General features: G+C 40.8%; 2 protein-coding genes across 2 annotated transcripts; one reads left to right on the top strand and one right to left on the bottom strand.

Moving 5' to 3' along the window:
- Positions 1 to 36,665: 36,665 nt before the first annotated feature.
- LOC139016809 (zinc finger and SCAN domain-containing protein 5B-like) lies at positions 36,666 to 38,198 on the bottom strand. The gene has a single exon (XM_070425012.1). It carries the CDS (start codon positions 38,196 to 38,198, stop codon positions 36,666 to 36,668), a length of 1,533 nt encoding a protein of 510 aa, XP_070281113.1.
- Positions 38,199 to 60,250: 22,052 nt separating this feature from the next.
- On the top strand, positions 60,251 to 128,923 carry TSPAN12 (tetraspanin 12). The gene is made up of 8 exons (XM_070423787.1): positions 60,251 to 60,468; positions 61,365 to 61,500; positions 75,715 to 75,797; positions 77,051 to 77,186; positions 101,102 to 101,176; positions 105,799 to 105,906; positions 109,772 to 109,915; positions 127,336 to 128,923. The coding sequence occupies exons 2-8, from the start codon at positions 61,435 to 61,437 to the stop codon at positions 127,639 to 127,641; spliced, it is 918 nt and encodes a 305-aa protein (XP_070279888.1). The 5' UTR covers positions 60,251 to 60,468; positions 61,365 to 61,434; the 3' UTR covers positions 127,642 to 128,923.
- The last annotated feature ends 15,256 nt before the right edge of the window (positions 128,924 to 144,179 follow it).

Here is a 144,179-nt window from a genome sequence, read left to right as displayed (position 1 = left end):
TCGCTATGACATGCACTGACCACCAGGGGGAAGACGCTCAATGTAGGAGCTGCCCCCTGGTGGTCAGTGCACTTCCACAGGGGGAGCGCCGGTCAGCCAGAAGCTGGCTCACAACTGGCCAGCGCAGCAGTGGTGTCGGGAGCCTCTCCCACCTCTGCAGCTGTGCTAAGGATGTCTGACTAATGGCTTAGTCAGATATCACCCAAAGGCTGCCAGGCTGCCAGAGGGATGTCTAACTGCCAGCTTAGGTCTGATCCCCAAGGGAGTGGGCCTAAGCTCACAGATGGACATCTCTCAAGGGCTCCTGGACTCTGAGAAGGATGTCTGACTGCCAGGTTAGGCCTGATCCCCGGGGAAGCAGGCCTAAGCTGGCAGGTGGACATCCCCCGAGGGGTCCCAGACTGCAAGAGGGCATAGGACTGGCTAAAGGACTTCCCCCACCCCCACTACATGAATTTTCGTGCACTGGGCCTCTAGTTATAAATAATGCTGCAATGAACATAGGGTTGTATATATTCTTTTGATTTAGTGTTTTGGGATTCTTAGGATATATTCCCAGAAGTGGGATCCTTGGGTCAAAAGGCAGTTCAATTTTTACTTTTTTGAGGAAATTCAATAGTGTTTTCCACAATTACTGCATCAGTCTGCATTTCCACCAGCAGTGCATGAGGCTTCTTTTTTCTCCACATCCTTGCCAGCACTTGTTTGTTGATTGATTGATGATAGCTATTCTGGCAAGTGTGAGGTGATGTGTCATTGTGGTTTTAATTTGCATTTCTCTGAAGGTTAGTGATGTCATATATCTATTGGCCATCTGTATGTCCTCTTTGGAGAGGTGTCTATTCAGGTCCTTTCCCTATTTTTATTTTTATTTTTTTATTTATTACTTAAAATATTACAGAGAGTAGTACATATGACTCTTTTTTTCCCCCTTGACCTTCCCCCGGCCTCCCCTACCCCCCAGTGTCTTGTGTCCATTGGTTATGTTTATATGCATGCATACAAGTCCTTTGGTTGATCTCTTACCCCCCACCCCCAACCCTCCCCGGCCTTCCCGCTGTAGTTTGACAGTCTGTTCGGTGCTGCTCTGCCTCTGTATCTATTTTTGTTCATCAGCTTATAATGGTCTTTATTAAAAAATAAGGAAAGGACCTGAATAGACACCTCTCCAAAGAGGACATACAGATGGCCAATAGATATATGACATCACTAACCTTCAGAGAAATGCAAATTAAGAGCGTTGGTGGTATAGTGGTGAGCATAGCTGCCTTCCTTTCCCTATTTTTAATTGAATTGTTTATCTTCTTGGTGTTGAGATGTATAAGTTCTTTATATATTTTGGAAATTAACCCCTTATTATTGGCAAATAAGTTCTCCCATTCAGTGGGTTCCCTTTTCATTTTGTTGATGGTTTCTTTTGCTGTGCAGAAGCTTTTTATTTTGATGTAGTCCCATTTTTTTATTTTTGTTTGTTTGTTTCCCTTACCCTAGAAATACTTGTATATTAGCAAAAATATTAGTACGAGAGATTTCTGAGATTTTACTGAGAAGGCCTGACATTTGTAAGCCTACAGTAATGTTAGCCATATTTCCCCCCAATATGCTGTAGTAATTAAAATCATGGGCACTGGAGCTGGGCAGACCTGGGGACCATTCCCAGTTCTATCTCATATTGTCAGTGTGGCTGGCACTGGCAAGCCATTTATTTGTTCTCTCCCCAAGCTCCTATCTTCCCTATTGTGTGAGGATAATAATACATACTTGCCTACATTAGATGTAAGGCTTAACATAATACTTAACACGGGGAAAGCAATGAATTAATGGCACCCTGAAACTCCAAATATATTTTAGAAATATTTTTAAACTATAGGCCTGGTGCACAACATTTGCGCACTGGGGGTGGGGTGGTAGGGGGTTGTCCCTCAGCCCAGCCCACACCCTCTCACAGTCCGGGACCCCTCAGAGGATGTCCAGCAGTCGGACATCCCCTGAGGGGTCCTTAGCGCTGCCGTGGAGGCGGGAGAGGTTCCTGACACCACTGCTGCGCTCACCAGCCAGAAGCCAGGCTTTCTGCTCCTTAACGCTGCCTCAGAGGTGGGAGCTCCTGCCACAGCTGCTGCGCTCGCCAGCTGTGAGCTGGGTTTCTGACTGAGCGGTTCTCCCCCTGTGGGAGTGCACTGACCACCAGGGGGCAGCTCCTGCATTGAGCGTCTGCCCCCTGGTGGTCAGTGCGCATCATAGCAACCATTGTTCTGCCATTTGGTCACTTTGCATATTAGAGTTTTATTATATAGGATATTTTTGACAGAAATCAGAGGACAAGTTTTCATATTAAGGTGAAGAGAGGCAAAACTAACTGACAGATATAAAGATATATAGATGGAAGGAAGGAAGGAAGGAAGAAAGGAAGGAAGGAAGAAAGGAAGGAAGGAAGGAAGGAAGGAAGGAAGGAAGGAGTAAGTAACAGTATATATTCCATAGTATTTTTAAAGAATAACACTCCCTTAAGTGCTAGTCTGTGGAGGTAGACAAGCATGAAAATCCCTTGCTTTTGAATTTATACAACCTTGTGTAACTCCTTACTCCAAAGCCCAAATAGTCTAAATGTCCCAATTTACCCAGGCACTAACTCCGTGCTGGTGTCCATACCCAGGCCTGAGTTCTTGCAGGGTTGGCAAATGTCTATGTGGGAAGACTCTTCTTCCGAAAGGAGTTTCTTCACAAACAAGTCACCACCAAAAGTATTAATTACTCTTTATAAAATGGCTCTTCCTTGGGATCGTCAGAAATGAGTTTATTTTGTGAATGGTTTATTTATTCTGTCTTAACAGTGAAGCGAGGAGTAGGGCACTACAAGGTGAGTTTGAATCCAGAACAGAAGCGGGGGGGGGGGGGGTATTTTAAATATCCAGTTGATTTTTGGAGAGTACAAACCGTTTAGCAGGCCCTCAGGAGCTCAGAAAGTAATGAGCCTTGAAGAATACTAGATTTAAAATTTCCTTTAAGTTAAAAATACAAAGTGAAATGATCATTTCCACAAATACTCATATTTTATAAACACAGCAGAAACAAAAAAAAATCATGAAACACACTTTTGGAATTACTGTGAACTTTTTAAAAATTTATAGATCAGGAAATCATAACTTCAAAATATTTTCTGTTTTCAATGGCTAAAAATAACCTCTTAGAAAAAAAAACCAAATTCAGGACTAGAGGTCAGTACATATAGGAGCATGATTCACAAATATCACATTTAAAGTCCCATCTGATAAAGCCAGAGGAATCATTTGCATTTATATTTACACTATACACACATTAGAAAAGTTCTTATGCGTACAATTCAGAGCCTTAGATTTCTTCCTGTCTATCAATTGGACTACTAGCCTCTCATCTGTGTCCACTCTCCCCTTCTAGTACCTCGGTCAAAGCACAACATTTTGCATAGGGTGTATCTTAGGCATTTTTCCCCTTCCAAGCTCAACTCTGACTCTTTGCCTCATATCCGTGTCACTGTCATAGTAACACTTGTGCTTTGAATATTGAAAGTCCCTGATTTACCGTTATTGTTCTGCCTGCCTCTTTACTGTCTTAATAATGATTGCAATGTGCGTTATCTATTGTTTCAAAACAAATTAAAACTTAGTGACTTAAAACACCAATAAACGTTTATTACCTCTTATAATTTCCGTGTCAGGAATTTGGTTGCTGCTTGGCTGGGCAGCAGTTTTGGCTCAGGATCTGGCATGATGTTGCAGTCAAGTTGTCTGCCAGGGCTGCAGCCATCCGAAGGCTTGACGAGGGTTAGAGCACCTGCTTCCAAGAAGGCTCTTTCACCTGGAAGGGAAATCGGTGCCGACTTTTGGCAGCAAGCCTGCGTTTCTCTCCACATGGATCTTTCCCTACAACTGCTTGAGTGTCCCTACTACATAGTGGCTGGCTTCCTTCAGCACAAGCATTCCAACAGAGCAAAGCAGAAGCTACAGGCCCTTTATGAATTCACGTCGGAAGTCACACTCTCATCCTTGCCATCCTGTTTGTCACACAGAGCAGTCCTGGTTCAGTGCGGGAGGAGAATATACACGGGGATGAATACCAGGAGGTGAGGATCCTCAGGAGCTCTCTTGGAGGCGGCCTACCACACAATATAGGAGCATCTTCTGGTGTTCAATATGAAGCACTGCTTTTGCCTCCTGAACTAGTGTTTCTATTTTCTAATAACTGTAGATGAGCCTGTACCAGACTTGTTGATCTCAGTGATTTATTATAATGCATGTTCTGGCCACTCCTAGTCTTTACCATCCAGCTAAACAAGACCCAAGAAATGGAAGTCCAACAAGAAACATATTCTCAATTAAATCATCCAGGCCAGTGGTTCTCAACCTTCCTAATGCCGAGACCCTTCAATACAGTTCCTCATGTTGTGGTGACCTCCAACCATAAAATTATTTTCGTTGCTACTTCATAACTGCAATTTTGCTACTGTTATGAATCATAATGTAAATATCTGATATGCAGGATATATTTTCATTGTTACAAATTGAACATAATTAAAGCATAGTGATTAATCATAAAAACAATATGTAATTATATATATGTTTTCCGATGGTCTTAGGCGACCCCTGTGAAAGGGTTGTTCAACCCCCAAAGGGGTCGCGACCCACAGGTTGAGAACCGCTGATCCAGGCATTGGTGACCAGTCTTGACTCTCGATGAATCATTAACTTGTGAACTTAGAGTATCCTTTTCCCTTCTCAAGCTTAATGACATTACACTGGTTAGTGTAAACTTTTCAGAGTCGGTAAGTGTTTTATCCAATTTCCCCCTTTTGGATAAAAGATGTAAAGACATTGGAGAAAGAATATTAACTGCATTTAAATGTGAATTGTCTGTTTAACCATAATAATGGAACTTTTTGTTTTCCAGACTGCACTTCTGCACTTGTTTTTCTTATTTATTTGGGTTATACTAGTACATTGTGACTCCCTACCCTGGGTTTGCACTATACCTGTATGAAGACAAGCCTTACCTGGAGGAGGCTATTGTTTGCTTTTGTTAAAAGTGTTTTTTGGAATTCTTATTGATTCAAGTATGAGTTTTCCTTGATAAGAATAAATTTTACCTAACAGTGGAATGGTTAACGGCACATTGCTCTATAAGCCAAGGTAGTTACAGAAGAATGTGGTAAAATGATAATTCTATAACTGGCTTAACCAGAGAGTGTCATGATTAATGACAGAATTCTATAAGCACAAATATTTATACAAATGATGTAGAAATTCATGCAGTAATTTTAGGACAGCACATTGTTCTCTTAATTCTCTTAAAAACAAAGTTACAATGAAAGGTGGGTTATGTAAATAAAGTATGTTGGATTTAGATTTGTAGACTTCTTGAGCAGATATTAAATTTCAAAATCAATGACCTGAAAGTGTTCTAAATCTATATAAACGCACAATAGTTAGTATAAATGAATTGATTCTTATAATTTTATTTATTTTAATTTCAATTAAAATCTATTAATACTCATTAAAGCATAGCAAAATAAATTTATTTAAAAGTACATCTCTGCTTTAAAGTTGGAATTCTTAGGAGATATTATTAAACTATATATCAGTGATTCAGTGAAACTCACAGGAGATAGAATTTCCCATTAAAAATTTCCCAAAACAGCTCATTGGGCAAGTTATATGAGTTTACTTTCAGTAATATCTATAAATACTCTTGAAGCTCAGAGAATTAAAAATTGAAAATGCTGGGAGAAAGGAACTGAAATACTTTCTCCTTCCCTTCCACTAAGCTTTCAGTCTCTGTCCTGCTGGTTTTTACCCATTAATCTGGTAGCGTTTGGAAGGGATGAACAACAACAAAAGTCATATGAAAAAGTGGATGATAAGAAGTCAAGAAAAAGAAGGCAAGAGGCTCCCTTGGAGCAATTAGAACCTACTTGGAGGTTTTGCTATAGACCGAATGTTTGTGTCCCCTTAAAATTCCTATGTTGAAGCACTAATCCCAAATGTAATGGAACTTGGAGGTAGGGGTTTGGGGAGTTAATTAGATGAGGTCATGAGGGTGAAGCCCCATGATGGGATCAGTGCTCTTATAAGAACAACATAAACCGATGAACAAAAATAGACCCAGAGACATACAAACATTGGATAGACTGTCAAACCTTAGAGGGAAGGCAGGGGAGGAGGGAAGGAGGGAGAGATCAACCAATGAGCTCATATGTGTATATGCATAACCCACAGACACAGACAATAGGGTGGTGAAGGCTTGGGGGGAAGGATGTGGGAGAGGGAATGGGGAAAAAGGAACATATGTAATACTTTCAACAATAAATATTTATTGAAAAAAAAAAAGAACAGGAGAAGACAAGAGCCCCCTCTCTCTCCACCGTGTGAGGACACAGTAAGAAGGTGTCTGTCTGCATACCAGAAAGAGAGCTCTCACTAGACACCAGATCTGCTGACATATGGTCTTGGACTTCTCAGCCTCTGGAACTGTAAGAAATAAATGTCTATTGGTTAAGCTACCCAGTTTATGGTATCCTGTTATAGCAGCCCAAGCTGGCTAACATAGGCACATACCTCAGGGAAGAATATTCTTTAAAGTAGTTCTGTTTTGTATAATGTCTTGTTCATTCCAAAACGATCTCTTACTCTTTTCTCTTGAAGAAGTCAATCTCCATAACAGTACAAACTATATACATATGTATGTAGTTACAAGCTCAACAAGCTGATAAAACCCTCGTGTTTTACTTTCCTTGGACAAACATACTGTGATCAATTTTAATATGCACTGCACCACTCTTTTTATATATATACTAGAGGCCCGGTGCACAAAATTGATGCTCAGGTAGGGTCCCTAGGCCCGGCTGGGGAACAGAGCTGGCAGGGGCCTTCTTTCGTTCCGTACCACCTCCTGGTGGTCAGCGCACGTCATAGTGGGTGGTCGAACTCCCAAGGGGACAATTTGCATATTAGCCTTTTATTTATTTATTTTTATTTTATTTTATTTTATTTTTTTAAATCTTTATTGTTCAGATTATATTTGTTCCTCTTTTTTTCCCCCCCATAACTCCCCTCCTCCCAGTTCCCGCCCCACCCTCCGCCCTCACTCCCCACCCACTGTCCTCATCCATAGGTGCACGATTTTTGTCCAGTCTCTTCCCGCATCTCCCATTCCCCTTTCCTCCCCCAAGAATAGTCTGTCCATTCCCTTTCTATGTCCCTGATTCATTATAATCACCAGTTCATTCTGTACATCAGATTATTTATTCACTTGATTCTTAGATTCACTTGTTGATAGATGCATGTTTGTTGTTCACTATTTGTATCTTTACCTTTTTCTTCTTCCTCTTCTTAAAGGATACCTTTCCGCATTTCGTATAATACTGGTTTAGCGGTGATGAACTCCTTTAGCTTTTCCTTATCTGTGAAGCTCCTTATCTGACCTTCAATTCTGAATGATAGCTTTGCTGGATAAAGTAATCTTGGTTGTAGGTTCTTGCTATTCATCACTTTGAATATTTCTTGCCACTCCCTTCTGGCCTGCAAAGTTTCTGTTGAGAAATCAGCTGACAGTCATATGGGTATTCCCTTGTAGGTAACTGAGTTTCTTTCTCTTGCTGCTTTTAAGATTCTCTCTTTGTCTTTTGCTCTTGGCATTTTAATGATGATGTGTCTTGGTGTGGTCCTCTTTGGATTCCTTTTTTTGGGGGTTCTCTGTGCTTCCTGGACCTGTAAGTCTATTTGTTTCACCAGGTGGGGGAAGTTTTCTGTCATTATTTCTTCAAATAGGTTTTCAATATCTTGCTCTCTCTCATCTTCTGGTACCCCTATAATTCTGATGTTGGTACATTTGAAGCTGTCCCAGAGGCTCCTTACACTATCTTCGTATTTTTGCGTTCTTTTTTCATTTTGCTTTTCCAATTGGGTGTTTCTCGCTTCTTCACATTTCAAATCTTTGACTTGATTCTTGCCCTCCTCTGGTCTGCTGTTGGGAGTCTGTATAATATTCTTTATTTCAGTCAGTGTATGCTTACTTTCTAGATGGTCCTTTATCACACCATCGAGGGTCTCATTAGATTTCCTGTACATCTCATCAAGTTTATCGACAGACTCTAGAAGCCTCTTGAGAGACCTCAAAAGTGTGGTTCTGAACTCAATATCCTCCCTTGATAGTTTTGTCCTGTTTCTTTGTCTCCGAATTTTTTACGCTTTCTTGGTACACCCCCTAGTAGTCTTTGTGCGCAGTCTTGTTGTAGTTAAGCCCTGATTGTTGTAGTTAATAATAGAGGGATTTGACCACCAGGCTGACCGGCTGTGAGAATCAGCTGTGTGGAAAACTTCTGTCCTCTGGGGAGGTGCTAATCTAGCCTTTGCCTGAGGCGATCCAGCAAATGGCTCTGCGCAGGGCTTGGGCAGGGCGGGCTCAACAGGGCGGGTGGATGGACCAGTTATGGCTGCTCTCAGTCCCGGTCCTAGAGGCTCTGCTTCTCAGAACCCTGGCCGCCACTGCAAACTTCAGAGAGAAGGCTGCCCTCAGATTCCAACTGATGCCAGACAATCCCGCTTCTCCCGTCTGAGTCTGAGTCCCTAGAGACTCGCCCGGATCTGGAGCCCAGAGTCTGAGACTCCCTCCTGATTGAAAACGACAACCTCGCCCTCAGCCACCAGCCCGCTTTTTGCGCGCACCTCAGTACCTTTTTATTTTCCACACTGCGCCTCTTCTGAGCTTCGGTATGCTGTTCTCTTTCCTTCTAGTTGAAGAGTCTCTCCTCAGCCAGCTTTCCTGTGGTTCTGGGTGATGTCTGTTCCGTCTTTTAGTTGTATTTTTGAAGTGGTTGTTTGCAGCAGCAGTCTCCGGTGTTTACCTATGCCGCCATCTTGGTTATTCACAGCCTTTTATTATATAGGATTTTTTAATTGATTTCAGAGAGGAAGGGAGGGGGAGAGAGAGATAGAAACATCAATGAGCCAGGCAGCATGGCTCAGTGGTTAAGTGTTGACCTATGAACCAGGAGATCACTGTTCAAATCTCTCCCTCTCCCTTCCTCTCTGAAATAAATAAAATATTGTTTTAAAAAAGAAACATCAATGATGAGAGAGAATCATTGATAGGCTGCCTCCTGCATGCCCCACACTGGGGATCGAGCCTGGAACCTGGGCATGTGGCCTGACCTGGAATGGAACCATCAAGTGATATGTCATTGTACTTTTAATTTGCATCTCTCTGATTAGTGACTCATTATGTCTTTTGGTCATCTACTAGTATATGTCCTCTTTGGAGAAGTGTCTATTCAGGTCCTTTGGCCATTTTTAATTAGATTATTTGTCTTCCTTTTGTTGAGTTGTACGACTTCTTTATATATTTTGGAAATTAATCCCTTATCAGGTGTATCATTGGTGAATATATTCTCCCATACAGTGGGTTCCATTTTCATTTTGAGGATGGTTTTTTTTTTTTTTTGCTGTGCAGAAGATTTTCAGTTCGATGTAGTTCCATTTTTTTTTTTTTTTTGCCTTGTTTCTCTTTCTACGGAAGATATATCTGTGAAAATTATGCTGAGTGTGACATCACAGATATTACTGCCTATGTTTTCTTCTAGGATTTTTATGGTTTCATGCCTTACATTTAAGTCTTATCCATTTTGAGTTTATTCTTGTGCATGGTGTAAGTTGGAGGTCTCATTTCATTTTTTTTTTGCATGTACCTGTCCAATTTCCCCAACACCATTTATTGAAGAGACTGTCTTGACTCCACTGTATGCTGTTACCTCCTTTGTCCAATATTAGTTGCTATAATGGCATGGGTTGATCTCTGTGTTTTCTGTTGTGGTCTATTGATCTATATGCCTGTTCTTGTACCAGTACTAGGTTGTTCTGAATACAATGGCTTTGTAGTGTAGTTTGATAACCATTATGGCGACCTCTCCAACTTGTTCTTCTTTCTCAAGATTGCTGTGGCTATTCAGGGTCTTTTTTGGTTCCATATAAATTTTTGGAATATATGTTCTAGATCTGAGAAGTATGTTGTTGGTATATTACTAGGTATTGTGTTGAATCTATAGATTACTTTGGATAAGTATGGATATTTTAATGATGTTAATTCTTCCAATTCATTAACATGGTATATGCTTCCACTTGTTTGTATCTACCTCTATTTCTTTTTCAATGTCTTAGTTTTCGGAGTACAGGTCTTTTGCTCCTCTGTTAAGTTTAATCCTAAGTATCTTAATTTTTTTGTTGCAATGGTAAATGGTATTGTATTTTGTTTGTTTCTATTTATGAGAGCTGATTATTGGTGTATAAAAATGCCATCAATTTCTGGATGCTTATTTGTAGACTGCTACTTTCCCACATTGGTTTATTAAATCTAGTAGTTCCTGGTTGAATCTTTAGGGTTTTCTATGTATAATATCATGTGATCTTCAAAAACTTACAGTTTTACTTCCTCCTTTCCAATTTGGATGCCTTTTTTTTTTCTTCTTATCTGATTGCTGTGGCTAGGGCTTCCAGTACTATGTTGAATAAGAATGGTGAAAGTGGACAACCCTGTTTTGTTCTTATTCTTAGGGAAATAGTTTTAGTTTTTGGATGCTGAGTATGATGTTGGCTGTAGGTTTTTCATTTATGAACTTATTTATTTTGAGGAATGATCCCTCTATTCCTATTTGCTGAGAGTTTTATCCAAAGTTGGTGCTGGATTTTGTCAAATGCTCATTCTGCAGCTATTCATATGATCATGTGATTTTTGTTTATGAGATGTATCACGTTCATTGATTTGAAGATATTGTAACAGCCTTGCATCCCCAGAATATATACAAGATGGTCATAGTGTAGAATGTTTTTAATATATTGCTGGATCTGATTGGCTAATATGTTGTTGAGGATTTTGGCATCCATGTTCATTAGGGATATTGGCCTATAGTTTTCATTCTTTTTAGTGTCTTTATCTGCGTTTGAAATTAGGATAATGTAGGCTTTGTTAAAAAGTGCTTGGAAGTCTTTTCTCCTCTTGAATTTTTTGGAATAGTTTGTGGAGGATAGGTGTTAGTTCTTCTTTGAATGCTTGGTAAAACTTGCCTTTAAATCCCTTTTGTCCAAGACTTTTGGCTGGGAATTTTTTTTAAATTATTGCTTCAATTTCATTAGTTGTTATCTAGCTATTCCAGGTTTCTGATTACTATTGATTGAGTCTTGGAAGATTGTGTTTCCAGGAATTCGTCCATTTCATCCAGGTTGTCCAGTAGTTGCTTTGCCTCTTTCATTTCTGATTTTATTTATTAATTTCCTTTCTCTTTGTTTCTTTATGAGCCTGGCTAAAGGTTCATCAATCTTGTTATCTCTTTGAAGAAACAGCTGTTGGTTTCATTGATCTTTTGTATTTTTTTTTGTCTCTGTCATTTATTTTCACTCTGATCTTTATTGTTTCCTTCCTTCTGCTTCTTTTTGGCTTTTCTTGTTGTCCTCTTTCTAATTCTTTTTTATAGTGTTAGATAATTTATTTGAGGTTTTTCTTGTTTCTTGAGTAGGCCTCTAATGCTACAAACTTCCCTCTCAGACTGCTTTCACTATGTTCTATAGATTTTTGCATCGTTGTGTGTTTCTTTTCATTTTTCCCCAGGAAGTTTTTTATTTTTTCCTTGATTTTTTCCATTAATTGTTTACTAACATACTACTTAGTCTCCATGTGATTGAATGTTTTTGAGTGTTTTTTAAAATATATATATTTTTTATTGATTTCAGAGAGGAAGGTAAAGGGAGAGCAGTATAGAAACATCAATGATGAGAGAGAATAATTGATTGGCTGCCTCCCGCATGCCCCACCACTGGGGATCGAGCCTGAAACCCAGGCATGTGCCCTTGACTGGAACCTCTTATAAGGTCCTGGAAAGAGCTCGAGTGATAATAGGTGTGTCATAATGGAAGCTCGGTAACTTAAAATAAGAGAGCTTTATTGTCTCATCCCCTAGAGGCCAGAGGTCTGAAATCAAGGTGCTGGCAGGACTGCACTCCCTCTGGAGCCTCTAAGGGAGAACATCTGGCCTCTTCGGCTTGTGGTGGCTGTCAGCACTGTTCGTGACTGCATCACTACAGTTTCTGCCTCAGTCTTCACGTGGTCTTCTTTGTGTTTGTGTCTTCCCTTCTCTTATGAGAATGCTCATCATTTGATTTAGGCTCCCCTCCTGAGTAATCCAGAATGGTCTCATCTCAAGGTCCTTAATTACATCCACAAAGACACTTTTCCCCAAATAAGAGCATATTCACAGGTTTGCTGGTTAAGATATGGAAATATTGTCTGGGGAGCACCATTCAATCTATTACTTGTGCTCATATTTTTAAATTTGCATAAATAGGTATTTTTAAAGGCACTTGACTAAGACATATCTCTTTTACACTTCATTGTTGTCTTTGTTACATTTTTCCTTGTGTTAAAGGCTTTGGAGTAGTAAGCAATTTGGGGAAACAATGGGAATTTGAGTTGAATATACATTTACTGTGAATTTAGAATGATATATTTAGGTGTTTGTAGTCACTTGTAAATGTAGTTAACTTATTGCTAACACCAGATGTAGGGATGGCTTCCCAGAATTCTTTTTTTTGCCCACTATACTCACATAATCCCAGGATGCTAAGGTTATACCTACAGCAAGCAGCACTGGGAGTACCTGGATCCAAAAAGGAGTACGGGTGGGGCCTAAAGGTCTAAAACAAGAAGTTAATATATGAAAACTTCTTCCAATGATTCTGTGTATGACATTGTGAGCAAATGATTCATTTTTTATTAATGCCTTGTCAGAAAGTGAAGTTTATCTTATCAGAAATATACTTGGTAATACAACATATAGAATTACAAATAATGTATATTTCTTCAATATGGAAATTGAGCAAAACTGTATGTTTCAGAATTCTTATGTTCAAATTTTAGTAATACTATAAGCAATTGGTGTCATACGTTTTATGCTTCCCAGCATGCTAGATTGTATCTTAGCATATCTACTGTGTCATGAACTGAAGAAGTCTGGCTGTTACAACCAAAGCAGGATGCAACTATCTAGTGACTGAGTGAAATGGCCTGAAGCGATAAGTAGTTCCAGTGACAAAAGTTTAGATCCATCAATGTGTGTAGTGTTAGAGTGATTTAATTATGTGATCATATAGGTCAATATAATATAGTGGCTCTTTAAAAACAGACATGTTCTTTCAGATTAACTGTGGGGTTGCTTTGTGTGTGTTTTTTCTTTTTCAGAATTATTGATCCCACCAAAATTCATATATAGTTGTCAGGAAGTTTCTGAGTTGAAACAAAAAAATAAATAAATAAGCAAAAAAATAAATAAACAAAACCTGAAAAGATTAGAAGTTTTAAAATGCTAAAGACAGTACCTCACAGTAAAATATCATGAAGATAAGGAAAATAATCAGGATATCAGAGAAAATAAGATGAGAATCAGTAAATTTTTAAATAAAAACTTTAAAAATCAATTTGAGGAATAATGGACAAAAACACAATTTATATAAACATCAGGGACAAACTGGTTGATGAGTATTGTCAATATAAAGTTTTGTGCAGACTAGGAACTGTACATAAAAGTTACCTTTTTTGAAATCATACAGGTCATTTATGAAATCAGTATTTTACAAAAATCCTAAATGTTTACATGAAATTAACAAAGTATTGTGCTGCTGCAGGATACCTGTCAATAGTACTACTATGAAAAACAAATTTTGATCAACCATTTGAGAAGAGGCTAAATTATCTTTCTATCTTTTCTATAGAAACAATATTATAAAATTATCATCCTATGAAAAGTCAATTTCCCATTGAATCCCTCCACCCCACACCCACCTTTTCCAGGTCTTCACCACACTGTCTATGTCCATGGCTATGAATATCTATAATAATAAAAGCATAATATGCTAATTAGACTGGACGTCCTTCCAGATGAAGCCGGGGTTGCAAGGGAAGCCTGGGTCCCGGGTGCCTGCCATTGGCTGGAGGAAAGCCCGGGTCCTGGGTGCCAGAGGGAAGCCAGTGCCGGCAGCTGGGGGAAGGAAGGCTTACTCTTGCACAAATTTCATGCATTGGGCCTCTAGTCTATATCCTATTTAATAACAGAGAAACATGGTAATTAACTGTAACTTCGCTACCCTTCCCATTGGCTAATCAGCGAGATATGCAAATTAACTGTCAGCCAAGATGGCGACCGGCAGCCAGGCAACTGAAGTGAACATGAGGCTTGCTTGCTCCAGTGACGGAGGACGCCAACGTTCCCCGCCTGGTGCAGACCAGCTCTGAGCTTGCTCTCTAAGAAACAATGTTGCAAACATAGAAGCTAAACAAAACCCAGAAACCTGCTTTCAGTCAGCGGAGATCTCAGAGCTGGAGTCGCAACAAAGTTTCAGTACAGAAGGTAAACAAAGCCCAGAAACTTGCTTTCAGCAGCCGAGATCTCAGAGCTGGAGCCGAGCCTTAGAGCTAAAGCTGGCTCTCAGCTCCAGTGACAGCCATAGAAGGTAAATAAATCCCAGAATAAAAAAAAAAGAACAAAAGGAGAGGTTGGGAGCTTCAGTCACCAGCCAGCCTGAAAACAGCCCTCAGCCCCTCACCCAGGCTGGCCAGGCACCCCAGTGGGGACCCCCACCCTGAAGGGGGTGTGACCAGCTGCAAACAGCCATCATCCCCTCATCTAGGCTGGCCAGGCACCCAAGCGAGACCCCTACCCGGATCCGGGACACCCTTCAAGGCAAACCAGCCAGCCCCCACCCATGCACCAGGCCTCTATCCTATATAGTAAAAGGGTAATATGCCTCCCAGCACCGGGCTCAGTGGAGCTGCGAGGCCTCCCAAACCCGGGATCAGCAGAGCCGAGAGGCCTCCCAGCACCGGGATCAGCGGAGCAGCGAGGCTTCGCTGCCCCTGTGTCAAGGGGAGCCGCAAGGCCTCCCAGCACCGGGATCAGCAGAGCAGTGAGGTCACACTGCCCCGGTGTCAAGCAGAGCCGCGAGACCTCCCAGCACTGGGATCAGTGGAGCTGCGAGGCCTCCTGGCCCCTGGAGCAGCATGACAGGGGGCAGAGCCCAAACACCCTGATCGCCCTGCAGCTCTGTGAGTGACAGGGGGCAGGGCCACACCTCCTTATTCACCCTGCTCTGTTCGTGACAGGGGAAGGTGCCCCAACCCCCTGATCGACCCTGCTCTGTGCCTGATGGGGGGAGCTCCCCAACCCCCTGATTGGCCCTGCTCTGTGCGTGACAGGGGGTGGCGCCGCAACCTCCCCATCGACCCTGCCTTGAGTGTGACAGGGGACAGTGCCCCAACCCCCCAATCGGCCCTACCCTGAGCGTGACTGGGGGTGGCATCACAACCTCCCGATCCACCCTGCTCTGTGCATGACAGGGGGCGGCACCCCCAACTCCCCAATCGGCCCTGCTCTGAGCCTGACCAGGGACTGCACCTAGGGATTGGGCGTGCCCTCTGCCACCCGGGAGCAGGCCTAAGCCAGCAGGTCGTTATCTCCCGAGGGGTCCCAGACAGTGAGAGGGCACAAGTGGGGCTGAGGGACACCCCCCGCCAGTGCACAAATTTTTGTGCCCCGGGCCTCTAGTCTACACTAATAAAAGAGAAACATGGTAATTAGCGTACGACCGCTACCCTTCCGATTGGCTAATCAGCGTATCCTTATGCAAATTAACTGTCAGCCAAGATGGCGGCCGGCAGCCAGGCAGCTGGAAGCGAACGTGAGGTTTGCTTGCCCCAGTGACTGCAGATTCCAACGTTCCCCGCCTGCCTTGCCGGACTCTGAGCTGGCAGTTTGAAACATTCTAACAAATATAGCCGGCTGGGATCTCAGAGCTGAAGTTATACATTGTTTCGATTACAGAATGGCAAACAAACCAGCAGCGGAAGCCTCAGAGCTAGAGCCAGAGCTAAAGCTGGCCCAGAAAAAAAAAGAAAAGAAAAAAAGGAGTGGTTGGGAGCTTCAGTCAAAACCCCTAGCCTGAAAGCAGTCCTCAGTCCCTCACCCAGACTGGCCAGGCACCCCAGTGGGGACCCCCACCCTGAAGGGTGTGTGACCAGCTGCAAACAGCCATCATCCCCTCATCCAGGCTGGCCAGGCACCCCAGTGGGGACCCCCACCCTGATCCAGGACACCCTTCAGGGCAAACCAGCCAGCCCCCAGGCCTCTATCCTATATAGTAAAAGGGTAATATGCCTCCCGGCACAGGGATCAGCGGAGCCACGAGGCCTCCTGGCACCAGATCAGCATGAGAGGGGGCAGCGCCCAAACCCCCTGATCTCCCTGCAGCTCTGTGTGTGACAGTGTGTGGCGTCCCAACCCCCTGATCGGCCCTGCTCTGTGTGTGACAGGGGGTGGTGCCCAACCCCCCCCCCCACCACGGGGCCCTGCTCTGTGTGTGACAGGGGGGAGCTCCCCAACCCCCTGATGGGCCCTACTCTGTGCGTGACAGGGGGGAGCTCCCCAACCCCCTGATGGGCCCTGCTCTGTGTGTGATGGGGTGGGGGGACAGTGCCCCAACCCCATGATTGGCCCTGCTCTGTGAGTGACAGGGGGCAGTGCCCCAACCCCCTGATGGGCCCTGCTCTGTGAGTGACAGGGGGCAGCGCCCCAACCCCCTGATTGGCCCTGCTCTGTGCATCACAGGGGGTGGCGCCGCAACCTCCCCATTGAACCTGCCTTGAGTGTGACAGGGGGCGGTGCCCCAACCCCCCAATCAGCCCTACCCTGAGCGTGACTGAGGGTGGCATCGCAACCTCCCAATCCGCCCTGCTCTGTGCATGACAGGGGGCGGTGCCCCAACTCCCCAATCAGCCCTGCTCTGAGCCTGACCAGGGGCTGCACCTAGGGATTGGGCTTGCCCTCTGCCACTCAGGAGCAGGCCTAAGCCAGCAGGTCGTTATCTCCCGAGGGGTCTCAGACTGCGAGAGGGCACAGGCAGGGCTGAGGGACCCCTCCCCCCCCCCCCCGAGTGCACAAATTTTTGTGCACCGGGCCTCTAGTATATATATAAAAGCCTAAGTGACCATTATGACTGAACGACTGGAACGACCAGAAGGACCGGTCGACCAGTCACTATGATGTGCACTGACCACCAGGACGCAGATGCTCAATACAGGTGCTGCCTCCTGGTGGTCAGTGCGTTCCCACAGCCAACCTCCTGCAGCCCCTCCTCCTGGCCAGCCCCCGATGACCCCAATTGGGGGGGCTGGCCCGCCAACTTCCTGAGGCCCCCCCACCAGCCAGCCAACTCCCTTGGGCCCTCCCTGGTCTCCTCCCCCACCGGCCAACCAACCTCCTGCGGCCCCTCCCCCTGGCTGGCTAACCTCCCACAACCCCTCCCCCCAGCTGGCCAACCTCCCTTGGCTCCTCCCCGCACCCAGCCAACCTCCTGCGGTCCCTCCCCCCGGTCGGCCAGCCTCATGATAGGCCTTGATTGCCGGCAGCTGAGGGACCCCACCCATGCACGAATTCATGTACCAGGCCTCTAGTATGCATATAAACTCCCAGATTAATCTCTCCTAACCTACCCACCCTCCCCTGCCTTCCCTCTGAAATTTGTCAGACTGTTCCATGCTTCTATGTCTCTGGATTTATTTTGTTTGTTAGATTCCACAAATGAGTGAGATCGTGTGATACTTGCCTTTCTCTGACTGGTTTATTTCGCTTAGCATAACACTCTGTAGGTCCAATGGATAAAAGTTCCTCATTTTTTACAGCTGCATAGTATTCCATGGTGTAAATGTATCACAGCTTTTTTACTGATGGGCACTTGAGCTGTTTCTTAGCTATTGTAAATTGTGCTGCTATGAACATTGAGGTGCATAGAAAAGTACTTGATTTTTAAAAAGTAAACACCTATTGGTAAAAGTATAAAAATTTCTAGTTTGAATATTTTTGCTGAATGACTATATATGTATACATTTGTACATAGTTAAGATATATATAAATTAAATAGTTTTGATCTGCAACAATATTTTCCAGGCAAGTCTTAGGCTCAAAAATAATTTAATTTTTTATTTCATAAGAATAGGCCACAGGTCAAATAATAACTAAGTGGCTTATTTATTACTAGTATTCATTATTAAGGTAACACTTTGAAATTTTGCCTAGTAACAAAAGCCTTGATTGAAATACAATAAAATTTACAGGCAGGGGGTTATTTAAATTAGCCTTAACCTCCTCTGCCTGCTCCTCGCTTTAGTTTGCATAGTCTGAATGCATTTAAGTTTACTGAACTGTACACTTAAAATGGTTAAAATAGTAAAGTTTAGGTTTTGTATACTAGTATTTACCACAAAAATGTATAGGTAAATTGTAATATTTCATTTAAAGATTTATTATCTGGAAGAAACTCTTCTTAAGTTAATGTCACAATAGGCTTTATGATATAAAATCCCTCATCTTCATTAAGAAGTCCAGTCAAGGAACCTCAGCTTGTCGCTGCCTCCTTATTCCTTTATACTTGAAGCCTTAGTAAATGACAAAGTATTTATTTGAACCTTGATTGTGTGGTCCCGACTCCCTAATGCTTTATTTTCATTACTTCTATTGCACGATATCTGCTCCTATTGTTGCAGCCTCTTTGTTGCATTCATGTTCTCAAAAAAGGGAGTTATATCAAAACAGCATGGTACTACCACCAAAACAGTTACATGTGGAACAGAATAGAGGGCCCAGAGATAAACCCTCACTTTTATGGTCAACTAATCTATGACAAAGGAGGCAAGAAGATACAATGGAGAAATAGTCTCTTCAAGAAGTGGTGCTGGGAAAACTGGACAGATACATGCAAAACATGTAAACTGGACCAACATACTACACCATATACAAAAATAAATTCAAAATGGATTAAAGACTTAAATGTAAAGCCTAAAATCATAGAACTCCTAGAAGAAAACATAGGTAGTAAACTATTTGCCTTCAACAAAACAAAAAGAAAACCTACTGAATGAGAATATATTCACAAATAACATATCTGATAAGGAATTGATATCCAAAATGTATAAAGGAACTCATATAACTCAATAACAAAAAAATGAATACTCTGATAAAAAAATGAACAAAGGACATGAAAAGACACTTCTCCAAAGAAGACATTCAGATGGCCAACCAATATACGTAAAGATGCTCAATATTACTAATAATCAGGGAAATGTAAGTCAAAACCACAATCACATATGATCTCACACCAGATTGGCTATAATCAAAAAGTCAACAAATAACATGTTGGTGAGGATATAGACAAAAGAGAGCCCTTGTGCACTACAGTGGGACTGCAAATTGGTGCAGCCACTATGGAAAACAATATGGAGATTCCTCAATAAAAAACAAAATAGATCTACCATGTGACTCAGCAATGCCACTCTGGATATTTATCCAAAGAAAATGAAAACACTGATTTAAAAAGACATATGCACCTTTATGATGATTGCAGCATTATTTACAGTAGCCAAGAAATGGAAGCAATGTAGGTGTCCATTGATAAATAAATAAAGGAGATACTTGCTATAAGGGAGGGGAATGAAGGGATGAGTAAAAAAGTGAAAGGAAATACAGTCAATAATATTGTGATAAATTTGTACAGTGACACATGATTACTAGAATTAGTGAGGTGATCACAGTATAAGGTATAAAAATCTCAAAGAACTATATTGTACACTTGAAACTAATATAACTAATATAATACTGTATACCAACTACTGTATACTTAAATTTTTAAAATGGGAATCATATTATCACAATTAGCAATCTCTATCCAAACGACAGCTTTTCTAACTGTTAGAGTTCTTAGAAGTTTCTGGGCCAGGTGTCCTTGGGCCAGGCATTGATCTGCACACAATCTAATATGTTTTGGCCAAGTTTTCAGGGGCTTGCGACATAAAGCATGGCAACATCAGACAAAAACTGGTTCAGGCTGTTTAAGCATTAAGCAACAACTTTAAATGGTTAATGTAGCATGCATTGGATACATGGATACATTTCATGCATGGAACATTTGTATCAGCCAAATTGGAATTAAGGGTATTATTACCACATACATGCCCAGGCAGAACACATTGTGAAATGATGCACTAACTGAAATGGTGAAAATCGGCTGGAAGGCAGGGTAGTCTGAGGATATTGGCATCAGATCCCTAGCTAAAGTAAAGGTTTAAAGAATAGTGGCAGATTGTGGCCTGTTGCATATTTGTGAGATCTCATCTGTCATAATTACTACATCCTTTGCTTAGGATATTTCATCACCATCAATTGAAGCTATACTTTATCTAAAATGACGGCAGATAATATCACCACTACCCAGATCCTGGAGCACAGCCAGTCTTCTGGCATTTCAGTGATCCCTGATGCAACCCAACACCACTGTGAACAGGATGTTGAAGCAGCTGTTGCAGTAAGCTCAAGGGGCATTTGCGATCACTGAGCAGAGGAAACACATAGCAAATTGTACCAGCCAAGTTCAAGTCATGCCTCGAACAAAACATGTTCTAGGGGAAGAGTTTAGTTGTATAAATTAAGACAGACCTGGAAATATAGTAGTCATTTCCCAACAGAAAGTTCTCCTCTGGTAAAATATGTGCATTTGTTAAATTATTTAATGTGTACATTTACGTCAGTTACCCAATTTGGAATTTTATAGTATGTGATTTTTCAAATCACTCTTACTGATAATTAAAGAGGAAAGAGCCCTAGCTGGTTTGGCTCAGTGGATAGAGCGCTGGCCTGCTGACTGTAGGGTCTCAGTTTCGATTCCAGTCAAGGGCACATGCCTGGGTTTCGGGTTCAATCCCCAGTAGGGGGCGTGCTGGAGGCAGCCGATCAATGAATCTCATCATTGATGTTTCTCTCTCTCTCTCTCTCTTTCTCTCTTTTGCTCTCTTTCTCTCTTCTCTCTCACTCCTCTCCTCTCTGAAATCAATAAAGAAATATATTTTTAAAAAAATAAAGAGGAAAGAACTAGGGTTAGGTATAGAAAAAGGAAGAAAATCAAGTAGTAGAGAAAGAACAATTTCTTTTGCAGTCAAGGCTTGGAAAAGATAAAGGATGTTAAGAGGAAGGAAACTTAGTCTTTAGACGAGCATAAGTGAGCTGGGTCATGTACAAAAAAGAGCGCAGGGAAATGACCTAGGGCTGTGGGAACATGGAAGCAGGGACAAAGGGATCGGTATGTAGATGTCAGCATCTCTAAACCATCAAATCAGAAAGGCATTAGTGTTTGGAAAAAGAAACAAAAAGTCTTCTCAATGTGAGATGGCAAATGTCTTAAACAATACATGATACTGACCTTTTCCTCTCCCTTATCTACTAAAATAAATGTTGGCTTCACCCTTCTGATTTCCAAAAATGGTCCCGTGGTGTTCTACTTATCTTTGGGGCTTTCATGATGAACTATTAGAAGAAGGAATGTGGGCTGAAGGAGAACAATTTGAGTACTAGATTGGTTTGAGGATTAAAACTTCCCTGCAAGTTTTTCAGAGGAATTTTGGAAGGAGTGGTATACAAGTGAGAAGCTGATGAATGAGGGAGGAAAATTTTAAGTATTACAATAGAAATATGCCTCCTTCGTGGACTTTAAAAAATACATGTGAAGAGCTTAAATTATTTTAAAATTATCTTCTTGGTTGTGTTCTGACTGTACTATTGATCTCAGTTTGGACCTCGTGGATTATGACTTTATAAAATTGCATTAGCTTATACATGATCCTCAATTTAATCCAACAGCTGTGCATATATCATGTTAAAGCTTCGGTGAAGAAATGGAGCTTTAATGGTGATTTAAGTGGTAAACAAAAAATAATGGTACAGAGCACATTATTACTTGCTTTCCTTAATCATCATTGATCTTATCTTAAGTGATAAAGTTTCTTTTCTGTTTTGTGTAGCGCACATTAAAGCTTTAGTTAGTTAATTTTTGACTTCAGTTTCCTTTTTTTTTCACTATAACTCCCCTCAGGAATTTTTAAAGACATTATCTGTACAGTCAGGGAGGTGTTATTATAGTTTGGAAATTTTTATTTTCCATAAATTTTATTGCTCACCTTACCAATACAGTTTCATCTCATCTTCCATATAGATTTCAAGTGCACAGACACATCAACATACAAATAAGCAGACATATATACAGATATGCTCGCATGCCCCATTCTCTTTCTCCTTCTCCCTCCCTCTGTCTCTGACTGTTTTTCTCTCTTAAACACATGTACACACACACACACACACACACACACACACACACACACACTATTTATTTCTTGGGATAGCTAAAAAGATGGCAATAAGAAAGATTAATAACACATTACTCTTGACCCAAACCAAAGAGTTGATGGCAGTGTCTCTTTAAGCCTCACAATCTCAGCCACTAAGGAAAGGATGCTGTGGTTTAAAATATAATTAATGAAGGCCTAGATGTCCTGTCAAAATGCAAATTGAATATTGCCACCATCTGAACTGAATAAGTTTCTGAGACCTAGCTGTAGCTGAGGGGTGTAGCTGAGGGGCCTAGCTTCCAGTGGGTATATTTATGACTGTAAGAGAACCGCAACATTGAATTAACATTTACTGAACTCTGTTGGAGAAGCTACTATTTGGAGTGCCTGGTCAGGTCCAGCTCAGAGTTATTTGCAAGGTCTATTCTCCAGCAATGGCATCTGGTGTAGAGCAGCCTTCTCATTAGCTGTGTGGTCTTACCAGAGGTAGTATTGTCAACGAAAGACCAAAGCTGGACAGTAAAGCTATAAAAAGAGATTTTATTTAGAAAAACTGTTGAAATAAGAAAAAGAATACCTCAGCGTAGAATGGGGCTCAATTCAGAATATAACAAGGAAAAGCAGGACTTTTCATCCAAGGAGCAGGCTGGGGGTTGGTGGATAGAAAATTACTTGAAGAAATATCAGGAGTAATGGGGGATTCTGGCTAACCTGATGTAATAGGATTCTTGGCGAAGGCAGGCCAGAGTGGTCAAACTTCACTTGGAGGCTGAGGAACCTGATTAGATACCAAGCATGGAGTATTCTGGCTAAATCAGTTTAGCAAGATTCTTGTTGAAATTGGACAATGCAGATCTGAGCAAGGAAGCCCAAAATTTTTTGAGGCCTAGTTGAAAAAGAGCCCAGAAGAGCGTGGCTAACGTTTAGAAATGGACAGGATCTTTGTCAGTATGAACTGGACAAGTTGTCTGTATCTGCACCCATGTTCTGTGACCCAAGCTTGTGCTTCCAAGTGGGGTAAATATTGAGGTAGCGCCAGAGCTTGCTCTTTCCACTGCCCAGGGGTTCTCAACCTGTGGGTCTCGACCCCTTGGCGGTCAAACGACCCTTTCACAGGGGTCGCCTAAGACCATCCTGCATATCAGATATTTACATGACGATTCATAACAGTAGCAACATTACAGTTATGAAGTAGCAACGAAAATAACTTTATGGTTGGGTCACAACATGAGGAACTGTATTTAAAGGACCAGAAGGTTGAGAACCACTGCACTAGCCCCAGATGTAAAGTCAATTTCTACCCAACTTCCTCTGGGCTTTTGATAGTAGATATACAAGTTTCTTCAAATTCTGTCTCCAATGGATGTTATGAATGCATAATTTGCTATTGGAAATTTCTTCTCCCTTCAATTCTCATATGTAATCAAACCTTCCTGAAGATGTTGACACCAAATGATTTGCACTCAGAAATACTAAAGAAACCTATTCTTCCAAGTTTTTGCTTTTCCACAGAGTAGACTAGCCAACCCTGATGAACCCTATATGCTCCCTGAGAACAGCCTTTCTTTACACTCAAATTCCTAATTCTCCCTGGGAAATCCCATAGTAACTTCTATCAGAAAGTCTCCCTGAGCTGTGCTCCACAAGTTCAGTTCCGTTTCACTCATCATACACACTCAACTATACAGTCTTTTGCCTCAGCCTTAATTGTAATTAAAAATCACTTTCAGGAAGAAGGTTTTCTATCTGGAGAATTAAAAATTAGTAAAATAGTTTCAGGTAGCATTTGAGATCTTTTCTCAGAGTCAGACAGAAGCAGAGAACTGATTCTTGTATGGTGATTAACGCATCACTCCAACCCCATCACAGCTTTTAGAATATTTGCTGAGGGAGAGATATAGTGTCACAAGTAATCCTCTTCTTCCTTCCTGAGAGTACACAGTTCAAACTCCAGAGAACCCTTCCACCAAAAGAACCCTTGGTGGGTTGGAGACCCCTTTGTTCAGCTGAAGTGGAACCATAATCTCACATAATTTGGTCATTTCTCTAATGGAAGTGTGTTTGTCTAGCTTTTCTTCCCAAGGCAACTTCACCTTTCCATTAGCCTTGCCATTTCCCCTCATTTCCAGTTTCCTTGTGTACATGATATTTTGGGGAAGGAAAGTAAATACCACCATGACATTTAATTATGATCCCCATGCCTCTATCCAGTAGAGAGTCATGCCACACAGAAGTTCATGTTTTCTTACACTGGATTTTGCTGACCCACATTAGCATTTTCCACCTCTTGCATGAGTTTAAGACCATGACATTCCACTTGAGTTGAGTGCGGTTTGAGTATGAGAGCTTAGTCTAATGGGTGGGCATTTTCCCCAACTCCTGTGTTGAGGTGAAGGTCTTCAGACTTTTATGGCTATATTAGTACTTGCTAGCATTGAGAGACTTTAGACACTCTACAGATTCCACTTACTTGTGAGCCATGAGTTATTCAAGTCTAAATTACAGTCAACACTGGAAAAGAGACTAACCCTCTTCTCGGTGATTCATGTGGCATTGGTAAGTCTCTATCATATACCCTATTTCCATTACATTGTTAAACTTAAAACATTACACAAAACAGAATATCTATATCAGCATATTTCTCCACTATCTCCTTAAGAACCATACCTTAATATTTTACATACCATGCTCTCTTTTCTCAATTCAAAGGTTGCTGCTTAACAAAGAAAACTAAACGTAAGCTTAAAAAAAATCATAAAATGAGAATTGACATTCTTTATAAATTTATTTTTAGAGAAATTAAAAATCTCATTAATTAACTCAATTTATATTCATTTTGTCACATATCCTAGGTTTGGGGGCAATTCTATTAGAATCAGTGTGCTAATGGAAAAACAGATTCATGATAATTTAACTTGCTCTATATTCATTTGAAATAGATTATATAAGTTTTTAAAGCAACAGTTGGAAATAAATAATGAATAAATCTACATGCTAGCGATATTTTATTTTACTTAACCAAGTTAATCCATGGATATCTTGCTTAAGAACATGCTAAAAAAGGTTAATGCATGTCTAAGTATTGTATTTATTTTTTGTCATGTAAGGTTTTTTTTTTTTTAATTGGCCTCTCTATTAATAGGAATATCTAGGTTACACCATTAATGTTTGTTTCTAGTTTGGCATAGATTTTATTTTTATTTATTTACTTATTTTTAAATTTATCTTTATTGTTGAAAGTATTACAGATGTCACCTTCCCCACCCCCCTTGATCTCCTCTTCCCTACCTCTCCCCAGGCCTTTCACTGCCCTGTTGTCTGTGTCCACGGGTTATGCATATATGAATGTAAATTCTTTGGTCAATCTCATATCAATGTGAGAAGTCATGAAAGTATTTTTCTTTAAAGAGTGCTGTGATAGAAAAAAGTTATACAGGATAGAATTTGATATTATCTGCTCTATATTTGTATGGCTTGAAGCCCTGGTTGACAATGGATCACTCATCAATTTAAGGAGAGAAAAATGTCAAAAATTCCAGAAATCTAATAAATGTCTATTCTTGATGGCCTCATTCCATGTTATCTCTTCTTTCTAAAGTGATACTTTAATTTTCCTAATAGATTTATAAAACAAGTGCCTTTTTAAATATGTCTCTTGTATCTTATAGCAATTGTTTTTATTTATATTAGTTTCTCCTGAAAGCTTAAATTTTTATGTCATTAAAATTATCATGTATGCTAAATTTAAATACGATTTTAAATTAATTCCATTATTTCAAAAACCATGAAACAACTTTGCTTGGTCTTTCTAGTTTGAAAAAATATTACTTAAAGTTATTATTTAATAAAACTGGAACATTTTTGCCACTTCTGACAAAAGAATATATTTATTTCCCATGTACATCAAATAATGAAAACTGAACAAATGCTAACAGCTGCCAACCCATCATCTTTCAGCTTATGTCAGACAAAACACACATTTTAAAGAGGCAGACATATGGGCTTTATATCATGTTCATGTAGGCATTTGTGAATTAAATGCCAAAAAATGCTCTGCCCCAAAACCATAGTTACATCTTTTGTCTGAAGGAAATCCGTACAAGGTAATGCATCAGGTTTTGGTAGAGTTAATATACTCCACTTAACCACAGTATATTTTGTAGTTTACTAGAAAATATTTTACTTTTTGTTGTTGGTGGTGTTTGTGTTTTTACTGAGGTGTAATTTACATAGAATGCAAGCCATTCATGTTGTATTTTGGAAAATTGGCCCAACCGAGGTGTAGTAGAGTTCCATCATTCTCCCAACTTCACTTATGTCCCTTTTGTCATTATCCTCTCTCCCCCTACTCAGTTTCTGGCATCCAAACCCCCTGATAGACGTGGTTTTTGTCCCTATAATTTTGCCATTTTCAGAATGTCCTATAAATAAAGTCCGATACTATGTAACTTTTTGTGTCAGATTCTTTTTATTCAGCATTTCCACTTTTATTGATGCATTCAAGATTAATCAATGTTTTTATGTGTATCAGGAGACTATTTGAATAGCTGAGTAGTATTACTTCAATATAGGTACCATAGTTTGTTAATCTATTCATTAGCTAATGGTTATATAGTGTGTTTCCAATTTTTGGCAGTTATATAAAACTGTTATACAAATTTAGTGTTTGTTTTTTCTTTTTACTGTAATCTTAAATCTCCATTTGGGATGAGAATGAATTCATAGAAATGGGAATAGTATAACAGCTCATTCCTATCAAAGTGTCACAATATAATTTTCTGGAGATATTTTCCTGACAAAGCAATATGTTACCCATGATCAAGGTACAGGTACTCTTGTCTTGTATTCTTACCATCTAGGAATTCTTTACCACGGTGGCTTAGGTGTAGAGCATGATCCTACATTCATTTGTGATTTGGTTGTCCTCAGATTATGTAAGTGATCACAGATGCATAAAATATAAAAGAAGGATAGTGTATTCTTTTTTAAGAGAATCTGACCAAGACTAAACTAAATCAGTGCTATGTGAGACGAAGGAAGAGGCATTTAACTGTATATGTGTAACACAAATATGGCACTGGGTCTATGTCTTCTAAGCGATGCGGCATTCCATAGCACCTAGCATAGTGTTTGTGCATATGGCTTCAAATAATAGTTTTCTGAAAAATAGCATCAGTGCATATATGAATATATATACAGCAAAACCCCAAGGAAGAAACATCAGTGTGTCTATTACACTTCACCCTACTTCATTTCCCACATTAATAAGTCATACCTTTTGACTTGCTAAGTATTTTTCTATCTCCTTTCCATTTTAATTCTTCATGCTCTAATTCTTCAGACACATAACATATCTAAGAACAAGTCATTTATTTTATTACCTAAGCTAAAAACCTTTAAAATACCCCCTGATCATTTAGTTTTATTTGAGAAATTCTTTCACAATGAAAGAAAAATACAATTAAAAGTGATGGGAAAGAAAATTAGAAATGACAGGTACAAAAAAGTAAGATTCTTTGTGATACTTAGGATATATAATGTCTTTCTTTTGAACCTAAAGTTGGTATTTCATTACCTTTAATTGAAAATTATATCCCCCCCTCCCAATATTAATTTTAAACAAATATTTAAAGATGCACACTGCCCTGTCCAGTTAGCTTAGTGGTTAGAGCATCTGCCTGCAGACCAAAGCGTCTCAGGTTTGATTCTCAGTCAAAGGTACATACCTGGGTTGCTGGTTTGATCCCTGGCCCCAATCAGGGCACATGTGGGAGGCAACAGATTGATGTGTCTCTCTCACATCAATGTTTCTCTCTCTCTCTTCCTCTCTCTCTCTCTTCTGATCCCCTCTCTTCCACTCTCCACTCTCTTCCATTCTCTCTGAAAATCAGTGGAAAAATATCTTTGAGTGAGAATTAATAAAAATAAAAAATAAATAAAGATGAGGCACCAAGTTATGAGTTTACATGATATACCATGTGCCTCAATCTGACTATGTTGTAGAAAAAATTGATCATTGCAGGAAAAACTTATAAACAAACTAGCTATCGGTAAATTACTTAGAACCATGAGTTCCACAGAACTGATATTAACATTGGGAGTATTTGTTACAAAAAATGAGATTAGCCTGAAATCACCTCAAGGAGTTTATTATATAGAAATAAATAAATATAAAGAATTATTTTGTAAATATTCTCACCTAGGAATATTTATTTAAATATTTTAATGATAAAAAAACTACAAAAAATGTTGAGCGTTATTAGGAAGAATAGGTAAATAAATCTTATACATCCATACAATGCAGCTATTCAAAAGTATAAATTCTATTTATGTTATTGGCTCAGAAGAATGCATAGGATGTATTTTCAGAGGAAAAAAGCAGATTGCTTGTTAATGTATACTCTGTTACTCCATTTTTGTTAAACAAATAAAACCTGTGAGAAAAAGAGTGAATGGGAGAGAGAGAAAAATAAAGACACAGAGAGACAAAGAAACAGTTTATGCATCGGTTTGTATGACCATGTGCAAATGCAGGTTATCTCTGTTAGAAGGGTATTCAACCATGGGGGTGTGTATCACCTTTTATCTTTCTATAATTTTGCATGGTTCAGTTGCTATAATTAGCATGTCATAAAGTAGCACTGTTATAATTTACAGTCATTTAATAAGATAAAAAATTTAAATTGCTGTCTGAGAAAGCCTCAGCTTATGACTCCATCTCCAGCTTTTCTCCCTGCAGCAATTTGTAACTAATGTAGCAAAAAGTTTTTTTTTTTTTTTTTAAATTGTCTAAAGATTTACACATGTCTCCTTTTTCCCCAATTGACCCCCCACCTCCAGCCATTCCCACCCTGGGCAAGCCCCCACCACCCCAGTGTCTGTGTCCATTGGTTATGCTAATATGCATGCATACAAGTCCTTTGGTTGCTCTTTAACCCCTCCTCCACCTCCCCTGCCATTTATCTCTGGATCTGTTTTTGTTCATCAAATTATGTTGATCATTATATCCCACATATGAGTGAGATCATGTGATATTTATCTTTCTTCGACTGGCTTATTTCGCTTAGCATAATGCTCTCCAGTTCCATCCATGCTGTTGCAAATGGTAAAAGTTCCTTCTGCAAAAAGTTTTTAACAACTATCACATTTGATAATTTAGGGACCCCCCCCCCCCCCAGTCTAGAGGCATGGTATGAACTTCTCAAATTATTTTTGTCTCTACATGTATACTTGCATTCATATGAACATGTGTTCATCCATATTAAATTATATGAAACTATGGCACATATTTTTCAGATAAGTCTGTAGGTCCCTAGAATCAGAGAGTACAGGGTATGGCAAAAGGAGGTTTACAGTTGTTCAGATGGAAAATAAGTCAGTAATTAAAAATAAATAATAATACAAGAATAAACTCTGCTTCACATACTCACAACTGGAAATGTTTACCACACCCTGTATTTTACAGTGGAGTCAAGTGAATGGCAGACTTTCAAGAAATTTTGATCTAGAAAATTCCCATGAATACACATAAGTACAAATTGAGAACTTTTGTTCCTCATACTTATATGCACAAACTGAGGTAGATATAACAATGATGTGAGAAAATATGTAGCTAGTTGCATTTTAAAGCAGTATTTTTTAACACACATTTATAACTAAAAAGGATGTAATACAGATATATTCTAAGCAGCCTTCTTACACTGAAACATTAATGTTGAGGTTAGGAAGTAATGACTGTCCTATTTTCTTACCTCTTCAGAAAGGAATAAAAGGTAATAGAGATAATTTTTCATAGCAGTTTTACTTAAATATGGAATGAAATTAAATATTCTGCAAAGAAAAATAGAACTGTAATATTCTTTTCTCCATCACACCAAGTGATCACAGTTACACAACAACAACAGAAAAATAATATGCATTTCAACTATTTCTCCTTCTGAAATTGAGTTTTGGGAGCAAGGATCAGATCTCTGTGTTTCATAAATATTCTAACTATGGTATCTTCTGTGGAACCCTATTTAATAAATATGGGTTAAAATGTCTGCTTGTAAATATTTTCAATGAGTAACCCAAGAATATAATAATCAAATAATTTCTAGTTGAGCCTTGGATGACAAAGAGCAAATACCTCCCCACTCCACTTCTTTTTTCCTCCCTCTGATTTCCATCAAATTACAAATACAACTATTCTCAGTATGGAATATTCCTATATGCAGATATAAGTATTCCATTTATTATGGAAGAATGTGGGGTATCATTGAGTGATCCCAGGGGGGTTGAAAATGGAGCTTGGTATATAAAAAACCAATTTAAAATGATCTGCTTACATACCTCTATAACCATATGACTTGGCAACTTATAGTCTGGCTTAATAGTAGATGCTAATCATATGGCTAAGGTACTGGGAATTGATTAAGAATATAGACTTTCCAGTCAAAGTGCTTGGGCACCTGCTTCTGCTTCACTCATTACTAGCTAGAGATGTTGGTGAGTGAGTTTTTCTAAACCAGCTTCAACATTGTTGATTACATAGCCTACTTCATAGGGTTGTAAACAAGGATATGTAAAGGGATGATTGCAAAGTGCCTGGCAAGAAGTCAGTGGTAAAAACAGGGTGTGGCAAAATTAGGTTTACCATTGTAAGGGGTGAGGTTTACACAACAGTTTATTCTGGTATTATTATTTATTAATTATTGCATTGTTTCCCATACAAACAACTATAAACCCACTTTCCCCCCACCTGTATACTAGTATGTTAGCCATTAATGATATTAAGTACATTTAGAGCCATTTCTTGCATCCACTGAACTAGAAAAATTGTTTTGTTCTATTTCTATGTGTTCCCATTTTCTAGGTCTTGAAATTGGGAAGACCACTGTGAGACCAATGTAAGTTAAACAGTCATTTAGCTAATTCGCAGACCAATTAGACCAAGGGAAATCGTGACCCTGAAGTAAACATACTGGAAAATACTCTTTGGAACTGCCATGGTTCTTGGGAAATAGTCAAAGGTGATAGCATTCAAGCAAGATAATCCAGAGCTATCCTTGTAGCTCCTGGGGCAGTGGTTGGCAAACTCATTAGCCAACAGAGCCAAATATCAACAGAACAACGATTAAAATTTCTTTTGAGAGCCAAATTTTTTAAACTTAAACTATATAGGTAGGTACATTGTTATTAAATTAATTAGGGTACTCCTAAGGCTTCGGAAGAGCCACACTCAAGGGGCCAAAGAGCCACATGTGGCTCACGAGTTGCAGTTTGTTGACCACTGTCCTGGGGGATGAAAAAAACAAAAACAAAACAAACAAACAAAAAATTCAATTCCAGGTGATTTTAATCAATCTTTAAATTCTCTTTCTTGATACAGTCACTGTGAGGAGTGAGGAAGTGGTTATGAAATATTTTTTAAATCTCTCTTTATAATGGCCGGGAGCCAGGGAAAGAGACAGGAGAGGCACAAAGGTAACAGAGGAAGATAGAATGGGTGTAGGGGAAACTTTATTCAGTTTACTAGAGGCCCAATGCACGAAATTCGTGCAAGGGGCTCAGTGCCTGCCACCGTGGTGGCCACCTCTGCCTCAGCCCCTGCCACCACAGCTTCATCTGGTAGGTTGTCTGGAAGGATGTCCGGTCTAATTGGCATATTATTATAGGTATTATTCTAAGCTTATAACAGAAGACCCACTTTAAAAAAATGCACAAGATTAAAGAAAAAAAGAGAAGGAAGAGAACCAGCATATATGAATCAACTAATATGATCTAAGCACTCAACTAGGGGCTTTATTTTTATTATTTTACTTCATCCTTTCATTAATTCCACAGTCAGAATAGGGTAGGTTACTCTGTGGGAACAACTCCCAGTGGCTTAAAACAGCAAGAGTTTAGATCCAGGTAATTCTCAAAGGCAGTTCTCCTCCATGTGTTGGCTCAGACTTACAACTTCATATCATGTCAACATATGCTCCCAAGAAATAAGATATTTCTATAAAGTTTCATAATGCCAATTAATGCTTCTTCCCAGAAATGACGTTACTTCCACTCACATTTCGTTGGCCAAAGTAGGTTATAGCACCATGACCAACCTTAATGGGCAAGAGCAACCTCATGTGCCCCAAAAGCATAAAAGCCAGACATTCTGTCCAGCAGCGTTGCTGCTTATCACATAAGGGGACTTCCTAGTTTGAAGATGAGGAATCCGAGATTCAGAGACATTAACAACTTAGGCAAAAAACACCTTATTCCTCCTATATTGCAAGGGTAGGGAACCTTTTTTCTGCCAAAGGCCATTTGGATATTTATAACATCATTGGAGGGCCATGCAAAATTATCAACTTAATTATCCTGCTATATTTGGCCAAACATTTAACTAATTCATCCCTAATGCCTTGACAGGGCCTGACCAAATGATTTAATGGGCCGCCCCTGGTGTATTGGAATGCAAAATTCCTAAATCTATATTCTTTTTCATCGCATTACCTTGACTCACATACACCTTTATAGTAACAGAACACACAGAACAAACATTTTCCACTTAAATCAATGTAGAAGTGAGCATTGTAATCCATTCCATAGCCAGATAAACACAGATAAGTGGGTCAATTATTGTAAAAACCTAATATCGTAATCATGTACTTTGGGATGCGATGTTCTTATCATAACAGGGGTCCTCAAACTACGGCCCGCGGGCCACATGCAAATACAAATATTGTATTTGTTCCCGTTTTGTTTTTTACTTCAAAATAAGATATGTGGAGTGTGCATAGGAATTTGTTCATAGTTTTTTTTTTAAACTATAGTCCGGCCTTCCAACGGTCTGAGGGACAGTGAACTAGCCCCCTGTTTAAAAAGTTTGAGGACCCCTGTATTATCTATTGGTATTGAGATGAAATGTTTTCAATTTTGCAGTGTTGGTGCAGTTCCATTTGTCTTGGTTTTTGTTTTCTAAGGACTTGAGTCCTCATGTGTCCTGAAGAGACCTCTGTTGTGCTCTTATAGCTCAGTAAAATCCATGGCACGCAGTTCAAAGCAAGTGCACCACGGAGATTAAGAACATATTCCAGGTTCAAGGAAGCCTTCCTCACAGTTTGAGCATGGTCTATGGATCGGTGAAGGTGGTAGTTCAAAGGGACTAGTCAGTTTGGTAAAATAAGTGCCTTGGTTACCCATGAAGTTGGCCTTGGTAAATAAAGTACAGTGAGTTCCCCTTTGATCTTGTGAAGATAGTTCGGCATGCTATACATAGCACAGAGATGAAAGTAGATGAGGCTGCTTAAAATGAAACATGCCACTGGGCGATATAAAGCTTTCAAACTCTCCTGAGCAGAAGCAGCAGTAATTGGGGTAAGTAATGTTTTAGCTCTGCGGTATTTTCATAGGACGTTTGGCATTAATTTCAGCTTATTTTTTTTATTAATATGAATAAACAATGGGCACTACAGGGGAAAACATCATAAAACACTAGGCATAAATATGATCAAGGATTTATGACAGACTGCATGTATTTGTTCCCATTTCTTGAAAAATTACATCTAGCTTTCATATTATTTCATCAAGAATCCCTTGTCACTCTCCTCTCTGGCCAGGACATTACCTTTTTACAATTTATTAGAAATGCCTCTATCTACATTTTACATTTTATCTTCTCCTAGCGGGTTGACATGCCTTGTCTTATTGCTGGAGGATGGCACACTAAAAGTAGAAAATGGGGAAAGATAGATTGCTGCGTTCTCCATTTTAATGACACACTTTATAGCTCCTGGTAGATTTCTCCTGGTGCATGTCCCTCCTCAAATGTCAAGTTTTATCCTAGTTTTTAAGGAATTCAGGCCATGGTTTTTGCAATGTTTAGCTTATATTCTGAGAGCTGGCATTTTAATAGAGTTTTTGAACCCAGAAGAATGAATCCTATTGGAGGAATTTTCGACAAAGGTAATAGATGGTGCGCAAGAAGTGGCCTGGACAGTGTGCAGTGAGGGGCTTCCGCTGGCATTCTTGTCACCTGTTTGGAAAGCTGACCCTGGTTCAGGGATAGTCTTAAGAGGTACAATAATTCCTACTCCTGCTTTGTGGCAGTTTGATTTAGTTGTCTTTTCAAAAGTTTGTTGAAAAAAACCTTATTTTTTAAAATCCCTAAATTACCTATAAAGTTTGGGCTTCCAGTATTTACGTGACTGCATTTTTCTTTGACAATTAAAGTACCTATTTTTCAACTGGGTCATTATCCTATACTCTTCTTTCTCTGATTTACAGGAGGTAAAATGTCTTACCTAATAAATGAAATTTGGAAGAGAGCTACTACTCTTCGCCACCCTCTCTGTCTCTGTCTCTCTTTTGCCTCTTTGTGAACCAGCCTTCCCACAGGATGCGTACATTTTGCTCTCTCCACTTCCCTGTAGTCGGGAGCCTGGCTGTGGGGGTGACTGGGATTGAGCAGCTGTCCCAGTGACAATTGTCCATGGGTCTAATTCAGTGGAGACGTATGACCAGTGCTCTTAGTAGCAAGCTGTGTCTGTAGGCTGGCCTTCATCAGTAGTAAAGCTGACATTTTGAGCTCCAGCTGTTTGACTCTGTATTTGCCTTATAGTTAGTACCAAACTTTTGGGTAGAAGGGATGTTATCTACGAGGCTCCTCTATATCAGATTTGTCATTAATTATCCAAATCTTATATTTAGTTTCTTTTGTTCTAATTCCGTACTCACCAAATAACCTTCAGATGATAACTCACCTCTTTACAAAACCCGTTTGTATGAAAATAATCTGTGCACCAGAAGATTTTAAGGGCCTGGATTCCTTACCAGTTAGATTTCTTTTTGTAAATTAAAATATTGGCATTTTGTTTTGATACTTTACTTCCATAAGCCTGGTTGTTAATGTTCATTTTCCCTTAAGACATGAGTCTGTCAATAGACTGACTTTGGAAGTGGTGAGCTCTAAGACATTTCAGAATTCCATCCAATATGATTTTAGTGCTAGAAGAGTTAGGTGCTTTCATGAATGCAAGAAAATGCAGATTGCCTTATATTCAAACTAGAGGCCTGATGCATGAAATTCGTACACTCGTGGGGGGAGGTCCCTCAGCCCAGATTGTGAGAGGGCACAGGCCAGGCCGAGGGACCCCACCGGTGCATGATGGGGGGCCAGAGAGGGACTCGGGAGGTTGGCCAGCTGGGGAGGGACCGTGGGAGGGCTCCAGCGCATGACCAGCCTATCTCGCTCAGTCCCATTGGCCAGGTCCCAGCAGCAAGCTAACTTTCCGGTTGGAGCGTCTGTTGCCTTGTATTCAAATGTCTTTACACCTGGATGTGAATACATTTAGTTGTCTTAAGAACTAAGAAAGCAAAACTAAGGAAAGCAAAAATCCAATGGAAAGGTATGACCACCTGGTGGGGAGTTAGAGAGTCTACTAACCTGACTTTAAAACTACATAATGATGTGATTCAATTCTAATGAATATGAGCCACATGAAGTTTCCTCCTTTCACTTTTGAAGCCCTTGATACAGTCTGCTATAATCTACAGGGTTAAGTATGTTCCATCCCTGTCACAGACAGGACCCAGTCTTTTTCTAGGAGTAGCCTCAGGTCATTGAGAAGCTGAGAAGGCAGCAATCATATTGGACTATAACACTGAAAATTTGTGAGATGGTATATTTTCTTTGTGGAAAAGAGTTTTCATATCTGGGGAGATCAAAATTAATTGTGGAAATTTTTAAGAGGATCAAAATGTAATACTATCTTTACATTAATTAATGTGTGCATCCTTGCTATTTTAAGTATCTATAATATGACATTAACCTGTTAGGATAACAGATCAACCTTGTAACACCATTTTAAAATGTCTAATTGGGAACTGATTTAGAATTGTGTATCTAGACTGAACATAGTTAATTTTATGTGTAATACCTAGAGAAAAGAGAACTTGAAACCATTTTTAAAGTTTCACTTATTAATTGTGTAAGTATTGCTTAAATACTTGAGGAAATTTGTTAATTTATATATGCATAGAAAATGATTATGTTAAATGTGTTAATGCAATTTAAAATGTTAAAAGGAGTTTAACAAGGTTCCAGATAGTAATTAAAGCCACTTTAAAGTGACTGAAAATTTGCTAGCTTTATAATGGGATAATAAGGCTTATAATATGAACTGAAAACTCTAAAGAACTAATCCTTTTTTTACTTCTAACTTTAATAGTAAATTGAATATTTTTGTTATTATTTTTTAAGGGTTGAATTGTGAAATATTTATTGAAACAAACAGCAAGACTAACAGAATTTGGGGCCAGTAGGGAACATGAGTAATTACTCAAGGACCCCAATTCTAATTCATAGAACCCCCTCTGTCTAAGTGCTCATAGACCATTTTTGCAGCAAAAGGTTCTATTAAAAATCTCAGACCTTCATCAGAGGACATGAACAGGAGAGAGACCCCTTAATGTCCTTCTTGGTCAGAATGGACCTGGGGCCCCTGGGGCGCCTCGTTGACATGTGTCCTTTGGTGGCGTTGAAAGTTCCCCAGTTGGCTGAAGGCCAGGTGGCAATGGGGACACGGGTAGGGTCTCAGGCCCGAGTGCGTGCGCATGTGGACGTTGAGGTTCCCGTGGTGGCTGAACCTTTTCTGGCAGACGGCGCACTGGTAAGGCTTCTCCCGGGTGTGGACCCGCTGGTGGCCACGCAGCGTGGACTGGTGGGTGAACCTCTTCTCGCAGACTTTACAGCAGAACGGCTTCTGACCCGTGTGGATCCGCTGGTGGACGTGGAGGTGTGAGGCTTGAATGAACCTCTTGGGACAGTCAAGGCACTGGAAGGGTCTCTCTCCTGTGTGTGTCCTCAGGTGAAGGTCTAACTGCGATTTGTAGCTGAACTTTTTGCTACAGTCTTGACACTCGTATGGTATCTTTCTCCTGGATACTTTGCAAACAGGGTGACCAGTTGGCTCCACGGTGCTTGATGCACCTACTGAATGGCACTGGTGCCGTCTGGTGACTTCTCCTCTGTCCAACGACACCGCTCCTTCTTGAGGCTCCTCTTGGGGGGTGGGAGTGTTCCCCCTTTTTCTCTTGAGGGCACCTCCTGGATTCCCAGAACCTCTTCTCTTTGGACACTGACTCAAAGCCTGTGTCTCCGGAACTTGGGTGGGAGGTACGCCACCAGCATCCACACGCTCCAGACCAATTCCTTCTGGCGGGTTCTGCTCCCCCTCGGTCTTCACCGAATCTCCAGGACTGCTGGGAAGTGGAGGCTCTGGACATGTAAGTACTATTGACTCTTCCCTGTCTTCCATCACATCCTTCTCCAACTTCACCAAATTCTCCAGGGGCCTCACACCCTCAAGATCATTTTTCGTGGAAATTGCCTCCGGCAGGAAGACTTTCTGCCCCTGTCCCCACAGCACGTCACTGTTTCCTGGCTCTTCATTGACCTCCTGGCTGTTCTCAGGATGTACCCCCGTCTGACTTATGGGGGATCGGGACTTCATGGACAAGTCCAACATGTGATCTGTGTCCCCAACTTCCTCGTCGGCCATCTGGACAACGGAATTCTCCTGAAGGTACTTCTGCCCTTGGAAGCTGACGACCTTCCATTTCCTGGGTTTCTCCTTATTTCTCAGCAAGACCTTCAGTTCCTCGCAGCTCTGCACGCACCTCTCCTTCACCAAGACCTGCAGCTCCAGGGGCATGCAGATCATGAACTTCTCCAGCAGAAGCTTATCCAAGATCTGCTTCTTGGTGAGCACATCTGGCCTCAGCCAGCAATGGAGGAGTGCAGACATTGTGTGCAAGCTCTGGAGGGGGTCCGCGTCCTCTGAGTGTTGGAAGGCTCTAAATAGCACGTGCCACCTCTCATAGTCCCAGTGCTGTCCTTCAGTGAGATGTCCCTGAGGTCGTCTGGCAGGTGGCAGCACCCAGCCCAGGCTGCCCTGGGGGTGCCCATGACCATCGGAAAATGCCTGGTCTGTAGCCATATTCCCTGGGAACATCTCCAATGGGATTGGAGTAAACCCGGCCTGAAGTCAGCTCCTGATGGAGAGCGACGGAAAGTATGGACTCAGGAACTGGTTCACAGTTCGCCTCTGCAGCCTCCACAGCCCCCGCACGGCAGCTCCTGTAGCCCGGACTGATAAACTGTGTGCTAGGCGCTGGCAGCTGCCTGTTTATATACCCGCTCCAGGTATCACTTCTTGTTCCCGCCTCACCCTTTGATTGGTTAGAGATCAGGGTTGATCCATTTTTCATAATCCGCTTAGATAGGTTTCCGGGAGAGAAACGTCTGGGGCAGGTCCAGGGGTTCCCAAAGATGTGGACAGAGTTGGTGAAGAAGGAATGACACGGAGGCAGCATTCAGTTGACCAGCATGGTTGGGTTCTCTCGCCTGGTTCTATCCCGGATCTCCAGACAGGTTCTGTGTTTATTGTCTTGTTACATCTGTATTTATACCAGTTGATTTTAATCCTTTCAATTTCTATTCCAAAGGTTAGGGCGTTTCTTATCTCCATTCCAGGGAGTAAAGATTATGTAGCTTAAGCATGATTGTTTGTAGTTAAAGTGATTAACTACCCGCCTGGCACTTAGTTAAGGGGTTTTATTCCCTCCCTAACTTCAGGGAAAAATCCCTACCTGGGGAAGCAACCTTTCTCGGAGAGGTGACCTTGGTTAAAACACATAGCGCCAAGAAAGGGAGCAAACATATTAAGAACAGTATGCCATATACGCCAGGTCCCTTGAAACATAAGCTGTGCAGATGTTTCTTTCCTGCAGCGACTGTGTCAAGCAGCAAGGATGGACCAGCTTCCGGCAGTGTCTGAAGCCCTTGAAGGACCCAGACATGCAGACCTGGCCAGGGCCTGGGTGCCGAGGGGTCATGGAGGGTCTTGGGTTCAGTTCCCAGTTTGGGCACATCCCAGGTTTTGAGCTCAGGCTCCATAGATTCAGTGGTTCTGTCTCTCTCTCTTTTTCTCTCCCCGGAACTGGAGTTCAGAGCAGTCGGGGGCTTGTGATTCCCTCCAGATTAAAAAAGACAGACGCGTCCTCGGTTGCCAGCCCTTGCCGCATTCACCTATGTACCTCTGCACATCCGCACCTCCTCTGAGTCTCAGTGTGCTTTTCTCTTTCCTTCCAGTTGTAGAGTTTCCACTCAGCCAGCCTTCCTGTGGTTCTGGATGATGTCTGTTTTGTCTTTCAGTGGTATTTTTGAATTTGTTGTGGGAGGCAGCAATTTCCAGTGTTTACCTATGCTGCCATCTTGGTTTCTCCTAAACTGAATATTTTAAAACTAACAATCTATTAATTTTTTTTTTTCACCTAAAAACCGGTCTGGAGGAACCAAATCTCTTATTTAATAGGAATTACTTCTAGTATCAGGCACAAATCAAGCTTTCAGTATGAAAGAGTTGAGGTCAGTGTCTAGAGCAGGCCTTGATAATTCACTAGAGAATGCCAACCTAGGCTGGCCCTTTGGATGATAGGGAACTGACCTTTAACATACCTCATTCTGACCTCATTATTGGTAATGCCCTTCCTTTTTTTGGAACTTCTACAACTTTTCAGTGCTTTATTAAAATGTTATTTCCCTAAAGTACTGAATATTTAAATTATAACTGTCATTGAGATTAAAAAACACATTTTTAAGTAATCAGAGGTTTTTATGGTTCTCAAGCAAGTCAGGTCTGGTAATAATGAAAACAGGCTTGTGTCTTTAATAATAGAACTTACCTAAATTCTTAATGACCTTATGAGTTTGCTCTTAAAAAAATCTTTTGCCCCTTCTTTAGACCCTTCTGTGGTATATAAATAGATAATTATTTATTAATGCAAATAGGGTTTGGGAACCAGACAGATCTTGGTTTGAATTATAGTTCTGGCTTAAACTAGTCTGAGTCCTTGAGCAAGATATTCCACCTCTTAGTGGAATTATCTGTAAATTGAGGATCATAATACCTACCATATAGGGTTGCTGTAAAGCTTGGAGATATTAAATAAAGAGAGTTGACACACAACGGGTCCTCAAGGAATCAAATAAGATTCCCATGGATAGTATGAACACAAGGCGGTGCATGTGTTGGTAGGCGAGAAAGGGTTAATTTCTGCAGCAGGTTGAGTATGTGTATGTGTATGTGTATGTGTATGTGTATGTGTATGCGTATGTGTGAAGGAGCAGCTGCCTTGACAATATGCTGCTGCAGGGAATCATGGCTGGCTGCCAAATGGAGGCTCCAAAGACCCTTGTGCTATGTTAGGCGATGGTGTGCATAGTGTAAATGATACCCTGCAAGAACTCTAACTTCAGACTTCATGGGGTTGAAGACCTGGCCTCATACAATCTCCCAGACATCATAGGTCCTAGACCCCATTGGAGTGAGAAAAATCCCTAAGCCCAACAATTGCCTATATAGATTTCAGGCTGCCTTCTTAATTCCTAAGGTTTCCTTCATTCATCCACCAGCCACATGCCCATGTGTTAGTTTCGCTCGCACAGCCAGTGGATACTTGGGGTTTCTTCCCCTCCCATGATTATTTGAGGCAAAATACCAGGCTTTGAAACTCTTATGAAAAGTGTAAAAAATGTTGCCTTCTATATGCTGTTGTGGTTGATGTAATTTTGAAAGTGGCATTTTATATCAGGCTCCAACTCTAAACAATTTTAATAGGATGATCTAAGAGAGAGAGAGAGAGAGAAAGAGAGAGAGAGAGAGAGAGAGAGAGAGAGAAAGAGAGAGAGAGAGATCAAAGATGTTGACAATATTTGGAGGCAAAAGGAGTGAGGCTTTTTTGGAGCACTGTATTAAAGGGAAACAATCTTATCCATGGACAACATTACTGAATTTCACTATTTTTTAATGAAGTCTTTGAATATCTAAAGACACCTTGTAAATGGAATAATAGATATGGGCTTTAATGAGAAACAGAAGAAAACTGATGACCAATTCCATAAAGTAAAGAACATGGAAATAAAATACTTTGCTATCATCCCAAATACTCTTTGTTGATACCTTCTGTTTGGTATGCCAAAATCAAAATTGTCCAACTGACAAACCGTTCCATTGAACCCTTCCCAATCTAGCTAGAGGAAACCAAGTCTTTTAGGCATTAAAATATATGTTGATTGCCCTAGCTGGTTTGGCTCAGTGGATACAGCACTGGCCTGAGGACTGAAGGGTGCCGGGTTCGATTCCAGTCAAGGGCACATGCCCAGGTTGCGGGCTCGAGGCAGCTGCTCAGTGGTTCTCTCTCATCATTGATGTTTCTATCTCTCCCTCTCCCTTCCTCTCTGAAATCAATAAAAATATATTTGAAAAAATATATATGTTGATTGACTAACTTTAAATTGCCTTCAAGAGTCAGTTATACTTCTTAGCATGATGCAGATTTTAATTGGGTAAAACAATGACTTTTTGTTGTATTATTTTAGAGAAGTGAGTTTTTTAATTTGAAAAATATGTTTATAGAAAGCATATAGACTGTTCCTAAACACTGAGGAGACTAACAATAACACTGAGGCTGATTTTAAAGAGGTTTCAGTCTAATGAAGAATATAGACGAACAAATAATTATGATATGCAATTTACATGTTAAAAGAGGTTACACGGGTGTATGGCAGTATTAGTGAGGAGCACTTAATTTAGCTTGGGGCTATCGGAGAGTTCAGTTTTAAATCTACTGTGTTGAAAATGTGAGTTGTCTGTAGAAGCTGGATGTATAGTATTATGATTTTAAAGTAGGTAAAGGCTTAGATGGAGCTCTAGGAATTATACTCAATCATGAAAAAATCAAATGCCTCTGAGAAAAATTCGTCACTCATGCTTAAATGCCATGACATTCCTTATGACTAATTTCAAGTGTACATGAAAATGCAGCTGAAATAAACATAACTATTATTTAGGGAAGCTTAGGAATGAACAAAAACAGACTGTTAATGGTCAGGAAAATATAGAAATAAAGCAAAGTCTCAGAAGAGTCATTTCTGAGTTGGGAAGAACCTTTTCTTTCCTTTTTAAAAACACTTTCAATTATTCATTTATTTACCTTTAATTTTTTAATAAAGAATCTTTTGATTACTTCCTGTAATACAATCTATACAATTAATAAAAATCAATTAAGTTATTAAAATGATGAAAGTAATGATAACTTGGTCATGCAATTGATATAAAAGGGTCCAATTGAGAGACTGCCATTTTCTTGACTAGAATGGATTTGATGTATATTTTGCAGTAGAATTGTTAGAACTTCCCATTAGAGTGAATACAGTGTTGAGGTAAGAGGAAAGAACAAACCAAGGAAAAACATCTAGGTTTTGGGTTTGAAAATGAATGAGCGGTGATTCCACTTAAAGCGAGAAGTGGTGTGGTGCTCCATTGCTGGGAATTCCGTTTTGCACACATGAAGCTTGAGATATCCTGTGGGTTGGATACTAAAGCCTGGAGTTCTCAGTAGAGGGAATCTGGGCTAGAGATGTACTTATACGTGTCAAGATATAAATGTAACTTATAAGCCTGAGAACTAATTGAGATTGTGTAAGGAAAGGAAGAGTCTATTGGAGGAAAAGAAAAGGGAGAAAAATAACTAAAAGAGACAGAAGAGCTCAGGAAATGCAGCTGCTTCCCATTCTATCATTTCACAGTGCCCAGCAGGGAGAAAGAGCTCTTGAAATTAACCCTGCTGTCTCTTTCCTGGGTTAACTTGGTGGAGGAGGGAGGGGACAGTAGAGGCACATAGGAAAGCCTTAAATAGAAGCAGCTGTTAACTCTTCTGGGTGGTAATTCGATGACTATTTATTTAGCTTCAGTAGAATAATTTTGTTGAGTAGATGAAATAGTTTAAAGTATTTTCATGCTGACTGTATATGTCTTTATGTCTTCCCAATTTTAAACAAATTGCATGGGTAGATTTACAGAAGGGTATTGACTGGTACAATTGAGATGTTCTTAGGGTATGAAAGACTTGAATATGCCCTATGTTCAGTATACATTAGTCCAATGAGCAAATATAAGTGTTAAAATTCTAAAGACTATACACCTATTGATAGGAACAATCATTTCTATTTGTACTTTCCATGTTGTTATTAAATAAGATAGATATATATTGACAATTTAAATATATTATGTCTGTGTTAGTAAGTGATTTTTGGTTGGTAGTTAAAGGAAAGCAAAAATTTAATAAACCAATGAGAGTTTAAAAATTATTATTTTATGAGCTAAGAAACTTTTCTTCATTCTCCTTATTTAGCCTGTAAGCATGGGTACTTTTTTCCCCTTTCTTTTTTTCCCCCTAAGGAATGAAAGAGATGAAAATCTAAAGCATCTCTGTTATGGTCTGCACTGAAGTTACTAAGTTAAAAAACAAGTTCAGCAAGTTTTAAAGAAAAGACCTGTTAGCTAAGTAGAAGGCAAATATTTTCATTAGTGCTGAGTGGGAAGGGAAAGTTTCATGTGACACATCAATGTTCTATCACTTCTCACCTGAAGCCCTTTTAACTCAAAGGAGAGGGAGAAAACAAAATGATGAATTTAAAATGAGAGTTTACATCAGCAAAATACTTTTTTCTCTTATCATGCAGAAAGAAGAGATGGTGTTGTTTTATTCAGCACCTCTGTGCTTTTTCTTGTGAAATAGAAACTCATACAATTATTTTGGATATGTTTTTGACTAGCATGGAGCAATTAAGGATAACAACTCAGAAGAAAATGCTAAATGTAGCAAGGAAGGTTGGGAAAGGAAGTATATTCAGTATATTCTTGTAGCTCACCGCACTGTGTGCATGTGGTGATCAAACAGATTTCATCTCCTGAAATCATCTCATACCTGGATAGTGCCCTGAAGGTGTTGTTTAACTCCAAGAGGAGATGGGCTTTTTGAAACAAGGCCCTTGTACCTGACAGGAATTTCTCATAACAGTGGTCTTAGTCCCAGGAATTCAACCTGGGAAGGAGAGAGTACAGATGTTCCATGTTAGACCTGTGGATATAATTACTAATGAATAGAATGGATTTCTGCTAGTTCTGGTAACTTCCATCCAGCTCCAAAGGAAGTTTGCCCCAGGAAGTTTATCAAGAGCTCACATGAAAAATTTCTACCGGAAAATACTGGGATGCCAAACCACTCTGATCATGACCCTATGAAAAGAACTGTTGTTATACTTGGCTGGAGGAGGACCAACCACCCCTCTCATACACATCCTTCCTCTTCAACTGAAGAAGGCGTGGAAAAGACAGTGGGAAGGAAGGAGGCAGTGCAGTCATGCCATGATTTGCTTCCTTCACCAGGAGAAACAGGAGACTTGAAATGGAGGTCAACAGCGACAACGGAAGTTGAGTCACTCTATTGGCATCTGTGTCTGTGGAACAAATTTCTAATGGTATCCAGAGACTGGGTATGGACATTGTTGAAGGAAAGAAGAGCCTAGAAGCTTGTAGCTTAAAAACCAACAACAAAACAACAAAACAACAACACTATGGTTATTATATCATCCTTTCCCCTGCAAACATATTCTCTCATGCTGGTGAAAACTGGCAGCACGTTTCTTTCAGACATTATACTTAAAATATTTGATATACATCTACAAGAGTACACGTTCCAAGGTCTTGAAAACAGATCTCAGAGATCATAGTTTCTATTCAACTGAGAATCTCAGACGTACTTGTACGGGGCTGTTATTGATTATTGCTGTGCTAATTATTTTGTGAAGACTGTCGAGTCATAAAATCATGTAATATTGTCATGTTTATCCTATAAAAAAAGAATAATAGGATAAATGAATTATGATTTATGGTCTTGAATCTGAATTAACAGGAAATTAGTAATGACCAATTAGCATAAATTTATAAGTCAATTATGCCTACTATTAATGTCCAATGTACAAAAAATTATAGGACTAAGTATGAATGTGGATACATAGTACAATTACATGTTTTAATCACAGCCATCTTCAGATTGAAAGACAAAGGAAGAATAAGAAAGAAAGCAAATTTAAAATCTCAAATACTTAGATACACTTAAGACATGAGTATTTGATTTATATAACATGAGGACCATATCAAAAGTTCTCTTAGAAATAGGTATTTTTAATCAATGATAATTTGTAAACTACTATTGTGAACCTAAACCTAACTTTGAACCTTGACAACTGAGATGTGATTTGTCATAATAGTTCACTATTTATAAAACACTGAACTATTGTTATTAATAGAATTGAAACACACTCCTCATATCAGTACTTGGTCTTTAGATTTAAGAAAAGGATGTTAGATCATTAATATTTTGCGCTAAAAAATTGGTATGAGTAGTAATTTTTGTACTAACTAAAAAGGACAGAATTTTAAACATGTGATCAAATGGCTCAATGTAATTATAACTAGTGGCCCGGTGCACAAATTTGTGCACATTGAAAGAAAATTAATTAGAAGAAATATTTTAATGTTGCTATTCGCCCTTTCTCTATAATAGAAGTGCCAACCAAATGGATGATCAGCAATGACAGATCAAAATAAATGTGTGATTGGCGCCAGTGAGAGCTTTATATGTATTGCACATGTGCGAGTCAACTTAGCCTTTTATATACTGTATATACTAGAGACCCGATGCACGAAATTCATGCAAGAGTAGGCCTTCCTTCCCCTGGCTGCTGGCACTGGCTTTCCCCTGGCACCCAGGACCTGAGCTTCCCTTTGGCCACAGGCAGGCATCCAGAACCAGAGCTTCCCTTGCAGCCGCAGCTTCATCTGGAAGGTCGTCCAGAAGGACGTCTGGTCTAATTAGCATATTATGCTTTTATTATTATAGATAGGATAAGCTTGCTTAATTATACCTGCTTTCTGATGTAGCCAAACTTTTTCCTGCCCAGTGAAGCACCCCAACTTCTCTTTCATATAATTGTCAGCAACACAGCAGTAAATATTAACATGAAGCAGATTATTATTGTAGGTCAGGCAGGAAGAACTAAAGATAAAGTATTTAACTGCAGCAGTGTTTGATTATGTTCTGCATGGTGAGAAAACCTGAAGTCATTTTCAAGGTCCACCATTTCTTACTTCTTCTCAGTCGGGTCAAGTTTCTAAACTTTCTAAATCTCCATTTTCCGGCTAATTAAAAGAAAATAGGATTCCACTGAGTCTCCTATGTACCTACTCCAGGACTTCTGTGAGGATCAAATGAGATGAGACACAGGAAAACTCTTCACAGACATTTGGTTACAGTGTAAAATGTTTCCACCTGGCTATAAAGCAAGTCGTGTGCCCTAACCAGTTTGGCTCAGTGAATAGAGTGTCGGCCTACAGACTGAAGGGTCCCAGGTTTGATTCTGGTCAAGGGCATGTACCTTGGTTGTGGGCACATCCCCAGTAGGGGGTGTGTAGGAGGCAGCTGATAAATGTTTCTCTCTCATTGATGTTTCTAACTCTCTATCCCTCTCCCTTCCTCTCTGTAAAAAAAATCAATAAAATATATATATATTAAAAATAAAATAAAATAAAGCAAGTTGTGTTCATAGGCTGAAGAAACTGAAAGTAGGCTAGTCGCTAGGGAAAGGAAGCCGGGTGTTGCTATGTAACGTCATTACCCAGCGCCCACAGCAACCATTTCTGGGCTGGGTTGGGCTGTGTGGCTGCGATTTGGTGAGGTGTTGCTCCAGGTTGGTGGCGGGGCAAGTGTCCCACTTGAGAGAAGCTGAGTGTTGGTTTGTGGGTGCCAGGTCCATAGTGCAGTTTATTGTTAAATGGCCTGTCGCTAGGGAGAGGAAGCTGGTGTTGCTACGTCACATCATTACCCGGCACCTACAGCCACCGTTTCCAGGCTGGGCTGGGCTGTGGGCTGCATTTTGCACCATGGGGTCTTGGCAGCCTCAGCTGCAATTTGGTGGGCTGTCACTCCGGGGTGGTGGCAGGGCCTGTGTCCCACTTGGGGGAAGCCGAGTGTTGCTTTGTGGCTACCAGGTCCTCAGTGCTGTTTCTCTGTAAATGGCCAGTGCATGTCACAGCAGCTCCTGTGTTGAGTGTCTGCCCCCTGGTGGTCAGTGTGCATCATAGTGACCAGTCAGACAGTCGGACACTTAGCATATTAGTCTTTTATATAGAGAGATATTAAAAATTTTAAAGTTAACAGAATGTGAGAGATTACAATTTCATTCTTATCCTTGCAGAGAGCCATTAAAGAACGTCAGGCCCTGGCCAATTTGGCTCGGTGGATAGAGCGTTGGCCTGTGAACTGAGGGGTCCCAGGTTTGATTCCGGTCAGGGGCATGCACCTTGGTTGCGGGCACATCCCCAGTAGTGGGTGTGCAGGAGGCAGCTGATTGATATTTCTCTCTCATTGATGTTTCTAACTATCTTTCTCCCTTCCTCTTTGTAAAAAATCAATAAAATATATTAAAAAAACAACAACTTCAGGGTTTTTGGCTCAGGAAAAATCTGGATTACAAACTCACTGTCAGAATTCATACTTTTTTACTCTTATCAGCGAAAAAAATAAATCTCATTTATATTTATGGACTAACTCCCCAAATCAAGTCTTCAGTCCACTAAAGTGCAAAGAATTTTCCTTCTACCAATTAGCTTTCTTAAGTTGCTAGGTGGACAATTTTTTAAACTAGAAACAGAAAGGCTAAACTTCAGTCTTCTGCTTCCAAGTTCAATGGTCATTTCACATATTATACAGGCTTAAAGTAGCTTAGATACAAAATTAAAATTGATCTGCTAAAAGTAAAATTCCTTTCAAATATTTTTACGGTCTTTTTTTTCAAAAGTTTTTATAGTTCAGTAATACTTTCATGATTACAGGCCACTGATCTCGGAACTTTAGCTACACAGAACATAGACAAATAAACACACACGCACATACACACACACACACACACACACACACACACACACACACACACGATGCTTAACATCAAATCCTTATGCAAACAGACAGCACAAAATCCTTACACTGAAGCTCAGGGATTGTCTAGATCAGTGGTAGGCAAACTCATTAATCAACAGAGCCAATTATCAACAGTACAACGATTGAAATTTCTTTTGAGAGCCAAATTTTTTAAACTTAAACTACATAGGTAGGTACATTGTTATTAACTTAATTAGGGTACTCCCAAGCTGGCTTTTGCTGAAAATGTCCTCAATCTGATTGAAGTACAATTACTGAGGTCGACCCCTTCCAACTCTCCCATACACACTCGTCTTGTATACTTGTTTTGTCTATCTCCTTTCGTTCATCCTCTCTATATGTCCAAACCATCTCAACATACCTTTCTCAATCCTCAACACTACATCTTCTTTCACTCCACAACGTTCCCTAAAATTAACTTAATAAACTTTACTTAAAGTTTTAAGTCTTAGTTAAACTATACGTACGTTGAATAAAACTTCTTCAAAATAGACTCGCCCAGGCCGAAAACTGACTTCTGCGCATGGGCCACGAAGTTTCAATCACACGGTATGTGTGCGCCTGCATGTGGTATTTTGTGGAAGAGCCACACTCAAGGGGCCAAAGAGCCTCATGTGGCTCGTGAGCCACGGTTTGCTGACCACTGGTTAGACTCTCCTTAGAGGATATTTTCTCTGATTTTGAATTCTGTTCTATCATTTCGGTTCTCCTGATTTTTCCCCCAGAATAGATTAGAAAATTATTTGTACCTTTGCTTTTGACTGAAGAGAGGACAGGGAATAGGGAAGGGGAAAGCTGTGTAACTTGATGCAAACACACTACGACCAGCAAAAGTAACAAAGAGGCCAGCAAAATCCAGCACAAAATGTCACGTCACAAACTCACTCAATAGAGAAGCTAATAACCTGCCTACTTTCATAAGCTTGAGATCAGCCCTGAAAAGAGACTTTCATGTATTTGCCATTAAAATTTGAGCATGCTTAGGCAGAACGAAAACAAAGATACAACTATTCAAATCCCTACAGGTCAATAGGGAAGGGCTGGAACAGTGCCCCAGCTGTACGGCTTGAGGTACCTGCCTGAAAGATCAAGGCAAACTCAAGTTTGCTTCTTGCAGGCTTTAGTACCCAAGGTGTTCCAACGCTGTGTATGTGAATGTGTGTGTGTGTGTGTGTGTGTGTGTGTGTGTGTGTGTGTTGGAGAGTGATAATGGTGTGTGTGTTGGGGGTGGGGGTGCTAATGATCCACAACATCATGAAAATTCCAGATTAAGCAGGTTACACCTTGTGGTGGTTTAAAGGTTCAGTCTTAACAGGTCCCAGAAAAGTAAGATGGCAAATCAAATATAGGAAGCAAGATCTAGCTTCTGGAGAGAGAGAGAGATTAGGAACAGTATTAGGCATAGCCAGAAGATGAGGTTTAGGGAGAAGATGAGGTTTGGGGAAGAAATTTTTGATTCTAAACAGGATTTTAAATTTGAATATCAGACAGGGAAAGCTGAGGAGGAGCCCAGATCAGTGCTGAATAGGTAGGGTGGGGCCACCAGGGACAGGCTTCAGTGGGGGCAAAGGGATCCTGGAAGCCCTGGCAGCCAATAGGCTTGTCCTCCCTGTTATACCATCTGCACTGCGACATTAGGGCTGTGTCAGCACCAAGTGGGGATGAGCATGCGCAAGAAGGGCATCAGGAATCCAAAGACACCGCTTAGGAAGACAGAAGCCAGTGTCTTTGATGAGGCAGGCTTGTGGCATCTTCCTCTCCTTCTCGCACCTCCCAGTCCCTCCTTTCCCCTCCCTCCACTCCTTCCTTTTTCTTTCTTCTTTTTCCCTCCCTTCCTTCTTTCCTTCCTTCCTTCCTTCCTTCCTTCCTTCCTTCCTTCCTTCCTTCCTTCCTTTCTTCCATCTTCCTTCCTTCCTCCCTTCCTCCCTCCCTCCCTTTCTCTCTTTCATACAATTATTACTTTATGACCTATAATTATTTTCTTAGCCCATTACAGCCTTGCTCTCACCCATTCCTTTGTGTTATTATTGGCAAACATGTTACATTTCTATATGTTATAGGCCCATAATACATTATGTATATGATGTCTAATATGTGTGTATATATATCATTATTATATACTAGAGGCCCAATGCACAAAATTTGTGCAAGAGTAGGCCTTCCTTTCCCTGGCTGTTGGCACTGGCTTCCCTCTGGTATCCGAGATCCGGGCTTCCCTTGCAACCCCGGCTTGGTCTGGAAGGTCTTCCGGTCTAAGTAGCACATTATGCTTTTATTATTATAGAAGATAATGTATTTCTATATAATTATAAAATGTATTATTTGGTCTAGAACATAGAGTAATATTTGGTTCTTATTTACAGCGTATCTTTTTGCTGATATTATCTATGTGATGTGACATTGCCGTCATGCCTTCCTTTACTTGTTTAGTCATCGTGCCCTTTGTGCTGTGAACATATTTATAATGGCTGCTGTGAAGTAACTTTCTGTTAGATCCAACATCAGGTCACTGTCACAGCAGTTCCTGTTGTTGGCTGTGTGTGTGTGTGTGTGTATGCATGTGTATGAGTCGTATCTTCCTGTTTCTTTTCAGGCCTCAACCTTTTTTGTTGTTGTTGTTGGAAACTGGACATTCTAGATAACATATTGCAACAACTCTAGGTACTGATCACCCCCTCCTCCTTCAGGACTTGTTTATGCGATTTGCTTGTGTGGTGATTGGGTGGATTATTCTAGTGAAGTCTATTTCCCCCATGGTGTTAAGCTTCTATGCTGCCCCTCGGGGAGGCACAGCTTTGCAGATGCCACAGCCACCCTGGTAGCCAGAGGGTTTCTAATATTTGTTTTTGAGTTCCATGTCATGCTGCTACTGAAATCCCTTCAGTCAAAGGCAGCTATGATTGTCCGCTTGATACTTTGAGAGGGAAGGAATCTTTTTCTGCAAATGGTCACCCTTCAGAGAAAAGAATACCATTCTTGAGATGACAAGATGGTCCATAAATTGATTCAGAACTCTGAAAGAATTGTTCCCTTCCTTCCCCATCCAAGAATCCCCAGAATGATTACAAGGGAAAATATGTTGACACGCTGCTTTTGAAACGGAATTTTTGGACTGGAACCCAGATTCTTTGTCCATTAGAGTCGAAGAATGAATCCACGGACAGAAGGTGGTATAGCAAAGGTGGAGATTTATTAAAAAACAAGTACAGGCTCCCATGTAGGGAGAGGGAAAGAGTCCCACAGAATGGACTCCCACGTGGGGATGGGGAAAGGGTCCCACTGAGTTCCTTTTCCCTGTGGCTTATAAAGGCTGCAGATCCTGATGCCTTGATATCTCCTCTGATTGGTCACTATCCCTTTAGACTGGTTACTATAATAACTCCTGAGCTCAAAGGTCAACCTCACATGGGATATGTGAGGTTCTCCCCCCTCCTTCCTTATTGTTTTCCTATTCACTTTGGGCTTTCTTCCTCTCTCCTTTTGGATGAGGGCTTCCTTCCCTTTATTTTGTAAATATAGATCTTTTGCTGTTCCCAGCTCCCTCATTCTATGGAAATGTACCTGTTGCCGCTTCCCAGCTCCCCCTATCTATGGAAATATACCTTCTGCTGCTCTGCAGCCCTGTGCTTCCTCCATGGTCCCCTTAATTTCCAAAAACCTGTTTTTTTCATCCCCCAAAATTCCTGTTTCACTTTGCTTTCAGACTTAGAGGCTCAGTCCATTCTATTTAAACTTCAAAGGACAGCGTGACTCCAGCTACATGTGGGCCGTTCACATACTATGTAATACTCATGCCCATTAGGAGGTGGGTATGCGGGTGAGGAAACTGAGGCTTACAGAGGTGAGGAGGTGAGGTCATTTGTTCATCATCACCTTCTAGCAAGCGGTGAAGGCAGCATTCAAATCTAGGTCCGACTTCAAAATGTCTGCTGTCGGTGGATGTGTTATTCTTCTGCTCATGTCAAAACCTGTCAGTGGCTGCCATTGCTTCTGAATAAAGTGCAAACTCCTAGGCTCAGCATCTAAGATCTTCCTTAATCTGGAAACCACAAACGTTTCTAATCTTCCCAGTATGACTCGTAAAACTGGGGATGAGAGGACTTTCTCTGAGACGGTGGCTCTTGTTCTACAATCTTGCTTTTCGAGGAACCTGCCTTCACCTCCCTGGCCCCGCCTCACCCAATAAGCCTCGGGCAGAGTGACTCAATCACCTTGATGTGGAGAAGGTATTTTCTTGCTTTCCCTGCTTTTTTTTCTTTTTCTTCATTATTTTTTCCCCTGCCATGTCCTATGATACTGAGTTCTGTCTGTCTGCCAAAGCACCTGCCTGTCACCCTTTGCGGGGCCTCTCTGATGCGGCCATCTGTCTTCGTGCTGGGCTTTGCACCTCACACTAGCCAACACACTCCCCTCATCCCTGGTTCCGCTCCACTGCCTGGATTTGCATAACCTTTCAATGGGTCTTCACTCAGGTCCCAGTCACACCCAGTGGATTGGTCTGGTTTTTAGGTTCTGGCCATCCCTGCCTGCTCCCAGAGCGGAATGAGGCATGTTTGGGAACCTTTGGATGCACAGCAAACATGATGAGTGCACTGGATAGTTGGCAATCCTGGCCTGAATAGAATGAGGGGTATGGAGGGGAGGGAAGAAGGGAGGTGATTTATCACAGCCTTAGTACAGTGCAAGTTGGGGACAAAGAGAGTAAACTTAAGCAGCATAAATCCTTGGTTGCTGTATTTTCAGTTTTTATGTCTGATGCAAGAAATGGCTGCTGGGACCTAGTTAATTAAGTTAACATATGGTCAGCCTTGCAGCCCAAACCACTGCTGCCAGGTAACAGGCCACCTTCCCTGAAGTGAGAACCAGCTCATCTCCACAGTGACAGACTTGGAAGGATTCCTGTCTGTGACCCAGGGCTAAGGTGACAGTGACTCATAAAACACCATCAATATAAACTCCCACCAGAAGACACAGACTTTCATTCCTACTCCTCATTTTGGAAAATATGCATATGTTTTCTAAACCAAACATATTACATCCCGAGTCTTTTCTCTAGTCATTTACAGTGAGTAATTTTACTGATAAACCTAAGAAACATAGTAAAATAACAGAAATGCTTGTAAGTTATTAAAACTAACTCTATGAGTTATGTGTGGATGTCTTCTGTCCCTGACATGGTATCTCTTCTTTATTTCTGTGAACAGTAATCATTCATGTTGCTTTCTAAGAAAGAATACTGACCATACAAAGGTAGTAAAACATAATAACAATTGTTAGTTCTTTGCAATGAAAAAAAATGTAGCATCAGCGGGAACACTAACTTTTATTCATCACTCAATCATTAATGCATTTGTAGCATGAAATACAAAATGAAAATTCACTACATCTCTACATGGCTATGGCTAACACACACACACACACACACACACTAACATAGGGAGTTTTAAAGGCTGAATTATAACCACAAAAATCACAATTTTTTTTGTATATAAAATTGTTGGTTTATATGTGATAGGATGAAGACACTTGTGAGCTTGGATTAGCTGATTGAAAAGAAATTTTAAAATTAAATATTTTTCTGGTGTAAATAAATAAACGTGTTATTAATGTACCGTTGGAATAACATGGAAGTTTTAAAACACAGCAAGTGAACTGAAGGGACAGCAGATGAAGACAAAGGACTAATATGCATGATAACAAGTTTATCTTTCTCTTAGGTTTTGTACTGTGGGCATGATAAGAAGGTGATGTGGTAGTAATAATGGGATAATTCCTGAGGGATCTTTCTAAGAAAACTAAGGTCTGACAGCTGTTTGTAAATGGAGCCTGTGTTCCTTCCTTTTCTTTACAGTTTGCTTCAAAGAACTGCAAGTTAAGAGTTTCTCCTATGAGAGCTCTTGCTTTTTGAAGAATATGTGTGTAATGAAGATGTAAATTCTTTGAGAGTCAAAATTATTTTAGAACTTTTGTTATCTCTTAGCACAATTCTGAATTTGTAGTAACAATTCCACACATATTTATTGAATAGGACTGGATTGTCTGTACCATTGTAAGCTGGTGAAAGGAGTCCAAATCTGTGAATTTTGAATAGAGGCTGGGTTTGGATAAACTTTAACAAGAAAGTATTCTAGGGGTTTTTTCTGAGGGTGCTGCTTTGGGCAATCCTTTAAGCCAGTGGTTCTCAACTTTGGCTGCACATTAAAATCACCTGAGAATCCTTTTAAAATCCTGATTTCTGGGCCTCATCCTCTGGAAATTCTGTTTCTTTGTTATGGGGTGGGGGCCACAACATTAGAAACAAAGAAACAGAATTTCTGGAGGATGAGGCCCAGAAATCAGGATTTTAAAAAGATTCCCAGGTGATTCTAATGTGCAGCCAAGGTTGAGAATCACTGCTTTAAGCAATAGTATGGTGTGCGCATGTGAATGTATATAGGATGTAAGCTTATGGCTTGGGAGGGAGATAATGTGATCTGAGTTTTCTTAGGGTTTTGCTGCTGCCAGGAGGTTCCTGCTTCAGTGGTTGTCTGAATGGCTTAAAGGTGCTTGCTGTATAGCGCCACAGAAGTAGTGGGCTGAGAGCTGGTCTGTTTCAGCACTGAATAGGACAGAGGGTGGTAGCATTGGTTCCTTTCTACACCCCACAGCTCAAACAAAGTTCTGACTGTGTTGCATTTTCTACCTGCCTCCATTTGGCCATGTGCTCCAGAGCAGAGTTGCTCCAGGCACAGGGAATATCACCTGATTGTTTTAAACCAGTCACAACAGACCCATACTCCTTGCCAGTAATTGGCGCATACCTGAGAATGTAGGTGATGGGGTTCCAGCTAATGAATCATAAGGAATAGCCTGCTGTAATACTTCTGGGAAAAGTTTCCTTGATTCTATGAGAGATCCACAGAAAGGATGAGTTTCTTCTAGAAGAAGTAGTAACCCGATGCAATGGCTGGGTTTGCACAGCCATCTTGTGATCAGGAGAAGAGGTAGCCCAAGGACATTAGCTGACACATTGTGTATATCAGAAGAGTAAAGTAGAGAAAGACTGATTCCTTGATGCTATTGTTGAATGGATGAATTGTTATTTTGGAACTATTGTTATGTAAAGTAATGTATTTATTTATATCCTTATTGTTGTGGCACTTTGAGTTGAATTTTCTAGGGTTGCCTGAATTAGCAAATAAAAATCTAGGATGTGCAGTTAAATTTGAATTTCCAATAAATATAAATAAATTTTTAGTACATGTGTGTCCAATGTGGTACTTTTCCCATGCAATATTTGGGACATCTTATATCAAAACAGTACTTGTTGCTTATCTGAATTTCTAATGTTACTGGGAATCCTGCATTTTGTTTGCCAACCTTAAGCTTATAGTTGAGAGAAATCTGCCTAATTCAGTGATAAAAGACTTTTCTCAGATCCTATTGGGTGTACTTTAAGAAATAAAAGGTAAAATTAGATTTACCAATTATAGTTTGAGTATACATATTTGAAATTCAGCCTCATATTCTCAAGAACTAATAAATACTCCTTAGAATATTTTTTTCTTTTTGAGCTTTGTCAATGGCTCCCCACCCAGATTTGAAATATTATTTGAATGCAGATTAACATAGCAAGGAGTCAGACACATCTTATAATCTGTTTCTTTACTTGCTATCTGTATGACCCTAGAGAAATCAAGTGAATCTCAGTATCTCACTGTGCGTTTATGATAAATAAACAAGGTACATTATGAGAAGCATCTAGCATGTCAGACACATATTACTTGCTCAAAACACATTATGCCTTGTTTCTGCATTGATTGTGAAGAAGTGTCTTCAGTGTACTGTAATGGGTATTACACTGAGAAAAAAATAGAAACTCATGCATTCTACCAAATCCCTATGCTGCTCCTTCCCTCTGCACAACTTGAGCAGAATGAGTGGAATAACATATGGACAAATTAGTTGCCTCGTGGAGTGAGGAACTTATATTACCTTAGTGCATAGCTGAGTTTTATTTCTGACTCTGGGACTGACACATCTGAGATTGTTCCTAAATAGCAACTGTTATCATCTAAACTGAAAAGAATAGTTTTGCCTTTTCTTGGAGGATAGGGACCCATCTTATTCTCAGTATCTTAGTATTCTTAGTAGGTGCCGCACAGTCAAAGGGTATTTAATGAAGCACACGTAGCTACAGAATTGAATTTCTGCCTCAGGGGCAATGAATAGACCACACAATCTTCCTAATGTGTTAGTCTACATTCAGATTGTCATGCCATGTTGGGATTTTTCTACCCTCCTTTTTGTGTACAGAAAAAGATGTTATTCTCACAGAATAAACTATGAGCCCATAAAATGACAGCTGTGATGGCAAGTCGTACTGTGCTTCTGTAATTCTGGAGAAGACAGGAATTGGAGAGGGAGGGATAGCAGCTGCCCTCAAGGAGTTGAAGGGCTGCAGATGGGAGAAGGATTGCCCAAGCTCTGGACTCCAAAAGGCAGAACTCCAGTTGAGGGGCAGGAGTTGAAGGGCGGCATGGTCAGGTTGAAAGAATCATGGCTGCCCAGTGCCGCAGTGTCCCCAATGTGGTGCGATCTCTTCTACTGAAATTTTGACTCATATCAGTATACTCTGATATCGGTTTATCGGGAATATTATAGCAGAAACTAGAGCTCTGTTTTCTTCTTAACTTGTAAAATGAGGATATTAATTTTAATTTATCAGCTCACAAGTGAAGGATTGGATCCAGCTAAACCTGAAGAGACCCCTTTGCTAGTTTTCTGGCATCTGTAAGGCGTTAGTTGCAGTGGTTTTCAGCCTTCGCTGCAGATTAGAATTAACTTGGGAACTTTGAAAATCCTGGCTGTCTAGATCACATCTGCAGAGACGCTGGCTTGACTGGTGTGGGGTATGGCTTAAGTGTTAGAATTTTTTCAGAACTTCCCAAGTGACTCTAACAGACTGCAGTTTTGAGAATCACTGAACTCACGTGCTGTTAGAGAGTATGATTCTGAATTTTAGTTTGGGACCTGATTTAACTATAGATATAATGTTGAGCAACTCCTTTAACTTCTATGGTTCCATATTATTTATTTACTAAAAAGGGGGGGCATATATACTTCCCAAGCAACTTCCTCTAAAATTATATTACTTAGAGCCCTTAAGAGTTTATGAATTATGCCCGGCTGGTTTGGCTTAGTGGTTGAGTGTTGACCTATGAACCAGGAGGTCATGGTTGGATTCCCAGTTAGGGCACATGTCCAGGTTTCGGACTTGATCCCCAGTGGGGGACATGCAGGAAGCAGCCGATCAATGATTTTCTCATCATTGATTCTTTTTGTTTTTTTAAAAAATATATTTTATTGATTTTTTACAGAGAGGAAGGAAGAGAGATAGAGAGTCAGAAACATCGATGAGAGAGAAACATCAATCAGCTGCCTCCTGCACATCTCCCACTGGGAATATGCCCGCAACCAAGGTACATGCCCTTGACCGGAATCGAACCTGGGACCCTTCAGTCCGCAGGCCAACGCTCTATCCACTGAGCCAAACCGGTTTCGGCTCATCATTGATGTTTTTATCTCTCTCTTGTTTCCCCTCTGAAATGAATAAAAAATATATTAAAAAGTTTATGAATTATGGAAAGGCACTGACTGTGTCCCAGAATTAGAAGAGGATCTCTGTTCAGTGCCATGGGAGTTTTTGTGCTCTTTTTTTAAAATCAGTTTTGATGCTAGTCATAGACTGCCAATGTGGGGGTGTTTCTATCTCTCAGAGGAACGGGTGGTTCCAACAGCGTTCAGGTGATGGGCTGTCTCAGCAGCTCTCTCATTTGAGCGGAAACTGATGGCGGATAAGTGGGTTTCTTCGCTCTTCTCCATGTTTCCAGAAGATACTTTGCTGCCAGAGTCAGAGTCACCTAACGGATGCCTGGACACTTTTCTTGGTGTTTTGTGTAGATGGCTGTCTTTGAGCTCTTTGGGGCTTGCTGCCTTACATTCAGCTTAGTGACTTGCTTTCCAAGATTGTGCTAACTCTAACCCAGAACACGGGTTCTCCTGTAGTCATGATTTTATTTCTACCCAAATGAGTGTATGTCTCATTGTCACTTTGGTCGTGCAGCAACTGACCATTGACAGGCAATGACACAGGATTCTATCCACCCCGCCCCCTGCCCCCTAGAGCAATGTAAGTAGGTTCCCCATTATTAGGTTTTCTCAAAGATGTTGCTTGCAAAACAAAAAGACAACCTACGGAATAGGAGAACATTTTCGCCAATGATATTTCTGGTAAGGGGTTAATTTCCAAAATTTATAAGGAAGTCATTCAACTCAACACCAAAAAGCAAATAATCTAATTTAAAAATGGCCAATGACCTGAATAGACACTTCTCCAAAGAGGACATACAGATGGCCAATAGACATACAAAAAGCTGCTCAACATCACTAATCATCAGAGAAATGCAAATTAAAACCTCAAAGATACATCACCTCACATCTGTCACAATGGCTACCATCAATAAATCAATAACAGTAAGTGTTGGTGAGGATGTAAGGAGAAGAGAACCCTTGTATACTATTTGTTGGTGGGAATGCAAATTGGTGCAGTCACTATGGACAACATATGAAGTGTCCTCAAAACATTAAAAATGAAACTGCCTTATGACCCAACAATTCTACCCCTGGGTATATATCCGAAGAAAATTGAAACACTAATTCAAAAGAATATGTGCGCCCCTATGTTCATTGCAGCGTTATTTACAATAGCCAAGATATGGAAGCAACTCAAGTGCCATCAGCAGACAAATAGATAAAAAGTGGTGGTATATCTGAACAATGGAATATTACTCAGCCATAAAAAAGAAGGAAATCTTACCATTTGTGACAGCATGGATGGCCCTAGAGAGTATTGGGCTAAGTGAAATAAGTCAGTCAGAGAAAGACAAATACCATATCACATTGTAACAACTACATAAGGTGCCTGGTGGGTCCTGAAAATATGAAGGGGGGAGTACTTTGTGAAGTGTGATTGTCTGACCACTGTGCTGTGCACCTGAAACTAATACAAAATAACATTGCATATAAACTTTTATAAAATAAAATATAATAAGATGTATAACTGCCATTCTCCAGCACATTTCCTCAATTCGCTGAGGTTTTGCTTCCTGATAATTGCTGTCAGTTTGGCTCAAATAAATTCCTGTATTTCTCTAAAAAATATTTTTTTTAATTTCTGGAATTCAGATTTGTTAGTGTCAGATTTATTTGCCACACAATGTGCATAAAAATAATTATAGAAATGTGGGCTACCATGAGGCATAAAATATCAGATTTTTATATGGAGATATGATGGAGTGATTTTTATGTGTGAAACTTCTTACTCCCCAAAGAAGCTTTTAAGAAGAAGGATAGTTTCCCATTATTATTTTAATGCTCCCTGAATCTCTAGCTTAAAAAAAAAATCCAAGTCCATTAGTATGTACACAATTCAAGGTAAATCACCCACTTAAAACTCCATCTTATTGGGAGAAAAATTTGAAGTCTTTGGATTACCTGTGAAAGAGTTAAAAATATTTTCTTCCTATGCTGGATGTCAGACCTGGACACGTTTACTCGTGTTTCCTAGTGCATGTGCATTATGGAAGTAGGAAAGAACTGGTTGTGTGTGTGTGTGTGTGTGTGTTTTAATCTGGGAGGCAACAAAGCAATAAAAAGGATCACAGGGCACCACGTTAGTGACAAATCACAGGAGGTTGTTCCCAAAAGGTTGTGAAAACTGGTTTCTCGTTGCAGGAATTGGGTTGGTCCACTCTTTCACCCCCCTTCTCAAACACAAATATTTTCATATAATAAGAGCCTGCTTCCCTATGGCTATAGCCTCCCCTCCCCTCCTCCGGCACCACCATTTTCAAGGGGCTCACTGCGTGGACGTCCCCAAAGTCCCTGGCTTTGGCTCCTAGACGGTGTCTCGCAGAGGTGAGGCGTCCCTTAAGGGGCTCACTCGGGGTGACGGGACAAGCAACACCCACTAGGATCCGACCCGGGCCGGCGGCCGGAGCATGCGCCGAGGGTTTGTGCAGCCAGCCCTGGCTGCCGCCGCTGCCTCGTCCGGACTTGGCGAGGACTTGGGAGGGACAGCGGCGCTGGGAGGTGGCTTAGCAGAGACTTTCCAGCAACTGCTGCCCAGGACTCTTTTTTTTCCTTTTTCCCAGGAGGCGGCGACGGCGGCGGCGGGCGGAGAGGAAGAGAGGGAAGCGTCTCCAGCTCGAGCCGATGCAGCCCTGCGGCTCCGCGGGGGGAGCGCCCCTGCCCCGATGAGCCCCCTCGGTGCGTCCCCGACAGTCGAGCGGCGGGAGTGCGGAGCGCGGCCGGGCGCGGACGGTGAGTGGCCGCCCGTCTGCCGTCCTTCCTGCCCGCGGTCCCGCCAGCGCGCCGGCGGCTGCCCGGGCGCCGGGTGCGAAACTACTTAGGGGGCTGCCCTGGCCGCTCCCCGCGCCCGGCCGGGGGCGCGCGCACGCGGTGGCGGGCGGGGGGGCCGCGCTCGGCTTTGTGCTCCCTCGGCGGCTGGGAGCGCGGGGTCGCGGCCGCGGCCGGGGCCGGGGGAGGGGACGTGAGTGACGAGCCCGGTGCCTGCACAGCTGCACGGGCCCCGATTCCCCTGCGCCCTGCCCCGTCCCCGCCCGCGCCCCAGGCTGATCCATCACTCCGGGCCGAGACATCGTTTCTCACGTTCTCCCCCCGAAACTCCAGTCGCCGGGCGGAATCCCCACTCGGCGCTGCGCCCCTTCGGGGCCGCGCGTTCCCACTGGGGCTGCGGGATGGGGCGGGAGGTGCGGAGTTGGGGGCCCCAGGAATTGTCCTAACGAGAGGTACCCTCTCACCCTCGGACCCGCCGGCGGCGCCTGGGATGCCTCCTGCGGGTAGTTTGGGTGTGAGCGGACCTGTCCCCCAGGAGGGGCGCGGATGGAGGGAGGTTTTCCCGAGCGTCTCATCAGAATCCAGCAGACGGCGCCGCGGGTCCCCTGGGAACCGGGCTTGACTCTGCGCCTTTATTCGTCCGGGGAGCCACTCCTTTTCTCTGCTCAGCAGGTGGTATCTGCAGGCGGTTGGGACTTGGCGGAGGGGGTAGGTTACTATCAGAACTTTAACAAGTGATTGTTGAAGAAGCGGTGTCTGGAATGAACCAGCCTCCGGACCCAGCCGAGGGCTGGCAGAGAAGGGATGCGCTGGGGGTGCGGAGCGCGGGGGTCAGTCCTGTTCTCCCCCGCCCGCTGCAGGTCGCTGCTGTCTTGCCCTTGGGGATAGGATGTGGTGAGAGAATGGGGCTGCTCCCTCCCGGGGGTCACTATGGCCAGAGAAGACTCCGTCAGGTGCCTGCGCTGTCTGCTCTACGCCCTCAACCTGCTCTTTTGGGTAAGTCAGTGCCAGGGCACCGCCAGGTGGGGACGGCTGGACGGGGTTTCCTGCCCGCAGCCGCCACAGAATGCGCCCAAGGGCATGGCGACGCATTCATTCATTTCATGGGATCACGCACTCTGTTTTGCAGAGAAGTACATTTCGACCTTAAAATGTCTTTGATCTAGCTCAAGTTCCATTTCAAAAAAGAAATCCACCCCTGGATACTCAGTGGCAATAAAATTAGACGTGAAGTTAATCTGGGGATATAAATAAATGCACGTGCCTGTGCTTGTAGATAAGAAAATTATGACCTGCTACTTAGGGAACTGCTTGTTTTCAGGAATTTCAGATAACTGTGCAAGCCGTGGATTGTTTCCCTATGTCATCCTAGCCTAAAAGCCTGGTTGTGACTAGCCAGTCTTACTTACGTTCTAAAGACTTGGCGGATTTTTCCAGAAGATTCCAATCAGTCTGAAAAGGTGGTTTTTCATGTAAGGGTTCCTAAATTGGGGAAGTTTAAAGGAATTTTGTGTATCCCTTTGGAAAATCCCATACCCATTTAATAAAATAAAATACACTAACTGTAACCAGCTCATGGAAATCTTTATGCCCCATGAGCTAGTGACTTTTTATGCTTTGCACTCAGACACAAATTTTCATTTAGTGTTACTCATATTCACATTATTATTTATAAAACTTTTGAGGAGAATATAAAAATTAAAACTTTGTTGTTTTAGGAAATGATCATGCTTCAGCAGGTACGTTTTTGGGCAATTTTGTATTCTATGAGTAACATATTCAAACGGTTCCGTTGGAAATTGTCATGTGTAACTTATTTATTTGGCTGACTGGCTGTCACTGACCAGCCTTTCTTCACAGAGCTATTACATGTGGTCTCTAGAGCATGGCATTTTTGTTGAACTATTCCTTATGGATGGCTCTATTTTAAGGTGACAAATCAAGCCTTACTTCAGTAATCTGAAGGATAGCTAAACTGATAACTTTTCCCCCTCAACATGAAAATTAAAGCATTGTATAGTTAAACTCACCACTTGAAACTGTACAATTCCTACTTAATCTTATTGCTGTTTTTCATTCTAATTTTAAGTGGCTCATTAAATTACCATTGTCTTTAAAATGTTAATAATTATCACTCCCATTTGCTAGCTTTTCACTTTTCTCCTTTGTACTTGTTAATAATAGAATCATCACACTGTCATATCTAAAAAGGTATTTAAGGGTGACCAGGTTGAACTTTCTCGCTTTGTGGATGAGAAAACTTAAGTGGAGGTTATTAACTAGCCAAAGGTCAAATAGCACAAAGATGACAGTGCCAGGAGCAGGACTCAGCTTTCTTTCCTCTACACTAAGCATGTCAAACATAATTATTAATAACGAACTACAATGTTCGCTAATGACTGGTTACTATAATGGTGTTGCATTCATTTCCCGTATGCACCTAGTGCACCATTTCTTTCCACTAATACTAGCAGCGAATATTTTAGCAGCCAATTGCCACGTCATTAGTCTTGTACTGACTTGTTTGCTGTGTGCAACAAGAAATATTTTGCTTTCAGAGAACAAGTTTTTTTTGTGGCCCACATAAACTTAAACCTTGTTTATTTGGCCTGTGTTAGCCTTTGAGTTTGACATGCTTGCCTTTACATGGATGAGTATGGGTTCTGAACCTTGGAATTAGTAGGGGTTTTTGGTGTTGTTGTTGAACAAAGAATAAATGCTTTGGAAATTTTCTCCAAAATTTGTATTACCTGGGGGAAAAGCCCAAATCATTTAACAAAAATATGGCTCTTTTGAGTAATGAAGTTTTCTTGAAAATATCTGTTCCTTAAATTCCTGTAGAGCTCCTTGTGTCCCCAAAGAATGTGAAATGTTGTCTTTGTTTTTATTCTATACTTCAGCTTTCTCACTTTGTGTGTGTTTTTATTATTGAGATTGCTTCCTCCTTTCTCCAGCCCTCCTTGTCTCTCAAAAATCACTTTCCTCCACCAAAATAATCCATGTGAACTGGCTAGTGTGGGTCCTTCTGTTTTTCTTTATTTCATACAAAGATATATTTACTCATACCTGTCCATGTATTCCCATTCATGAACATTCAGATGTACATTCATGATATTTTATTAAATTGTTTTTTTCTTTTGGGTTAGAATTGCTGTCAGAGGATATGTAACAACAGCAGCAAAAGAGCTATTCCTATATAATAAAAGGCTAATACGCAAATCAACCGAACAGCTGAACGACCGGTAGCTATGCTGCACACTGACCACCAGGAGGCAGACGCTCAACGCAGAAGCTGCCCCCTGGTGGTCAGTGTGCTCCCATAGGGGGAACGCTGCTCAACCAGAAGCCAGGCTCTCAGCTGGCAAGCGCAGCGGCAGTGGCAGGAGCTTCTCCCACCTCTGTGGCAGTGCTAAGGATGTTTGACTGACGGCTTAGGAAGCGGGCCTAAGATCTCAGTCGGACATCCCCCAAGGGTTCCCAGACTGTGAGAGGGCACAGGCTGGGCTGAGAGACCCCCACCCCAAGTGCACAAATTTCGTGCACCGGGCCTCTAGTATCAGTATAAGTTCTTATGTTTGCTAGGCACATTTATGCCTCAATTTCCTAGTCTGAAATAGGAATGATAGTTTCTGTTATTTAGAGTTGTTGTGAGGATTAGAGTTACTGTATGTAAAGTGCTTGAACAGTGGCACTTAAGTACTATCTCTATCTCTGTAGCAGTAGTAGTAGTAGTAGTTGCAGTTGTTACTACTGGCACTACTACAATACTGATCTCCTGTAAGTAGATTACCAGGAGGTGGGTTGCTGAGTTAAAGGAATTTTATAGTAGTAATGGTGGTAATTGTAATTGTGATTAACACTGCTGCTAGTGTTAGCACTATGACACTCCTTAGATGTAGCAATCCTGTCCTGGGAACCCAGCCCCTAGGAATAAGAGCACCACTACACCCCATTATATGGATGAAGATATTTGTTGCCATCTTGTTGGTTATGGTATATATAATTGATTTTTTTACAGAGAGGAAGGGAGAGGGATAGAGAGCTAGAAACATCGATGAGAGAGAAACATCAATCAGCTGCCTCCTGCACACCCCCCCTGTGGATATGCCCTCAACCAAGGTACATGTCCTTAACCGGAATCGAACCTGGGACCCTTGAGTCCGCAGGCCGATGCTCTATCCACTGAGCCAAACCAGTCAGGGCTGGTTATGGTACTTTTTAATTTTTGCCATTCTGAAAGGTTTAAAGCAGTGATGATCAACCTTTTTCATCTCATGGCACACATAAACTAATTATTAAAATCCTGCAACACACCAAAAACTATGATATATTTTTTGCCTATCTGACAAAACATAGGTATAATTTTGATTCATTCACACAGGATGGCTATTGTGTTGGCTGTTGTCATTTTTAAATTTGACATCTAAGGGAAAAGAGGTCAGTGTCCTTGAATAAATAGTAAGGCATTGCATGCTTTAAAAATTCTTGCAGCACATGGGTTGAAAATCGCTGGTTTAAAGTTTTATCTCACTGTTACTTTACTTTTTACTTCCTCCACCATCAGTGAGCAGAGCATCAATTTACATATACATATATATTTATATATAGATATTACTTCATTTCATAATTAATATTAAATATTTTATATTTAAATTTCAGTTTGCGCTATTTTTTCATTTCATTTATGTTATCTGTTGCTGCATTAAAAAACAAAATTTTATGTGTTTTTAATAGAATTTTTCTCTAGAATTTTATGCATTCTTTCATGTTCTGTTCTTTTAAAGCACTTGCCTTTTTTGTGTTGGTTAAAGATTTCTTTTTACATACTCATTTTAAGATTGCTGTATACAATTAAAAATAACTATGGGAGTTTTGTTGGAATTGCATGAAATGTATCGGCCAGCTTTGGGGAAATTGCCGTTATTCTCTCAATGTTAAATTTGTGTCTGCTGATCCTTGATTTCCTATCGCTACTGAAACAGAAGCAAGCAGTTTTCTGCCTTGGTCTGGGCACATACCTGGCCATCCTTACACTACTCTCTCCTCTAATTCTCATCACAGCTAGGGAAGATAGTTTTTTGTTTTTGTTTTTTTTTTTGCCAGGGGAAGTTACTCAGAGAAGTTCTGTAACTTGCTAGTAGATAACAGAACAGGGATGCAAAGTTCCAATTTTTTTCTCTCCAAGTGCCAGGGGAGTTGTACTTCTGGACACAGTGGGGAATTTATTTGCAGCAAAGAAGTAAACAGCCTTAGTCGGAAGGGATTAGCTGTCCACTGCTCACTCCAAGTCCTCTACGCGCGGACAATCACCTGGGCCTCATGTGTGTTAGAAGCAGACTCTGATTCAGTGTGTGTGGAGTTAGGCCTGAGAGTCTGCATTTCTAAAAAGCTCCTTTGTGATGCTGAGGCTGCTGGTGTGAGGGCCACATTTTGAGGAGCGAGGCTTTTGTCTTTGCTCTTGGTTCTCATTGGAATTGGAAGCAGAACAAACCAGTGCGGCTTGTGAATCCCACTTCTTAAACCAGACTTCACATCCTGAGTACGGATTGGACAGTGGTTCTTTCCTCTTGATCAAGAGCTGTAGTCTTTTGCTCTCAATTGGCATTTTAAATGAACTTTTTCCAGCCTGTATCTTCTATACTGGTACCCTCCCCCCTTCTCTGCCCCACAAGGATTTTAGAGAGAGAGAAAAAAAGAAATCTTAATTGGGAAAACACTGGGGACCTATATACAATTTTGTTTTGCTGTTCTCATAGTTGAAAATCACACTGAGTGAATTTTTTTTTTTTTTTTTTTTTTAGTAAAAAAAGGTCTATCTTAAGTACTTAATTTTTGGAGGCGTGAGGCATAGACAAGCCTAAGAGGCAATAATCCCCAGCACATTTCGGACTGAAAATGCACTGCGTTCCCATTGCTGTGTGTCCGGGCACCTGCTTTGCCCTCTGTGGAGCGGCTCTCCCTCCTTACACAGAAGCATGGGCCCCCTACAGCTGCACAGGGTTTGGCAGACACATACTGGGCCTGGTAGGTTTGTCAGGAGTGTGTAGTGGGTTTGTAATGGGACACGGTGCACGGGAGGAAACCACCCCTAAAATCTCTTTTGAGACCGTGATCCACAGTCCGGCCAAGATGGAGCAAGGAGCTGGATTTTCTTTACTTTACATTTATCCTATTTTTACTATTTAGATGGCATATGGTTGAAGTAAGTGAAAACTTTTCTCCATTTTAAAGACAACTTCTGTGGATTTATGATCTGAGTGCCAATGATAATTTTCTGCTATTACAAATATGGTTCTCTTTGAAAGTTCCTGAAATTGGTGAACACATAACATTCCTCAAATATGTTCATTATTTTCTAAAAGTATAATTGTATTTGTAGTTTTTTTAAAAAAATTTAATTGATTTCAGAGAGGAAGGGAGAGAGAGAGATGGAAGCATCAATAATGATCGAGAATTGTTGATCAGCTGCCTCCTGCATGTCCCCTACTGGAGATTGAGCCCGCAGCCCCTGACCAGAATCAAACCTGGGACCCTTCAGTCCACAGGCCAACACTCTATCCACTGAGCCAAACCAGTAGTTTTAAGCTCCTATTTCTCATTAGTAGGTCAGAGCCATTGTTTAATAGCAATGGCTCTTAAACTTCCTTGATGAAAAGAAACATATAAAAGAGAGCCTAGAAAGTAGACAGGGCATCTAGTTCATGCTTTTTAGTCTTATAGACATTCTTTTTAAAAATATATATATCTTTTATTGATTTCAGAGAAGAAGGGAGGAGAGAGAGATAGAAATACCAATGATGAGAGAGAATCATTGATTGGCTACCTCCTGCATGCCCTACACTGGGGATTGAGCCTGCAACTTGGGCATGTGCTCTGACTGGGAATCTAACCGTGAACTCCTGATTCATAGGTCGACACTTAACCACTGAGCTATGCCGGCCTAGCTAGTTCACACTTTTGGGATATATGAAAGGTAGGTGAAACAAACAAAAATGATGTTCTGTCCCCCCTTCTGATGCCCCTCATAACCCCTCCCCCCATCTGTAGTGAGCCTCGGGTGTTTGACCCATGCATACCCTCAAGGGGTTCTTGATGAGTGGATGTTTGCATCCCCACAACACTTATATGTAGTCACATTCAAGTACTGCTTTCTAAATGAATTTCAACTTTACTCTCTGACAGGCTTCCAGTTTCCTTTAACTCTTCCTAAGGAGTAGTGGAGAGCCCTCAAACAAATATTAGTGCTTTATAAAAATAGACTTTAAAATAAACTTTAGTCTCAGGGGCAAAGCTGATATATATATATTAGAGGCCCGGTGCACGAAAATTCATGCACTTGGGTGAGGAGGGGGTTCTTCAGCTCGGCCTGCACCCTCTTGCAGTCTGGGAGCCCTCAGGGGATGTCTGACTAAGAGCTCCTCTGCGGGAGGCGATTGGGAGGGCCGATCAGGGGACTGCACAGGACAGAGAGTGGCTGGCCCCATCCCCCGCTGCCACAGCCACTGCCGCCTGTGGGAGACGACAGGCGGGTGATCTGGGGACGCCCCCCCCCCCCCCCCCCCCCCCGGCCATCGCCCCTCCGCCGCTGTCCCCTCCCTCTGCCTGCTGGCATGTGCCTTGGCTGGCCTGGTGCCACCGCCTGCTCGCCAGACAGTTGTTCCACTGGTTGGGTTGATTTGCATATTATGCTTTTATTATATAGGAAATATATATATATATATGTATATATGTGTGTATATACATATATATATATATGTATTATATATATATTTTATAGTGTGCTCAGCAGGGCAATGATGGGCAAACTGAATGCTTCTTAAGGAATGTCTTTTGAGGAGAAGGGCAGGGAGGATTCTTTGGAGCACAGACTGGGGTGGTAGCCCCTCACTCGTTTGCTTCCTCTGAGAATAATCACAAGCTGGGCTGTTGGGGAAGTGAAGGTGGAGTTTGCTCTCATTGGTCTGCACAGAAACTGCGGTGCAGAATGAGGCATCTTACCCTTCTGTTACCTGCAGTCTCTATAGGGTGATCATGTAACTTGTCCTGGGAACCAGGGAAGGGAAGGGGATGTTCCTACTCATAATTACGACAGGACAACAGAGGCTTACAGCCTGGCCAGAGTAGGCCGTACGGTTTCCCCATCTACAGGGCAGCATGATGATCTATAAAAATTCTTAGTCAAAGCAGCTCCAGGGTGCTATTGATTTGTTCAGCTCCAATTAATAGATGGTGACGCTCAAATCATACGCACAAGTAATCTCCGGAATTCATTTCGGATATAATTTACAGGGCCTTTCCCCCCCACAGCATTCTCAGATGGTGTTACCTCTTTGCTCTCTTTCTGCTGCTCATCCCTTGGTGGAAGGGAAACTGGTTAGGTACCGACTGACCAAAAGGCAGAGGGAGGCAGGCAAGAAACAGACACATTCCCGGGAAGTACTGGCATTGGGCTGCCGGCCCCCAAATAATCAAGAACTGACTTACCTTTACATTTCAATAGATAACTAGCTGAGTTCTTTTTTTTTTTTTAAAGAAAAAAGGGAGTTTAAAAGCCTCTAGTCCATCTTCTCCATTTTTAAGATGAGCAAGCAGTGGTTCAGAGCATTTGTGTCGCTTCTCCAAGCTCTCTGCAGACAGAACTGTAACTAGTCCCCATCGCTTTTGCATTCTGCTCCTTTCTAATGATCTGATAGAAAAGGAAAAGTTCAAGGAGGTGGTTTCAGACATCCATCAGCCTGGAACAGAAATGATCGGTGTCACTGTCACCTTATACGAGATTATATGTATTTTTTATGGCAGACAGTGGGAGGATTTAAAAATCTGTTTTTGACTGTGATCTTACTATTTGGTGGAAAATATAGATATACATTTCATAATAAATCTAGGGAATATGAATACACATAAAATTCTGATTTAGAAAACAACTTGATTCAGTACTTGTTTTTACATAATTAGATTCAAACGGAACCAGAATATATCTTCTACATCGGAAATTTCATACTTATAAATATTTATTGAGAGCTAGCATTTTCTAAATGTTTTGCAAGACAGAATGTGGCAAATGTCCTGCCAAGGAGTATATTAAATATAGCTCTTTAAAGTAATATTTGTATTATTTGCTAAATATTCCTTTGAACTACAAATAATATTTTGCAATATGGGAGAAAATGCAAGGAGCTATAAGTCTAATTACATAGGGTAACTACAGCGTTTCTAGTAATTTAATCATCATGAAACAGTTTAAGAATTATTTTAGTTTAATTTGGAAAACTAGTAGAAAATACTATGATTAGTAAGGAGTCCGGAATTAGCTGCATAATTTGTTTTTCTGGATTTAACACATCAGGATTACTTGTCAAGGTGAATGCGTCTCATTATAACTTAGCTTGCTATGGCTTGCACTATCTTTGTTGTTACTGTTATTATTTTCTCAACCCTAGTGAATAAAATCACTCTTTGAGAATGAAACTGCTCTTAGCCATTTAATGTGGATGGAAATAATGTCACCATAAAAAGCAATTTATTCTCAGAGTTGCTTGTTTACTATAAAATAAGGCTTTGGGTTGATGTCATTTATGCTGATTAATGTTCTGTGCACAGCTACGGTGCTTGGGCAACTGCTGTGAGAAATACAGTGGGGCCAAGTAGGACACAAGGTTTGTAGTTTAAAGGACACTTGAGAACACTAAGCCAGCTTCTGACCTGATATGTAAATCTTCGATCTTAGAATTCAGCAAGCATCTCTCTACTGGAAAACTTCCAGTGATAGGAAGCTTCATTTTGCTTAAAGTGTCTCCTAATTTTGCTAAAATTCCCTGAGAGCTTGTTTAGCAGTTCAAATCATCTCCCTTTACTTTTTTCTCATTCACTCATCTAATATGTATTAGGCCTCACTATGGGGCCTGGCACTCTTGCTATGTGATGGAGCTGTAAGTGGTGGTCTGTGTCCTCTAGGGGAGTCAGGTGGGTGAAGATAGGAAGCTAGATAGCTGCTCTGTGAAGTCTGAACTAGCACCCTGACTGGGAGGAGGGAGTTGGGAGAACGTCTTCACACTCTAGCTGATATTTCAGCTGGTCTTTCAGGCTGGAAAGGCTGGGGCAGGATAGCATTGCCGGCAGAGGAAACTGGGCAAAGACATGGAGGCTTTGGAGATGTGCATGGTGCATCTTAGACATGTGCGAGCAGTTTTTTTTGGTCATCTGTGTGAAGAATGTGTGTGGGTAGGAGCTGGCAGGAAACAGGTTCAAGAGATAAGTCAAAGGGTGACTGAAGCTTAAACTTTATTCTCTAGGAGAGCATTGGGGGAAGTAGAAATGAGAGTTGGGGAGGAGCCACAAGGGGCAGCTATTAGGGCTTTAAAGCAGAAGAACTTGATCTCTGTTTTGTAAAGCTAATGGAAGGGTGAATTTGAGGTGCAATCTGTGAGCTGTAGAGTTCTCTTGGAAGGTGATTGTAATTTCCTGGCAAGGGATTGAGGGCCTGAACTAGGCAGAAGTGGCAGGAAAGAGGGAGGGATTCACCAGAGGCATCGCAGGAACAATTGGTAGGACTTGCCGGTAATTAGTTGTAGGACTGAGGAAGAAGGAGACGTTCAGCCTGCCTGCCCAGCTGTCAGTTTATGTGATTGAAGCATCGATTATACCATTTACTGAGGTAGGCAAAATGGTGGGAGGTGCATGTAGGTTTTCAGAGGAATGGAAATTAGTTCCGTTTTAGAGATGTCAAAAGTGAGAATGGCCATGGGAGTCCTATAGGTAGCTATGCCACCCTGCTTCTGCCCTTACTCACTTGGTAGACTTTCAAATATATGATGATTTCATTCTGGACTGATTTTGCAGTTGACTTGTCTCTTAAGCTGACTGAGAAAGACTAAGAGAAAGCCCTGAGGTCAAAAGTGACTTGAGATAGATTAAATGACAACCCAAAGTTCTATAGTGAAAAGGAGAAGAGCTGGAATTCAAACCAAGGTGTTTTTTGTTTGTTTGTTTGTTTGTTTTAGATAATGGCTTCTCATTGTCCTTATGGTCAAGTTCATACGCCTTAAAATGACTTCTGTGATCTGATCCTGATCTCTGCCTGGCTTTCTGTTCTTACCAGGTGCCAATTTCCCTTCCTTGAACATATCGTGATGCCTTCTACCCTGAGACCTTTCTGTTCTTTTTGACTGGGATGTTCTTTTTAGCCTTCCTCTCCCTAATGAACTTGATAATTATCCTCAGACTTCAGGTCTCTTAGACAAGTCCCTTTGACCCCTTGGAATAGGCCAGAAACTGCAAAAGGAGTTCTTATAGCAACTTGTATCATGCTTCCCCGGTACTTATCACAGTTTGCAGTTATGCATTTATATCTCTGATAAGTTCATTGATATATGTGTGTCCTCTTCACTTAGCAAATTTCACCATAGAATAGAGTTGGTGTCTGTTATTTTGCCTGTCAGAGTATCTCTACCACATCACACAGTACCTGGCAAAGAGCAGCTGATCAACACATACTTTTCTAGATGGAAGAATGACTTCAAAATCCATGGTCTTAACCATTCTGTCCAAATATTTTGGAATATTCCATTTATGATAAATACACTTTTTTATTATAAATAGAAGAACTGTATAATAACAACCACTGATCATATATTGTACAAAATGAAGACGCTGATAATTTTTTGACACCTTAGAGCTGTAATACTGAAAATTTGGCCTGAACTAGCCTGTAAAAAATTAGAGGGTAGGGAAACCAAGGCCAGAATAATAAAGAGAGGAGAATTACTTATAACTATAAGAGAATATGAGGAAATTAAATAAGATAGCACATTATAGAATTTTTTGTTGCCATGAAACTTACAAGGTGTTTAAAGGCCCACACATAGCCAAGTGGAGAGAGAACACATAGCCTCAGAGGGAATTAGGTAGTCCACAGTCCTCTGTTAGCCCTGTGTGTTTCAAGAGGTTGTATTATTATTTAGCGATGGTAAGGCCAACACATCAGGAGATGACTGGCATTGAAAAGATAGTTCATTATACTCACAGATCCCAAGAGAGTACATGTTTCATCATAGTGGGCTAAGAGGGGGAAGCACGGGGATCCACCACAAGGCAGAGAGGTGGCGGGACCAGGCCAGTGCTTCTATTGTGGCTTCTTTGAGAAGGACCAGGCAAGGCAGGGTAAGCAGGTTTTGGATTGGCCACTTGGAATAATTTCAGCGTTTCGGAAGAAGGGACTGCCTCTAGTCGTCTGGCACTGGATCTTGCAGTGGTTAGGGCAGGTGTAGAGTAGCCCAGACCGAGGGAGCTCTGTAAGGGAAGGGGCTTTGGATTGGTTAGTTTGTATTTCAAAATGAAAAGCTTGTCCCAGGAGGACTCCTCCCCGAGGCGGTAGACAGCAGGTGGCCGAGACACGCTAACTCAGGCATATTATCAGTTTCTCAGACTAAGGCATGTCCAGCATAAGCATGTAGAACAGATGTCAAAGCATCAAGTTGACAGAAGCTAGGAGCATGGTTAATACACTGTGGCTGATTCACTGAGTGGCCTTTATTAGGTTTGCAATCTGTTCTTCATTCCCAACAGAAATGAGGACAGCACTAACTGGCCGAATTCTCCTCGGAACTGGTGTCTCAAGGCTCCCAACCTGTGTTGGGCCATAGGTCCCTGAGCTCCTATTCTCCAATGAATATAGTTCAGACATCTGGACTGAGCCTGACCATTGTACACTGCCTCCCCCTCCTCTCCCTCCTCCTCGTCCCTTTTGCAAAGGAAGCTCGCATGCTCTGCAGGCAGGTCTCCTCACTGTCTGTGGAATTTCTCACGCTTGTCTCTAATTGGGAAGGTAATTACTGTGGGTAAAGCCCCAAAGGCCTGGATTTGAATCCCAGCCCTGCTACTTAGTCTGTAAGACCTTGAACAGGCTACCTCACTTTTCTGTGTCTCATGGTACTTTTATAGTCTGTAATCACCTGATTTATATGTTTATTTTTCGTGTCCCACAAGAGGCTCCTTAAAGTCTGGCGTCTTGCTTGCCTTATTCATTGTTGGGCCTCTGAATCTAGCACAGACAGTACAAAGCAGGCAGTATGCGTTGAGTAAATATTTGCAGCTGAGTGAAGGACAAGTGAAGTCACTAATGGATTTTCCAAGCAGGTGTCCGTACGTCACTGTCCAAGAGGCACAGGGCTCTACATGTGATACTCACCTTAGAGCCTTTTTCCAGAAACCATGTTTCATGGCCATGGCTTGAATCAGCACAGACACATTCCATCTTGTATTTTCATAATTTCTTTTAGCATTTAAGGCTAAATCTATAACACATAATGGTAATTGATATATTTATAATGTGCCAGAAATTATTACAAATCAAATGAAGTAGAATTTCACTATACTGTGCCTTAAGAGCCAAATATAAGGTACATTTTAGAAACATTTCCATCAAAATAGGAAAGACCTTCAGAACTGAGGGGTTGACTTCAGCTTTTGGATTGTTTATTTAACCATTCAGCCTATATCTCTAAAAGATAAGGATTTTTTTAAAAAAAAAAAACACACCTCAATACCATTACTGTACCTAAAATAAAAAACAAGAATTTCTTAATATTTTCAAATATCTAGTCATGTTAAAATATCCCCTCATAAATGTCTCTTTGTTATTGATTTGTTTGAATAAGAATTCATACCAGGTCAACATGTTGCATTGAGTAACCTCTTAAATCTCTTAATTTTTAATGGTTCCCCCCCCCCCTTGGCCAATTTTTAAAATTAAATAAATCAGATCATTTGTCCTGTAAATTTCTCATATCCTCGATTTTGCTGATTGCATCCCCATGGTGGCATTTAACGAATTTAAATCTATTCCCTGTATTTCCTATAAACTTATACAGCTAGGGGCTTGATTAGATTCAGGTTTGACTTTTTCGTAAAAATACTTCACAGGTATCTCAGTGTACTTCTCATTGCATTGTGTTGGGAAACATTATATCTGGTTGTCTCTTTTTGTGATACTAAGATTGATCAGTGGGGTCTGCCTGCACTCTCTATTCCAGGGGTCCTCAAACTTTTTAAACAGGGTGCCAGTTCACTGTCCCTCAGACCGCTGGAGGGCCGGACTATAGTTTAAAAAAAAACAACTATGAACAAATTCCTATGCACACTGCACATATCTTATTTTGAAGTAAAAAAACAAAACAGGAACAAATACAATATTTGTGTTTGCATGTCGCCCGCGGGCCGTAGTTTGAGGACCCCTGCTATTCTAAACTTTCAAGTAATGCAGTAGTTCTTAGCCCTGACTACATGTTAGAACATCTGTGGAGTGTTTACACATTTCTGGTGCCCAGCCCCCACTCTCAACAATTAATTGGTCCAGGGTAGATCAGGCTCAGTAATTTTTTTAGAGTCCTAGGTGATTTTGATGTACAGACAGGATTCAGAACTACTATCCTGATCATTTTGGCCTCTACTGAGGATCCTTGCCTAGAAATTCATTACTTCAGAAGGAGTTGATAAATAGTGATACTCTGTCATGCTTTCTTCACATATTACCAGAAATTCATCTATGAAAGCTTTCATTAAGTTTTTGGTTCTTTAGTTTTTATAGAAAATGTTGGATAAATACTGGATTCTTAACAGTTTTCTGAATAATGATTTGAGTATTATCCAACATTCTACAAAGGTGACCAGTGAGTTTTGTTTAAGTGTGATTATGAATTTACACATTTTTAGCATATTTGATGTTTCAAACTATTGTGTTGATTATTGTTATTATTGCTATTATTTTGGTGCTCAAATTACTGGAAATTTAGCCAGTGGAAGCTCTTCCAAGTTAGCTCCTTGGACTTTTATTTTTTGATAACATCAATAGTATTTTATTGCTTTCTTGCTTTTACATTTGACATATTTTAGGCTTATCTTGTGCATTTCATAATTTAATTGTCCTGTGGCCTCTTCATCTTGTGCAATTCCCCTTCTGGACCTGGAATCGGTCATTAAATAGTTTAGCTATGTGTGTCCTATTTGGTGACTTTCTATTTAGTGGCTATGTCGTGATTACAAAATGGAATGGCAGATATATAAAGTAAAAGTAAATCTCAACAGGAAATTAGGAAAAAGCATAATGGTTATGTAAGGCAATATCCTTATTTTTTTATTTTTATTTTTTTACTGTTAATCTGGCAGAGAATGTTGCATGAATCCTTCGTAACCTTTGTATTTTTTTCTTTCCAGTTAATGTCCATCAGCGTGTTGGCAGTTTCTGCTTGGATGAGGGACTACCTGAATAATGTTCTGACTTTAACTGCAGAAACAAGGTAGGCTTTACAAGTAATGATTGATGTCTTTGATAAGGTTTCCCCAGGCGCTAGTTTCTAGGTAACTTCGCCCTCAGCTGTTTAGAGGGTATTGCTCCTAAGTTCAGTTGGGAAGTTTTCCCTGCCTGTGGCAACCGTTGTTACTGCTGTCTGCATTTTTTCTAGCATTCTCATTAAGGTCCTAAGAGATCATTCCTGTCTTCCTGACAGTGTGTCAGCTCTGTCATATTTGCATATAAAGGACAGCAGAGCTACATTTTTTCTACAAAAATCATCCCCAAACTTGTTGCCTTCGTATTCCTGAGCTCAGGAAAACCAAACCCACTCAATGCCATTTCTTCTCAAATTTCAAAGGTTGGTCCACTAACCTCACTAGGAGCAAATTACTCAACTTCTCCTAGCCGCAAAAATTTATTTTTCATCTCTGAATGGGGAATGTAATATATTCCACTCTGAAATGTCCTGAGGATTCACTGAGATATATTTTTGTAAAGTCCTTAACACAATGGAGTGTTGTTAGAGTAATTTTTGTTATTCTCATTATTCTTCCTATTATGGCTGTAGTCAATGATTTTTTTTCATAATTTTCTAGCAAAAATCATCTCTCCCCCTTCCTTTTTCTTTTAAATGGAGCCCCAGATCCTCGAGGAGGAGGGAGGAGACTCCTCAGCTGGGAAAGAGCGAAGGGTACAGTGTGGTCCCCCAGGCTGAGGCTTCAGAGCTAACAGTGGATGGACTTCTTGTTAAGGATCTCTAGCTCGCCAAAACCGGTTTGGCTCAGTGGATAGAGCGTCGGCCTGCAGACTGAAAGGTCCCAGGTTCGATTCCGGTCAAGGGCATGTACCTGGGTTGCGGGCACATCCCCAGTAGGAGATGTGCAGGAGGCGGCTGATCGATGTTTCTCTCACATCGATGTTTCTAACTCTATCTCTCTCCCTTCCTCTCTGTAAAAAATCAATAAAATATATATTAAAAAAAAAAAGGATCTCTAGCTCATCATATGTTTTAAATGAGTTGAAGTTGGAATGTACCACTTGTATAAAAAAAACTAAAACAAAACAAAGCAAAAATAAAACAAGCAAGCACATTGCTGAGATAGCACAGTGATTTTGAAAATAGCAATGCAGCTGTTGTCTCTGCGCATGATGATTTAAAGGTTGTTAAGGCAAATCACAGTTGGGTCTTGTACCATGTCTTGGGTGCCTTTTGATCACATTTTCTTTGTAATGTGACACATGATTGTTCTTTTTCAGGGTAGAGGAGGCCGTCATCTTGACTTACTTTCCCGTGGTTCATCCGGTCATGATTGCCGTTTGCTGTTTCCTTATCATTGTGGGGATGCTAGGATACTGCGGAACAGTGAAGAGAAATCTGTTGCTTCTTGCCTGGGTATGGTGTTTCTATCTTCTCTTTATTGTGGTTAAAAAGACCAACCAGTAGCGGACTATTTTTTCATCAGTGCCCAAGACTCTGTGCTTAGGGAACTGTGACAGCAGTGCTCTTTCCCGGGGTAATTGTTCAACAGCCTGTGCAGAGGGAAGCTTTTTCCAGGAGAGATGACTTGAACCCAAGTCTTTGCTTTACTCAAACGCTGCGGAATGGAAATATGTGCTCTACTTAATTGTTTCACTCAGGCTATGTGCCGACCTTTTCATTCAAAAGTATGAGTTTTCTCTAGAGTCCTGGACCTTATGACCACTCCGACAGGTCCCTGAGACGTCATAATAGAACGCGCTTTCTTTCTCTCTTCTTTTTAAAACCGATCTGCCATATAAGCTCGTGTGGAAGTTCAGGTGGTCAGGTAGCGGACGGACATTACCGTCCTGGCCCTGCCTTTACATGAGTTAGCACATGTAAGTGAGTCTCAGTGTCTATGATCTTAGTGGTTTTTTATTTTTAAATCTGAAAGTCTTTTCTAGATTATTTCTTTAAGTCCCTTCAGCACTCAAATTCTGTGATCCCAAAATTTGTGCTTAAACTTTTAATGAAAAAATTAGCAAACTCTCTTTTAACATTAAAAATCTGAGTCAATTAAAAGTACAGCTTGTATAAAGATTAAATAAATCTTTTTTGCTAATCCTCACTCGAAGATACTTTTCCCCTTTGCTTTTGAGACAGAGTGGAAGGGAGGGAGGGATGGGGATAGGGAGAGGAAGAGGGAGAGAGAGAGAGAGACACATTGATGTGAGAGAGACACATCGACAGGTTGCCTCCCACATGTGCCCTTGACTGGAAATCGAACCCAAGATTCTTGGGTGCATGGGCCAACACTCTAACCACTGAACACACCGGCCAGGGCTGTAAAGATTTTTTGAAGTGCATTGAGTATATAAAATATTACATGTTAGTGGCACAGGTATTGCGGCTGCTAATATAATTGCAGACATATCAGATGCCCCTCAGAATTAATTCATTGAGTATATTCATTTCTGTGCAGTAGTTTTCAAAGCTAGTTATGCATTAATTCCTTGTAGGGAACATAATAAATTCCTGTGTGCTGATATGCTGGATGTCGGCAGAAAAAAAGGCCCTGATTTGTAGCGTTTGCGGGTTTCTGTGAGGTAAATACTCCCAGCATGGTGGATTTTAGGTTACCAACGTGGTATCACTGAACGCAGAACTGGGGAGAGATGAGTGCAAATTGGCTCTGAGGAGTCAGCTTGGCACACCAGTGCTTGATTGGCTCCCTCCCAAGCCCATTAAGCAGAACCTTAGTGAGAAGCTGCACGGAGCCTTTGAGTTTCCCAGGGACAACCTGTGCTAACATATTCCTTGGCTTCTCGGAGGATACCTCTCAGGCCCATGGTTAGAAGACAGAATATGCCGCAGACAGTACAGCACACCCAGAGAAGGGGAAGGTGCCCGGGGCCTCACTTCTCTCCACAGTGCTGCAAAGCATGGGGAAGGCTTTGGAACCTTATTTTGCCATTTAAGATATTTGGACAGTAATTTAAACATAAACGAAAGGACTTACTTTAAATGAAACTGATAGTTTAAAGCATGGGTGAAGTATTTTAAACTGAAAATACTCAGAATCCTTATTTGTTTGTTTGTTTGTTAATCTTCACCTGAAGATATTTTTCCTTTTTTTTTTTTTTTTTACTGAGGGAGGAGGGAGTGAGGGAGTGAAAGAGGGAGAGAGAGGCGGGGGAGAGAGATGTAAACATCAATGTGAGAGACACATTAATTGGTTGCCTCCCAACGCAGCCCAGGGATCTGAACCTACAACCCTTCAGTGTGTGGCCTGACACTCTAACCACTGAACAACACTGGCCAGGGCTCCGAATCCTTTTTAAACCCATACTCTCACAATGATAATTTATTTATACCAATTTAAGTGTGACCGCTATTCTCCCCTCCCCCCAGCTCATATGACTGGATGGTCCCTGGACAGTGGGCTGGGGTGGGTGGCATAGCATATTTCATGAACCTAAAGGCTTTAGGAACACATTTCAAAACCACTTACGCATCACATTAGTCTACTCAAATGCTGGTAAGTCAAGTGGACAAGGAGAGTGTAATTTGGTCTCTACTTGAGGCAGGATGAGTCATAAAGACTCGTGCCCGAGAGGCTAGTGTGTGAGGCTGGAAAGAGCCTTACGATGCAAAGGTGACGTGTTGACTGAGGTTCTAAGGGCCATTAACTTGTTCATTTATTCATTCTTCAAATATTTATTGAGAATATAGGCACTACTAATCTCTGCCAGCGCATATGATGGACAAACAGTCCCACTATTCAATGGTAAGATCTTGAATAGGGTTTTCACCAGGTGCTCTGAGGTGGAGCAGAGGACCTCCAAGCTCAGCCTCAAGGGCTCAGCACCTGCTCCAGGAGGTTGATCGGCCTAAATTGATATGCTCTATCCCACTCTCTTTACTTGGCTCACTCCTTTTCAGTGTAGCTTTGGGTGCATTGCTGTTCAGTGTGTGCAAGTTGGATGCGCCTTCCCGTGGACTGCCTGGGGACATTTCATTCCCATTGGGCTGCTTCTCTTGTCAAAGCTGGTTTCCAGGCCTTAGTTTGTCTAGACCCAACACAGCTTTTCCCTTGCTAAGGAATGATCGGTGATCTCAATTCTCAGTTACCTGCCACCCAAAACCAATCTGCCTCTGATCTGCTGCTCAGGTATTCTTCCCTGGTTTCCTCTCCAGAGCCTCCTCCACTGAGCACTTGCCAAGTCCTGTAAGTTCTGGATCTACCACTCAGGAACCTGTCTCCTCTTCTCTACTCTTACTCGTAATGCCCAGATTCAGGCTCTCCTGACTTCTACTGACACAGTGCAGAGCCCCTAACGGAACTCCTGCCTCTGTTTCCTTCTAACTTACCCCAGACTAATGCCACCAGGTTAATATAATGCAACAGTAGTCATGTTACCCCTCTGTTCTGAAACCTTGAGGGAGTCCCGGTTGGGTAATGAAGTATTTAGTGATGCCTCAGTCTTGCCTCAGTTTCTTCTGTAATCCAGTCTTTGTCCTCCATTTTTAGCTTGCTTACCTACTTTATTATTCTCTGGTCAAACTGTATCTTTTGAGCTTTGAACAAACTTTTTGCTCCATTCTTCCCTGCTGTTATTCTTGCTGTCCCCTTAGCTGGGAATTTCTTCTTGATACTTTTGTTTTAATACTTCCAGTCCATTAAGACTTGTCTAACATACTATCTCCAGCAATCATAATAATGACAAAGATGATGGTGATAATTAAAGTAGTGAACATTTCTCAGGTGCTTACAGATGCTGCAGAGGTTTACCTGAATGTTGTATATGAAGAATTTTACATGAATTAATCAGTGTTGTCCTCTCCAAAATTCTAATGAGATAGACACTATTTTTATTACCATACTATAGATAAGGAAATGAGGCACAGATTGGTAAAGTGATTTGCCTAAGTTTGCATAGCTAGGAAATGGAGAACCTGGTATGCAGACATGGCAATCCAGTTCCAACAACATATTTGTAACAATATCACTCTTTTATTCTATAATTGCTCCCTTTTCCTACATGCTTATAAACATATCTGACAGTGTATAAAACATTTTCCCGATGATCCTTCATTTTAAACCTGACAATAATAATCTAATAAAGATAATTATAAATGAAATTCAGAGAAGTTCCAAGGTCACTCGCAATAATGGTAGAGTTTTGATTCAGGTGTTAATGTTTCTGACTCCCAAGCCCATTCTCATTGGGCCTTTACTGATGTCTCTAATAGATGCTCCTCAACCTTTGTGGTCCAGTGCATTTCCCTTTTTATAAATTTCATTTTTTTATAACCAGATCAAACTCCCAGACTACAAACAACTTGATAATACAAACCATTCACCTTGCCTATTGCTTTTTAAAAATATGTATTTTTATTGATTTCAGAGAGGAAGGGAGAGGGAGAGAGAGATAGAAACATCAGTGATGAGAAACATTGATCAGCTGCCTCCTGCATGCCCCCTACTGGGGATCGAGCTCACAACCTGGGCATGTGCCCTTGACCGGAATCCAACCTGGGATCCTTTAGTCCGAGTGCTGACACCCAGTGAGCCAAACCAGCTAGGGCTTGCCTATTGCTTTAATAAGTGTTCACTAAATTGAATAATGGACAAAATTAGAACAGTGGGAGTAGGAGTGACTACACATCAGGTGGGGGATGGTGCCTGGAAGGCAGTGAGGAGAGTGAGATTTTAAAGGAGGAGCCTGGCGGCTAGGTAGGGTTAGACCACGAAGGGAATGGCTTGTTAAGGGAGCGCAACAAAAATATGACATGATGTTGTTGCTCTTTAGCAAATATTTGCAAGGCAGCTCTCATGGTTTCTTCCTTTGTGCCCTTTAGCTTTTCATCCTAAGTTAGAAAAAATTAAGTAAGATTTTTATTTTAATTTATTTTCAAATTTAAGAAAAAGTTTCTTTAGAAAGCCATAGAGGTAGAAGAAGTGAGCTGTGGAAGAAGTGAGCCAGCTGAGCTGCATGGGCTCAGGGAACAAGTTACAGAGGAAAAAGAAGGGGTCTTGGAGCTTAGGAGAAAGGCAAGGAAGATGGACTTGAGGGGAAGGGAGTGGGGAAAGGCCTGGGTTTATTCCATAGAGCAGTGGTTCTCAACCTGTGGGTCACGACCCCTTTGGGGGTCGAATGACCCTTTCAAGGGGTCGCCTAAGACCATCGGAAAACACATATATAATTACATATTGTTTTTGTGATTAATCACTATGCTTTCATTATGTTCAATTTGTAACAATGAAAATACATCCTGCATATCAGATATTTATATTACAATTCATAACAGTAGCAAAATTACAGTTATGAAGTAGCAACGAAAATAATTTTATGGTTGGGGGTCACCACAACATGAGGAACTGTATTAAAGGGTCACGGCATTAAGAAGGTTGAGAACCACTGTATTAGATGATCCCTAAAAAAGGAGCTGGCAACTGGGCTATGGTGGTGTTCCAGCAGAAATCAAAATGCCATTATTCACCAGAGTGATCAAGAAAAAGTGAGAAAACCTCAAAACAGAGCTTTATAACCAGCCTGCCTGTCCACCCCACCTTCACCCCCCAAAAAACAACTCTTCAGGCTCAGAGGGGACACCCATAGGAAAATACTTCCGGTGAACCTTGGTCATGAATTTGACCATCTGTTGAATTATAGATACAATTTAAAAATAACCTAACTTAAGGTTCCCAAATAATGTTTAGGACATCCATTTAAACTTGAATCCCAGATAAAGAAAGAATAATATTTTAGTGTAAGTATATCCCATGCAATATTAAGCTGTAATGTACTAAAACATTCTTCATTGTTAATCTGCAACTCAAATTTAAATGAGCATCCTGTATTTTTATTTGCTGAATTTGGCAACCCTACTCTGACTACATTTGTTCTTAATAAATGTGAAACTGTCATAGGAGAGAAACGTTTTTATACTTATATGAGGAGATTGGGAATAATTAAATTCTAATTATATTGGGAAAGCAATCCAAAAATGACTAGGAAAACAAACTTGATTATACCGTGACTTTCAAAGTAATTTCAGTAGCAGAAATTCCTTCTCTTTAAAAGAGAAATCGAAGCTAAATGGGAATTGGTTTTAAGCCTATATGGGAACTTCTCAAGGCTTTTAGCTGTAGACCAAATGAAATTCATTTATTATTGCAGTTCTACCTTGCTGTTCACATAGGCAGTCGGGGAGCTGGGCCAGCTCAGGGGGATTGTAAACAGATTGAACAGACATGGTTACAATATTGACAACAGCTGAATGCCGCTGTCAGGAGATGTCCTTTGTCAGAGATGCTAATGTATGCTCAGCTGCCAGCAAACCACAACTAGCCAAGCACTGGTCAAACATGAAGTTGGATGCATGTCACGTGTTTCAGAGCAATACTTTGTAGTTTAAAGGTACATGTTTCCTCTTTTTTTTCCCCAATTTTATTTTCAGGAGAATTTTCATATGGCCATTGATTGTATGGAAGCTTTTCTAAAGCTTTCTTGTACTAGTAATATACGGTGATTGAACCAGATTTGAAATGATTTCTCTTAAAGGAAATCAAATCAATTTTTGTTGTTGTTAATCCTCACCCCAGGATATTTTTTCCATTGATTTCTAGAGAGAGTGGGAGGAGGGGGAGAGACAAAGAGAGAGAAACATTGATGTGAGAGAGAGACATCGATTGGTTGCCTCCCACACGCCCACCCTGACCAGGGCCAGGGATCAAGCCTGCAACTGAGGTACATGCCCTTGACTGGAGTCCAAGCCAGGACCCTTCATTCGAGGGCCAGGGCTCTATCCACTGAGCAAAACTGGCTAGGGCAAAATCAAATTAATTTTTAATGATCATGGAGAAATTGCCATCCTCAATATTTTTGTTGTTTAAAATCCTATATAATAAAGAGCTAATATGCTAATTAGACCAAACAGCAGAATGACCGCCTGGAGACCACCTTCCGGATGAAGGGGGGGAGGTGGGGGCTGCAAGGGCCGAGCCTCTTGCATGAATTTTGTGCATGGGCCTCTAGTCATAATATAAAACCGGATAATCTTTCTAAATAGTAATTTTTCTACAGGCTCTGTTTAAGGTCTTTTCATAAGTAGTTATACATTTTGTATATATAGTCATTAAGTTAAAATTAAACTATTACATTTAATATCTTTATTATCTTCTATTTTTAATATTGGTTGATGGTTAGCAACCTTCTTTACTTATTTTTTCAATATATTTTTATTGATTTCAGAGAGGAAGGGAGAAGGAAAAAGATGTAGAAACATCAATGATGAGAGAGAATCATTGATCAGCTGCCTCCTGGACACCCCACACTGGGAATAGAGCCTGCAACCCGGGCATGTGCCTTGACTGGGAATCAAACTATTACTTCCTGGTTCATAGGATGATGCTCAACCACTGAGCCATGCTAGCCATGCTTAGCAACTTTATTTCTAAATCAAGGTCCATCGTAGCATTGACTGCTTGTTCAGCATGTGCCCAGTGTTTTACCCTTGTTTTCTGAGGAAATACTTAGAGGACGCATTTCACAGATGAGGGGAAGGAGGATGCCCAAGGACACATAGCTGCTAGTTGCTATAGTTACTATCAGTAATGTGCAAACACTGTCTTATGCTCAAAGCCCATGCATGTTTCACCCACCACACTGCTATGATTAATTATTTCTGTACGACTTAGACTTTGTTTATAATTCCAAGGCAGTCAGTAGTCATTTAACTTTTAAAATATAATCTTTTAATGTCCTTATTATAAGAGGAACTCTAAAAGTTCTGCCCTGGTTCTCTCTCATCCTGTCAAGGAATAAATGGTTTTTCCTTTCCTGTCTACAGTCTTCCCTCCCATTCCCCCTTTTTCCCTCCCCCCGCCCCCTTAAACATTTATCGAGTACCCAGTCTGTGTTAGACACTGGAGGGGCAAAGATGAAAGGGGAGAATGCAAAGAAAATAACAAAGGAAAATACAATATTAAAGTAATAAATAGGTTGCTGTGGGAACACAGAATCAGAAGCAATTGGAAGCTTCTGGCAGGTTTTATAGGACAGTTACTTGAGCCGGAGACTGAAAATGTGTAAGAGCTTCCTGGTAGAGAAGGAAAGGGGCTTTAGAGCAACATGATTATGTGCAAAGACATAAAAACGTGGAGGAATAAAGGAACTTGGCAAGTTTAGGCCAGACTTAGGAATTCAGTGTAGCTGTGGTGTCGGTACACAGTGAGATAGTCCAATGGTGAAGGTTTTTCTGGGAGAGTGTGATGCTATGCGTGGGTGTTCCCAGCACGGGATGAGATGATAACGTTTAGGGCAGGAGGCAGTGCGAAGCCCTGTTAGAGGTCACACCATAGTTTTCAGAAGCCATGGATGGAACTAAGATTTGGGGGAACTGAGGAGGGCAGCTGAATTCGGCAGACCTTGCTGGAATAGAATTATGGAAAAAGAATTGCATATGATAGTAATGTTGGTGACAGTGAAAAAGGCACCAGCTGTCAGACTGGATCTTGGTTCAGCAATCTCAGTACTTGGGTTCTGGCTAAGAAAGACGTCAAAGTCGAGACTCAAACTATAAGAGAAAGTTTATTTAGAAAGTCAAAGAGGTAGAAGTGAGCTGTAGAAGAAATGAACTCAGGAAACAAGTTACAAAGGCAAAAGAAGGGCCCTTGGAGCGGAGGAGAAATAGAGAGGCCAGGGAAATGTGCCTGAGAGGAAGGTGTGGGTGTGCTCCAGAGGGAACCGCAGTGGGTCTTGAGGCTCTTTACCTGGAGGTCTCAGGGGAGGGTCTCAGTAGAATATTCATCAGCTTTCCAGATGTGTCCTTTCAGGGTCCTTGTCTGCACTGATGGTCACACCAGGTCATTAGTTGATGAAGCTGGTCCTGATGTCAGCCAAGGCATCACTTGTCTGGTTTTGCTGCTTTTCTGAATCCGGATCTGAAACACAACTGAGGTGTAGATGTTATCTCTAGGGGTAAATGCTTAAGGGAGTGGTGGTGCAAGGGCCTGCATGGGAGTCCCATGAGGCCACTCTTCAGTCCCTTGTTTCTCTTCCCAAGGAATTTACCAAATGACTAGCAACATGCCCTGGGAGGAAAGGTCAGGGGAGGGTCTGAACTGCATGACCAGCGATATGAAAGGTCAAGGTCCAAACTGCATGACCAGGGATATGCTAGTGGAGGAAAGGTTACCCTGGGGGTGAATTCATGTTTTCCCAGTTTTGCCTGTTGCTAGGCACCCTGGGCTTTCTGCCATGGTGATCTTCTATACCTGACCCAACATCCTTTCTCTGCACATACCTGTCTAACTGCCTACCATGGTAATGTTTATATTACTTGACATCTGGAAATAAAGTATTCAATATTTATGCATTTTTTAATATAACAGAAATGTATCCTTTCAATGTTGACTAGAATTTTCTAAAAACCACAGTTGTTAACTATAGTTGTCAAACTCACAAAAACCTCAAGCAGAGGAGTCTGAAGATGGTTTCGGCATTCCTGGATAAAGAAGCTGTTTGTACATTTCATTTATGTAGGCACTAGAGCCTCAACCGAGCTCCCGGACCACACCTGCTGCTTCAGTGGTGTTTGTTCGAATGCTTCTAATTAAGCCCTTGAAAAGCATGTGCGCTGAGGTCTTTAACAGTAAATATCGTGCCAGTAACCTGGACCCAGAACAACCGTGTGAAATTTGTGGCCTTAGTGTTGGGTCTTTGTGACAGGATTTGAGTGCTCATGAGACTTTTTGCCTACTTCAGAATTTTAAGTATGAATGGGTCAAGTATTTGTATTTCTGTCATTTGCATAATGTGGTGTACTCTGTCATAGGAAGAATTTTAAGCTTTATTACATACTGTTTCTTCATGTACTCATTTGCGATAACTTTGGTTACATGTAAGCCATGTTAATCTGTATCCATTGACTGGGTGACGGTCCTGAGACAATGCAGAGTTCAAAGCCAGGTAGTTCTCTATCAGCACGTGCTATTGAAAGGCTTGTCCAGCCGTGAATGCTGCTCACCAGTTCGAATGCTACCTGGAGGCAAATCTAGCATTGGGCAGTGTTTTTGTATTCTCATCTGCTTCCACATTGTCAGTCTATTGACTCCCTTGGTCAAACACAGAACATAGACATTCATTTAAAATCATAGAGTTGTCTAGATGACTCAGGATCCAGTGTCCCTAACTGAACAGAGTTAAAATAAGAGGACAGATAACACATGTAAAAGAAGAGAGAATTAAGTCATTTAGGCCCATGCGGAAAGTAACTTTCAGAGATATATTTTAGAAAAATGATGTTTAATATTTATATTCAGTGTCTAATGAAGTTGATGACTAAACAGTAGCTCATGAGTTAAAGTTGAGCTTTATTTGCATGAAATTTTACAAATTTAATAACCTTACATTTTCAAAATTGTCATCCATATAGCTTTTACCTTTTTAAGATAAACAATAACAGGACCTGGTTATGTATTCAGATTAAGATGTATATATATATATATAGCTCAGATGACAGAAACACTAATTTAAATTTTATTTAAAATGTATAAACACTGTAGTTGCATCACTTAGTATTCTTGTTAAGCAATGCATTTGAATTATTCTAAAATAAGTGTTTATTTCTGAATTTTCTTTAGGTTACCATTATTTTAGTTTCAAAACTTTAAAATGTGAAAACTGAAAATTTCCTTAAAATGATTACAACTAGCAAGACATTTTAGAAACATTGCCTTTACAAATATAGGAATTTTATTAGGTGATACTTGCCAATGAAATTATTATTTTTAATTAAGTACAATTATGATTTTTTGGTGTTTATTATATGAAACAAGAATTTAAATGTTTTAAAATCCCAAGTTCCGTGCAGGGTTTGCACAGCTAGCCGAAGATATGGACGAGTAACTTTTAACTGAGACCATGAGAGGTTTGCCTTTTATAATGAAAATATTTTAATTTTAAAAGTCTTCTCAGTGTTATTGAAGTTACTTTAAATGAACTCTAAGGAACAATAGCCTTGCTCCAGAGAGAACCTTTAATGAAGGGACAGGAGACGTGTTTGAGCTGAGATGTGATGGGGGAGGGCAGAGTGCAGAAGGTTGGTGCCTTGTGGTCGGGAGTAGGGCGTGGCTTACAGAAGAGGCCTTGCTAGGGGAGCAAGGTGCTTTTGAGGAATTGAAAGGCTAGTGGAGGAAAATTAGTGATAATACTCGGAAGCTCAGGGTGTGTTTGGAGAAGGGCATGTGTAGGTCAAAGGTAGGTGTGTGCCAAGTGAGCATGGCTGAGAGTTGGCTCTGTGACCGAGGGCCAGATAGGGAGAGTCTTAGTATTGTGCATATGTACTCTGCAGTTTGAAGTTTTATGAGCTTAAGAGTGATGTGAAGTGATCTTCTTTTGCTATGTATCCCTAGTACAGTGGTTCTCAACCTTCTGGCCCTTTAAATACAGTTCCTCATGTTGTGACCCAACCATAAAATTATTTTCGTTGCTACTTCATAACTGTAATGTTGCTACTGTTATGACTCGTAATGTAAATATCTGATATGCAGGGTGGTCTTAGGCGACCCCTGTGAAAGGGTCGTTCGGCCGCCAAAGGGGTCGCGACCCACAGGTTGAGAACCACGGCCCTAGTAGCTGTGTCTGTTCCTTGCTTGCTCCTGGGCCTTTTGCTTATTTATCTGGGAGAAAATAGCTACCTGGTCTTGTCACTCTGGGCTAAGGTGCCTTCCCATTTGGAGACCGTTTTTTGAAAATATATTTTTATTGATCTCAGAAAGGAAGGGAGAAGGAGAGAGAAAGGTAGAAACATTAATGATAAGAGAGAATAATTGATCAGCTCCCTCTTGCACTCCCCACACTGGGGATCAAGCCCGCAACCCGGGCATGTGCTCTGACCAGGAATTGAACCTGGGACCCTTCAGTCCACAGGCTAACTCTCTATCCAATGAGCCAAACTGGCTAGTGCGGAGAACCTTTTTTTATTTTATTTCAATAATAATAGAAGAGAGAATTGAAGACATACTTTTATTCTCTAACAATGTGTCTTTTCTGATGAAGGAATAAAGGTACTCAGGTGGGGAAGTCTAATGTTTTAGAATGTTTTCCAAATGTACATTATAAACGCAATTCTGTTGATTTGGGTGTGTTTAGTTCAGGTTTCATAGCAAAAATATAATTATCAAGCTAAAGTAGTCATGGGAGACTGGCTGCTGGGCTAAGATGCCCTTAGGGAAACAAGCCAGCGTCAGACTCTTGCGGAAGGGTGAGGACAGGAGCAGTTCTTTGGGACGCTACAGCAATTTCCAGACTCCGTGTGTGTGTGTGTGTGTGTGTGTGTGTGTGTGTGTGTGTGTGTGTGTGTCTCGGGGGCGGGGGGGGGGGCGGGGGGGGAGGAGTGCCATAAACAATTCATTAGTGTCAGAGGATCATTATGGAACTGCTTAACTTGATTGAGAACAAACTGATAGTGGATGTGGTGCCTTCAAGACATCATTGACCCGTTTACAAAAGCAGGTCTTCAAGGGCCTCTACTTCTCAACATCGTTATAACTCAGATATTTGTTGTAGCAAAAGTGCATTTCTTTAAAATCATTCCGTGATTTATTCTGTTGAATTCAAAATGTTTATTCTATCAATTAGCCTGAATTACTGATGTTTGGGTGAATCAGGTGAGATTTTAATGCTTTTATCATTATTCACACAAGTTGTTCTTTCCCTGAACATTAAGCCTGACTGTGAATCAGGTTGTGTTCTTATACTTCTCTTACGAAGAAAATTCATTTTTTGGTTCAGGGAGAAAGTGTTTCTGTTTGAATCGATTTATCAAAATGACAAAAAAAAAGAGAATAAATATTTGTATGCACGGATTTTTAAAATTTAAAGGAAATATTTTTCCTTTAATTTGGTCAACAAACAGGTGTGTGGTTATTCTGGAGAATATGCAAACATAAGTTCAAATGTATATCTTGTCTGAAAAATAAAGGCAAAATAAAAGAACATGATTTAGAAGAAGATAGTTTTAGAGACACAGAGCCAAGTATTAAAGAATGAGTTCCTGTTCTAACTAATAAAACATCTTTTAGCCCTAGCAGGTTTGGCTCAGTAGATAGAGTGTTGGCCTGCGGACTAAAGGGTTCTGGGTTCGATTCCGGTCAAGAGCACATGCCTGGGTTGTGGGCTTGATCCCCAGTAGGGGCATGCAGGAGGCAGCCATCAATGATGTTTCTGACTCCCTCTCCCTCTCCTTTCCTCTCTGAAATCAATAAAAATATATTTTAAAAAAAACCCCAAAACATCATCTTTTAAAATTGTCAATTTCCTAACATTTTTGTCTTGTAAAAGGTGTCATAACAGTGCCTGCCATAAACTCCTGGCCTCTTATGTTTGGAAGGGATCTGGCCATATTTGTCCGGGTCTGAGTGAGAGACGTGATCTGGATCAGAATTAAGTCTGGTGTTACTCTGGCAGTGTTTCTAGGATATTTCCAAGGTTCCTTCCTCTTGGCACTTTCCTGCCCAGGTTCTGGTGATGAAGATCCCTGTCTTGCATTCTGAGGAATGGCCCAATAATAGGTAGAGACAGCCTCTTCAGAGACTGGTAGCAGCTTGTAAATCTTTTGAGTTGGGGCTAAGCATGCAGGCCTAGCTTACAAAGCAACAGAGATTATGCAGTGACCTGTCTAATGTGTCCAGCTACTTTATTCCCTCAGTCTTAATGCTTTATCTCGTGTGATAAAGACCACTGACTCTGGCGACTCGGAGCACTTGACCAAGCCCCTCAGAACCTGGTGTAACACAGTTCTCTGTCGAAAGGTTTGAGCTGCACATGAAGCAGTCACATAGTCATGTGAGCTTCCCCAGCATCTTTGATCAAGAAATTGGCTCAGCAATACCCAGTGGGAATAAAATTGGAAAGGGGAGTAAATTAAGACACATTTTAGACAGAGTCTTCTGTATTTATTCAAATATAAGCATGAGCAACGGACCATAGCATACCGGTACTTTCTTCCTTTAGTTTGAATTGTGGCATGGGCTCAGGAATTACACGGCTTTGTTTCTTCAAAAACTGGTTCGTAGTTCGAGCTTTTTCTCAATTAGACGGATATTTAATGTTGCCTTTTCTTTTTAAACTGTGTATACTGGCCTTGAGAAAGTAGCAAGCCTGTGTCTGCTATGACATCATTTCAAGAGGAGACTAAAACAGAGGCATGTGTAGGTGTGTTTTAAGCAGTGAGGGCTCTTGAACTGTTAGTTTAGTCCCAGTGGATTCTTAACAGAATGTCGGCTGTTCCATTATCTTGTACAAATATTTGGCACTGGAATTCTCTTATTTACTAACTATAAGTAATACAATATTTTTAAACCTCCAATCACTGGGAAAGGCAAAATAAACAACTGACATAGACCTACTTAGCACTGAAAGCTTGCAGGGTTTAGTATTTGACAGGGGAGAGCCTGGAGTTTACCATTTATCACTTAGTGAGTGCAGGTCTTTCATCAAACTTTTTGTTTATCAGAAGTGTTGGTTGTGTAGCATGTAGCGAGGAGTCAAAAGGCACCGTGTTTTAAAAATACTAAAATATACAGTAAAGTATGTTATATTTTGAAATAGTTTTTATTTGGGGGAGTTGAATCTCAGACTGTACTAATTTTCAAGGATAAGCTAATCTGACTTCTGCAGTTTCAAAGTATGTTGAATGTTAGTTATGAAAAAAGGATCTATGTTTTTAGTTATAAATTAAGAGAGTAGCAGGTTAAAACCACCTTCTAGTATTTATAGTTTTTACGCTTCTGCCAGTGAAATATGTTCTCAGTGAGGCAGTTCTGTGACACTTGATTATCTGCTTGCTTACACAGAGAAACATGTAAATGTTCAAGAAAGACGTTACATCTTTGTTTTAATATAAAAATTCTTTCCTAGCTGGCATTTATATAGAAAAACAGTTTAAAAATAACTGTTTTGTCTATTTGTGGCAGGAAACTGGATAGAATGAGGCTCAGTTTAAGGCTTACTACACAAGAGTATTTTTTCCTATATTTGTCCACTGCTTATTAAGTTTAATATTCTCAATAAATATACGCCCTCAGTAAATTAAGTGGCTTTTAAAGGGCAGATTTATTTATTTTTGTTTTCTTTAGATTGATGTTAGAAATGAAAATTTAAAAATAATCCATCTTCCCAAAAGTGAAAATTATTTGACATATTTTTTGCAAAATTAAATATTACTTTCTTAGAAATGTTATTAATATCAATTAGTAACAGTAAAGAAGTGAAGATGTAAAAAGAAAATAAATCACTTTAACATATTAGTGCTTTTATCAAAGTTCAGTTTAATGAACTGGTAAGCACTCATTGGCTACATGGTACTATACTTCATTAAAAAACTGTAAAATGCCCCTGGCTGGCATGGCTCAGTGTTTGAGCATTGACCTATGAACCAGGTCAACAGTTCGATTCCTGGGATTTCCTGGGTGCAGGCTCAATCCCCAGTGTGGGGTGTGCCAGAGACAGCCGATCAATGATTCTCTCTAATCATTGATGTTTCTTTCTCTCTCTCTCCCACTCCTTCCTCTCTGAAATCAATAAAAATATATTTTATAAAAACCTAAAATGTGAATAAGAACAAAAATTAATTTTTTAATCAACGTTAATATTCTCAACAAATATACCAAGTGTCACACCTAGCTCCGCTTTCTCTGGTAACAAAATAGAATTTATGATATTTTTGTAATATTTTTTGAGGAGTAAAGTATATAATATATGTAAATCTCTTGCACAATAAATGATTTGGGCATCCATACCTGTGTGTATTCACACGTACACACAATTGCATATACACTTACATACATACTAGACGCTTGGTGCACAGGATTCGTGCACTGATGGGCCGCGTGGCCTGCGGGAATCAGCCTGCTGTGGGAGTGCACTGACCACCAGGGGGCAACTCCTGTGTTGAGTGTCTGCCCCCTGGTGGTCAGTGTGCATCATAGCGACTGGTCAACAGGTCATTCTGGTCCTTCTGCCGTTCGGTAGCTGGGCTTTTACTAGTATTACATAGGATAAATATATTGATATTTTACATACTTTAAATTTTATATAGTCACTAGAGTCCCGGTGCACAAAAATTTGTGCACTTGGGGGATCCTTCAGCCCGGCCTGTGCCCTCTCGCAGTCTGAGACCCCTCGGGGGATGTCTACCTGCTGGCTTAGGCCCACTCCCCGGGGATCGGGCCTAAGCTGTCAGTCAGACATCCCTCTGGCAGCCCGGGAGCCCTTGGGGGATGTCCACTTGCCAGCGGGGAGCAGTCCTAAACTGCAGTCGGACATCCTTAGCACTGCTAGGAGGCTGGAGAGGCTCCTGCCACCACCACTGTGCTGGCAGCCATCAGCCTGGCTTGTGGCTGAGCGTACTGACCACCAGGGGGAAGCTCCTGCATTGAGCGTCTGCCCCCTGGTTGTCAGTGTGTGTCATAGTGACCAGTCATTCCCAGTCGTTCTGCTGTTAGGGTCAATTTGCATATTACCCTTTTATTATATAGGATAATGCTTGATTACATACAGATGGGGCAAAAGTAGGTTAACAATTGTGAATACACGAAATGTAGTTTATTCTTGTATTATTATTTATTTATTACTAGAGGCCCGGTGCATGAAATTTGTGCACAGGGGGAGGGGGTTGTCCCTCAGCCTGGCCTGCACCCACTCCAATCTGGGACCCCTTCGGGGATGTCCGACTGTTGATTTAGGCCCAATCCCCACCTGTTGGTTAAATCGGCAGTCAGACATCCCTTTCACAATCCGGGACTGCTGGCTCCTAACCGCTCGCCTGCCTGCCTGCCTGTATGCCCCAACAGCTTCTGCCTGCCAGCTTGATCACCCCCTAACTGCTCCCCTGCCGGCTTGATTGATGCCTTACTGCTCCCCTGCTGGCCTGATCGCCCCTAACTGCCCTTCCCTGCCAGCCCAATCACACTCAACTGCCCTCCCATGCCAGCCTGATTGCCCCCAACTGCCCTTCCCTGCTGGCCCAGTCACCCCCAACTGCCCTCCCCTGCTGGCCATCTTGTGGTGGCCATCTTATGACGACCATCTTGAGGCAGCCATCTTGTGATGACGTCGTGCGTGATGCCACCTAGGCTTTTATTATATAAGATTGTATTATTTTCCATACGAACAACAATAACCTTTCTTTTGCCTCACCCTTGATCATACATATCTCTTTCCTGCAAATAAATAAAATTCAGGTCTTCATCATTGAACAACACTGCCTGTAAGATAAAATTCTAAGTTCAAATTTTTTAAAAAATATGTTTTTATTGATTGTCAGAGAAAGGAAAGGAGAGGGAGAGAGATAGAACATCAATGATGAGAGAGAATTATCGATCGTAAGCTTCATAATTTTGTAATTTAAATTAACTATCCTGGGAAGTAATTCACCCCACAATGATTTGAGCAGACTGTATGTGTGGTTTTAATAAGCACCATTGCAGGAGAGATCCAAATTTCCAAACAGAGTCTGGTGAAAGAGACCTCTGGGATGGTCTATAAATTACATTTAAATATACACTTGTTTATTTCATTATAGCACTCCTATTTTGAGCTTCTAAAAGAACGTTTAGCAAAAGGATGATGGTTTCTGAGCATATAGTTTCCAGTTGTCATCCACCCACTTTAGTCCTAATAACCATGAACCATAATTGGGCTATTTACAATTGTCAGCCATTTTGAATAACTTTTTTTTTAATGTAAAATATAAATATATATAACATCCTTTGGCTACCAACCTTTTTTCTTTGGTGTGAAGGCATCAGGGAGGCTATTGTTTGTTTTAATTTTTTTTTTTTAGTTTTATCAGAGTGCTTCATACACATAATTTAGAGTTAATTTCATTCTAAAAATCTTACTATGAGAAATACTAGTCCTTCACCCCTAACAGTGCCACTCCTAAGACACAGCCACTTTCAATTTTTATTTTAGCAGATTCCCTCTAAAGCACATATTTATGTAACTCTTCTCATTCAATTAATTTTCAGTTTTAAGCACTATGTGCTGATTTCACATGAAGATGAAGAACTGGCCTCCTTTCTGCCTTTATTCCCTCCTCCCCCAGGCATACTTCCTATCTCACCTCAACACCGACAATTCATAATTTTGTTCGGATCAGTGTTTACATGATCATGACTATGTAAATGCTGTTCACAGCTGGGCTAGGCAAAGGACTGGTTATAATTTTTTTCTGAAATAATACTTTCTTTTTGTTGGAATTAACATTCCTGTTTTCTATGTATTTCTGTTTAATTAAACTTCCCCAGTGTAAGTCTCGTCCTTATATTTTCATATATTTGGGGCATTTTATTGATGATTTTTTAAAGAGCTCCCTCTCCCAGAGCGTTTTAGACCTGCTGAAGAGTTGCTGCATTGGCTATTCCTTTACTACCTAGGGCTGCAAAGGGGCACTAGAAGGTTACTGGCAGGATCTTGGCTCAGCAACCTCTGTGCTTGAGTTCTGGCTAAGAAAGAATTGAAAGTCAAGACTCAAACTATAACAGAAAGCTTAAAGAGACACAGAGGGGGATTTATCTGCTCTCGACTTGCCTTCTCAAAGGGAGTGGTGCGAAGGCCTGCATGGGAGTCCCATGAGGCCAATCTTCAGTCCCTTGTTCCTCTTCCAATAGATTTACCGAATGACTAGCAACATGCCCTGGGAGGAAAGGTCAGGGGAGGGCAGAACTGCATGACTGCATGACCAGCGATATGAAAGGTCAGGGTCCAAACTGCCTGACCAGGGATGTGCTAGTGGAGGAAAGGTTACTCTGGGGTGAATTCTTGTTTTCCCAGTTTTGCTTGTTGCTAGGCTCCTGGGGCTTTTGCCCTGGTGACCTTCTGCAAGTGGCCTATCCTCCTTGCTCTGCTCCTGTCAGTAGAGCTGCTCATCACACTATTATTCTGGGATTTTCTTTTGGCCTCATTCCTATTTTAGGTCCCAGGTTTCCTGGTAGAGAAGCCATTGTCCTCTATTCAGTCTCTCATTTTAGGGAGACATCTTCCAGTAGTTTCCTGAAAAAGCAAATAGAAGAGGTAGATTTTTTTTAAAAAGCCTGTATGCCTAAGAATGGCTTTAGATAGCCTTATGTGTTCATATTGATGGCTATAGAATTATAGGTTAGAAATCATGTTTTTCCTCAGAATATTGAAGAACCTCTTTCACTGTCTTCTAACTTCCAATATTTTTGTTGGGAAATCCAGTGCTATTTTAGTATGATTTGAGTTTTGAACCTCTGAGGAAAAGGTATGTAAATTTGAACTTCAATTCTCTGTACTTTATCCTCCACGGTACCTTCTGTCCCCGGTTTTACAGTTTCCACAGGACAATGACCCCTCCAACTCCTATGTTGGTGGGGGTGGGTAGTCACTCAGTTGCATAGCATGGGGAGGGACCTGCGCGTTCTAACTTCTTCCAAAACAGGTTTTCAATAAGTCATCCTCTTTTTAGCCGTACCTTCCAGAAGTATCTGGGACTGCCAAAACCTGAGCATTGGAGGGCTGTGTAATGTGAATAAGGTTGTCCCAAACTTTCCCCACTACTGGGTAAGCATTCAGCTTTTGAAGGACTGCTGAACAATTTGATAGTTTTCTATCTTCTTTGCACCTTCCAAAATATACTTGCTGTTGTTCTTTTCTTTTATCTCTGGGTTATACCTTTTAAATATGTTTTTATTGATTTCAGAGAGAGGAAGGGAAATGGAGAGTGAGAGAGAAACATCAATGATGAGAGAGAATCATGGATCAGCTGTCTCGTGCACTCCCCCTACTGGGGATCGATCCCGCAACTCAGGCATGTACCCACACTGGGAATCAAACTGTGACCTCCTGGTTTATGGGTTGATGCCCAACCACTGACCCACACCGGCCTGGCAGGTTTATACCTTTTAAAATATCACTTTATTGTTTTTCCAGTGAAATTTCAAGAAGGAGAAGGGATAAGTGCACATGTTTAATCTCCTCAAATACTTGCAGGGGACAAAGACACTGGTGGCCTTTGCCATTCTTGCCATTCTTTGGTCAACTGCAGTTTAAAATAACAGACACGTTGATTTCAGTATTTTAATAAAAGAAGTTGGATTCCACACCCTCCACACCCTTCCTGCTTCAGTTTCCCAATAAAGATGTTTTGAAAAATACCAGCTATGTTTGCACTGGACAGGGATTTCCCTTGTGCTTCAGTGAGAATGACGCTGAGAGTCTGAGGTGGAGATAAAGAGATTCTTCACCACCTCCAAGCCTAGTTACATCTATGCAGGAAATGTGCATTGGGTATGTGCCCTATGTCAGGCAGTGAGTTAAGTGTTTAAAGCATTGTATGATACCTCTTGTCCTCATGGAGTTTATATTCTAGCAGATACTGTGATCTGGTTAATAACGGTTATCTTTAGGTAGTGCTTACCGTGAGCCAGCACTTGACCTGCCTGAATCCTTAGCACAACACTGCAAGGCAGTGTTAGCATTCTCATTTTACATAGGAGGAAATGGAGGCTTAGTGGTTTGCTCAAGGTCATCCAATTGGTATGTAAGGAGCCAGAATCTGAAGCCAGGTCTCTTTTATTTCAGAGCCCGTGTTCTTCCATTTGTATAGTTAAAAAAAAATCAACGAAGCAATTTCACATACAGTGTTTTATAAAATCTATTATCTAACCCAGTGAGGGCACTCTTTTTTTTTTTTATCCTTACCTGAGGATATGTTTTTATTGATTTTAGAGAAAAAAGGGAGGGACGGGGGAGGGAGGGACAGAGGAAGAGAGAGAGAAAGAAAGAAACATCAACCATTGCCTCCCTCCCATAAGCATCCCAACTAAGGATTGAACCCGCCACCTTTTGGTGTATGGGATGAAGCTCCAACTAACTGAACCACTTGTCCAGGGCAAGGGCCCTCACATTTTAACTAAAAGTAATTATCCTCAGCTTGAGAGATTTGATGAAAAACAATCACAAATTAATTACATCATTTTGGGGCTGTGTCCTATTATCAGCTTGCCTGACTTGATTAAATTTTTTTTTAATGAACATTATGTTTAGGAATAAAACTTCTTTGTATAACACAAATTTTACTTTAATTACAGTAGGAGAACTTAGCTATTTTAAGGAACTCTGTATTGAATAATATTTAAAGCAAATAAAATAGTTTATCATGCAAATAATTGCGTTCTCATTTCCTTGTCTCAGCACACACTTTTCCAGTCTTCATTTGTTTAAAATGTTTAGATAATAGTAACTCAGGATATATGGAGAGAGTCTGTATATTGTTTCTTTTCTTTAGCCGTGTAAATTGTCTTAAATGCTTAAAGGCATACTAATTTATCATAGTATAATCCAAATGAAAGACACATAGTCAATATTTAAAATAGAAATGTGTAAGCAGAAGTCAAGGGGAGTCAAACGTTAACCAGAAACTCTCTTTAGAGAAACTCAAGGAAATCTGAAATTGTTTTGTTCTTTTTTTCAGTTGGTAAGCTCATCATTATTTCCACTGACATTTATTGAATACTTGCTGTGTGACAGCTACTGTTTAGACGCTGGGGATGAAATGATGTTTAAGGATAGGCTCTCTGCCAGTCAGAACCGGTGGTCTGGCAGATCAGTGAGCGCTGAGACTTGTGGGGGAGGCAGCCAACTGGCTTAAACGCCGAAGCCTCTGAGGATTGATGTGCAGCCGACAGAGAAACCCTGATACATGGAAGATGGAATAAAGTAAAATGGTAAAGAACAGGAGATGAAATACTGGGAAATAATGATGAGGAAGACACTGTGGCACACTGCTGGGAATTAAGGCTATGTCCGGGAGAAATGGACAAGTCAATATTGGATTGTGTTTCACAAACTAGTTCAGAATAGTGTTGAAATCATACTTCACAACTTTGAAATTTAAAAGTTTTCAGCCCTAGCGGGTTTGATGGAGCGTTAGCCTGTGGACCGAAGGGTCCCAGATTCGATTCTGGTCAAGGGCACATACCTTGGTTGCAGGCTCCTCCCTGGCCCAGGTCCTGGTTAGGGCTCATGCAGGAGGCAATCAATCGAGTGCTATTTCTCTCTGTCTTTTCCTTTCTCTTCCACTCTCTCTTTAAAAAAAAAAAATCAATGGAAAAATATCCTTGGTTGAGGATTACGTTTTTTCAAAGCACTTTCCCATTTATCAAATCAACCTTGATAGCAGTAAAGAAAGCTTTATTTTTAATTTCATTATACAGATGAACAAACTGATGCCAGGGCAGTATAATGATTTTGCTCAAGGTCACAGAATGTTTCAGAGCTGTATTTGAACTTCAGTCTTTTGACTCTGAATTCAGAGCTCTTTACACCATTCTAGAAGGATAGCATTAAGGAGAAGAAAGAAGAGACTAGATCTTCAGACTTGGTTGGTACAGATCATCTCATGAAACCACGTGCACTGGGAACGTAAGAAACATGAGAGACACATGCGAACACCTTTACCAGAGATGTGTATACATGTTCCCAATACTGCTGAGGACAGCTGATGGTTTTGTAGTGAAATATGACACAGAAGTACACTTCCAACCATAACAGAGCTCAGCAGAGCTCTTGCTTAATTCTTGGTTAGTTTTGTTTTATTGAAACGATGGGTTAGTACCGTGCCTAATAGATGCCTCAATTAGATCCAGCCCTTAAACTAATTAATGGCAGAGTGATTCTTTGTGCAAAAACCAACATGAGGATGCCTTTATCTAGGACTCAGAGCTCACTGAGAAAGAATGCAGCCCTAGCTGAGTAGCCCAGTTGGTTAGAGCGCCATCTTGATACGTCAAGGTTGCAGGTTCATTCAATCCCCGGTCAGGGCTCACTCAGGCAAGAGTCAACCAACGAATGCATAAATAAGTAGAACAACAGGCTCATGTTTTTCTCTCTCCCTCCCCCTTCCTCTCTCTCTAAACAAACAAAGAAACAAGAAAAAAAGAATAAATGCAGTTGATCTGCGTATGCTATATTAAAAGTTTCCCTTGGAATTAGAAGATGGGATGTTTGAGACGAATGCAGTGGCAATGAAGCAGAGACCGCTGACCATGAAGCTGCAGCATCATTTACAAAAAAAAATATTTTCTTTGAATTACATTTTAGATTTAATTTGTTGTAAGGTCAAGTAAATCTGTGCCCTGTACCTCTCCCACCCCCTCTGTGCTCCAGGTACCTCTGAGTTCTTAATTGACTAGCTCACCCTGTAAGGTGGCCTTGCTTTTGATATTGCCTCTTCCTGGTTGCTTTTCCACATACCTTCACAGCATCACCTTCTCCTTGTCATCACGGATCCACCTTAAAGATTCCCTGCAAGAAGAGGCCTCTCCGGATCACCGATCACCCAGCCCCAGGGAGCTCCCGGTCCCTGGCCACCGTAGCCATCTGCTCTGTTTTCATTTATGCTTTTATTAAACACCTGCGTTGTGATGAGGAGCACAGTAAAGCTCCTGACCTTAAGGGAGTTGCCACTCCAGTGACAGGAAATAATCAATAATCATCACAACCTGGTACCCCCATCCTGACCCCGCACCAGAAGCAGAGTGGAAGATTCGAGAACAGTGGCGCTGTTTTCTTTCTGCTGCAGTTAGTGCAGAGAACCTTCAGAGAACCCATTCTTTCTCACACTTTTACTACTTACTTCTGTAAAGTTATCTGCACAACCGGAGAGGTGACAAGTTATACCATAGAGAACATGGCTGGCAACTTCTCCAAAATTTACTATGCACGTTCTTGAGCAACTCGCGTTGTCTACTTTTTGCATTAATTTTCTCATTTGTAAAATGAGATAGACCTATCCATTTCATAAGGTTTTTGGATGAATTATGAAAGTTTTTGAGCCCTAGCTAGTGTGGCTCAATGGATAGAGCATTGGCCTGTGGACTGAAGGATCCCAGGTTCGATTCTGGTCAAGGGCATGTACCTTGGTTGCAGGCTCTATCCCTGGCCCTGGTCAGGGCGCATGTGGGAGACAACCAATAGATGTGTCTCTTTCACATCCATGTTCCTCTCTTTCTGTCTCCCCAGCTCCCTTCCACTCTCTCTAGAAATCAATGGAAAAATATCCTCGGGTGAGGATTAACCAAAAAAAATTATGAAAGTATTTGATACATAGAGCACTAGGTGGGTATTAAGTGTTGTCTGCAGATGTCTCGAAGTTGCTGAAATTTTCCCCACCTGTTCCCCAGGGAGCTTCCCAGATGTGTGCCTCTTTTCTTTCATCGGATAAACAACACTGAGTAATATTTAGCTCATCTCAGATGACCATATTTTACATTGATTCTACTCTAACAGCATTCATTTTCTGTTTTTCTACAGTACTTTGGAAGTTTACTTGTCATTTTCTGTGTAGAACTGGCTTGTGGTGTTTGGACATACGAGCAGGAAATTACGGTGAGTTCAAAATGGGATACAATCACAACCTGAAATTTTATCCAGGTCAGCCTTAGAGAGCAGATCCTTTGGAGTAACTGAGGCACATGACTATTGATTTGAATACTTATACTATATGATAACATGTAGTCCCAGTACTTCTGGAAAGTAACACTGTCTTTTCTGTGTCTGAAGCGTAGTTCCAAGCCCTAATTTGTAATATTTCATTTGGTGTACTATGATATGTCTTTTTAATCCCACAGATTGCTTAAACATGGATAGAATAGGCTTAAAATAATATATGTTTTAAAGTAGTTTTACCAACTTTTGAGTATGCAGCTTGGGAAGATTCTTATTTGCAACAAGATTTAAGAAAGCGTGACAATCTGCCCAAAAGCCTTATAAAAAGCTGTCCACCCATCACCGGGAGGCATGCATCCCCTGTTGGGCCCACGCTGAGCCATCGTCCACTTCAAGAAGCGTATTTGAAGAGTTGCAGTGTTTCCTCCAGCCTGGAAACACTCTCACAGTTGGACACTTGGCTACATGGAAACAGCTCTTCAGTTTTTTTCTCTTACTTTTGCAATTGAAACCACGGGACCAACGTTTATCGTTCTGTTAGAATGGATGCGAATAAGTTCCTCAGTCTTCAGATGTTAGCAGTCATGTTTGATTTACCGTGTGCACTTCACTTTTGCTCACACAGCCCATTATTACTTAGTTAACGTTTGTTCGCTTTATTCTGGACAGTGGTAGGCTTACACCTCTGCATGCCTGTGATCGCTGGCTGTTTTCATGGTGGCGGGCCAGATTTCCCCACTGTAAGTGTCAGGGTAATTCCAGGAAGATGATGCTTTTCCACATGTAGTCCTTGGACTGTCTAGCAGGAGCCGCCCAAGGTGATTCTCAACAATATGCATTCTAGGGCTTGATGCCAGGTCTGCTAAATCAGAATAGAGGGGAAAGCAGAGGGAGAAGGGACAGAGGACTGGGCATGCGCATTTGTGACAGGTTCCCCAGCCGAGTCTTCAACTCTTTAAAATGTAAGAGTTCTTTTTTTAAAAAAAAATATATTTCTTTATTGATTTCAGAGAGGAAGGGAGAGGGAGAGAGAGAAACATCAATGATGAGAGAGACTCATCGATCGGCCGCCTCCTGCATGCCCCCACTGGGGATCGAGCCCACAACCCGGGCACGTGCCCTTGGCCGGAATTGAACCCGGGACCCCTCAGTCCACAGGCCGACATTCCATCCACTGAGCCAAACCGGCCAGGGCAAAATGTAAGAGTTCTTAAGCAGAGAGGCCCCTCATTCTGTATTTGTTTCAGGGCAGCATTTCGGCAGCTGTGTGAGAAAATTAAAGTTGCTTATGGTACTGATGCAGTTATTAAAGATTTTATGCTGAATCTGCTGTGACACTGTTTTGATTACTGAGTGGTAATTGCAGACTAGTGGGTTCTCTGCATACTCCAATTTACATGTAAATGATGCTTTGACAACTGCCTCTACCCTGAACCCCTCTGGAAAGCCCTCTGAAGCATCCCCAGTGTGTGACAGCTCTCAGCAAGAAGAGAGGATTTATAATTATTTATTTCTCTATAAAAAATTGAAAAGTCAGGGCAGGTTCTAAGTAATTTAATGTAAACTTAACTTTTTGAAAACGAAATCTATTACATAGGAATACTCGTGCTATCTTTGATAATCATATTTTCACTTCGTGCCCTAGAAACTTTGCATGTGAAGGGGGGTGAAAAATTAGTTGTTTTCAAGGGTCCAGTTTCTGTGTTTCATTGATAAAGAGATGGTCTCTTAATTTTTTTCGGTTTTTAAAAAATGCATGTGTCTCTTTGACATTCAAGCAAAACATAATTATTAATTATTGATGCCCTCACCTCAGCTTTTGATTGTGGTTTTTTTTTTTGATAATCAAAGGGTTTTTAGAGATGAGTTTACTTTCTCTGGATTTTAAAAATGGTTTTGACGGTGTTTATGTCATACACCGTCAAATGTTGGTAAATCTCCTATGTTAAAACAGTTTGAAATGAATTAATTTAATGTATTTGACTGGAAATATTTTGATTCTAATATAATTCTAAGAAACTTGAGTTCATTGAACGGAATTTATCCTTACTGTGTAGATACTGTCTTCTATTCTGTTAAGGGGCCATCTGCAAGTATCTTAAGATAGCTTTTTTTAAAAATATATTTTATTGATTTTTTACAGAGAGGAAGGGAGAGGGATAGAGAGTTAGAAACATCAATGAGAGAGAGAAACATCGATCAGCTGCCTCCTGCACACCCCCCACTGGGGATGTGCCCGCAACCAGGGTACATGCCCTTGACCGGAATCGAACCCGGGACCCTTCAATCCGCAGGCCGATGCTCTATCCACTGAGCCAAACCTGTTACGGCATGCAAGTATCTTTTAAGTATCACAGTGGTACTGGTGGGTGCAGACTGTCATCTCAGTTGATGGCATACATCACGGTTTTGCTTATGGAAATCTTCCCCATTAATCTATCCTTCACCAGGATAGAGCAAGGCCTGTTTAAAAGTAAACAACTTTAACATACTTTTAACTTGTTGTTTTTTTTTTTCACTAACAGCAGTGTGAGTGAGAAGTGCCCTTAAAGTTTACTATCCGCCAAATCACGCAGAGCCCAGCCTGTGCGTAGACGGCTTTGTGTTCTTAGTTGCTCCATGCAAGGAGCCAGCAAATGAGTGTTTTCCTTAAGGACTAGATCACAGCACTTTATTCCAGAACCTCAGTGATCTTCTCTGTTTCTTGCCATGTTTGGTCTCAAGACGGATTGTGGCCAAAAGGGAGAAACAACTTATTTTTATTTTGGGAAATAATATTAAAAATAAGACTGTCCTAATCACCAAACCAAAAGATTTGACATCAGAAGGTCTGTCTCTCTGTTCTTTCTCCATACATTGTCACCTCTTATTCGTTATTTCTTCTCTCAAAAAAAACCTGTCAATGATATTAGGTCAGATGATAGATTTCTGGAGAATTCATTTCACTTTCATGTATTTTATGCTCAAAAGGGTAGGAGACAATCATAATTTATAGTGAGTAGCTCAAGCTTCGGTTCGTTCCTTGAGCTTTGTTGAAATCCCATGAACACTAAGCCCGTTATTGTAGGGAACAGTGTTCTGTGCCCAAGTGTTGGGGTGTTTTCTTTTGCACTGTGCATTTCCAAGTAATCAAAAAGAAAACTAACAAAGGGGGAAAAATGAAGAATATCTGTGGCCAGGAATTTTTAAACTACCCCTATTGATATCATTATTTTTTAAAATAAGATTTCCAAATGATCCAATTCTTGAGTTAGTGTCAAGCTTGCTTGTCTAAGCCTGGTCTGTATGACACCATAGGTCAGATGCGGATGTCTGTCCAGCTCCCAAGAGCTACCTTAGTACTGCACATGGCATGAGACTGGGATTTGTATGCCTCATTTCCTCCTGGGGGCAGCTGGTAACAGACTATTGTGCTGACTAGATTTCTGGTCAGGTGTTGTGTTGTGTACCGGAAGCTCTGGCACGATTAAACATTCTGTCAGGGGACACAGTGCTAGGTGACTTGAGAACAGAAGCACAGACAACACTTCTATTTGGGATCTGATCTTTCTAGAATGCCAGCATGCCTCTGAAATCCAAATTTTGAAAAGGGGTTCACAAACTTATCCCAGAGTGAGGCTTGAGTTGATCTCCTTTTCTTCTTGATTCTTCCCCCTTTATGTTAATACCATAATCTGGAGTCTCTTCAAAAACAGCAATTTTCTGAAGTGAAATAAAAAGGCATTGCTCTGCAGGGATGGTCTGTTGTGAGGAGCTCTTCAGGTGTGTCTGTAGAACACACCATGTACTTGTCTTGTGATCTCCTTGAGCTCAATATTGGCATTAACTGATTTTGCATTACTCAACTTTACATGACACTAGAGGCCTGATGCACAAATTCGTGCACCAGTGGAGTCCCTCAGCCTGGCCTGCGGGGATCAGGCTGAAACTGGCTCTCCAACATCCCCCGAGGGGTCCCAGATTGCGAGAGGGTGCAGATCAGGCCGAGGGACCCCACAGGTACACGATCAGGGCTGGGGAGGGACGTGGGAGGTTGGCCAGCCGGGGAGGGACTACGAGAGGGCTCCAGGGTGTATATGGCCTGTCTTGCTCAGTCCCACTGGGCCAGATCCCAGCAGGAAGTTAACCTACCGGTTAGAGCATCTGCCCCCTGGTGATCAGTGCACTGGTCGACCAGTCGACTGCCCCCTGGTATCAGTGCACATCATAGCAAGTGGTTGAGTGGCCTTAGCATATCATTAGCATATTACTAATATGCTTTGATTGGTTGAATGGCCAAATGGACAACTGGACACTTAGCATATTAGGCTTTTATTATATAGGATAGCTCTACATTTAGTACAAAAACCTACACACAGAGATAGTTCAGTAAGTATTTAGTAGCTCTGAGTTAACATAGGCTACAACAAATATAAAGTACTTGTCAATTATAGTACATCCCAGGTATGTGTGCATATGTGTATGAGACTATGAGTGACTGAGTTTGTGAATCTGTGAATGTATGTGTGTCTGAGTGTGTGTTGCTGTGTTACAGTTGTTGATATTTTGTTTTTTATCTTCAGCTTCCAGTACAGTGGTCAGACATGGTCACTTTGAAAGCCAGAATGACAAATTATGGCTTACCTAGATACCGCTGGCTTACTCACGCTTGGAATTTTTTTCAGAGAGAGGTAAGTGCTACCATTTCTGAGGTAAAGGGTATAGAATAAATGGCACACTTTCAAAACAAATGTTCAAAGCTTTGGCCTTGGTCTCTTTCTCTGTGCTGAAAAGTTAAGCCTGTGATTCAGTTACCACTGGTGTGATTCTTTATTAAGAAATACCTTAAGGAAAGCCAGGCTCTGCTTTTCTTTCCATATATACCATTTCCTCTACATTTCACATGCTTCTCCATAGTTTCAAATTTTTTAAAAAGCCTTTTCACTAAGCTACTGTGAAGATTCCTTTTCATGAGTCAATACATATCCACGTTCTATTTGAATAGATCATTTTTTTTCATCACTTTTAGAGCTATTTGTATTTTAAACATCATTTAAAATTTTAAATGATCATTCTCACTTGACAATTAGGAGTCAATATGTTGTTAAAGGCGTGAGCTTTCTAGTCAGAAAATTCTGGTCTACTGCTACTATTTCATGAGCTTCTATAATTTACTTAACTTTCTGAAGCTTCAGTCTCTCATGTAAAGGGGGGATAATAAAATATCTCCTCGAGTTCTTGAGAAGATTAAATAAGTTTGATCTTATTTAGCTTATGGTTATTAACAATAACATAAAGTACAGGGGCTTTTAGCTTTTCTTACCTAACTCCCACACAGCACTACATGCAAGCATCTGAGCACATGGGGACTATATTTAGATGTTTAAAGTCTGGTGACTTGAAGTTAATCATTGATCTTGCTTCAAACCAAGCTTCTCTTCCAAGCAGTTTCCCTGTGATGGGAGTGACATTTCCACATGACCAAGTATATCCGTTTCCTTTCATTTTATTCAGAGCTGGGCCACAAAGGACTTGAGGGCCAGTGTCTTCCACGGCAGATAACCAGCTCTCTGCTCCGTTACTCTGGCTTGAATATGGGCAGACGTTCAAGTCCAAGATAATCTCCAAATCTGGCTCTTTGTGTTCCAGCTGTTGAGATGGTGAACATTATCATTGTAACACAGATTTCCTGTTTATTTAAATGCGTCCTGACTTTGTTTGTTTACTGTTCATTTGTACTAAAAACAACATGTAAGGAAAATAAGTAAAGCATTTAGGGAATTTATCGGAAGCTGTGTTCAGCGACTGCCCTGGGTAGAAGATGCCCAGAGCTCTTTATTTTTTTATTTTTTGGAGTTTGTGATGTAGAGCATGATAATCCAGGTTAAAAAACAAAGCACTTTTCTTTTTCTTAAATGGTAGGAAAGGGAGTTCCACTTAGATAGCGAATGTACAAGCATTGCAAATTTTAGATTTGCTGCATGCTAAATTTCCTCCTCCGTATCATAGGCCTATTTCACCCCAGAGGAGGTGATGAAGACCTCTGGGTATCCTAAAAGATGAAAAAAACACCCCTGTACTAGTTTTCTAGGGCTGTGGCTATAACCGAGTACCACAGGCTGGGGGGACTCAAACAACGGAAATGCGTTGTCTCACGTTTCTGGAGACTCAGAGTCTGCGATCAAGGCATGCGTGGTTGGTTTCTTCCGAGGCCTCTGTCCTGGGCTGGCAGATGGCTGTCTCCTAGTGGCTTCGTGTGGGCCTCCCTCTGTATGTGTTTGCGTTTAAATGTCATCTCCTTAGAAGGACATCAGGCATATGGGCTTAGGGTCCACCTGATGACCTTAACTCAATTACCTCTGCAAAGACACTGCCTTCAAAAATGGTCACATTTGGGGGATGAGAACTTCAACATGAACTTCAGGTGGCATACAGTTCAGCCCATAACATTCCTTTTGAACAAAATAAATAGTAGAACCAGAAGGGACCTGTCAGCCCCAGTTTTCCTGACTCTTTCAGTGCTGTTCTGTGCACGTCCTCCAGCTTCGGGGACTCTCAAGCCCTAGTGATGCTTATTAAATACCTTATAAAACAACACTCCTGCCCTTTAAAAATGTGTTTATTTATTTTAACATAGTGGTTGGAGAATAGGCTTTGGAATTAATAGGTTCTGCCACCTGCCAGTCTGTGATCTTGGCAAGTTACTTGAGCCATCCGAGCCTTAGTTTCTTTATATATAAAAAGGTGATGGTATTTTCTTGACTTTGATACAATGTTGGCAAGAGTGGCCCTGCCTCACACTGTGGTTTTGAAGGAGGCAGGAAAACTACAGGGAGATGTACCACAGTCATGCGTGGCATCATAATGGGTTTGCTTACGGGAGTTTTCAGGAAAAAGTTTCAATTCAGTATCTTCTGCTAAGGACGAAAAACAACTGTGTACAAAGGAAAAATATCTCAGTGACATTAAAATTTTAAAAGTTTGGCACCGAAGGTGATATGCGTAAGTAATTTGGAAGAAGCAGTTTCTGCAGAGCACCTCATTTCCTGACAAGGCCTGATGAATGGGCTGCCCTGTTGTGGATGGGGTTAGAATGTGCCAAGAGCTATTCTTCTGTCATCAACCAGAAAAAACACATGTCGTTAGGAAATGAGGGAGGCGCGTTCTCTCTTAGCGCAAGGATTTTTAAACGACTGACTTGGAACTCTTGTAAGTCGTGTATGATTTTTAGAAAGTAAAGTCTTTTGACTACATACGATTCTTATGGACTCTTAATGACTTGAAATATGTGATGTCAAATGATGTTTGACTTAATCTGTGATGCCTCAGATATATTATTCATGGCTTTGAGAACAAGTTTATAAAAGGAAATGACTAAAAATATTTTAAAGTTTCTTGGAAAATTTTAGTATGACTCATAGCATTCAGTAATTCATCATTTGTAATACTCTTAAGGTGATTTTTGCTTTTAAAAATTATATATGTAGGCAAATGAAAAAATATATAGTCATTTTCAGGATTTTCCTTGTTTCATTTTACTTGAGAAGTCCAGAATTCTTCACAGTGGGTTTTGGTTGAACTGTGAAATGGTGGGTTGTGGTATTTTGTGGCACAGTGTAAATCCTGGGCACGGATGGAGCTGTTGGACTACGTAATTTACAGAGCCAATCGCTCTTGGCAGAGTCCTTCTCAGAGACTGCCCATAGTGCTTGGTTTTCACTCTATGAAGAGTAACCCCCTCTCTACCCAAGGGCAAAACATTATCATAGTTAATTATTCTGAACCCAATCTACATCCATCCTTAAGCAGTGTATCTAAACCTTGGCCAGAGAAAGTTTTTGCAAAACCTTGGTGAAATGAGACAAAAAGAAAAGGAAAAAGAAACAGTAACTTTTCTTAAATCTAACTTTATTTAAGCTAAAGGAATATCATTTCTTCTGTGATTTATGTGATAGAATATGATCATTTATTTCAAGAATCTTATTTGGATGGATAAAAATTTATTGGCCAAACTTATGTTTACATCTCAAACATTTTTGGAGATTTTTTTGGTTAATGAACCCAAGTCTGGTAATCTTTGTGAGGGGAGCTTTGGTCAAAAAACCTTTCTCCGGAGATTACAGAAACTTTTAATATCATATTTGAATTTTTAAGCAAACTGGTAACTAGGCATATACACGTAGATTGATCAGCTACTCTTCAGTGTCTAGAGGCTTAATGATAAGTCTAAGATTTGAGGTATTTGCTTTGTTAATTGTGCATATGAACTCTGTTGCTCTAAGATCACTTGTGGAGGATCTAAGGGTGGGAGGGGGAGGGGGACTCAGGCCTGCCTGGTCTGTTTTCAGGTGTTAATGGGCATTAGTGCTCAGAATTGTTCCACTGGGGACTCCTTTACGACATCTCTGTCATCCACCGAGAATGTACACCTATCATTAAGTGATGAAGAATAATGTTTGCTTTGCTACAAAAAATTTAAGAAATCTGCCGTTTAACCTCCTATAAATAAAGAAAATATTTGTGTAGTGTCTGAGCCTGACCAGTATTCTTTTACAGTTCAAGTGTTGCGGAGTGGTGTACTTCACCGACTGGCTGGAAATGACAGAGATGGACTGGCCCCCAGATTCCTGCTGCGTTAGGGAATTCCCAGGATGTTCCAAACAGGCCCACCAGGAAGATCTCAGTGACCTGTATCAAGAGGTAAGGCCGTGTGTGTTTAGCTAATCGGGAGAAAAGTTTTCTTGTAATGACAAGTATAGAACCCGCAACATGGCAGTGAAATTTTCCTCTTCTGTACAAATTTAAAGGCCCTCGAAATTTTTGCTCTGGTATGTGGAAAAACAGGATAAAGGTAAAAATTAATATACAAATCTGAGCACTGATCACATGCTAACAAAGGGCATTGGGAAGGTCTAGGTTTTAGAATTAATTGGATTTTAAAATGTGTTGACTAAGAATCATATTCTCTTGCCCCCTCCTCAGGGTCCTTTGAAAACAGACACAGGCAGAGGGTGTCGCTGACTCTGGCGGTCAGGAAAACACACTTTGGACTTTCTGAGCTGAACATGGTCTAGGATCTCCACGTAGATTAAAACGTGTAGGGGAAACCCCACTCTCCTCTTCCCTCCCCCATGCTGGATAGTGAACAGGGATGGGAGTTTTAGTTAGCTGTTTGAATGGAGTTAGGTGCTCACTGGAATTAAAATCAATTGTCCTCTGCCCAAGACACTTGCATATTTGTGTTTTCTGGAAGAATTTATCCGAATCATCTCTTATTCCTTGTTAGCAGAAGTTTTCCTATCACTTTCCTTTTAGTGGCGATTTTCAAATGTTTTTAGCCACAGAATTCTTTTTCTCCCAATTAAAATCTAGAACTACGCCATCCCGTACAGCAGCCAAGAGCTACGTGTGGCCACTTGAATGAAAATGAAATCAAATACAATTTTTATCTCCTCTGCTGCTCTAGCCACATTTCAGGTGCTCAGCAGCCTCTCCGAGTTAGCTCTTCCTGTGGTGGACAAGGCAGATGTAAGGTATTTCCATCCTTCCCGAAAGTTATACTGCAGCCTCCATCTAGAGTGGAAGCTCAAAATGGAAGGGAAGCTGCTCACCTGAGGGGCCAGAATCATTTTCCAGATACATCTCCAGGCAAGCACCTGGGTACACGAAGCACTGTTGCAAACCTCTGGCTTAACAGACACACTCATGATACAACACACACACACACACACACACAATATGCTACAAAGAATGAAACTGTAAAAAAAATCATATCAGGATTTATAAAACATGCCTTTTTATGTGTTTCAAGATCATGACCTTAGGAGGTTAGGCATTTTTTCCTAGAAATACTCACATTGTTCAAAACATCTTTTAGCCAGTCTGCCAACGTCCATTGTAGAGATGCACAGGAATCAGCTCCATTAATTTATAGCGTAAAGGAACAATATCTGAAAAAGATCCTGGAATACTTATACAAATGATCTTTTACATCCGTGTCTTAGATGTGAGTAACTTTGAGCTGTTAAGAAAATCATCTCAGAGGACAGGACCCTGCCACATTTAAGGATATCCAAAGTAAAGTGCTCTGGGCTCCAAAGGCACATACAAGGAAGAGTGCCAAGTGTTTTTTTTAAATATATTTTATTGATTTTTTACAGAGAAGAAGGGAGAGGGATAGAGAGTTAGAAACATCGATGAGAAAGATCGATCAGCTGCCTCCTGCACGCCCCCCAGTGGGGATGTGCCCACAACCAAGGTACATGCGCTTGACCGGAATCGAACCTGGGACCCTTCAGTCCGCAGGCTGACGCTCTATCCACTGAGCCAAACCGGTTCGGCTGCCAAGTATTTTTTAAAGAGATTCACAATTTTATTAATTTCCTAGGGCTACTTAAACAGCAGGTACTTGTTGTCTCCCAGTTCTGAGGGCTGTAAATCTGAGACGGAGGTGTAGGCAGGGTTGGTTCCTTCTGAGGGGTGTGAGGAAGAACCGGTCCCACGCCTCTCCCTCACCTTCTGTGGTTGGCTGGCCATCGTGGGCACTCCTTGGCTTGCAGAAGCTTCGCCTGCTCTCTGCCTTCACCTTCCCACGGAGTTCCTCTGGTTTGTGTCTGTCTCCAAATTTCCCTTTTTAGAAGGATGCTAGTCACTCACTCTTCTCCCGTCTGACCTCATCTTAACTGATCACACCTGCAACAACTCTGTGTCTAAGTAAGATCCGATCTCAGTTAGTGGGGATTGGGACCTCAGCATATGCATTCGGAGGGGACACAGTTCAACTCATAACAAGAATTGTTGAAACAGCTGAATGACTCAGGTTGTTTATTTTAAAAGATAACCAAAATACTTTTAGTCATGCCTCATACTACTGAGAGGCATTGTGTTTGGATATTATCATTTGAAGCATATTACATTTTGGCTTTGAATAAAAAAGAATATCCAAGGTCTTGTATATTGAACAAAGAATTGTTGGGTCAGTGTCTCCGAGTTCCTCCATGTTTGTGCTGTATCTTGTGCTCTGGGTGAAAGCTGAATATTGGCTGGTGTCTGTAGCAGGGATGGCGAGCTAACAAGTGCAACAAAGTCCTGCTTATTCCATTAAGCAGAAGCAGTGCTGAACATTTCTAAGATAATATTAAATGCAGGCATAAATGTGGACGTTCAAACACATTACAACACCACTAGATTTAAAAACACACACACAGATGATTACAGTATAGGTACAAGTGTAAACATGTGAACTGAAACCTATGAACTTACCCTGTGTAAACTTCATTCATTTGTTCGTTTTTAGGAGTGGCAAGTCAGTATGGGAAATTATTGGACTATACCCCCATGTAGAGTAATATTTACTTTCTTCAGTGATTAATACTGATAATATGATTATAACTAATACTAGAGGCCTGGTGCACGAATTCGTGCATGGGTGGGATCCCTAGGCCTAGCCTGTGATCAGGGCCGTTCGGGGCCATCTCGCCCAATCCCAATTGGGGCTGGGCCGATCAGGGCCTGCTGGCAGGGGGGAGAGACAGGGGTAGGGACTGTGGGAGGTTGGCCGGCCAGGGGGAGGGGCCAGGGGAGGTTGGCCAGTTGCAGGAGGTTGGCTGGGGAACACACTGACCACCAGGGGGCAGCTCCTGCATTGAGCATCTGCCCCCTGGTGGTCGTCAGTGTGTGTCATAGTGACCAGTCAACTGGTCATTCTGGTCGGTCGTAATGGTCGCTTAGGTATATATATATATATATTTTGACCATGAGAATAGCAAAATGTGAATCAATTTTCCAGATGTTCCCACAAAGTCTTTATTTCAGTTTTACTATATTTAGTTGAAAAGCATGCAGTTAACATTTAATAAAAATTTCTTGTAAAAATACAGTTCAATTTTACTAGCTTATCTTAATGATCTCCACTAGTAATATTTATAATGGGATTTTTTACTTTCAGGATGTCAATAATTGCTTGTTCCATGGATTTTAAGCTGGAAAGTAGCCACACTGTTGTTCCTGGTCAAATTTGATGGCCCGGATTATTCAAAACGTTTTTCATATTTTTCATATTTTCAGTAGCAAGCTGGCATTGTCAGTTATGAGATATTTCTTTAGACAGAATTCCAGCAGAGATGGAGGTTCATGATGTCAGAGTAATCTGCTTTTGCACTTCTAATTAATAACAGATGTTGATATTGGTAATGTTACAGTGCATCATTATATGCATAGTTGACTTGCCAACGTGAATCACTAAGTAGCTTTATGGCACAAGTACAATTAAGTCCATCATTAAAAAGAAGACTTAATTCCACTTTGCCCTGGAATGCATGTTTCCTAATTGCAGAGTGCCCAGGGATCATCCACCTGGAAGATGAAGATGAGGGATCTATAAAGAAGAACAAGTTGACAGAGGGACAGTTGGAGGTCTTTGAAATGTTTATTCTGAAGTAGTGAGTACTAAAGGGAGGTATTTCAGATGTCTTCAAGTATTTCAAAGTTCATCAGTCAGAACAGGAACTGGGCTTACCCATTGTTGCTCCCGGGGCCAGAGTCACAGGAAGGAAATTTTAAGTCAGTAGAAGGAAGAGCTTGTTCATCAAAATCTGTCCAATTGTGATACAGGTTCTCTTGTAAAATAGTGAGTGTCTTATCGCAAAAAAAATATTAAAGTCAAGGTCATTGGTGTTAGAATGGGTTTTTAAATTAAGAGCGAATCTGGACGAGATGAACTCAAGGTCCCTTTTATCTTTCATATTCTGTGAGCTCAGAGATAAGAACCGACTTTCTTCCTGCGATTTCTGTTCAGAGGTCTGAAATCAAGGAAATAAATCATCCTCAACCATCTGGTGGCCTGCTTGGTCCCTGACCCAGTAATATTTTATGACACATTTAAAACCTGTGAAAAATGACAGAGCAGAAATAGAGCAATAGTAGCACATTTTAGGAACATTCCCATCAGAGTTATTGTTGGGTCTGGTATTCAACTCCTTAAATATCTGCATTGAGTAAAACACATGTCTAAAAGTATACATTTAAAAATCACAATTGCAAATATCTCTGACCATCCGTTTGGTTCCATTGCATTCATTCATTCAAAATGTTTTGGGATTACCGAGTGGGATCCAGGTGCTGAAGATAGAGTGGAGAATGCTGCAGACAGAAATCTCTCCTCTTGTATAACATATATTCTAGTTAGGAACATAAACAACTAACAAGAAAAAAAGCAATAAAAATAATTTCAGGTGGTGTTAAGCACATTGAAGACTCTGAACAGGGTCATGTGCTGGAGAATTTCTTTACTGATGAAGGAACTACTTAAGATAGGACAGGTAGGATCTAGGCTCTCTTAGGAGGTGACATTTGAACTGAGATCAATTGATGAGAAGGACCCAGCCATGCAAATATCTGTTAAAGAGTATATATTTTTAAATATGTTCTTTTAAATTGATTTTTAGAGAGAGAGGAAAGGAGAGGGAGAGAGATGGAAACATCAGTGATGAGAGATAATCCTTGATTGGCTGCCTCTTGCACACCCGCTACTGGGGATTGAGCCTGCAACCCTTGCATGTGCCTTGACCAGGGATTGAACCGTGACCTCCTGGTTCTTAGGTCAATGCTCAACCACTGAGCCCCACTAGCCAGGCTCAAATACTCTTAATAATTTCTTTTGTGACAAATAATTGGAACCAAACCCTTTCTGCCTCTTTAGATGGTTGTTTATTTCTTCTCTGTGTAACAGGAAACATGCACAGACAGGAAGCTGGAGAGGGCAGGGTGTGTAGATGTGAGCAGAGGTGATCTTTCTGGCTTGTGGGACAAAGAACCCGGATGATGACAAGGATGTACAGGTCTCCAGTGCTCACGGTAGTGAATGGGTATGGAGGAGTGCTCCCCCACATTGAAGGTGGGACAGCTCATGGTGAACCACGTGGGGTGGGCTATTAGAGGCTTTCATTCTCTCAGGTATGTGAGTTGAGAGCGGTTTTGAGGTTTCACACCTACCCATCTCTTTTGTACCTAATGGTTGTTGTTTTATAATCTACATACATTTTTTTAAAAAATTTTCTGGGCAGTATCTCAGTCCTTGGCACTTTTTGTTAACACTCTTCTCGTGCTAACATCTTTGACCAATGAGAAAAGTGAGTCAAGCTGTACGCCTGTTTTGCCTAATAGAAACAACTTTTATTTTATCCTTTTCTCACACAACATCTGAGACATGTAAGAAGTTTCCTCAGCACTTCTGAGCCAGAGGGAGAGACTTGACAGTGTTGTGGGTGAAAAGGAGATGGTGGGAGTGGGGATTGATCATTTTTTCTCCCAGGTAACCCTACTCCTAAGTTACTAGTGGCATTCTTCTTAGAACCAAGTAAATTACCACACTGGAAACAAACAGTTAGGGGGGTAGGTGCTGAAAGACAAGTCCAAGGCAGAAAGTCAGAGGTAGCAGCTTAGGCCCCAGGCCAGGTCCTGGCCAATGGTGCTAACCTAAAGTGAGTCCAATCTGCATAGAAATGAGTCTCACATCAGTGTTAGAATAAGAGATAGGAATGATCTTGAATTGGGACACAAGGAGGAGCCTGGCATAGGATAGGCAATCCTTCATTATCATTGTGTTTATGCGTGAGATAAGCAATGAGAGCACAACAGAAGGTAGAAATTCTTGGGGCTTCCAATCTTTTTAAAATATATTTTTATTGATTTCAGAGAAGAAGGGAGAGGGAGAGAGAGATAGAAACATCAATGATGAGAGAGAATCATTGATTGGCTGCCTCCTGCACGCCCCCAACTGGGGATCGAGCCCGAAACCCGGGCATGTGCCCTTGATGAGTATCGAACCTGGGACCCTGAAGTCCATAGGCCAACACTCTATCCCCTGAGCCAAACCAGCTAGGGCTGGGCTTCCAATCTTAAAAGATAAGCAGTCATTGCCAAAGGCAGCAAATATTTGGGTGGCATGAGGCTGAAAAGGCCATTCCAAGCAAAGAGGCAGCGAAGCAGTGAGAGCTGGAAGACAGACAACACAGCACAGCGGGACTGCGGGCATGAGGAGGGCCATGCAGGCAGGCTGGACAGGTAGATGGGCACTGGACTATGCAGAGCCCTGGATACCTGATAACGCATGCGTGTTCCACAGAAGTCTGCGAATGGTTGCGAAATAAAGAAGGCGAGCATGTTTGCAAAATGGAAGCATTATTATGAAAGGAATACTGAGGGCAGAGTAGTCCTGGGATTCTGACTTATTCATAATGAAGCCCCATTCTCAGATAAACACACACAGAATCTCCTGCCCGGATAGTAAAAAGTAGGCTGCTTTCCGGCCGGCCCAGTGGTGATTTAGATGGAATATCCCCAAGAAGTTCCATTCCCAGGGTTCTTTTATCTAGAGGCAAAGACACTCCCTCCTGCCTCTCTGCTGACTTCATTATCTCCTCAGCAACTGCTGGCAGGGGTCAGCTGGACTCTGACAGGTGATATCTGCTTTACCATTCAAAGCTTTGCAGGGCCAGTTCGGGCCAAAAGGGTGGATCCCTTTTATCTCTGGGCTTTGCTTGATCTAATCAGGCCTTGAACTATCCTGCCAACTTTGCTTCAGGTTACAAATGCATTCTTATTGCCTTTCATTCTCTTCCTCAACTTAATTCAATTGTGAGTTTCTTGTTACCTATTCACTATTCAAACACTCCCTCTCTCCGCCCCCCATGCTCTATTTGTAGAGACTTTGTAGATTTTGCCTTTAGAATTTACTGATGTGAAAGCCATTATAATAGGTTTGACCTGGGAAGTACCTCACAAAGTATAACAATTTTAGATTTGTGCTTAAAAATCATTGTATAGGCAGAGAATGGGTTGAGGTGAGAATTGGGTCTTGCTTGAGGCAAGGGAGTCTGTAGGAAACTGTTGCAGGTCACTCATATGAGTGACTGTAAAGCCTGGGATTCCCATTGTGCCATTCAGGATGGACAGGAGGGAATGAGAGTGAAGGATATGAAAGAGGGAGGGTGAACAGGACTAGGTGATGAGTTGGCTGTAGGGAGTGAGTGACAGGGACACTGCAAGGACACGGGGCCCTGAATAGATGTAGAAACCATTTTTTTTTTTTTTCAGGGGGATAGGTTGGCTTTGATTACTCCACTTTGGAAATGCTGAGTTTTAAGGGTCCTGTCCATGTACTCCTAGTAGGAAATATGAAGCTTAGAAGACAGAACTCAGCCAGAGATACGGATTTTGTGTGTATTAATTAGGGAAAGAGCTAACTCAAAATACAATAGCTTGAATAAGGTGGGAGTCTATTTCTCTCTCTTAGACCAGTCAGCGGACCCAATCTACCAGGCAGCTCTGCTGCACAAGTTCATGCAAGGGCCCAGGATGGTGAGACACCTCGCCTTTTTTTAATACCTCCCTTCCAAAGTTGCTCCTTTTTTCTCCAGTTCCAGTCAGTGGGGAAAGGAGGAAGTGGGAAGGAACACAGCCCATGCATTAAGCTCTACATTCCTCACCTCTGCTCACGATCCACTGGGGTGGGCTCACGAGGCTGTGCCTCACTGCAATGAAGGCTGGGGAATGTGGTCTCCGGCTAGTAGTCTGTGTTCCATAGACTACCAGTGGTTGGCAAACTGCGGCTTGCGAGCCACATGTGGCTCTTTGGCCCCTTGAGTGTGGCTCTTCCACAAAATACCACGTGGGGGCGCGCACATACAGTGCGATTGAAACTTTGTGGCCCATGCGCAGAAGTCGGTATTTTGTGGAAGAGCCACACTCAAGGGGCCAAAGAGCCATATGTGGCTCGCGAGCCGCAGTTTGCCGACCAGTGGAGAACAGACTGGGGTGAGTTGGGGCCCTAATAGCTTATGGGTATTATCAGTGCATAGAGGCGATTGAATGCATGGGAGTAAAGAAGGCCACAGGGAGGGGTGAGGTGATGTGTGCAGACAAGGCCAGAAGTTGGGGGATGGCAACACTTAACAGCAGAGGAGGGGTCACCAACTGCAGGAAAGAAGAAATGGGAAGCAGTGTCCTAGAAGCCAAAGGAGAAGAGGTTTTTAGGAATGAGTGTTGTTCAGCAGTTAAGACTCGTCTCCCAGGCCAGACTCTTTGGGTTAAATCGTTGATCTGCTTCTTACTAGCTCTGGGACCTTGGGCAAGTTGTTAATCTTCCTGTGCTTCATTTTTCTCACCTTTTTGGGTGAGATCCAACCTGAAAAAAAGAGGATGCCAGAGTACTTATCTCATAGGGTGGTTTGGAAAGTTATGCGAATTAACCTATTAAAAACCCTGGGAACAGTGCCCGTGTGTAACATGTGTTTATAGTCATAGCTGAGAGTTAAAGTAAATCAGAAAAGTACACATTGCATTTTTAAAATACAGTACATGTTTAATAGATCCATGAGCAAGTTTTTACATGCATTATCTCCTTTAAGCCCTAACACAATTCTTTGAAGGTTACCGTATTGTTATCTCCATTTTACAGATGAGAAAAATGAGGCCCAAAGAAGGTAAGTGACCTAGCTAGTCATAGAGCTAGTCAGTGATTTAGCTCAGATCTAATTGATTCAAAAATTTTGAGATGTGAAATACTGGTAAGGAGCAAGCTGAGCTTTTATAGATTTTTTTTTCCACTTCTAAACCTCACTTTTATCTATTAAGTGAGATAATAATAATACCTACCTCGTTAGAGTCTTGCAAAGAGTAAATCAAGCTACTTAATGAGAAATTCTTAGCAAACCACTTGGCACATAATAAATACAAATCTTCAAAGCATAGTAGTAGCTAATGACAATAATAACAGTAATTTATTAACAACTTAGTGAAGTCAATAGAAAAATTAGCCACCTCTGATTGGAGTTTACAGCCCAGAAAGAATGCTTTTTCTGGTTATGTATATTTGGGCTGGCTGAAGCTAGATTTTTAGGTCCAGGTTTTGGGGACTTCATGTGGTCTCCCACTTTGCTTGTTTCAACACCTTCCCACTTCTTATAGTTGAACATTTAGGTGGACGAAAGGCCCAGCGAAAGACATTGTGAATGAGCAGCCTGAGAAGGCTCTTCTGCTTGATCTGGCTTCCCATTTCTTCTTTCCTACAATTGGTGACTCCTCCCCTGCTGTTAGTGTTGCCATCCCCCAACTTCTGTCCTTGAAGCACCTGCTGGGCTTCCCGACTCTGGTCTATGACCACATTTTTTGTTTGTTTGCTTGTTTTTCATAAAAATGAAAAATGTTTGGCAAATGTAGTCTTTTCAATTCGATGGTTCTGCCTATCTAATGGAGATATATTGAGGACTAAACAAGACATGAGGGTCTGCCATTATTAAGAAACTAGAGGCCCGATGCACAACATTCGGGGAGAGGGCCTAAGCTGGCAGGCGGACATCCCCTGAGGAGTTCTTAGCGCTGCCGCAGAGGTGGGAGAGGCTCCCATCACCACCACTGTGCTCGCCAGGTGTGAGCCCGCTTCTGGCTGAGCAGCGCTTCCCCTGTGGGAGTGCACTGACCACCAGGGGGCAGCTCCTGCTTTGAGCGTCTACCCCCTGGTGGTCAATCATAGAGACTGGTCGGTCTGCCGTTCAGTCGATTTGCATATTAGCCTTTTATTATATAGGATAAGTCTTTCTCTACTGCATTTTCTGTGCATGGGTTTGGTTAACTTTTTTCTTAAGGGAACAGAAAGTCCGTAATGAATTTTATTACTTGCTGTTGAACTTTATTTTAAAGGACTCATTTATTTCCCTGCAAAGCTTACGGTTATTGGTGATCCAACCTGTTTAAAACTCATGAACTGCTATCATTCATTTTTTAATTTTAGAAGCACTAGAGCAGAGATTATATATTTGTACCTGATGATTAACATAGTCCCTTCAAACTTGAAAGTTGTGTTTATTATCAAAAATCCATTATGAAAATATCGTACTGGTATGTATGGCACCTAGATTTTATTTATACTTTATTTCATAAGCCCAGGAGATCTGTCTAACTCTTTGCCATGGCCTGGGAAAGCCATTGGTGCTTTTCTAATTTTAGAAACTCATTTTGGAGATAGATTAGAGAATAATTTCAAGTGTATCATTTCCTCAAGTGAAATGAGGCATCTGACATTCCTTCAGATAGATTCCAGGAAATGTAGGGATTAGTAATTTTTCCCTGATAAGAAGGTAATGTTATTATTTACAGTTAATAGTTGATCAGAATTTTAATATTGTAGCAAGTAAAGTAGGTTAGCCAATATGTCTTATTCATAGCTTTGAGTTGTCTGAGGTTATTAATGTAAGGCTAGCATAACTTTATTTAAGAAGAAAACATATTCAAATTAACTCAGAGTATTTTATTTTGAGAAAAGCAAATAAGTGAAATTCATTTCTTTCCTATTCTGATTAAAACAACTTTTATGAAATAGAATGCAGTTTTGAATTCTAACATTTATATTTTCTCTTTTTGAATCACTTAACAGAAATGTTAATTTACGTAACTAAATATCTATGAATAGTACAATAGATTATGTGGAAAGACATCTATATTTGTTTCTTCTCTAGACTTAGTGACTTGCTTTTCAATGAAAGTGTCAGAGTTTGCATGGAGAAGTGTAAATGTTATGTATGATTATTTGATTGGCTTAAAAAAGTTCACAGTTGTGTTCAGATTGAATTATTTCAATGGGGATAATGTAGGAAGGACCATAAACTCACAGTTGTTTCTACTAAGAATTTAGGGAGTGGCTGAGGAGGACAGTTATTTATGCAAAGAAATTTGGGAAAATACTGTCTTATCAAGAAGAGGGATATTGGAAAGTTAACATTTAACATTAAGTAATTGTGTAATGAACCACTAATAATGAGCAATATGCTGCAAGTTTCTACAATGCCTTCTGAGTCATTAAATATTAAATTGTGTCAGTATAGAGAGATTTGTGCTTTTATTTATATACTAGTTTCTTATTATATACTAGAGGCCTGGTACACGGATTCGTGCACTGGTGGGGTCCCTCGGTCTGGCCTGCAGGGATTGGGCTGAAACCAGCAGTCCAATATCCCCCCAGAGGGCACAGGCTAGGCCGAGGGACCCCACCAGTGCATGAATCTGTGCACCTGGCCTCTAGTATGCATATAAGATCTTTGGTTAATCTCTTCCTGCCCTATCCACTCCCCCCTTCCCTCTGAGATTCATCAGTCTGTTCCATGTGCATTGAGTTTTTGTCCCCTGGTGGTCAGTGTGCGTCATAGCTGCCGGTCGAATAATCGCTTAGGCTTATATACATATAGATTTACAACGTGTATCTTTTTATTAAACAAAGGGTTTAATGCAGTACACAACAAGAAAGATGCAATGAATTAATAATAAAATATAAATAACATTGGAATGTCAGGGTTAAGAACAGAAAAATTAGACATGCTTACTATGAAAACAGATGGGGCATACTTGCCCCTCAGCTTTCTGAAAGCTCAGATGCAAAGGAGACTTCATCATTTGCATGATTTAATGCTAGAATAGAATATTTTACATTTTCAAAGGCAACAAAACTCGAAAGTATTTTTTCAAGTGAGATTTTAAAGAATTTAAATTCTACTCTGAATTACCTAGGAAAATATCTTCAATATTATTTTTCACTAATTTTATTGAGCAGTTTCTTATGGTGTTTTTAAATACACATTGGTGGAAAATAATATACAAGGCATAGGCAAATATATTCCAGTGTAGCAGATTTTGATAGTCTGGCTTGACACTTGGATGTAATTTAAAAATATAGAGAGATGTCAGTTGATTTCATTTTTTAAATAATCTGTAGATAACTTTTTTTCTGATAGAGAAGCATAAATTTTAATTAATGAATTCTGATGGCAAGCATAAGTACTTAAATTTCATCTTGTTTTGAGGAGTTATCTATATATTGTGTAAACTGAGGAAGTAATAAGACTGACACATTTTTATAAAAGTTGAGGAAGCAAACTAGGATCTTTGCTTTGAATAGAAAACCCTGGCCACCTCAGCATGGACATAGTATTCAGGTCCCAGTTATCAGGAAGGAGACCAGGTCCTACCCATGTGCCGTGTGATTCAATGCCATGCCACTCGCCTGGGGCACCTGAAAAGCTTTTTGTGTGGAATCCAAACCCATTGATAAGACCTTAGTTGTTTTAATATTTTATTGCATTTTCTAGTTTTTTAAAGTTAAAAATCAGTGTTCTTTCCAAAGAAACATTGATAAAACCAGGCAATCCAGAAAGAGATCATCAGGATGATGAAGCGTATATATTTGGAAAAGTTGGAGGCAGCAGGAATACGCAGTCTAGAGAAGAGGATGGTTAAAGGGAATGTGACAGCTCATCAGGCATAGCTCTCTACCTTCTGGAAAAGGCATTGTTTGAGAGCAGAGCTGCATCTTATTGAGAGACAGGTTCCAACAAGGAAATGCTTGTTAAGGACTACTGTTTTTCGCTCAGCTGGTGTGGCTTAGCGCTTGAGTGTCGACCTATGAACCGGGAGGTCACTGGTTCAATTCCCGGTCAGGGCACATGGCTGAGTTGTGGGAATGATTCTCTCTCATCATTGATGTTTCTATCTCTCTCTGCCTCTCCCTTCCTCTCTAAAATCAATAATATATATATATATATGTATATATATATATATATATATATATATTTAAAAAACTACTATTTTACAAAGTGTGGACAGAGCTGTCTAGTGAGGTCCTGAGTTCCTCTCATTAGAAGCATTTTCTTTTTTTTTTAATTCTTTATTGTTTAAAGTATTACATATGTCTCCATATGTCTCCTTTTTCCTTCATTGACCTCTCCCCGGCCATCCCCACATCCCAGCACATGCTCTCACCGCCCGCCCCCCCCCCTCCCCCCCCCCCCGCTGTCTGTGTCCATGGGTTCTGCTTATCTGCATGCATACAAGTCCTTTAGTTGACGTCTTACCCACCCCCCTCCCCTGCCTTCCCTCTGAGGTTGGATGGTCTGTTCGACGTCGAAGCATTTTCTTTGATGTATCTTTGTCTGTGTATGAGACATACTTTCTTGTTTCTTTGCACCTCTTGTGATTTTTTATTTGTTTTTGTTGTAGAAAACTGGACATTTTAAATAATATAATGTGGCAACTCTGTAAATCAGGTTCGCTACCTCCTCCTGAAAGTTCGTGATTTATTGTTGTTGCTATTTGTTCATTAATGACTTTCCTGAACTAATTTTGTAAGTTCTGTATTCGTTGTCATGTGTGGCCCCTACAGTCTCTGCTCTGTTAGCTTTGTGGTCAGTTAATGAATGAACAGAGATTTCCTTAGATGCCTAGAACCATGAGTCTCCCAGCCTTTGCTAAGGGTACACAAAGCCTCAGGTTAGCCAGAGGTGAGATTTTAGTGCCTTCCTAGGTCTTCCTTAGCATGTGCACAGTCCTAGGTACGAGCACAGCCCTACTCATGTGTGTAACTTCCTAGATCCCCACCAATGTTTCAGAGTTTTTCTAAGGCCCCTATGGGCTGCTTTTTGCCCCAGATTTTCCTTTTAAGCTTTTTGACTCACCCACAGTGTGCACCACTTCATGCAGCCTCAGCGTTCAACAGTTGCCTCTGATTGTTTTTGACAAACATGGGGGTAAAGGGGCTCTGGTTGATCTGAATATCAGGTGCAAATAAGGACAGCCTTGCAAGTAAGGCCTTCCAGGGAACCACCAGATAGAACAAACAATGGCGATTCTCTGGTAATGGGGTTTTGAAGTAGCTCCACCCCTATTTTGTTATCTCTGGTGGTTTCTAGGCCACTGGTTTTTAATGTGTGTGTGTTTAAGAAACACCTTTAATGGATTTTTAGAGAGAGAGGTCAGGAGAGGGCGAGAGGGGGAGAAACATCAATGTGAGAGTGAAACATTGACCAGCTGCCTCCTGCATATCCCCCACCAGCGTTTAAGCCCACAACCCGGGCATGTGCCCCCACCCGGAATCGAATGGGCACCCTTACAGTGCACGGAAGGATGCCCAAGCAACTGACCACAAATCTACTGCAGAGCTGGGGAGGGTGGGGATGGGAATAGGGTAAATTAAGATGCCACAAAGCTTACTGTTCTTACTGGAATCAGGTGAATTTCTTACATAAATGCTGCTCAGATTGTTGCAAGCCTTCGGGGAATTTCCAGAGTTACAAAAGCATTTATTCTGATTTTTTAAAAATTAATTTTGAAAGAGGAAGGGAGAGAGAGAGAGAGAGAGAGAGAGAGATTTGTTGCCTCCTCAATATGCCCCAAGTGGGGATTTGAACCTGCCACCCTTTGGTGTATGGGATAATGCTCTAATGAACTGAGCCACACCTGCCAGGGCTATTTTGACACTTTTTACTAGTGCTTTTATTGTTTATATAGAGGAAAGACTATTCGGAGTTTCTTCCCTCTGCCTGTTTTGCTGAGTCATTCTAGAAGTGCTTTTTTAGCCATATTTTTAAAGTTAAAAAGTTGAACTCATTGACTTCCAAGGTCCCCTCTCACTCTAGAAAATTCAGTGTTAACTAATATATCACATTTTCAAACCATTCTAGATTATATAATTTACTGTACCTTTTTTATAAATATGATTGTTTAAAATGAAATTGAAACAGATGTTCCTTAATGCCCAAAATATGAAACACAATAGACTATAGTTTATTCTCAATTTCTGCTTAATTTTATTGACAGATTTTTAAAAATAAGTATTATCTTTTCTACCTACTGCACTTTTAGCATGTACCAAACCCCATTCTAAGTGTTTAAATATATTTATTCATTTAATTCTCCCCAAGTCTCAAACAGTAGGCTCTATTACTATGTATGTTCTCAGATGAGAAAACTGGAACATGAATAGATTAAGTAACTTGCCAAAGTCACATAATTTATGAGTAGCAGAGCAGGGATTTGAAATTCAGAATTCAGGCTCTGCAGTCCATGATCTTAAACATTCTATCCTGTGTCACAAAAGGATGCTTGTTGGAATGCCACATAAACATAAGTGTGAATGGGTTCTGATAGACCAGCTGAGTGGGACTCTGGAAAATATTTGAACATTGGTGAATTGTATTTGTGAGATCTATTTTGGTTTTCCAGAGTGTCTGTGTGTGTATGCCTATTTGTATTATCAAATTGGTAAGATGGCCAGAGAAGTGATATTATACTGATGTTAAGTAATATTAAATTATAAATATTTTAATTTTACTTTTGGTTAAATTGATGAAACTTGGATAATCCTTTGCTGTTAATTTGCATTACATTATGTACCAGAAAAAGGTAGTTATTGAAATGTGTCTATGACTAGTTATACATGATTTTTTTATTTATTGAGAATTATGACCTATTGGGGTACAATTACTGATCATTGTCTTTGGAAATCTAATAATGATGCATCATTCATTCCCCCCTCTAATATAATGCAGAAATTCTAACAACTGACTCTTGCCTTCCTTGCTTTAGTTGATTTCTTTGTGTAATCTAGAGAAAAAAACAAGGAGGCAGTTATTTAAATAATTACCAATTTCTTTTTATTCAAGTAGCTGCCTTAATAGGGTAAGTACTGACTCACTTTTACCCTAAACATAGAGTAAAAACTTGAAAAGTCAAGGTTTGGTTGGGTGATAATTTTCCGTGTATCTCTTGCTTGTCTTGTGAGAGCAGAGTCACTGGCTGCTTATATTTTGTTTGGTTGTGCATAGCAAACAGCCTTGACGATGAAGAAAGTGTGTCCCTCCAGAGAAAAGGGCAGGTTTATTTACTGTTCAATATAATGATGATGATGTTTCTCTCCAATGCAAAGAACAAGTATTCTTCCTGCCCATTATAAAAGATTAGGGTTCCCAAAAGATTGGGGCTCCTGTCCCATAGCGCAACCCACTGTATGTGCAGGGGTCATCTCACTATCTTCATGTTGTTCTGGGGACTCGAGGAACTGGAACATACTCTGGCTATTGCTATTGCTGTGAGTGATAAAGTTCTTTTTCTCGTTCTTCTGCCAGCACCCATGGAACCTCGACAGGCTAATTTGTTAGCTTCCAAGTAGAGTAAAACCTCAGAATCTTCAAAGTTTTTTAAATTTGTTAATTGTTATAAAATTCTTTTCCATATTTTTATTTTACTTTAGAATTAGCTTCCCTTTGGAAGAGTGAATTTTTACTTCTTTGCTGCGGATTCATTAGAGACATGGCAGGTAGCCTCTGCTTTCGGTCACCTACGAGGTGACTTAGGACAATTGTTCGTCACATTCTACCTCCTTTTGTTTGCCCCTCATCCCCCATTTTCCTTGTTCATGGATTTTTTTCTTCTTTTTATTCCTTCTCATCTCTTCTTTCTGAATTATCTTCTTTGACTACCATAGGTACTTGTTAGTTAGCCTTTTGAATTAAAACTAAACACAAACAAAAATCTTGCTTATTTTTTTAAGCCAGATGTCAAATTCTTACTGGGTAGAACTAGAACTTGGTGCCATGTCAGGAAGTCCCCCATGTATATTTCTGCTGCAGGCAGTGGACTGAAGAGTGTGTGTGCATGTGGAAGGTAGGGGGAAGGGAATAGATTGGTTTCCGCCCACCAGCATGCTTCAGCAGCAGACTGAGGAAATAGTCCTGATCCCTGGGGAAAAGCTTCTGACCAAAGGAACAATAATCAAACAGTGTATACAAGTAATAATGATGATGAAACTTCAGTTTTGAAAAATTTGAGTCAGTCTGTGTCAGGAGTTGGCCCTCTGTGGCCTGTGCCCCAAATCTGGACCACGGCTCATCCATTCATTTTCATATTGTCTGTGGCCGCTTTAGTGTTACAGTGGCAGAGATGAGTAGTTGGAACAGAGACCACATGGCCTACAAACCATAAAAGATTTACTATCTGGCCCTTTACCAAAAAAAAAAAAAAGTTCGCCAACCCTTGCTCTCTGGATATGTGTTTTAGCAGCAGCTCTCAATTTCAGGTTGTGAGGAAGACAGAAGAAATCCCTGGGCAGGCTTTTCAAAGAGTCCCCATCTCTATCTCCTCTCTGGCTTTCTCACAGGTGTCCCTGGTTGAGAGTCACTGTTTTAAACTTTAGGATCTAGTTGTTTCGCTTCATTAACTGATACCGATAGTTTGTTTTCACCCTTTTGGCCCTCTGTATCCCATCCAGAGTAATTATGACTGTGCTATTTCTTTTACAGGGTTGTGGGAAGAAAATGTACTCCTTTTTGAGAGGAACCAAACAACTGCAGGTGCTACGGTTTCTCGGGATCTCCATTGGAGTGACACAAATCCTGGCCATGATTCTCACCATCACTTTGCTCTGGGCTCTCTATTATGATAGGAGGGAGCCTGGGACAGAGCAAATAATGTCCCTGAAGAATGACACGACTCAGCACCTGTCATGTCACTCAGTGGAACTGCTGAAACCAAGCCTGACGAGGATCTTTGAACACACCTCCATGGCAAACAGCTTCGATACACACTTTGAAATGGAGGAATTATAGAAGATGTCAAAGGAGGAAACCACCCAGTTATTTTATTTCACTTGTGAATTTTTGAGCACAGAGTTGTTTCAGAAATGTGTAGAAATAAAAATGCCATAAAGCAATGCCTAAGCATGTCATTTTGAACTCTTTAAAATGAAGAGGGAAAAGCTCCATATGTTATGTTGCCACCTGGACAATAGTTGCTGCCCTTTACAATGCCAAGGACAGATCTAATATCCACGTTATAGCTTGTGTCAGATTTTTACTAAACATAGTTATGCTTTGAGGTTTATGCTTTGGTACAGCCTGACCAACGTTTCTGCATGCCTACTATGGTGGGATTGGAGCTACAGTAAAGTTCGATTTACTTCTGTAAGCTCGCTAGTATATAAAGTGCCAGTTAACTGTTAACATAGGAAGTTAAATAATACTAATGATTTTTATTCTTTGGTGATATATATATATATATTTTTTGTGGGTAAAATAGATTAGACATAAGAAAAGTCTGAAGATTGGTGACTACCTAAATGTGATTTTTGCTAGTTACTAAAATATTCTTAACTACATCCAAGAGCAAACTAACACATTGTCTTAAGCTGATCAGGGATCTATGTGTATATGAGAATCTGTGTTAAGTCTGTATAATTCACTAGATTTCAGTTCTTATAATGTTAATAACAATTGTGAAAAGGATACATTTGTCCTGTATAACATCATTATTCTTAACCTTCCCTGTTAATAGAGTTTTAAAATTCTGTCTTGGTTTTTACATTACATTACATTACATAACTGTTAATTTAAATACTTAACCACTAATTTTGAAAAATTGCTAGTGTGATACAAAAGGAGTCATTGTAATTCAGAATGCAGTCTGGTCCTTAGGGAGTATTAATAAGAAAATGTACACACAACTTAGTTCATTTAGCAAAGACCTGGATGCTATCTTTCTCCCAAACTAAGACTCTTTTTGACAGTAAACACTTGTTAAAGAAGCTTATCTTTGCCTTCTCCAAACAGGAAGTGACAGTATCCAAGTCTGAATATAATTCTTCAGAGAATAGCATTCCCTTTCTCCAGGGAAATGCTGTGAGAATCATTAAGATAAGTGGCAACTTAACCAGAGAATTTCTTTGCTTTATTTCACTGATTAAGATAGTATGGTGAAATACACAGATTATTAAATTTTTTTACAAGAATAAATATATTTATTTAAAATGGGAAAAGTGCATTTTACTGTATTTTATCTATTATGATTATTTCTCAGAAAATGGAAAGAAAATTAAAAATTGTCAATAAATATTTTCTAGAGAGTAATAATTTGTCTGTCTAATTTGTACACATTGTAAGCACTTTTACCACTCAAGAAGATTAGCAAAGGGAGAAAAATGTGAGAAGAAATAATTGAATACAGTAATAATAATGATTTTCAAACTCAAACTAATCTATAAGAATATGTATCTTCACTGAGAAAAGATAAAAGATGCCCATTTACTTTTCAAGTTTGATTTTGAGCTAAATGATGATGCAACTGTTTGATATAATGTATAAAAGTACCCATTTATGTTCATTTATGTCCTCAATATTTTCATATCCAAGTTTTTAAAGTAATTTTAAGAGAAAAGTAGCCTAAGAAATACAATATTTTAAATCAACAGCTAGATTTCATCTTTTCCATAGATTTAAATGAAAATAGTAAATAACTTGCTTAATCAGATTCAAAAGCAGCCCTTTTTATAATTTCCTTAGCACTCCAAATCCTCATAATTTTACCTAAAATACCCAAGTAATTGAAGCAGCTTTGTGTGTTAATTGAATTATTTGGATAGCAGTCAAATTTGGCTGCTTCTCTTTTGACATTACAGAAAGAACAAGCATATGTTTTATTGACCTTGGTAAAAAAAAAAAAACAACACATTTAAATTTGTAGATAAAAGTCAATTTTTACATCTTTAGACTTCAGATATTTTGATATATTGCTTGATTGAATACTCTTTAGAATAGTCAACATAAATTTAGACAATCATCTTATATTCTTATGCACTTGCTTAATGGGAACAAATGAAACATATAGCAGAGGTCTACAAAGGCCTCTATGGTAGCAGTGCACCTGGAATAATAACACTGGAAGGAGACTTTAAAAAGTATATTTAAGCCCTAGCTGGTTTGGCTCAGTGGATAGAGCCTTGGCCTGTGGACTGAAGGGTCCCAGGTTCGATTCTGGTCAAGGGCACGTACCTTGGTTGCAGGTTCCCTGTCCCTGGTTGGGTTATGTGCAGGGAATAACCAATCAATGTTGTCTCTTTCACATCGATGTTTCTCTTTCTCTCCCTCTCCCTTCTACTCTCTCTAAAAATTAATGGAAAAATAGCCTCCACTGAGGATTAACAACAACAAAAAAAGTGTATTTAAGATGGCAGGGCTCAGGGAGTTCACTGTTTGGGTCCGTTGTAAACAACATTGTTAACTGGTTCTGTGGGAATTTTTAAAAGCTTTCTTTTGTGCAAATCACCATTTTTTTTAAAGTAACATGTAAGAAGATTATTTTTACTCAGGTTGAGAGTCAATTTAAAGTGCCCTGGAGATTCGGAGATAACAATATGAGGTGCTGTGTATCGTCTAGCTCTGTGAATTATAAAATCAATATGTACAAGAACATGCAGTCAGTGGGGCCATTCTTAGCGAGATGAGACTGAGGAGAGGAGAATTAAGGCAGTTAATGGAGGAAATGGCCTTCAGGCGGAGTCAGGAAGGAGGAGGGGAGCTTAGCTGGCTCACAGAGGACATACCATGGGCCACTACCCTGAAGTTAAACAAGCACATGTTATTTGTGGGGCAGGACCTGTTGTTTACTGTGGTGAGAGTATAGAATGCTTGAAGAGATTATCATGGGAAAGGAAATGGGTGAAATTTGGGTGCTTAGACTTCATTCTGTAAGTTCAATGGCGAGTCACTGAAGTATTTTCAGAAAGGGAAGCGATTTGTGTTTTAGAAATTGAACTGGATTAACCAAGTGAGAATGTGGAGGCACGGAGACAGGTGGACATGGTACACTCCCCAGGGCGGGCCATTCTTTAACTAGTTCATATGGCGCTCTCTGGGGTTGTAGAGACTCCAGAGCTGGCCTGGCTAGATTGCTGTTGCTGTGGCCTGGAGAGAGAGAAGGACCCTCGCCAGCACAATGGGAGTCAGAAGCACAGTGCCTGGAACAGGTTACCCGGGGGTGAATCTCCACCACTGGGCAGCAGGTGAATCTTGGAGAATGTCGCATGAGAAGTGAAAGAACAGACATTTCTAGATTCCGAACCTAGTAAATTGGCAATGGCATTACCCTAGACAAAAGACGAGTGGGAACGGTGGTGTGGGAGGGTGATTAATGTGGTTTGGACACACTGAGTTGGACATGCCTGCAGGCCATGCAGATGGAGATGTCTGCAGGCAGCTGTAACCTTCCAGTCCGGAGCTCCAGAGAGCTCAGTGTGGAGCCTGTGAATTTTTGTGCATTGCCTTCTGAACTCAGGAAGCCTGACAGAAAATGGGCCGCCAACCAAATCTTCTGTGAGGAGAATCTTAAGCAGGATGCTGCAAGAACTTCCTATTGTCTGAACTCCCACTCCTGCGGATGAGTCAACGGAGGTAAAAAAAAAAAAAACACACAAAAAAAGAATGCACCACTGAAACTTCTGTGGCAAAAGGAGCCACCTCCCCTTTTCTGCTGTTGTTAATCATCACCCAAGGATATATTTTTTCTCTATTGATTTTTTTAGAAAGAGTGTGAGGGAGGGAGAGGGAGGGAGAGAGAGAAACATCGATGGTCGGGGAGAACCTGCAGCCCTTGGCCTGGAATTGAAACCAAGATGCTTTGGCAACCACTTGGCAACACCAGCCAGGGCAGGAGCCACCTCCCTTTAAAACAACAGCGCCAACTGCTATTGGCTTCACCCAGCTCCCCTTCCTGTTATCATATTGTGATTTGTAACTGGGTTTGTCTTTCAAATGAACTGAGTTCTTATTTCCTCATATCCAAGCACCCTGTAGAAACATGGATGGGAGAGTTTTGATGTCATCTTGAGAGTGCATTTATTTTCTATTCTAATACATTCTTGTGATCCTTCTTTATTGCAGGCATTTATATAAGCCTACTAGGCACTGGCCATAGGGCACTCGGTGTTTTATACATATTTTTTCTGCTCTTTACAACTGTTGTGCAACCTGTAGGCATCACTATCCCATCTTACACATGAACAAAAGGGACTTTGCGAGACTGAGGAAATATATTCAACAAGTGGAGTGCTCTGTGTCCGTTCCTCCCCACTTTGTGACGTGGCATCTGCGTCAGCCTGTGGGCAGGCTCAGCTGATCCTTCATAGAAAAGCCAGCTCCTTCTACACCGGAACCAATGTCTCTAGGTTTGATTTGTCTCCAAAGTCTGTTGCTTCTTCCCGCAAGACAGCTCTTTGATCTAATTTCGTCCTTCCTATTTTCCCAGAACAAGTCCTAATTATCTAAAATTTTGAAGCCATACGTTGCTCTTTCCCCCTTGTCTCCTCCCAATGATCTATCTTGCATATATATACACACAGTGAAATTACTTTCTTAAATCAAGTTTATGGAGGACATATATATATCATCTATTTTAAGTATCAGTTTTCCTTGTTCACCTCATTCCAAATGACACACTCTACTTCCGTGTTCCAGGCAGCAGGCTGGGGAAGGGAAAGTGAAAGGGGAGGAGGCCTGTGCCCCCCTTCAGGGATATCCCCAGAAGCACACATCACTTCCTTCACATGGCACAGCTTTGGAAGGGGGTAGACTCTTTGTTCTGACACCCATGCATCCAGTTAACCAGTAAATTCTATGACCACAGAGAAAGGGGGAAAGGCACATTTGTGTCAACTAGCAATCTCTGCCATATTTCTCAATACCTGCATAATAAAATCTACTTTAATTTATTTTTCAAAACCCAAATTCTATACTTCCCTGCCAGATGGGCCAATCATAGTCTACTTGTTGCCTCTAACACCCTGCATATCCTGCGCCTCCTTGATTTTGCTCACATGGTGGTTCATCTTCACAGGTTCACCTTGCACTCAGCCTTCAGGTCTCAGCTCAGCAGTCACTTCCTACATGAAGCTTTTCCTGACTACCCCACCCATAGCACTCCTTCTCACTCTGAGTTCAGCATTTATTTATTGCTAGTTTGGTTCTTATATTTTCTATCTTATAATATTATGTCGTTTTATCCTTGAGTTTTTATTTTATTTTATTTTATTTTATAATATTATTTTTCTTTTCTTTTTGTTTATATGCCTGGTCTCTCTTGAGAACTAGTATTATATTGTTTTGTATCCCACTCAACATTTTGCATAAGATGAGGTAGTATTTCTTATATATTAGTTGCATATTTATTTACTATGTGTGTAAATTAATAAATGCATGAATTATAAGTCAAGTTAATGAATCAAAATTCATTGTTCAACCCTGGCTGCGTGGCTCAGTTGGTTGGAGAATCTTCCCATACACCAAAGGTTGCAGGTGTGATTCCTACTCAGGGGACATACCTAGGTTGCAGATTCAATCCCTGGTTTTGGTGCAGAAAAGAGTCAATCACTTGATGTTTCTCTCTTACATTGATGTCTCTCTCTCTCTCTCTCTGTCTCTCTCTCTTTCTTCTTTTCTCTCTAAAATCAATAAATATATCCTCAAGTGAGGACAAAAAAAGCCATTGTCCAAAATAATTCCAATAAGGAGAAACTGCACTAAAGGAGGTTATCTGTTCTTGACTAGGATAGAGGACACTGGGTTATCGTGGGCTAAGTACTCATCTATATATATAAAAGTCTAAGCAACTGAATGATCGAACAACCAGTTGACTGGTCGCTATGACATGCACTGACCACTAGGGGACAGACACTCAACTAACAGGATCGGGCTCCCTCCTGTCAGGATCTGGCCTTTGGGGATCGGGCCAAAACTGGCTATCCGACATCCCCCAAGGGGTCACAGTTTGCAAGAGGGCACAGGCCAGGCCTAGGGACCCCACCATTGCACGAATCTGTGCACTGGGCCTCTAGTTTAGCTATAAATGGATATAGATTGGATCTCAGAATGTGTTTAAAGCTCACTACAGTCTTATAAATGTCTGAGTGAACTATTAAATTGTAGTTATGGTCTAATAACATAATAGTGTCTTAGATTTATAAAATGTTTTTATGCCTAACTCCAAATCCTTTAACTTTTAAATCTACATTTGTTGACCTGGGAGTGTACAGAGTAAAAACTGAATTCACATTGCTGAGGAACTCATTCCTCAAAATTTCCTTCTTGCAGGGCTTTAGGGTCGATTATTCCTATGAGAGCCACTTTTCTGATGGTCGGAAGACTTAGTCCTCCCTGCTTCCTTTGGCAGTTGTAGACTGATTTCTCACACTGGTGGCCTCATGCCTGTGAACAATCACTTCTAGATTTCTGGCCACCTCCTGGACTGACATTTTTTTAATCCTCGTCAAGGCTATGCTCTTTGTTTGTTTGTTCCTTTATTTTTATTGATTTTAGAGGGAGAGGAAGGGGTACAGAGAAAGAGAAACATCAATCGGTTGCCTCCTGTATGCTCCCTGACAGGGGATTGAATGTACAACCTGGGTATGTGCCCTGACCTGGAATTGAACTCGAAATCTTTTGATGTATGGGATGTCACTCCAAGCCACTGAGCCACTTGGCCAGGGCTGGACTGACTTTTGCTTCAGGGGTGGGCAAACTTTTTGACTCGAGGGCCACAATGGGTTCTTAAACTGGACCGGAGGGCCGGAACAAAAGCATGGATGGAGTGTTTGTGTGAACTAATATAAATTCAAAGTAAACATCATTACATAGAAGGGTACGGTCCTTTTTTTTTTTTTTTAGTTTTATTCATTCCAAACGGGCCGGATCCGGCCTGCGGGCCGTAGTTTGCCCAAGGCTGCGTCTAGCCCTAAAGTTGTGTATGACTTTAATTCTCTGTGTTATTGGAGTCTTTCTAGATAGGAGTCTTCTTTCCTCATGAACCCTGAGACATTAACACATGCTGTGATGGTGACGAGCAATGACTAAGAATGAGCTATATTATTTTGTGTATTGGAGAACAAATAGAACCAATGAAAGACACAGAGAAGGAATGGTCAGAAACATGTTAAAAAATGAACACACTACAGAGAAGCCATGTAAGGGGAAATTGTGAGGAAAGAAAATGTTTATCAGTTCAGTGACAAAATGAAGAAAAGGAGGTGCGCCCTGAGAAAAGGTAGTATTTGTCAAGGGAAAGGATGACTTGCAGGAATTCCATTTCAGTGTAAGGATATTCCCACACATGTGCTTCCAGGGTCAGTTAGAATGATGTTACCAATTAGTGGACCAACATAATGCCTGGTGGGATGGTAAGGTAATCAAGGTCCCTGGACATTGGATATCACAGCGAGGCAGAGAGACTTCAAAGTCCTTAGTTAATACAGGAAATCCAATATTGTCCCTGCTACACACGAGTGAATTGCTTCTCTGATCTTTACTAATTGAGCTAGAGAAAAAGCATTGGCCAGATTTAATAGTGACATATTGTTAACCACCTCCTGAACAACGGTGCAAGTAGCAATACTACCTGATTATATTTATGGTAATCACATAATTCTACAAAACCCATCTTTATTTGGCTTAGACCTCATAGGTAAATTAAATGGGAGAATTGATAGAAATCCCCACCCCTTATCTGTCAAGTTTGATAGTGGCACTAATCACTCAAATATTATTGGTGATTTTTTACTTTTGAAGGGAGGAACTATTCTAGCCAATTTTGTTTGACCCTTCCTGCTCCATAGATCAAAGAGCTAAAATGGGTAGATTTCCTTTGGAATAATGTATGATTTGCATTTAGAAACCGCGTAGTTAAGCACAGGCGAGTTCACAGAGCCATTCAGTTTACCCTGAGATGGATTCTGATTTTTGCATGCCTTTTCTGCATTATAATAAAGAATTTCTGAATTCTCAACCCCACTGAATGTAGGTAATTGGCTTCCAGAAGTTCCTAATCTGACTCCTAGTCCACACTGACATATAGGACCTCTTGGATTAGTGTTAGCTCTGAGCCAGTTCAATAAGCTCTGGAATAGCTGAAACAAACAGACAAAATATTACCATTTGTTGGATGCTGGTGGTGAGAACATGAATGTTTCCTTATTCTTTCCACTTTTCACAATATTTCATATTAAAATATTTAGAAATCTCAAACAATTGAGATGAAGCCAAGAGTTACAAGTACACATGTTTGCAGTACAAGTCACATTGGAAAATGTTTGCTACAGTTTGGAAATAAGGGCCCTTACAATGTACTGATTACAAGAAAAAAATTAACTTCTTAGAAGACAAAGTCAGAAATAGATGAAATGTATGTTCTAATTTAAATTTTTTATGAAAAGGTGCTAATTCTGCCTGTTTCTTTGACTAGTTACGTGGATCAATCTTGGCATCATGATGTTTTTGTGCATTTCTTCCTAAAGACCAGCAGCTCCCCCTAAGAATATTGTTCTTCTATAGAAAAAGTTAGAGGAGGAAGCCAAAAAAAGAAAGAAAAAAAAAAGCAAGCAAGAAAAAAAAACAAAACTAAGTCTGAAGCAACAGTTATCACAATAAACATCCATCAGCACATGCATTTTTTGTTTATATACATTTTATCTGTAAGGCTTTTCTCAAAGTGTGGGCTTTATTAGTAAGTGGTTTTTAATTTAATGTATTTACTTATTGTTGACATTATTAGATGCCCCCCGTTTTACCCCCACTTTGCCCCCCTCCACGTTAGAACCCACCCTCCCCTCCCTTTGGCCCCCACCATATTGTTGTCTGTGCACATGGAATATGCATATATGTTCTTTGGATAATCTCTTCACTTCCTTTCATCCCGTGGACTCCATTCACCTGCCCTCTAGCATTTGACAGACTGTACCATGTATCCATATCTCAGGTTCTATTTTGTCAGTTCATTTTGTTCATTAGATTGCACATAAAAGTGAGATCATGTGATATTTGTCTTCCTCTGACAGGCTTATTTCTCTTGGCATTATAACTTCCAGGTATATACATGCTGTCGCAAAAGGTAAAAGTAGCCACATAGTATTCCACTGTGTAAGTATACCACAGATTCAAAAACATATATTTCTATTGATTTCAGAGAGGAAGGGAGAGTGAGAGAGAGATAGAAACATCAAAGATGAGAGAGAATCATTATAGTGTAGTTTGATATATGGTATTGTGACCCCTCCTACTTTGTTCTTCTTTCTCAAGATTGCTAAGGCTATTCAGGGTCTCTTTTGGTTTCATATAAATTTATGGAATATTTTCCCTAGATCTGTGAAATATGCCATTGGTATTTTAATAGCGATTGAAGTGATTCTATAGATTGCTTTGGGTATGGACATTTTAATGGTGTTTATTCTTCCAATTCATGAACATGATATATGTTTCCACCTATTTGTATATTCCTCAGATTCTTTCTTCAATGTCCTATAGCTTTCTGAGAACAGGTCTTTTACCTCCTTGGTTAAATGTATTCCTAGGTACATTTTATTATCGTTGTTGCAATAATATATGGGAATTATTTTTTAGTTTCTCTTTCTAATACTTCATTTTTGGTGTATAAAAATGCCATCAATTTCTGGATATTGATTTTGTATCTTGTTACTTTGATGAATTCATTTATTAGATCTTGCAGTTTTCTGGTGGAGTGTTTAGGGTTTTCTATATACAATATCATAACATCTTCAAATAATGAGTTTTATTTCCCCATTTCCAATTTGGAAGCCTTTCATTTCTTCTTATTTTTTGATCCCTGTGGTTAGAACTTCAGTACTATGTTGAATCAGAGTGGTGAGATGGGCATCCTGTCTTGTTTCTGATCTTAAAGGAAACACTTTTAGGTTTTGCCCATTGCATATGATGTTGGCTGTAAGTTTTTCATATATGGTCTTTATTATGTTGAGTTACAGTCCCTCTAGTCCCACTTTGCTGAAGGTTTTTATCATAAATGGTGCTGAATTTTATTGAATGCTTTTTCTGCATCTATTACTATGACTGTGATTATTAACTTTCATTTTGTATGTGATGAATCACATTTATTGATTTGCAAATATTGCACCAACCTTGCATCAACGGAATCAGTACCATTTGGTCAGAGTGTATGATCTTTTTACTATATTGATGGATCTGGTTTGCTAATATTTTGTCGAGGATTTTACCATCTGTGTTCATCAGGAATATTGGCCTATAATTTCCTTTCTTTGTAGTGTCTTAATCTGGTTTTGGAATTAGGATAATGTTGGCTTCATAAAAAAAAGCTTGGAAGTTTTCTTTCCTCTTTAATTTTTTTGGAATAGTTTGAGGAGAGTAAGTATTAGTTCTTCATTGAATGTCTAGTGAAACTCACCTGTGATACCATTCGGTCCTGGACATTTGTTTGCTGGGAGATTTTTTTATTACTGTTTTTATTTCATTAGTTGTTATTGGTCTATTAAGATTTTTTGATTCTTCCTGATTCAGTTTTGGAAGATTGTATGTTTCTATGGATTTGTCCATTTCACTCATGTTGTCCAATTTGTTGGCATATAGTTGTTCATAATATTTTCTTACAGTCCTTTCTATTTCTGTGATGTCAGTTGTTACTTCTACTCTTTCATTTCTGATTTTATTTATTTGGCTCATTTCTCCTTATTTCTTGATGAGTCTGGTTAAATGTTTATCAATCTTGTTTATATTTCCAAAGAACAAGCTCTTAGTTTCATTGTTCTATTGCATTATTTTTTTTAGTCTCAATGTCATTTATTTCTCTTCCGATCTTTATTATTTCTTTCCTTCTCCTTCCTCTGGGCCTTTCCTGTTGTGCTTCCTCTATTTTTGTTAGTTGTAGGGTTAGATGGTTTATTTGAAATTTTTCTTACTTCTTGAAGTTGGCCTCTAATTAATGCTATGAATTTCCCTTTCAGGACTGCTTTTGCTGTTTCCCATAGATCCTGGATTATTCTGTGTTTCTTTTCATTTGTTTCTGGGTAATTTTTGATTTCTTCCTTGATCTCATTGGTAACCCATTAATTGTTTAATAACATGCTATTTAGCTTCCATGTGTTTGAATGTTTTTGAGTTTATTGTAGTTTATTTCTAATTTCATGCCATTGTGATCTGAGAAGATGATTGGTATGATTTCAATACTCTTTATTTGTAGAGACTTGTTTTGTGTCCTAACATGTGGTCTATATTTGAGGATGTTCCATGTACACTTGAGACGAATGTATATTCTGCTGCTATGGGATGAAATAAATGTTCCCTAATATCAATTACTGGTATATCCATCTTATCTAGTATGTCATTTAAGGTTGTTGTTTTCTGGTTGATTTTTTTTTTTCTGGAAGATTTATCTGGTGATGATAGTGGGGTGTTAAAGTCCACTACTATGATTGTATTGCTCTTGATTTCTCCCTTAGAGTCCACCATAAATTTTTAATATATTTAGGTGCTTCCATATTCCAATATATTAGGTGCATATACTGGTACATGTATAAGGGTTATATCCCCTTGTTGGATTGATCCTTTTGGTATCATATAGTGACCTTCTTTGTTTCTTTTATAACCTTTGTTTTGAAATCTATTTGGTCAGAAATAAGTATTGCTACCCAGCTATTTTTTGTTTCTATTTGCATGAAATATTTCCCCCCCCATGCTGTCTCTTTCAGCCTGTTGTGAGTCTTTTGTTCTGAGGTAGGTCTCTTGTAGATAGCATACATATAGGTCATATTTTCTTATCCATTCAGCTACACTGTGTCTTTTGACTGGAGCATTTAATCCATTTACATTTAAGGTTATTATTGAGAGGTGCTTATTTACTGCCCTTTTTTTCTTTATACCTATGTTCCTCTCTCTCTATTTCTTCTTCTTCTTAGAGCAGTCCCATTAGCATTTCTTTCATTGCAGCTTTGGTGGTATTGAACTCCTTTATCCTTCTTTTATCTGGGATGCTTTTTATTTCACCTTTGATTTTAAATGATAGTGTTGCTGGATAGAGTAATCTTCATTTCAGTCCTTGCTTGTCCTTCCCTTGAATACTTCAGGCCAATTCCTTCTGGTTGGAAGTGTTTCCATTGAGAACTCTGCTGACAGTCTTATGGAAACTCCCCTGTAGGTAACTAACTGTCTCTTTCTTGCTGCTTTTAAGATTCCCTTTTTGTCTTTAATGTTTTCCTGTTTAATTATAATGTGTTTTAGTGTATGTTTCTTTGTGTTCATCTTGATTTGGACTCTCTGTGCTTCCTGAACTTGAGTGACTTTTTCTTCCACCAGGTTAGAGAAGTTTGTCATTATTTCTTCAAACATTTTCTCTATCCCTTACATGCTTTCTTCTTCTGGTGCCCCTATTATGTGGATGTTATGTTTCATGTTTCCTAAAAGTTCCCTTAAACTAACCCCATGCTTTTAAATTCTTTTTTCTTGTTGCTGCTGTGATTGGGTGATTTTTTTTTTCTACCTTGTTTTCCATATTGCTGATTTGATCCTCTGCTTCCTGGAACCTACTGTTTATTCCTTTCAGTGTATTCTCTATAATCACTATGGCATTCTTTATTTTCATTTGATTATTTTTCACTAGATGCCCAATGAACAAAATTCGTGCAAGAGTAAGCCTTCCTTCCCCTGGCTGCTGACACTGGCTTCCCTCTGGCACCCAGGACCCAGGCTTCCCTCCAGCAGCCAGGACCTGGACTTCCCTCTGGCCACCAGCAGGCACCTGGGACCCGGGCTTCCCTCGCAACCCCAGCTTCATCTGGAAGGTTGTCCGGAGGACATCTGGTCTAATTAGCATATTACACTTTTATTATTCTAGGTGGTTTCTATGTCATTTTTCATGCTGCTGAGCATCCTTATAATCATTACTTTAAGCTCCATTACTATTGTCTCCATTTCTTTTAGTTCTTTTTCTGAAGATTCCTCCTGTTCTTTCATTTGGGGCCTATTTCTTTCCCCACATTTTAGCTATACCTTTGTGTTTGTTTCTATGTTGCTATGACTCCCAGTATTGGTGGGGTGGCCTTCTGCAGTAGTTGTCCTGTGGGATCCAGTAGTGCAATCTCCTTGATCTCCTAAGTTGGGTGCTCTAGGAATGTCTCTTGTGTTGCTTATTTTCCCCTCCTGTTATAATTGGGTTTTAATTGCTCTTGGCCCATTCGTGGGTGTGATTGACCCTTAGGCTGGCTGACTGAGGCTCAACACTAATCACTGTGTGCACACTGCTGTGCAGGTACAGTCTTAAGGTGTGTTGTTGAGCTCAGTGACACAATCATCCAGATCACCCGTGCTTCGTGCTTTAAGAATGTTTCTTGTGAGTTAGGTGCACCCTCTGTTCTAGTTGCGTCTTGATGAATGTGGTTGGCCCTTTCATGAGTGGAGCTGACCCTTCAAGCTGGGTGGCTGTAAGGGTAAACCTCGATCACCTGAGATGCTGTGCCAGGTTGTCCCCATAAGGTAGAGTTGTTCCCAGTAAAATCTAGTGCCTGCTGGAATCTTCCTTTGAATGTGTCACTTGTGTGACTGGTTTGGTTGAGCTCTGGTGTGGTCTGAAGTCTACCATTGGTTGTGTTGGTTCTGGGTCCACTTGGGTGGGGTTCAGGTACTGGTTGCTGTGAGATGTTCTGTGTAACTTGTTTGGGGCTACCTATCTGGAAGTACCATGTTGTTCACTGTTTGTGTCTGTGTCTATTAGACCTGGGTGTGCATAGGAGAGGCCAATCCATGTGTATGGGTTGGCTTCCTAGAGCTCTTACCTGGGGTCAGATGAATAAAGACCAAAGCTTACTGAGGTTGGCATCTACCTGTTGGATACTCCACTCTTTCTCAAGGTTGCCTGGATTTCCTCCAGAGTCCAATGCAGAAAGGCTATAGAATGGGCCCAAGCTGGTCATGCCCCACTAACTCTTCCAGAGGGCTCAAGCTCTGTTGGTGAGGGTTACCAGTTCAGGCGAGTGGGTACCCTAGTTTGGGACAAGCGTGGTCTGGCACTCAATGGAGAGAATGTGGTCCCTACTCCAGAGCCATAACATTCAGTCTCTGTCAGTCTCCAACTTTAGCTTCCCTAGGAGGAGTGCATTGCATGTTCAGGTTGGGTGAAGCCAACTGTCCTACCTACAGGAGCAAGCTTGGCAGGATGGGACAGGGTCACTGGACTTGGGCAAGCAGATCGAGAAAGCCTTCTTCCTTCTTTGTGGCGGGGGGGGGGGGGGGGGGGGTTGGGTGGCAGTGGCACCAACTATGCTGTGGAAGAGGGGCAAGCTAGACTCTTCCTTTTAGCTCTGCAGCCATGCCTGATCAAATCCTGGACTGGAGCTCTCTGAGGTAGATGCACTCTGAGTGTCCCAGCTCTGAGAAGAGCCTCCTTCACCCTCAAATCTGAGCTTAGCAAGACAGGGCTAGCAGGGCTTCTGAAAACAGATCAAGGCTATCTTCCACTGATGGTGGCACTAGCCTGCTTGAGGGGAGAAAGCGGCATGCCTCCAGGAGAAAGCTGCATGCCTCCTTCCCCTAGCTCTGCAGCCACTGCTTCAGAGACCCTGATGGAGCACGCACCAAAGCTCCCAAGCTCCTAGCTATGCTCCCAGCTCCTGTGTGTTGACCCTTAAGGAGAGACCTGGGATTCTAGCAGGCTCCCTCCTCTTTCCAGCAGGCAAAAATCACAGCTTATTTTTGCTGCCAAATGTTTTGCAGGCTCTTCTTCCTGATCCTGGTGCTCTAGTTTGGGGGGTCCCAGGGAGGAGTTGAGAACCCACTTTCCTCAGGGAGGATATTTGCAGCCACAGTACCCCTCCAGCTTCTCAGCTGCTGCACCTGGGTTCAGGGATCGGCCCTCTCTGCATCTCCACCCGTCTTACTAGTCTCTGTGTAGCTTCTTTTTTAAAGCCTCAGATAAAATACTCCTGTTCAGGTGCCCTTCGGTTGTTTATTTAGGTTGATTGCTCTAAATTTTAGCTGTAAATCCAATTTGGCGCTGGGAGGTGGTATGTGTTGCTTTCACCTACTTTGTAGCCATCCTGACAGTCCAGTAAGTGATTTTTTAAATGATCATCTGCTTACAAGTGACTGCTATGATTAGTATGATTCTTTTTAATGATTTAAACAGAGAGAAATGAGAGTAGAAACTGAAGCTGAAAATGCTTGCTAACTTGACTTGGATTCCGCAGCTATTCCCTAAGATTTTCTGCCTTTAATTCAGATAAAACAGCTCATACCAATAATTGCCCCAGAGGAGAAAGAACACTTATACTAGTAAAACGTAGAATAGAAGACTAGCTGAATCAGATGTATGGGACTGTGCTTTGGAGTGAAATGTGCTGAGCTCATACAGAATATAAACAGTTTGAGAGGGAACACTCAGGGTCACCTGAATAAATGTATTCTGCCCTCGAACAAACCACTGACCTCCATCCTGCTTTCGCCATCAACATATTCATAGCAGACGGAGTAGACAGGGATGGCCTTTGTGATCATCCTAAGACTTGTCGCTCAAAGGGGCTTTTACATGCTTTATCTTATTCAACCCTCTGTCCATCTGTGAGCTAGGCAGCAATTCATTTAGAAATGCTGACATTGAGGCTCAAAAGGTTGGATCAACTTCCGGGTGTCACAGCTAGGAGGTGGTAGAACCTGGGTGTCTGCCTTTCCTTTATATCTCACGACTCTTCATTCTCCTTACCCTCTCTGTGTTCTCGGGATCTTGACCTTCTAATTTCAGGGAGATTGGGGAGGGTTTAAAGTAATTCCTTTGGAAAATCCTTTGTGAAAACCCACAGTGTATTGACACTTACCTCTAGGACTGTGTTTTATTACCAGAAATACTAATTGAGGAAGGCAGTGCTTTGACCAAAATAGCTGAAGGCAGAAAATGTTAAACACATGGACCCATGCCACAGGTTGCATTTCTCTGAGGAGAAAAAAAATGATATCATTTCTGGTCTCCCCAAATACATTTAGCAGATTTGATTTTCCCCCCTTAGGAGTAAAGCAATTAGAACATTAGATGGGGAAGATTATCACACACAGTTACATAGCGTTTTCTGTCTCCATTCTGGTTCAAGTTACCCATTGCTTCCTAATTACCCCAAAAGTTAGTGACTTAAAACAACAAATATTGTTTCACAGTTTCTGAGAGAACCACATGGCTGGTGGCTCTGGTTCGGGGTCTCTAATGAAGATATTGGCTTTCCATCGGGGCTCTTACTATCTCTCCATATGGGTCACCTCCTAAAGAGCAGCCAGCTTGCCTCAGAGCAATTGATCCCAGACAGTGGGAAGGCGCACCCAAGATGAAAGCTGCAGTCTTTTTATAATCTTGAAGTGTTAGCCCATCTATCATTCTTACAGACTCAGTTAACCAGGAGTGATTCATTAATGAGGCTTACAGGGGTGGTGGTAGGGGATGAGGGAGAGAGGGGATTCTACTCCACTTCTTGGAGGGAGGAGTAGCAAAGAATTTGTGGATATACCTTTAATACCACCACAATACCTTG

Source organism: Myotis yumanensis, unplaced genomic scaffold (genome assembly GCF_028538775.1).
Source record: "Myotis yumanensis isolate MYYU_CA2020_CCGP unplaced genomic scaffold, mMyoYum1.0.hap1 SCAF_9, whole genome shotgun sequence".
In the NCBI taxonomy this organism is placed as follows: domain Eukaryota; kingdom Metazoa; phylum Chordata; class Mammalia; order Chiroptera; family Vespertilionidae; genus Myotis; species Myotis yumanensis.
The sequence above is the reverse complement of the archived record's forward strand: the minus strand, read 5'-3'. Positions and strand labels throughout refer to the sequence as shown.

Bases quoted from the DNA above. Each gene is read 5' to 3' on its own strand.
- LOC139016809 (XM_070425012.1), bottom strand. From the start codon at position 38,198: ATGGCTACAGACCAGGCATTTTCCGATGGTCATGGGCACCCCCAGGGC.
- TSPAN12 (XM_070423787.1), top strand. From the start codon at position 61,435: ATGGCCAGAGAAGACTCCGTCAGGTGCCTGCGCTGTCTGCTCTACGCC. The intron at 75,798-77,050 runs GTAGGCTTTACA...GTTCTTTTTCAG, and splicing joins ACTTTAACTGCAGAAACAAG to GGTAGAGGAGGCCGTCATCT. The intron at 109,916-127,335 runs GTAAGGCCGTGT...TTTCTTTTACAG, and splicing joins TCAGTGACCTGTATCAAGAG to GGTTGTGGGAAGAAAATGTA.